The sequence below is a fragment of the Vicugna pacos genome, chromosome 17, assembly GCF_048564905.1.
Source record: "Vicugna pacos chromosome 17, VicPac4, whole genome shotgun sequence".
NCBI classification, from domain to species: domain Eukaryota; kingdom Metazoa; phylum Chordata; class Mammalia; order Artiodactyla; family Camelidae; genus Vicugna; species Vicugna pacos.
In genome coordinates, this window is record NC_133003.1 from 19,151,403 (window position 1) to 19,257,104 (window position 105,702).

General features: G+C 48.5%; 4 protein-coding genes across 8 annotated transcripts in view; 2 read left to right on the plus strand and 2 right to left on the minus strand.

The window, feature by feature from the left end:
* Positions 1–1,868: 1,868 nt before the first annotated feature.
* Positions 1,869–14,262, plus strand: CCR9 (C-C motif chemokine receptor 9). 2 transcript variants are annotated; one of them, XM_072940790.1, is made up of 4 exons: positions 1,883–2,017; positions 4,310–4,434; positions 8,202–8,246; positions 13,064–14,262. In XM_072940790.1, exons 3-4 carry the CDS (start codon positions 8,226–8,228, stop codon positions 14,150–14,152), a joined length of 1,110 nt encoding a protein of 369 aa, XP_072796891.1. In that variant the 5' UTR covers positions 1,883–2,017; positions 4,310–4,434; positions 8,202–8,225; the 3' UTR covers positions 14,153–14,262. The 2 variants fall into 2 exon arrangements, with proteins under 2 accessions (XP_006200778.1, XP_072796891.1); XM_006200716.4 differs by lacking the exon at positions 4,310–4,434 and having other exon boundaries at positions 1,869–2,017.
* Positions 14,263–27,207: 12,945 nt separating this feature from the next.
* FYCO1 (FYVE and coiled-coil domain autophagy adaptor 1) lies at positions 27,208–96,158 on the minus strand. Of its 3 annotated transcripts, none has more exons than XM_072941119.1 (18): positions 96,012–96,158; positions 86,894–87,049; positions 83,808–83,914; positions 82,189–82,314; positions 78,137–78,243; positions 76,123–76,266; positions 72,974–73,064; positions 69,609–72,020; positions 67,303–67,395; positions 66,471–66,589; positions 64,137–64,304; positions 61,311–61,460; positions 60,342–60,553; positions 57,527–57,671; positions 42,457–42,552; positions 39,489–39,699; positions 33,052–33,161; positions 27,208–31,071 (listed from the first exon to the last, which is right to left on the minus strand). In XM_072941119.1, exons 2-18 carry the CDS (start codon positions 86,946–86,948, stop codon positions 30,996–30,998), a joined length of 4,422 nt encoding a protein of 1,473 aa, XP_072797220.1. In that variant the 5' UTR covers positions 86,949–87,049; positions 96,012–96,158; the 3' UTR covers positions 27,208–30,995. The 3 variants fall into 3 exon arrangements, with proteins under 3 accessions (XP_072797220.1, XP_006200842.2, XP_072797221.1); XM_006200780.4 differs by having other exon boundaries at positions 86,894–87,028; positions 96,012–96,131; XM_072941120.1 differs by lacking the exon at positions 96,012–96,158 and adding an exon at positions 92,198–92,303.
* CXCR6 (C-X-C motif chemokine receptor 6) lies at positions 45,835–50,586 on the plus strand. 2 transcript variants are annotated; one of them, XM_006200717.4, is made up of 2 exons: positions 45,835–45,902; positions 48,749–50,586. In XM_006200717.4, the coding sequence occupies exon 2, from the start codon at positions 48,770–48,772 to the stop codon at positions 49,778–49,780; it is 1,011 nt and encodes a 336-aa protein (XP_006200779.1). In that variant the 5' UTR covers positions 45,835–45,902; positions 48,749–48,769; the 3' UTR covers positions 49,781–50,586. The 2 variants fall into 2 exon arrangements, with proteins under 2 accessions (XP_006200779.1, XP_072796892.1); XM_072940791.1 differs by lacking the exon at positions 45,835–45,902 and adding an exon at positions 48,045–48,246.
* A 7,221-nt stretch (positions 96,159–103,379) lies between the features above and the next one.
* Positions 103,380–105,702, minus strand: part of XCR1 (X-C motif chemokine receptor 1) — a 4,787-nt gene continuing 2,464 nt past the window's right edge. Inside the window, exon 1 of the mRNA XM_031686683.2 lies at positions 103,380–105,702. This exon is cut by the window's right edge and continues 2,464 nt beyond it. The gene's annotated coding sequence lies outside the window, so the exon portion shown is untranslated.

Consider the following 105,702-nt stretch of genomic DNA (forward strand, 5'->3'; position numbering starts at 1 on the left):
GCCGCCTCTCTCCATCCCAGGCGAGGGGACCTGGGAGCTCTATAGCAGCTCTTCCAGAACTTGATGCTAAGCGCCCCTACCTCTCCTGGACCACGGTGCAGAGGGGCACACGGAAGAGCGAATCTCCCCACAACGGCGCATTTACTCCTTCTCTGCTTCCCTGACCGCCTCCCCCAATTCCCTTCCTTCCAGCAGCCTCACCAGCCATCGGGTGGGCAAGCAGTGTCTACTGGGGATGCCCGTACCTGGTGAAGAAGCAGCTTGAGTCAAGAAGAGGTAGAAAGCACAGCACCATCTTCACCCAGGGCTCCTGCACCTGCAGTGCGTGTCTCAGCCTCCTGAAAGCCTTCCCAGATCCCAATCAAACGTAAAGGAGAAGCAGTTTCACCGCTCCCTCTGCTTGAAACACTCAGAATCAGTGAAGGGAGAATTTTCGTCCCTCTGTTGCCCCTTCCTTCTGTCATTATTCGCCAATTCAGAGGAAGAAGTGAAAGGCCAGAGCATCTGGCTGATTGTCAGTCATGCCCTGTTTTAGACACGATGCTCAGTGACTGTGGAGGAGGTGAGGGAATTCCCAGCTCCCTCAAGGCTGTTGAATCAACCACTGCTTTCATTCTTACTGCTCATGGGCTGTACCTTTTGTTGACCTTTCTATTTAGATAATACATTCAGTTGCATCTTGTGCACTGCTTTGTTCTGTAGCAATCAATGGGGATTGATGGGCCAAGTGCGAGGGAGGGCCACTGCTGGAGGGCACCGCTGAGGCTCCAGGGTGGCAAGTACACTGAAAAGACGAAATCAGTCTCCACTGGAGTGCAGCTGAGTTTTCCTCAGAACCAATATGAAGAAGAGGTCCTTGCCACAATGACAACAAGGAATCCACTGGGGTCCTTCTCTGTATGGACAGCACAGGCTGTGGCCTGCGGCTTCTATTCCAGGGATTCCCTAAACGCCCCTCAACTGCCAGGCACAGCACTCGGCCCTGGGACCAGAGGGGTGCAGCTGTGTCGTGACCAAAGGCCCCACCTCAGGCGTGGCCAGTGAAGACTTCATCTGTGACTTCATTAAAAATACAACATTTGCATATTTAGGCATTTTCAGATTTCATCTAAACACCTATGATAAATAAGATGAAATGCATTATGGACGCTAATGTGTCTGACAGAGAGTGGTCACGTCAAAATAAAATTTTACTGTATTTGACCCCAGTTTTAAGGTGGCTGTGGCTCTCCAGCACTCCCTGTGTTCTCAGACACGTCACATACGTGACTTTCTAACCGTAGCGCCATTCAGTAAGTAGCACTTTCTGAGATGAGGGGCCTGCCCTGTATCTGTGTTGTCTGCTACAGCAGCCACAGCTACGTGTGGCTGTCAAGCACTTGAAACTTGGCTACTGTGACTGAGGGACTAGTCATATTTTAATTAATTTAATTTTAAACAGGCATGTGGCTAGTAGCTACTGTGTCAGACAGCACAGCTGCATGGGTTTAGGTATATCTGTCAAGGCCAGAAAGGGTTACACTGTGACGGACAGTGCTGGGGGGGGATAACCCCATACTGGCCTGTTCGGACAAAACCACCCGGAGACCTTAAAGGTACACCCTTTAGCAAGCCTGATGAGGCTGACCTCTCGCGATGGGACTCTGTCTCCCCATTCCCTGAAAGCGGCTGTGCTGTCTAGGAAAAGATACTGTTCTCAGTTGCTCAGTCTTCCTTTAGCCCAGCCGTTCTTGGCTTTTCATTTCTGGTTGCAGGTCACCGACTCTGCTGATTGCGGGAAGCTGCAGCTGGTGACTCCCCATTCCCCACCCTCCTGGGCCACCCCCACCCTCCCCAGCGACAACACAGGCAGGGGTGGCTTGGCTTCCTTTCTGGTGTTTTCGTCGGGTAGCAGCAGCCTGCTCAAAGCTCACAGAAGGCCTGCCCCTCATCCCAGGCAGAGAGCAACCCGCCCTCTCCCCAGACACGGAGCCAGTGGGGCCATCTTCTCCAGGAGCCTCACACCTTGCCTTCTGCCGTGAGTACTGCCCTGCCTCCTCCTCCCCGTCCCAGTGCCACCTACGTTCTAGGTTGTGTGCTGCCACAGAGGCTTCTAAACCCCAGGCTTTCACTTGTTTGCTCAGTGGCCGTGAGCGCCAGGCCCACGGCTAGAAGCCCAGGGAGGCAGAGGTGAATCAGGTGGCGCCCTGCCTGGGCGTCTAGGGTGAGTAGTGAGACTGTCTCCCACCCACATGTGTGAAGCTCAGGTTCAAGGCAGTCTGTCCGTGCTTTGTATCTTAAAGGAGAGAGAAGCAGGAGTTGGGGACAGGTGACAACAAGGCGGCCAGGGTGGGGAAAGTGACACCTCCATGAGGTTCCTGGATCTGAGAGACTGTCCCATAGGAAGTGTGTTTTTGGCAGCGTTCTTTATGAAAAACTGTAAACGAGCAAACTTGCACCAAGAGGCGACTGGTTAAATGAATTGTAGTGACTCCAGACAGAGGAACCCTGGGTAGCCACCCAATCTGGTGACATAGCCTCACACTGAACTGGCATTAGAAGTGGTCCATGAAAGACTGTTAACTAGAAAGCAAGGTATAAAATGGTTTGTGTAGTCCAATTTCCATACCTTTCAGAGTGTGTGTACGTGTGTGTGTGACTGTGTTACAGAGAAAAAGTCTAAAAGGGTGCATTTCAGAAAATTAACAATGGCTATCCTAGGAAAGGGGTGTTTGAGGTGTTTAAATTTTCTCCATTATCTATGTTTGCTTTTGGGCGGATTTTTTTTTGGGTACATTGTGAAAATACTCCTTTATAATCAGGAAATAGCAAAGCCACTCCATTTTGAGTGACTCATCAGTGAACACTGTTTTGTCCCCTCAGACACACCCTCTTGAGTTCTTAGTTGCCTGTTGCTCCAGGGATGCGGGGAAGCGGCTGCAGGGTGCAGAGCTGGGATGTGGAGCGGCCACCAGTGGGTGAGGCCCGTCTCCTCCCTCCCCTCACCCAACAAACCAAGTTCCTCTGCCATTTCAGCACCTGGAGTTTGACAGCCTCTTTCTTCCAATATCTGCCCATCTGTTCTGAAGCCCCTAGTGTGCACCCCACTCCCAGACTTCACTGGGAGCATGGGGTCCAGCATGGTGCCTACCCAGCGAGGGGTGGGCACCTGGCCCAGGCTGGGGAGAAGACAGCCTGACAGCTCACAGTCCCCGCTTTCTGGCAAGGTGAAAAAAACAGAGCTACAAAACAAAAACAAAAACACAAGAGGTGATTCAACCTCCATATAGCAAGTTGGGCAAAGGTCAAAATCAGGACCTGCATCCTAGACTCGCTTTAGTATCAGTATCCAATTCATGGAGGCTACTACGAGCAACTCCGTGCTGATTTTCATGTTGGTTATTAAGTGACAGCAGAGAATAGAAAGAGTGGTTAGAGATGAATGGATTCCAGGCTGACTTTTCTAATAGGCACTTTGTACTCTTACAGACTCAGCCGCTCTCTACCTCCAAGGACACTGCACATACCTGGTATTTTCTGGTGATCATGCCTTTGTGGATATGTTTTATGCTTCTCTATCCTAGAGCTATGTTCTCTCCCCTCATTGCATGTTCCCATGCTCTCTAGCCTGCAAGGGCCAATAAAAAAATGTCACCTCCTCAATGAAGCCCACCTAGGTTTTTCCCCAGAGCTGGAGATATGACTTCCTTCTCCCAATTCCCAAAGCGTCTCATAGCATTTTCCATTGTTGGTATCTGTGGCCATGACATATCCATTGTACTTGAATATGAGCTTCTTGAGGACACAGATCATGTCTTGTACAGTGTTTAAGTAAAACAGGTGGATCTGGTGTGAAGGCATGTTGCATAAGTGAGCTATGGGATGAAGGCTGCTCCCTAGTTGTTGCAGAGCAATCTCTGTTCCTCTAAGAGCATTCATGCACAGCACTGGACTTGACCCTGGAGACAATCCTTGGATAGGCTGGGCTATCACCTCCATTTTACAGACGAAGAAACCAAATCTTGGGGAGGGTAGGTCACTCCTTGCTGAGGATCCACAGGCAGCAAAGGATGGACCAAGGAGCAGATGGGGGCCGCTGTGCTTCCTCCACCTCACTCCACCGGGCTGCAAAATACCGCAGGCTTTTCAGATCAGGCGGCTGCAGCACCTGGAATGAGGCCACACCGAGCAGCGAGCGGTGAGGGGAGAGATTTGGGGCAGCGCTGAGTCCAACGCCCGCGTTCTCCCAATAGATGGTTGAGAGGTTCCTTGCTTTCGGTGTATTTTGTCGCACATGGGTTTTCCCCCTCTGTTTTTCTCTCCTTCTCAGGGGCCAGAAGAAAATGAAAGCCAGCTCTGAGACTTTGCAGTTGGTGGAATAAAATAGACGAAGAGTATTCTGATAAAGAGCAGAGAGGAATAGATGAAAAAAGCTGTCGGCGGTGTCTTTAGACGGTGGGTCTAGGGAGGAATACATTCCGTTTCTGTTTTTACCCTTGGGCTCTCTCCCAATCTTCTAGGAGCCAGAAACACACTTATAATGGAAGGAAGAGAAACCTTTATAAAAAGTCAGGGTAGGATTTCAAAGTTGCAAAAGGAAGCCTCAGCGAATGGACTTGTAGACTTGCCCTTTCAGTGCTAGCTGCTTTCCTGGCCAGCGGCGTAGGCTGCGAGTTCCTCCTTTGGACCAGTTTTGCAAACAGGTGTACAAGACGGAAGAGCAATGAGGCTGCTTTTTCTTTTTTTCAAGCTGACAAGTTATTTTTATGAGAGCTCTTAAAATAAAATTTCATGCCCAAAGCCAAATATTGAAATAGTTTACAAAACCTAAAGAAAAAAAAATGAAAGTCTCACTTTCCACTGGTCATCCTTGCTCAGTTTCCTTCTAGAAAACGTTTCAGTACTGATCAGCCATGAAGTGTATAACCTTTTATATCTATTTTTTGTACTTTTAGAAGATTACACAGCATAGTCTTCTACATCTTGTACTTTACCTAGTAATCTTGGTGACCTCCTTGTATCAGTGTGAGGTCTATTTTATTTATTGGCTACATGTGGCTTACTGAATAGATGTATCAGAATATTACTTATTGCTGGATACGAAGGTTGTTTCTATTTTGTTGTTGCTGTTGCTGTTCTGCAAAAGACTGCGGCCACACACATGCCTGTGTCTGTATCTTTAGGTTCTTCTAGGAGATCACTAGTAGGGTGTGTTCCCAGCAGAGAAACTGCTGAGTCAAAGCTGTTGCGCCTTGTACATTTTCACAGAAATGGCTTAACCTTCCCCCCAAAATCACCCAGATTTACACTCCCCACTGCCGGGTGCCAGCCTTTCTCCCAACATCTTACCAACATCATTAACATCAATCCTAATTTTCAACCCATAACTAGCTATAACCATAACCAAAGCCATTCCTCCTTCTTCATGCTGGCTTCCTTCTTTGGGAATTTGCTTTCACAGATATTATCACTCTAATATTCAGTCTCTTCGTGCAAGCTAAGAGGAGGTGATGTAACCAAGGGTACTAGAAATAGATGAAGTGTCTAACGAATGTCTCAACAACCATTCTCCCCGTTCCCCAAGCTGTACTGACATTAAATTAGCTGAGCTAGGCTCTTCCAAACTTAACTGGACAATTTTTACAAAGATTTTATTTTTTTAAGAGCACAATTCAGGGAAAAAAATGAGAGAATGATAAAGTCAGTGGAGCAATATGTAATTTGGGGGAAGATCCTTTGAGATGAGGTAAATAACTGATTTCACCATACATTCTCCCACTAATTTCAGCATCCACTGGTGATTTTCTAATTACATTATTTCTTCTATATTTATTAGTTGGCACCATATAAGAAGAGCTTACTCTTCTCATTTATTTACTTACTTATTTTTATCAGCCTGGATTCTTGGATCCTCATTTAACTGAATGTGCTATGATTATTGCTATCATTATTTAATTTGATGCTCAAATTGCCGTAGATTTGGCGAGTACAGCCCCATCAAGTTGGCACTTGTGTCCTTTTGACAAGTCCTCACTGTCCTTTGAGCACTTGCTTTCTGGGGCAAAAAGCAGTCCCAGGTTCACCTTGTAGTCTTCCTGGCCCTAGCTTTGCAACCAGACATTTCTCCAAGGAGTCCTGGTTCCTTGGTGAGGAGAAAGGAATTTGGAAACCACGATCTGAGCACTAGATCATTATTCTACTGTGTGTCATTGTTTTCAGGTCCTCTCAGCAGACAGAGCCAGGAAATACATACGTGAAACAAATACGTAACACCTGTCACACAAATCAATCAACCAATCTATCCATCCATCCATCTATCTGTCTAATCTCATCTAGCCCTGAAAGACGTGAGCTCATATGGAGCCCTCAATTCCCACAGAACAGGAAGGCTGCAGGTACGAAGTTCTGACTGCCCTTCTCCTTGCCTGCTAATGGCCAGATGTGACTCTGAAGAGTGAAGAAAACCAGAAAGTTTTCATCAGATCTTGCTATTTTTCCGTTCTTCACTTTACCTGGTATTTTGAGGTTCAACTACGACACACTGTGCATATTTAAAGTGCAGAATATAAGTTCTGACATATATATATACACCTGTGAAACCATCACACAACCAACCTAGAGAATGTATTTATCACCCCAACGTTTCCTGTCATGCTTCTGTGTCCCTCCTGCCCTCTTGCCCAGCCCTGCCCTTCCCTCTCTTTCCAGGAAATCACTGATCTGCTTTCTGTCACTATTGATTAGTTTGCATTTTCTAGAATTTTAATATAAGTGGAATCCCACAGTATGTATTTTTGGGGGGGTCTGGCTTCTTTTTTTTTTTTTAAACCTATCTTTTTATATTTTTTAAAAGATTTTTGGGGGGGTAATTAGGTTTTTTAAAAAAAATTAATTTTTAATGGAGGTACTAGGGATTGGACCCAGGACTTTGTGCATGCTAGGCATGCATTCTACCACTGAGCTATACCCTCCCCTGGGGCTGGCTTCTTAGCACTTTACTTAAATTATCTTGAGATTCATCCAAGTTGCTGTGTGTATTGGTTGCTTTTTCCTATTCTGTTGTTCCACAGTGACTTACCCATTCACTATACTTGATGGACATCTGGGTTGTTTCCAGTGGTGGGTTGTTATAAACAGAGCCGCCATGAACGTTCGTGTATCAGTCTTTGTGTGGGTGTGAGCTTGCATTTTCCCTAGGTGAACACTTAGGAGAGGGATGTTTAGGTCCCAGGGTGAGCATGCTTAATGGTTTTCCAAAGTGGTTGTCTCACACATTATATATTAAAAGCCCCCTGCACTTATAGAAAAGCAGAGAGAGTCACAATGTTGTGTTACTTGGGGAAAAAAACCCAACAGGTTAGGGTTGGATTTGTGAAGGAAAATATTTCCTTCCAGAAACTTGGGGTGTGGGCTGGATGTGTTCATTTAAAATATACTCATTGAAGGTGTAAAAGGAGACGCCCCACTCAGTTACAGGCCCCTTCCCTGAAAGGAGCCAAGCTGTTGTTGGCTTGGTTACACGGGGTTGGTTTTGCAGAGACTCAGAACACAGGAAAACAACAGCCGAGATTTCTCTCAGTTAGTTTAAACGCCCTTTGCGTAGACAACTACCTTTTCTTTGGTAAACAAACCTAGGACTTCCTTTTCCTGCTGGAGTCAGGGTAAGGGTTAAATAGGCCTATTTTCCTGCCTGAGTTTGTAAGTGGAGCACTTAGGTAGGTGCTGGGGTGCTGGGCCCCTCCCAGAGAGGGACTCTGATGCTGGCAGACACCACCTCCCCTTTATGTTCTTGCCACCTGGTTACCCAGAGGCCCCTCCCCTGCAGAGTCAGCCCAGAGCATCCTTAAGTCACTGCTGTCCTGTGAGCCTCAGGAGACTCTTGGTGGATAAAATGGGGATGGGGTACACCTAATAGCAACTTGAGTCAAGAGAAAACGAGCTAAGGTGAAAAGGTTGTGTTGGGAAGATGTCAAAGACCCAAAGGGCTCCCAAAGGAGAGGTTTCTTTCATTTTTAGGTTAACAACCGGATGACTTTGAAATCGAGACTTGACTTGAGGTCTATCTGACTTGACATCAGTATAACATGGACCCTAACTCCTGCTTGGGATTTCTTTTTTAACATGAGGAGAAACAGATATAATGCTTAACCTCCATCTTTAGGTACCTGCTACTGTTCAGTTAAGAGCCAGTCCTCTTTTTGATTTTTGCTTTCTCTTTTTAGAATCAGGTTTGCATCTGACCCACCATGGTCCCCACCGAAGCCACAGTAAGTACAGCCATGCCCCTCAGGCTCCTCAAATGCACTCTCGTCTTGCCTCTTTTTGGGGAGTGGGAAGGAACCCACTGTGGGGGAAGAATTTCTCTTTGGTTTCCCAGGGTAAGAGCTCTGCTGAGCAGTGCCCTGTACTGGTGGTTGAAGCCCAGCACAGAGGGCTCTGCAAATAAGAAGAGCCAGAAGAGCTTTGGGGTACGTGGGGAGGACAGAGAAAAATGCTGTTTTAGATTTTATGAACAGGGGAGGGTTTTAGGATTTTTAGGATGTGCTTAATTCCTTGTGTCACTTCTGAAACTCAGAAGAGGGCAAGAGAGAATCCATTTAAGTTGTTTTTAAAAGACCCACGCTGGACTCAAGGTTGCATTTCTCACGTAACATTACATGGCCTTCACAAAAAACACATAATGGTAACTGTTTCTTTGAAAGAGACAAAGAGGCTAACAAAAATTAGTGAGGACAGTCGTCATCCAGAGAATCATTTGTGATTTTACAGTCAAATATATATATGAATTATAGAATCAAATCCAATTCCTATGCTTTTGTTACATTCATAAATGCTCACAAAAATATCTAAGGGGTTTAATTTTGCTTTTCTTGAAGGGAGAATCTGGGCTTTACATGCAGGTAATTGAAATAAGCCTTCTTAATGGAGCGAACACACTTCACAGCACACTGGAGGGTCCACAGTCTGTGGAGAGTGGCAGTTGCCACCGAGTTGCCACCTATCCTATGCTAATGCTTTTAGGATCACATATGTCACTCATATCCTGCAACAAAAAGACAATTAACTTGGACCTGGTGAAGTAATGAGGTGAGTCTCTATTTTCCTGACCAGAATTAGACTCTCCATTTCTGAGTTAGGGTTTGCTCTGCATCCCTGATGTTGGAAACAGAGCTGCGTTGGGGTGGCAGAGCCAGGGGTCATGCTGTCAGTCGTTCAGTTTTATCATCTGAGATCTTGGAAAATATCAAAACTCTACAAGGCAACCCCAGAGAGGAAGAAAAATGCACTCCAAAAATGACCTTTTGTGGTCAAGGTCAAATGACCTTTTAGGTGGTCAAGCACCACCTAAATGTGGACAAGATGGGCCCTCAGTAGGTGTGACGATGGCAAGTCGCATGATGTCCCTGTGGTCACTTTTCCGAGAACGGGCCCTGTGCCAGTCACCACCCAGGATGCCACATTCCTTCAGCCTCACAGTGGAGGCTGAGCCCTGCTTACAGATGACAAAACTGAGGCTGGGAGAGGGGACGGAGGGCTCAGGGTCTCACTAATCAGGGGAGGAGCCCTGGAGGCGCTGTCAGCATTCTCATGGCTTCAATGGCTTCCTCCCTATGGGTAAATGTCCACACGCTAAGGTCTAAGTCTCACGGTTCGGAAGTCTTACGTCCTCAAGAGTGAGGACAGGGCCCTGGCGCGGATGCCTGCCCACTTCCACCACTCACAGCCGCCCACATCCCCCCAAAATGCCCCTTTCCCCTTCCTCCATATCCCCTCCCCCAGGGGCTTACCTTGGTCCTAGGGAGTGATGGGGGACACAGCCTTTGCCCTCTGCCCTGGCCTCTCCCCAGAGCTAGGAACGAGGGGCCTGGAGCTGTAGGAGGGTTTCCAGAGACAACATGAGTTGGTGAGGGAGGCCTCGGAAAGCTCTGGAGATCTTCCTGCTCAAAGACCTGCACCACCTTCACTGCCTGGGCTGCTGCTTCTGGGCCAAGGCTCCTGAGGGGAGGAGGACACACTTGCCCGGGCACGGGAGCCGGGGCCTGTGGGTTGGAGCCTTACTGGGGACCCAGGCAGGCAGCACAGGCCCCTTGCCCTGGCTGTGCACTGAGGTTTGCCCCCAGCAAAAGGCAGCTCCCGGATGCTCTGGGCAGAGGAAGCCACAGGGCATCCTCTGGTGCCCACAGTCTTTCGGGGGTGGTGTGAAGGTGGAGGCGGGTACCTTGACAGTCACTCTGGCTGGGCTCTGTGAGGCTCAGCTCAGGCGTCGAGGGCCCAGACACCACAGCTCAGGTTTGGCATGGCCGCTCTGACAACCTCAGAACGTGCAGCAGGGCTTTGGGTTGGGAAGAATTAAAAGTGCCCCAGCTTGGGACCGAGGGGCTCGGGGGGCTGGCTCTGGCCTTGACCCTCGCCCAGTGGCTAAGGGCTTTGGGCAGAGTCTTCCACTTCTTGGGTCTGTCTCCTCCTCTCTAAGATCTTAAAATCATTCTAAAACCTGTGGAGCTTTCAAAAGTTTTTCCAGAGCAGAAGCAAAAGCCACTGCGAGAGGAGAGGGCTGCCCACGTTGCTGAGTTCCGAGCCAGCTGCTTGGTACTCTGTTACACATTCTCTCTGATTTACTTAGATCTATGACATTTTTTTTAAGTGCATTTTTTTTCTTGATCAAAATGCATCCAAAATAAATGATACAAATCTCCAAATTAAGTGGCCCCTTGGCAGTAACACAGCCGTCCCACAACGCTGCCCTGTCTAGGGCACCTCTGAGCTTGTGGGGCCGCCATCAGGGCTCTGCAAGCAGGCAGACCTCTTCCCCAGCCACCCACCCGGGTCCCACCTGCGGGCCTGGCTCGGGTGCCGTGGGCCTTCCTCGTGTTTTGCTACATTTCTATTTCCATTATCACCATGAATGGTGTCCTTTTGGAAGTGGTTTCCTTGCCTGGCATGAGGTCTGTGCTCAGTAATAACTTGTTGATTGAGTGAACAAATCACATTATCTATTGTAAGTGAAGGCTGTTTCTCAAGCTGTGGACAAGCAGGCCATTTACTTAGCTGAACAGGGAGGAGACGGTCACATTTTCACACAAGCCCCATCCTGGCCAGGTCTGGGCCCCACCACCCCAGCCAATCACCACTCCTCACAGTAGATGAACTGGGTCAGACCTCTGCTCACTGGGGACAACGGGCTGCGAACAGTGGTCTAGTAGGCACAGACGTCACGTTTTAAGAGGGTCTGAGAACAACAGAGTTTGCTAAGAAAGGCAGCAAGAGAAACCTCAGATAAGAGAACGTCTAGATCTTCTAACAAGATGTGGAGGAGACTGGTCAGCCCTGTCAGACAGCAGGGCCTGGCACTTCCAGCAATAACCACGCCCCGTCTCACTCTGGCCACCCCACCTACCTGATGTCCCAGTACAGGCTCGAGGCACTTCACTGGGTGTGTACAACAGGACAGAAAGAAAAAAAAAGGGACAGACACAAAACAGGGTCAGAGGAAACTGACAGGATAGGGAGAAAAGATCGAGAGGCGTTAGAACTTCGGTTTTCAGCCTAAAGCTGTACTGTCTGACGAGGTAGCCATGAGCCACGTGGGGCCCTTGAGCACGTGAAACGAGGCCACTCAAACCAAGATGCCCTGTGAGTGTAAAACGCATTCATTCTACACCCCAAAAGGATGCAGAGTATCTCGGTAACTTTTATACTGCTTACACAATGAAATATTTTAGACATACTAGGGTTCAGTAAAATACATTACCAAGGTGAATGTCACCTGTTTCTTTTCCTTCTTTCATGTGGCGACTAGAAAATGCAAACGCTACTGGGGGTTCACTTTATATTCCTACTGGATGGCGCTCGTCGAGAGGGTCTTGTTTGGTTACTATGATGGGGCTACCAGTTTGACTGAGCCTCCTGATTAAAGAGGGAACCCTGATCAGTCACAAAATTCATATGGTTCACGAGTAAGGAAAACCCTCAGCTGTTCTTCAGGAGATATGACAGACTCTCTTCACATCTCCTTTGTGTTTACATGCCAAGTAAGTGTCTAGGCTGGGTCTTGGTGAGTGGGACACAGAACTCTGTGGACAGGAGCTTGGAGGATCCCTCTCTGTGGAGAGGGTGGGCTGCCAGGGGAGCCCCCAGATGCCATCTCGATGCAGACCCTGGGATAGAGCCGGGCAGCTTGTGGGAAGTCATTCTCTGTGGTGCTCAGACCAGGAGGCTCTGGTGTGTCCCCTTGAATGAACTTGGTGTATTAGTGCAGGCATGTTTGTGTGCATGTGTGTCTGTAAAAGTGTGTGTGTGTATGCGTTCCTGTGAGGGCTGGTTTCATGGGTGTGTGATCCGTTCAGCTGCACGGGGCCCCATGCTCAGAAGTGTTGCTTGCTTGATTTAATGCTCTGCTGTTTTGAAATCCTTAACAAATTTTGAACAAGGGATCCTGAAATCATGGAGCCTGCCCTAGTGCTTGTGAATGTGCATGTACATGCATGTATGAACGTGTGTGTGTCCACGTGTGTGCACATGTATAAGTGGGGACATGGGTGACCATTTGGAGCTTCTCAGAGGATGCATAGCTTTCAGAAGACTCATGGGGATCTGGACTCAGCAAAGTTTAAGAGCCACTGAGGATCTTTTGGGAACGGCGGAGTAGAGAGGAGGCGGTACCATCAACATCATTCACTTAGTCTGATAAAAGTTTGTGCCCATCCGTGGTCCTGGGGCTGTCTTCCCCACCTGTCATAGCACTTGTCACACAGCCTGTCCATCATTCTCTTGCTTGTGTGTCTCCTCCCTGAGAAAATAAGTTCCATGAGAGCAGGAACCACATCTGACTTACTCCCCACTGTATCTTTAGCTCACGCACAATACCTGCCATATCGTAGGTGCTTGGTAAACATTTGTCAAATAAATACATCTTTCACAAGCCAAGCAGTGCTCTCAGAATTCCTACTTCCTACACATACACTTCTTCCGTCTTATCACAGACTTTTGGGACTGGAGGGGTGAAGGGCTCCCTGCCCCTGCCATCAGACAGGACCTCCAAGAGCCTGCTCTTGGCCTCACGCCGTCTTGTGTCTCCTTGCAGAGCCTCATCCTGAACATGTCTGACGACTACAGCTACGACATCATGCCTTCCATGGATGACTACGGGAACTTCAGCTTTGCCAACCTCTTCTGTAAGAAAAACCACGTCAGGCAGTTTGCAAGTCACTTCCTTCCCCCCTTGTACTGGCTGGTGTTCCTCGTGGGTGCCTTGGGCAACAGTCTGGTCATCCTCGTCTATTGGTACTGCACGAGGGTGAAGACCATGACCGACATGTTCCTCTTGAATTTGGCGATTGCTGACCTTCTCTTTCTCGTCACCCTTCCCTTCTGGGCCATTGCTGCTGCCGACCAGTGGAAATTCGAAACCTTCATGTGCAAAGTGGTCAATAGCATGTACAAGATGAACTTCTACAGCTGTGTGCTACTGATCATGTGCATCAGTGTGGACCGGTACATCGCCATCGCCCAGGCCATGAGAGCACACACCTGGAGGCAGAAGAGGCTTCTGTACAGCAAAATGGTTTGTTTCACTGTCTGGGTGATGGCGGCTGCTCTCTGCATCCCAGAACTCCTGTACAGCCAAGTCAAGAACGAACATGACATTGCCATCTGTACCATGGTCTACCCTAGTGACGAGAGTACCAAACTGAAGTCGGCTGTCTTGACCCTGAAGGTCATCCTGGGGTTCTTCCTTCCCTTTGTGGTCATGGCTTGCTGCTACACCATCATCATTCACACTCTGATACAAGCCAAGAAGTCGTCCAAGCACAGGGCCCTGAAGGTGACTATCACTGTGCTTACTGTCTTTGTCTTATCTCAGTTTCCCTACAACTGTGTTCTGCTGGTGCAGACCATCGATGCCTATGCTGTGTTTATCTCCAGCTGTGCCATCTCCACCAATGTGGACATCTGCTTCCAGGTTACTCAAACCATTGCCTTTTTCCACAGCTGCCTGAACCCTGTTCTCTACGTTTTTGTGGGTGAGAGATTCCGCCGGGATCTCGTAAAGACCCTGAAGAACTTGGGGTGCATCAGCCAGGCTCAGTGGGTTTCATTTATGAGGAGAGAGGGGAGCCTGAAGCTGTCGTCTATGTTGGTGGAGACAACCTCGGGAGCCCTCTCCTTCTGAAGGAACTTCTCTCTGAAGTGGATGGCCCTTTTGGAAGTAACGAGACATACAGATACAGCATGCTTACTAATGGGACCAGAGGGAAACCATAGAAGAAAAAGGAATTAAGAAAAAGGAAAAAACAAAAACTCAGAAAGGGATGAATTTGAATATATGATTACCGTTGGTGAGGACTTGCCAAGCCAGGGTTGTCAAAATTGACTGTCCATCCCAGGAGATTGTTGGGTGGCTCCTGGCTGCAATGCCTGCAGTTTTCAGAGGATGAATGAACAATACTGCAGACCCCCATGGCTTTGCCACATGCCTGAGCATTAATGCAGCTGGCCTCTAGAGGAGGTGTCTGATTTCTCAGTATACTGTGAATTGCTGTGGCTTTGGTTCTGATGCTGCTCCTTCCAAAAGAAGACACAGGAGCATTGGCAACCGCCACAGTCCACAGATACACAAGACTTCATGAAAACTTCCACCTTTGGAGAATTTCCACCCTGGTTTTGGAGCCTGATACCCAGGCCAGGTCCCAGAGATTCTTGATCTAGAATCTTTCCAAACAACTTCAGATCTAAATCTCTTCTGGTCTCCTTGACCTGTTTTGGGCCAGTGAGAATCCTTGTTCCTGTTCTGAAACTATCTGTGGCACTGGTCAGTGAGCCCCTGGGCCACTGGCCATACCAGCACATCATCCGGGTTCTGTGGGCTCCCAACCCCTTTCTGCCAGAGGTTCTGTGATTCTGCACCTGGCTGCCATGTTGATCAGGATCAAGGATTCAGCTTGTCCACCTGTGTCATGGATGTGGTCCTCTCAGCCTGTGCAGGGAGACTAAGAATCTGAGCTGGCAGGAACCTGGCTCTGTTAAGGACTCACTCTGCTGAGTGGCTTTTGTGATGGTCCACTCTGTCTGCTCCCTACAAAATGGGTTGGCTCCACTGGCCCTCTTGTTCCTGAGGCCACTGGAAAGATATTTGCTCCATGCTTCTCTTTTTAATTCTGTATAGTGCTAACATTTTTTTTAAAGCTTTCAACTTAGAGATTAGCTGAAAAAAAGAGTAATAAAATTCACCTTTGCACTCTTTTTTTTTTTTAAGTATAGTCGGTTTACAATGCTGTATTAATTTCTGGTGTACAGCATAGTGATTCAGTTATACATATGTATATTCCTTTTCATAATCTTTTTCATTATCGGCTATTACAAGGTATTGAATATACTTCCCTGTGCTGTACAGTAGGACCTTGTTGTTTACGTTATATCTAGTAGTTAGTGTCTACAAATCCTGAACTCCAAATTTATCCCTCCCCATTCTCTTTTCCCCCTGGTAACCATAAGTTTGTCTTCTATCTATGTCTGTGAATCTGTCTCTGTTTTGTAAATAAGTTCATTTGTGTCCTTGTTTTGTTTCTTGTTTTTAAATTTTTTTTCTTGTTTTGTTTTGTTTTAGGTTCCACGTGTAAGTGATATCATATGGCATTTTTCTTTCTCTTTCTGGCTTACTTGACTTAGTATGACCGTCTCTAGTTCCATCCATGTTGCTGCAAATGGCATTATTTTATTCTTTTCTATGGCTGCATAGTATTCTATTGTATAAACATACCACAGTTCTTTATCCAGTCATCTGTTGATGGACATTTAGGTTGCTTCCATATTTTGGCTATTGTATATAGTGCTGCTATGAACACTGGGGTGCATGTATCTTTTCAAATTAGAGTTTCCTCTGGATATATGGCCAGTAGTAGGATTGCTGGATCATACGGTAAGTCTATTTTCAGTTTTTTAAGGAATCTTCATACTGTTTTCCATAATGGCTGCACCAAACTACATTCCCACCAATGGTTTAGGAGGGTTCTCTTTTCTCCACACCCTCTCCAGCATTCATCGTTTGTGGACTTTTTAATAATGGCCATTCTGACACGGTGTGAGGTGGTACCTCATTGTAGTTTTAATTTGCATTTCTTTGATGATTAACGATATTGAGCATTTTTTCATGTGCCTGTTGGCCATTTGTTCATCTTAATTGGAGAAATGTTTGTTCAGGTCTTCTGCCCATTTTTGGACTGGGTTGTTTGTTTTGTTGTTGTTACTGAGTTGTATGAGCTGTTCGTATATTCTGGAAATTAATCACTCGTTAGTTTCATCATTTGCAAATATTTTTTCCAATCTGTAGGTTGTATTTTCATTTTATTTATGGATTCCTTTGCTGTGCAAGAGCTTATAAGTTTAATTAGGTCTCATTTGTTTATTTTTGCTTTTATTTCTATTGCCTCGGTAGACTGCTCTAGGAGAAAATTTCTATGACTTATGGCAGAGAATGTTTTGCCTATGTTTTCTTCTAGGAGGCTTATCGTGTCTTGTCTTATGTTTAAGTCTTTAAGCCATTTTGAGTTTATTTTTGTATATGGAGTGAGGGAGTGTTCTAACTTCATTGATATACATGCTGCTGTCCAGCTTTCCCAACACCACTTGTCGAAGATATTGTCTTTTCTCCATTGTATATTCTTGCCTCTTTTGTCGAAAACTGTGCGTCTTTTAAGTATTTGGCAAATTTACCATATTTTAAATTTTTACTTATTAGAATAGTGCTTTTTAATGACCATTAAAAATATCCATTACTTATCACTTTCTTCACCCTGTCTCTATATTTTAAATGTGTACAAATAGAGATCAAATAGCCATGTTAGAGTATGAAGAATAAGAGATGGCAATAAGGAAATAACATTTCCAAAATATCTTAAAACCATCTTGGCTGAGCAGTTTTTAATATCTCCTCTGGTCAAACTTATCTTTCAAATTTTTCCAGGTTAGTCCAGTGGAATTTCCAGAGAGGATTATTTGAGTAGCACCATAAGCCATCCTGCTTTGCCACTTGCTCGAGAGAGCATCTGATGTTTGCCGTGGGCTGTGAATTGCCATGGTTTCAGTTCCAAGGTCATCCCTTCCAAAGGGGACACAAAAGCACTGGACTCAGCCATATTGTCCTTCTTGCCCACTTCTAAACTACGCGTCAGCGAGAAGCTAAATGAGCAGAAAGTGGGCAGCAACAAGGGAGAGCAAGGGGTAACACAAAGGCCTTGCCGATCCATCCCGAGTATGGGCAGTGGGTGGCACATAAGCCTTCGCCTGGGACCAGCACATCAACCGGGACACAACAAAAACCACTTACAGTCAAGGGGAGGGTGACCGCCCCAAGGTAGTCCATGCACAGAGCTGTCCATATAGCCACCTTTTCCAGAAGAAGACCAAGATATCCTTTGAGGAACTTAGAAGAATAAGCAACAGGCGTGGGCCAAACCTAAATAACACTGTGCAGTGAAGTGGAAGAACTCAACTGAGTTAGGCTTTTCCATCCCCTGCCCATTTGATACTGTGCCCCTGGTACTATTTGTCAGGGGGGCCCCAGTGAAGCCGAGGATGGGGGGAGGGATGGAGGGAGGCAGGGGTGAGCCATGACTGTGTTTGTCAAATCTACTCCAGCCTTCAGTTACTTAAGGGACACTATGATGGAGATTTAGTGCAAGTTCAGACGTAAACAAGGCTTTGGCCAATGTACATGAGTTGGGGGGAAAAATGAGAGGAACTCTACTTTTTCCTCTCTGGTTTTTAAGAAAAGAAATGTGGGAACACCACAGGAACTACACACCCTTCCCTGCACCCTAATGCACAGTGATCACACCTAGTTCCAAGGGCTTCCTTTAGGACCTGATGAGTGGCTCCGACTGCCACCACCAACCTCTGTGAGAGGCATGTGGTTATACTGTCCTCCGTCCACCCATAGCAGCTGCTACACAGTCCCGTGCAAGGAAGCAACGAGCTCCAGCGAGCTCCTTCCACTTTGACCCGTCGCCCCTCCCTGGAGACCATCACCACTGAAGAGTGCAGTGGATACGCAGAGGGACTCCATGATGGACTTAAATACACAGCAAAGCTGCCATGAAGCCTGAAATCTTTGGACACCTCCAACTGTCTTTCTGCTTCAATAAATGAAAAGCTGGCACACACGTTTTGTGGCTGTAATTTTGGAGCAAGTGTGCTTGGTTTTCCAATCCTGAGTTGGCTTTATTGGTTGGGAGCTTCCCATGGGGTCCAGGTCAAAGCACAGGCAGAAGCACCGTCCACCCAATCCTGGCCCCAGTGCCCAAGGATCTCTGTCCATCAGTGGATCTGACCTCTTTCCACTGGAGCCGCTCCTTTGCCTCCTCCCCTCTGGTCAGCTCATCTCAAAGTGAGGTCTGGTCAAGGGGCTGTAAGTGACTTTGAGAAAAGGGCAAAAATCATGGCTTCCAGCACCCACACCCCACACACTTCAGATGCTCAGAAGAAATCTCTCTCTTCATTTGACAAATAGTTACTGCTTGTTTACCACGTGTGATTAATAAATACCACGGCGTTAGAATTATTATCACAGTCAGGACGCCCTGTGCTTCTTTAAGTCTCTTCTACCCCATCCATATGGCTCTCCCATTCCATTTTAGGTCTGTGCACAGCAGCCTCTTGGGACAGGGAGTGTTTCTCTAATCAGTTCTGTATTATTGCTACAGAAAACCCAAATAGTTAATGTCCCTTTCAATGTCAAAAACCTATGAAAGGCATGCACTTTCACATGACTTTTTTTCATTTTTACACATGACTCTTATGTACACTATGGACATTTGATAATTATGAACTTAATCACAATCTAATGAGTCGAAATCATTAATTTTATTTAAACTAATTATCATATTCAGTTCATTCTAGTCCTTTTTGGGTTCATTCATAGGCGAGACTAATCGCTAATAATGAGATAAGGAGAAGCGCTATAGTTAGTACGGTGTGTAAGTGATTTGTTTGGGCTGCTCAGGGCAGGGGTAAGAGGAGGGCGATTTCTAGGTCAAATAGGAGAAATGTAATAGCAATCAAAAAGAACTTTATGGAAAAAGGTAAGTGGGCGGATACTATAGGGTCGAAGCCACATTCATATGGGCTCATCTTCTCTGCGTAAACGTTTAATTGGGGGAGCCAGAATGCAATTAGTTCCTCTTCACTCTTGACATACTTGCCACACTCAAACTTGGTACACAGGCTAAGTAAAAATTCTCTGTAGCCAAATGGAGAGGCACCAACCAGATCTCCCTTCGTGAAATAACTTGTAGGGAAGGTGGTCAGCACATAATCTCCAGCTGCCAGCTCCTTCTGGGCCCGCCTCTGCTGCAAGGAGCAGCCCTATCCAGAGCCATGTGGCCCAAGGTCTCCTGCACCTGAGAGGCTGGGTGGAGTCCGTTAGCCTTTCCAGGCTGCTCTGCTGGGCAGCGTCTGCTCCACAGCTTCCTGTCAGGCTGGCGAGGTTTCTCGGGCTTGTGTCTAGGTTTGACTCTTCCCTCTGCCCAATTCTGTTTCCTCCCACTTCCCTTCACAGGTGTTGATCCCTAATAGACATTTTACCCCCCAGATTCTCAGAGTCTGCTTCTAGAGAAGTCAGCCTGCAACAGACTTCTCACCAGGGGGCTGCCAATCGCAAGAGCCCATTTGAGATCAGTGGGGTAAAAAGCCCAGGGTGTCCAGGGTGTCCAGAGTGGCACAGAGTTCTGTGAGCATCAGTCACAGAACTCATCTCAGGAGGCTGGGAGCCCGGCCCTGAATGCTCTCAGTTCAGCCATCAGCAGACCTTCTCATGCCCCAATGACCTGCCAGGCCCTGAATGTCCAGGACACACAGTCTCCCCTTGGGACCTTTAAGCCAACATCTCCTGCTTGCCAGCTTTGAGCCAGGTAGATACTGCAATTCACTCCATTTTACAGATGAAGGCGCTGAGCCTCAGAGATCAGTAACTCACCCAGCAACACGCGGTTAGTAATCGGCAAGGCTAGGATGTGACCCTGGGCGAGTCTAGCGCTCAAGCCCTGGCTTTTGCCCACGATGCCATCCTAGCACGATGCATCCTGACATGGTCAGACAAATTAGCCACTGCTTTGGGATGCTGACCACAATTGTCCAAGTACCAGTCTAAGCACCAGGGGACACAAAGATGGATGCGCCCAGCCTTGGCCAGCACTCAGATACCACTGCACCCAAACTAACCTAAACAATGACAGGGGACAGCTGAGGCCCTGCTGAGCCCTCCTTCAAAAGTGGGTCATGGTGGGTACCAGCACAGGACGATGCTATCAGCCTCACAGTTTTAGGAGAGGAGAGGAGAGGAGAGGAGAGGAGAGGAGAGGAGAGGAGAGGAAAGTTCCTAACTGCTTCCTCTCCTGGGCTCCTCCCCAGACACATGCAGCTGTGGAGTCTCAAATTCTTTGTAAGGAGCTGGATTTGGCTGCAGGTATGTGGATGTGCAGGCTCAAGGACACTGCACCCAAACCTGGCCAGACTCTGGACACCTACCCGTCCTCACCACCCGACACTGCCCCCGTCTCTATCTTTCATAGCTCCTTTCTCACGACAGACCAGCCCATCCTCCAGCTGAACACCACCAAGTGGTCTCCGTCAATATCACGTGGAACAAAGAATCACCCTGCCAAGTGCTACTCGAACTCCTGACCCATAACATCACGAGATGTAATAAATTGGTTATTATTGTTTAAAGCCACTGAGTTTGGGGGGTAATTTGTCACATAGCAATGAGAAGCAGAATACTGAGAGGCCGACAATTGCTGTTGTTCATCTTTCAGATTTAACGCAACGAAGTGACCGTCCAGGGTGAGCCCCCAGGAGCACGTGGCAGAGACCAAGCGTCAAAGAAGAGGCCAGACGAGGTGACAGACAGTTCACCTCCAGTTCTCTAGGCAAGTCTGCCTGGATCCACACCACTTAGGTCTTTGCTCAAACACCGCCTTCTCCAGGCCTCCCCAGCCCACCCTCAGCCCCTTCCCTGCTTTGTTCTTCTCCATGGCACTTAGCACCATCTGCCAACACAATTGTAAACTCTGCAGGATTGGGATTATTTCTCTGTTTTGTTCACTGCTGTTTCCCTAGCACCTCTAATAGGCTTCACACATAACAGACACTCAACAGATGTGTGTTGAATGAATTAATGACCCCCAATTTCAAATATTTGGTTCCATGAAGACCAAATCAATTATTTGGTTTACTCATCCTTGTGAAACCTGTATCTTGGAAAAACACAGCAATTGCTGACAAGACTTTAATAACCTCATTCAATAAAAGCTCATGGAGCAGTTTCCACGTGTCAGGCACTGGGCTTAGGTGATGCTGAGCAAAAGTAAACACAGGCCCAGTGCTCATGAAGCTCGCAGTCCACACTGGTGACAGATGCTAATCATACTATCAAAAAGAGATGGTCTTAAGCACAAAATGCTGGAGAGTGTGCTACAGGAGGCTCTGGTCTACTCTGGGGATAGGGGCAGGGAAGGTTTCCCTGAGGAAGTGACATTGAGCTGAGAGCTGAAGGATGAGCAGGAATCATCTACAGGAAGAAGGGGAGGAAGGGTGTACCGGGAGGAGGGAGCAGCATGTGCAAAGGCCCTGCAGCGCCCATGCCCGTGGGACACTGCCAGGCTAAGTGCTAGGACAGTGTCCACACTACTGCATTGGTTCAGGTCATCTCCACTAATACTCTTTTCTTTTTTAACTCTTTCATTTTGGGATTTAAAAATTTATATAAATGTAGAGAGGATGGCATAATGAACCTCCACATACCCATCACTCAGCTTCAACAGTGGTCATATCCTGGCCATTCCTATCTGACTTATATGCCCACTTTTTTTTTCTTCTTTCTTTCCCTTTCTCTTCTCTCTTTCTTTGTTTCATTTGCTTCCCTTCCCTTCTTCTCCCCTCCCCTCCCTTCCCTTCCCCTCTTCCTTCTTTTACTCCTTCCTTCCTCCCTTAGTGCCCTCCTTTCTTTGTATTTGCTAGAGCATTTAAAGGAAATCCAAGACATCACATAATATCCCTCACAAATCGTGCTCTTATCTTTACAAAGATCCAGATCAAAAGAAATTTTTTTTAATGTAAATGGTTCTGGATGGAACCTTCCTCTGTTTGGCTGAGCCACTCCTTACTCAAGGGATCGAGGGAGGTACGGAGCCGGGTGGGAATGAACGAGCAAACTCTAAAAGGTCTCCCACTGCAGCGATACCTTGTCAGCGGGACTAGCAATCCAGAGAACTCAGAACACCCTGGAGAGGCAACAAAGGCAGGGGGAGCCCTGGTAGTTTCTCTCGTTCAACTTCTGGAAACCAGAAAGCCTCTGCGGGTCGGAAGAGATCTGATATTGACTGAGATGGTGTGGGGCCATCAGCTCTAATTCTCACTGGTTTCACTGAGCCAGGAAAGTGATCATGATAGTTAAGGAGCTGAAAGAAGACTGCAGCTTCTTTCACTAGTTACTGGAGGGTTATAAGCGAGAGGGAGAGCAGACAGGAGAGGCAGTCTTTCCCCACACCTTGAATGTGGGCTGGCCTGTGCCTTGCTTTTGCGAACAGAATACGACTCTACAGTTCACTCCTGCCATGCAGTTCTGAGACTGGGCCTCCCGAGGCTTGTGTACCCCATTCGCTCTCTTACAAACCTGCCCGGCGGGCATCTGAACAAGACTGGACCATCCTGCTGGGGGAAGGGAGACCATGTGGAGCAGAGCACAGTTGCCTGGCCAAGTCCTTCCTAGACCAGCCAGCTTCATGTGACCAAACAAGGGACTGCAGACACAGGAGTGAGCCCAGCCAAGATCAGCCAACAGCCGGTGGCCCTAGGATGTGAGACAGCACAGCTGCACTCAGTGGAACTGCCTAGATGACACATAGCTTATCGAGTGAAGACACATCAGTGATCCTGGCCCGAATTAAGTCGGAAAGATCTACCCCTCCCCCACCCCACCCCAGGCAACGGGCAGATTTGTGAGCGAAATAAATGCTTAGTGATTTAAGCCACCAGTTTTGAGGCTGTTTGTTATGCAGCATTACTGTGACAATAAATAACCGATACAGCTTCTTGTACAGAAGATGATGCATACTGAGCGTTTGAAGGTTAAGGGCTGCCATAGCATATCCTGGTTTATGGAAGAGTTGTTTTGTTTCATTTTGTTTAAATCATTGGAGACTCTGTGTTTCAGTGAAATGAGAACAGTTTAGAGGAAATCACACCTACAGCCATCTCAGCATGGTAGCAACACATCCTCTAAGTGGGTCAGACTTGCCAGCTTACCTGGGTCTTTGGTTTCCTCATCTGTAAAATCTGGCTAACTCATAGCAAGAGACTATTAAATTACATAGGCTACTATTAATGGTTTGTTATTATTAATAAACCAGTGCTGCAATGAGCTGACCTTTCTCTTCTTTTCCATGAAGACCTGCCCTAACCTTTTTTTTCCCCCACACACCTCTCCGGCAATCTGGCAAAGCCTACAGCCTCCTTCTCAGAATATTTTAAAATAAATAAAATAAAATATATAAGATTACAAAGGGAACCAATTACACTGACATATAATTCTTTGAATATTAAAACAAACTTGTGAACTAGTAATACATGTGCCTCTTTAATAACGTATTAAATAAAATCTGCTAGCAGGTCTAATGATGACCTTCATCTCAGAATGGAGATGAGCATACAAGGTATTTTGAGAGTCTGCAACAACACTCATGTAACACAAAAATATCTGTCATTTCCACCATGGACAGAGTCACAGGTCTGGCTAATACATACTAGTGTGGCAGGTTGTCTATATTCATAGAAAGAAAACGTAAATGTTAGTTAGATGTTAGGGGAAAAGTTTCATTTTTCCCATATCCAAGTTCACAGACCTTCTGAATTCTCTCTATCAGCCAGCTTAGGGGCCCACATTTAACCCGACGTCCCCTAACTCAAACCCTTTGGTACCAAACTCATATTTCTTCCTCTGATTCTTAAACTGTGGACACATATGGAACTACTTTGGAGTTGGGGAAAGGAATGTATTTCCATTTACAAATGATCCACCAGTTAGCAATGTGTCCCCTGAATACAAATACAAGACGTAACAAAAAAAATTGTGGTTGTAAAAATATTTTACCTGTAGATTAGTTTCACACCAGGTGATTCGTTTAGAAATATCTTCCTCTCCAAGAACGACATTTCCATCTCTGCATCCTAGGGCTTGGGCCAATGGACTGAGGGAAGATCCTGGTTCCAAGATTTAAGGGTCACTGGGAGAGTTAAATTAGGAGACAGATCCATTAGCTCATTTTACCCCTCTCCTCGAGTTCTAACACAAATGGTGATACAGCAGTGATCATCAGGTGGTCCGTGGATCACCTCCACCAGAATCACCTGGCAGACTCGTGAGTGAACCAGACCTGATGAGCCAGAGTTGATATGGGGAGTGCCCATGGCACTGCATTTTTTATGCCACCAGGTAACCCAAATAAGAGGACTTTCTTCTAAGAAATTCTTTGCTACTTGCTTTGTATTTACTGACACTTAATAAATGAACAATTTGGCCCTAGAGCAAAAGTGAGTCCTGGGTGTGTCTTGGGCTTTTCCTGATAGCTTAACACCTGAGCCCTTGATAACAGAGGAGGCTGTAGGCCTGATCTGGGACTGATGAGTCCCTATCCCTCTTCCACAGAGCCATCTTGGGGGCGTGAACGTGTGATCCTCTTTCTCAGAACACACAACTGTTCTGTGGGGGTCCCTGCTGGTGGAGAAGGGCTGTCTCTACAAAGAGCTTTGGTTTCACACATGGGCACTGTCTCTTGCACAAAGGCCACTTAGGGGGCTCAGGCTGTTCCCACACCCCAGGGCCTTTTTGTGAAAGCACATGGGGCTTTGAAGCCAGCTTCAGAGACAGAGGAACAAACTGGATTCTCGTTTCCGTGTCTGCAGTCACTGCCTTCGGTATCTGTTCAGTCAGCCTGCCATTTCCCCACTGCTCCTTTCCTGCAGTGAGACAGGTGGCTTCTGCTAACCGCGCCTGCGGTGTGGCCCTCCTCCAGGCCTCCAGGGAGGCCCCTCGTGCGGCTGATCCCTCTTCTCACCCCTTCTTTGCTCTCCTGTCCTTTCAGTCCCCTTTCCCCCAACCCCCTTTCCTTTCTCATGCCAGGGAGAAGCCAGTGCCTACCCCACTGACCTGGCAGATGGAGGTGTGGCCTCCCAGGAATGGTGTCCTTCTCTCCTCGGGGCTCAGTCGGAGGCCTCCTTGGGAGTGGAAAGCTGAGGATGCCTCCCTGAAATCACCTTCCCTTTGATAATTCCATGGGGCCAAAGGCCTGAAGCCAAACCTACTCTGGAAATGAGGCCCCCTTGGGGAAGCATCTTACGCTTGGTAGGACCTGGCTCCCTTTGCTCATTCTTGAGCTAAAAAGACAACTCATTCCAGGCTTCAGGTGGGGCTGCCACTTCTGCGTTAACTCGGTACGCAAACACCAAGAGGAGTGAGAAAACTAACACCAGCCTCGATCCTCCCACAGAGTTCAGGGGGTGGGGGAGTGGCGAGGGGACACACATCAAAGACCAGAGGTTGGTGATCACGCTTGTGCTGATGGCTTTACCATCTTGCTTCAGAAATCAGCGGGTGTGGGAAAAATAAAAGGCTGACCTTTCTTTGAACCCTAGCCCACTTTGAATGGCTTTCGTAATAGCTCTGCTCTCCCCTGGGGTTTGATGGCTTCAGCTTTAACCGATCCCTCCAAAAAAGTCCGTTTTCTCATCTCGGGTGACAGGTTTCACCATCTATTTGCGTTTCAGATGTGCATGGGTGGTGGGCTCCTCTTGTCAGATTTTTCCCACGCATTTTCATACTGAGAGGGCTGACCCAGCAGGGTGTCCTTCTGAGTCATGTGGGGAACCTCGACATCCTTCAGCACCACTGGGCTGGCCCAGCCGCAAGAGGCAGAACACTGAGTGCCTGGAGCCTGTGGCTGCCGAGATGGGCCAGGATACCTAGATGCTGAGTGTGGGACTTGGAAAACCTCGAGCGGACTTCAGTCACCTCGGGCTACTTGGCAGTTCAGCAGGTGGGGTGAGGTGCGCTGGGATTCTGGAACAGAAGCCCCGGAACCCAGCCCAGAAGCAGCAGCCTGCACATCCACGTGTCCCCGTCAGTTCTCCTTCCAGCCCCCAGCCCACGTGGCCACCGAGCCTCTGGAGGGACTGTTTTATTAACAAAGAAATCCTCCTGCTAGGCTGTTTTGGGCACTTGGATAAGCTACTCGTCCAAGAGGCTTGATGGGAGGGCGTGATTACTACAAGGTGGGGGGTGGGGTTGGGTCGAGTGACCAGCTCACTTCCACCTCCCTACACCTCTTCTGCAGTGTGGCCCTTTGTTCTTCTCTGTCATGGGGGTTTCCAGAGCTTCTATCTCTGGCCAAGTTGGCCAGTGGGACTGCTGGTGGCCTAGAGCTGACCAGTGTCCTCGCTGATTCAGAGGTGGGTGAGCACTGTCATGCCTGGCACAGGGCTGGATGCTGTGGGGGGAGGAAAAGGGCGGAGACGAGGATGAGAAACAGGTCCTGGCCCTTGAGGGAATAACACGGTTACAGACATTGGTAACTTATTCCTGAGTAACCGATGAAAGCCGAGGCCACGTGAGAATCTGAGGGGGAGGGTTGAAGGGAGGCGGAGGGAAGGGGGGCCGAGCAGTGCTCTGCGGGGCACCAGGCACTCATGGGAAGGAGCCCTGTCATCCCAGGTTTGAGGTGTGAAGTGTGTGCCGACGGACCTGCCCAGGGGAGGAGTGACTGGGACACTCCCCTCGGGGCCAGTGTCCAGGCTCTTTGCTGCTCCCCTGCACTGCCACGTCCTGGCAGTTCCCCCTAATTTGTACCCAGATTGACTAATCATGGTTTCAGGCCACCCATGACCTTCTCTCCCACCCCATTACCCAGGTAAATCAGGGTGCTCTTTGCTTAGTGTGCTCTGTGTGGATGGCGGCAGGGGTGCTGGGGACAGTGTTGCTGAGGGTAGACACTCATCTGGCGAAGGGTGGTGGGTTGGAGGGTTGCATGGGCTCAGGCAGGTCTGATCACAGTCTCGAGGAGACCGTGGTCCAGATACAGGCCACATGGCAACCTCTTGGGACAGCTTGACCCCGACTCTGGTGTTGCAACTTCAAACTGCTCACCTCATGCCTCAGTGGAACGAGAGAAGACACTACTCTCAACGTCATAGTGTTTATTTAAATCCTGAGGTTAAAAATAAGATGTTTCCCAAATGGCGCAGCAGACGCTATAAGGAGTATGCTTTGATACAGAAGTTCCTCACCCCCACCGTGCAGGCTGAGTGTTGGCATTTGATGTGCTTCTGGGTACTTCTTTGGCAGATAGGAATGAGACGGGCTCCCAGACCACTATCCCTATAAGGCCGCGAGAACTGAGGATTAGTCAATTAAAGTGCAATTCTGATTGGGAAGCATCCGACGGAGGCTTGGCTGTGGCTCGGCAGCCACCAGGGGCAGGAGCGTCTCTGGACAGCACTAGTCCTAAGGTCCTAAGGAAGGCCTTTTATCAGAGATGTCTCCCCAGATTTAAAGATACTCATTATTATTTTGAAAAAGTGCTTGAGAGAGAAAAGACATTATTAATTTAGTCTTTCCTGTTTCCTTGGAAGAAGCAATGAAATGAGGAAAACTTACCCAGGGTCCCACTGAAAAGCACCTTTAGGGTGTTTTGTAAACGTGTACGGCTGCCTCCAGCCTCTGCGCAGGGCGACCCTTGGTTCTGAGCACCACGTGCGGCGGCTCTGCTTTCACTCTTGACACTCTGAGCCAAGGATGGGATTCTCCCACGTACAGTCACCAAGGTGGGCTTTAAACAAATAAGACTCCTATAGAATTGGATCAGTGGACATCTAACCAGTGTCATAAAACAGACGCTGGAGAGTTCATCCCCAAATGGGGATCTCCTTTCATGTAGGTCTCAGATGGCTTCACCACCTAAGGTGGGTGACAACTGAAAATTTCCAGAAAACCCATCCCCTTTATTTTTGAATTATATTATGTGGCTTTTCATTTCTACTTTCCACACCCTGTGCGATGTTTCAGTTCCAGATTCCTGCTTGAGAATTTCCTCACTGGGTCCTGGTCTGGTCGACCTGGGGGGCAGCGGGCTCCAGCTGGAAGTGCTCTGGAGAGGCCACGCCTGCTCGCAAACACCCTCTTTGTGGGGGATGAGTGTGCCTGACAGAGACGGTGTTCTCCAGCCAGGCTGATGAGTGGCTTCCGAGGCAGTGGTGAGCAAGGTGGCTAGTACCAATACCAAAGAGTGACTGTCATTCAGAGAGCTGGGCCATCGCGGGGCTGCTGGGGTTTTTGCTTTTTGTTTTCTCTTAAACAGTGATCTGGGATCCCAAAGATGTTTCCTCCTTGTTGATGTCTAGTGTAATTCAGTCTCCTGGCTGGGACCACTACTTTCGATGGTTGTTTTTCATTGTCATTTGCATCTTTAAAAAATACCAATACCCCAACCCCAAACCTCAATAAAGTTGGGAACCTGTTTAAAGTAAGAGTAAAGCTTCTTATATAAGCCGTACTTAAATAGGCCAAGATGTTCTCTAGCTGCACAGTGCACAGCACACCCAAGCTCGCATAGCAAAGTAACACAGGACAAGAGTCCGCTCAGCACAAAAAATAAACACGCTGCAGAGGCCGGGCAGGACCGGGGGTGGGAGGCAGGGCTCTGAACACAGCGAGGGCCTTTTGGCATGCGGGCAGTCACCGTCTGCGGTGCTGGCACGCAGGCCCCCGCTCTCCTGGGGGAGTCGTTCTGGGTTTGCTTCTCAACAGCCAGGTGTTTTTTTTAAGCTGCAGTTGGTGCCCTGCTGGGCTGAGTGACAGAGGTTCAGAGCCAGTCTCAGATGGAGCGTCCTGGGCCATTCTCAGGGAACACGTCAGCTACTCATGAAATGCTGGTTTCAGCTGTCCGTGATGCTGGGGACACCAGCAGCAGGCCATCGACTTGGCCAGAGTTTCCACTGTATCCCAGGAAGGCTAAGCATGCAAAAGAAGATTCCAGGCTGCTCTGGGTTCTTTTGTTATTTAGTTTCTTTCATGTGGTGAGGCTGCTACCTCTGATTATTCTTTCCAAGAGGGTGAGTAGATTCAAAGGCAGGATAACTTGCCCTGGAACAATGCTCAGGCTGTGTGGCATGTCTAGGAGGACATGCAGGAGGCTAGGAAGTCCTGGGGGCCTGGTCATTTCCATTTTGGTGCTGGGCACAGTCAGGACCTTGCTTGTAGGAGATGCTAGAGACGCTGATGGCCTTCTGTCAGCGGCAGCTGCTCCCAGGAGAAAGGGCACAAGAGGGCCGGCTTTTCTCTGGGCTGCCCTCTCTGGAAGGTCCTGTTCACCATGCCCCAAGCCCCACTTAGAGTGACCGGGAGTGGCCGTCTCCTATTTAAGTGAAAGATTTGAGTCCAGGGCAAAAGTCATTTCCTCCAAGGCTTGCCCCATAGGTCCTCTCTGCTGGTGCATGGCAGGTGTGGGGTCTGAGCTGAACCCATTCTCAAGCTTTTGAAACCGGTCAGACCAGGCTCGTGAATGAGGAGATGAAGCCTCGAGGTGGTGTGACTCGACTTAGTCACCAGGCTAGCCAGGGACTAAGCTCAGTGCTCAGATCCTAACACCCTGCTTGGTGCCCTCTCCCCTGTCCCTGGCCAAAGGGGGCCACTTTGTCAGATGCTCTGCTCACCTGGGCACGTACCTGGGCCCTGACTGCAGGCGCTGGCCTCTGTGCACTGGGCATAAAGAGGCCATCAAAGGTGAGCTCTCTGTGAAAGGAGAAAAGGGCCACAGAGAACAGGAAGATTATCTCCTTCTTGTCCCAGAAAAGGAAACAGGATTCATCTGGCCCAAAGGGAGGCAGCTCCTGGGTGTCAGGTGCAGCCTGAGCAGCAGGAAGTGGGCAAACAGGGTATGGGGATCTGACAGGTGAGGAGGAGGGGCCAAAGAGCAATTCATGAATTCTGCCCGTTTACACTTGAGTTACCAAAGACTGTTAAGAAATCCGAATTTTTAAAAGCGATTCTTACCCTGATTATGATCATTAGTAAACATATTTTCAGGCGAGGCAGCTCTTACTGACGTAAGCAAAGACAGGCTGTCGGCTGAGGAGTGAGCCCTAAAGGCCATGCACAATCCTGCTTTTTGGTCGTGGTGCTGATGTTACCCAGTATCTGGGCTCTAGCCGTCTGCAGATAGACAGCCACCACGGGTCCTCAGTAGGTGGGTTCTGTTTCCTGGATCAGCTTCAGTTCCAATTCTCAGGGTGATGTTCTGAGCTCTTGAGAGGCCTGGCTGAGCAAAGGGCTTTGCTCCAGGATAAAACTGCCCAGACAGGAGGGCAGGAGGAAAGTGCATTAGAGGCCCTTCTGAAATGGCTGAGTTCTGGAGCAGCCCCAGCCTCCCTGGGGCATGAAGGGGCTGGAGCATGATGGGAGGAGGCTGGCCAGGATCTCAGGTGGGCCCTCAGGTACCCTGACTCTCACAATGGCACTGTGGCCTCCATTTCCTGGGAGGACTCGAGGGCCTCACAGGGTTTGGCCTGGGCATCCTGGCTCATGGCCACCCAAAATGCCTGGGCCAGGCTGGGCACAGGGGGCCGTGTCTCTCCATGGACAGAAGCTGGATCACCTCTGGCCTGGGAAACTCTCCACAGGAGGACTGGAACCAACTGTGCCTCCAGGAGAAGCCGATGGAAATGCTGCTTGAGCCCTAAGAGTAAGCCACGGGGCTAAGAGTGACAGTGCCCAGTACTGAGAATACAGGGCTCAGAACAACGCAGCTCCAAGAAGCAGCCCAAGGGCTGTCTCCCAGGGTTGCAGAGTTGGTATGGATAGCTTCAGAGCAGCTGGTTTTGGGGTTTTTTTTTTTTAGTGCTTTATGTGACAGGTGAGGAAGAGTAGTGTTTCCTATGGATAATGTGAAACTATTAAAATCCAGGTGCTTAGGCTATGGGAAATCACTTCCATCGTAGATCACAGGCCGATCAACTGTCAAGTGATAAAATACTTTCTTAGAGACAAACCTGAGGAAACAGAAATGGAAAGAAGGGTGTTACTCTGAGAGCTGGGAGCCCGAGGGGCAGCGGCTGCAGTGACCCGGCCGGGGTGGGCACGGGGAGCCTTTGTGTGGAGACCTCTGCTCAGAGGCCGAGGCCCCTCACCTCCATTTCCCATCTGGCTGGCAGAGATGTCTCAAAGGGTGAGGGGGCCTAGGGACACCACCATGGTCTTTCCTGGGGCTTGGGTACACAAGTGCCCACTCGGTCCCACACTATGAACAACCCTCCCCACCTTGCTGCTCTGAAGCGGCCTGGGAGGGCGGGCTGGGGGTCCAGGTGGTCTGGACTGTACTGTATTGGGGTGTGGATGGAGCAGGCATGGAGAGGACACACGTGGTGGAGGTAAACTGGGATTTTATTCTGACTGGGCATCTAAATCCGTTCTGCCATCATACTTCAGAAATCTTGAGGAGGCCCCTGAGATGACCTCGATGCACCATGGCCACAGTGTGTCCTGGCACCACGGCCACTTTCAGTGGCAACTGGGAGCCGGCCTGGGGCTTGGGATGGCACCCTGCCCTCAGCAGGCCCCTCCTTGGCCTCTCGGGCAGCCCGCACCAGGGCTCAGCAAGGTAGTGAAAATGCTTGCTGTCACTGCAGAGGAAGCTGGGGCTCAACTAAAACCCACAGAGGGAAGAGCAGAGCCTGTGCCCAGCTGGCCTCCAATCACCTCCTAACCACTGCCCCTCCTGCCGCCCTGGACGCTTCAGGCCCACGCCTGGTCTGAAGGCAGCTCTCTGGACACGCGAGGCCTGTGCCCAAGAGTCCTGCTCACCTGAGGTGTGTTTGTGGTCATGGGGTGTGTGGGGGAGGGGGAGGGGCAGGGCAGGGGCAAGTTGGGAAGCCCAATCTTCTAACATCTCCTTTGGTGGATGCCCTTGGCCACAAGCCCTGGGAGTTCAAGGCCTAGAGTGGTGAGGGGTGGCGCTCTAGCTTTCCCTAGAGTGTCCTATTAAGCTATTCTGCTCAAAGCCAAGCAGGCTGGAAAGGGCACTCATGTAGGGGGTTGTGGCTGCTGGCTCAAGGCCCCACTCAGAGAGGATGTGGCTGGACGCTGATAAGGCAGGTCTTATAAAAGGCAAGCCCCAATTCAGGGCTTATGCTGCAGCCAGAAGACATGAAAGGGACAGGTGCCCAGTGACCCTAACCACCCCTGTTCTCATGTCTCCATGAAGCAGGCTCCTGGCTCACAGCAGATGCTCAACCAGTGCTGGTCCTCTCTCCCACTTCCCTTCCTGGCTGCCCCTCCAGCCTTATCTCCTTACATCCCCACCCTCCTGCCCCACAAGCCATATACTCCTGGACCTGAATCTGATGCTTTGAAACAGTGTTTCCCAGAGATGGTACCTGCTGCTTCACTCCCATGACAAGAGAGCCCTGGGGCTTCACCTCACAGTTCTAGTCCTGAGTATATTAAGCTTTATTAGGCTTCTTTATTAGGCTTCATCTGTCTCTCATCCGTCCATCCATCCACCCAGTCCTTCTGCCACATTTACTGAGCTCTTCTTTGGTTTGGGCAGTGGGACTCTGGACATCAGACAGAGGCAGGAGAGCATACCGGGTGGGAGCTGTGGGTTGAAATCCAGCTCCACCACTAGCTGTGTGGCTTGGGAGTGCTACTCTTTTATCCTTCTGGTCCTCAGTCCCTCTGCAGTAACATGAGGGAAAAGATAGTCCCTACTGCACTGGGATGCTGTGGGGCTTAAGTGAATAAGTAAGAGTGGAGGGCGGGGCACACACCTGACATGTGGAAAGACTCTAAGTCTAACTCTAAGTATAGCTTGTATGTAAGTACACAAGCTATAACAGACACTGGAACATCATAGTGTAGGTCCAAAGTCAAAGAAGTACTGATAATTAATTTCTTTTCAATGTCTGCCTCTGTTCTTGAGACCAGGTGCCCGGTGGATCTACCTGGATGCTGACGAACAAGGGGGCTCCTACCTGGAAAAGGTGTTGTCGAAGATGAGCATGTAGATACCCGGGGTGCGGACCTTGAGCTGGCCCTGGATGTTCTCCTTGTGGGAATTGCATCGGGTGGTGGGAATGAGCACCTGGGAGCAAAAGCAGGTAAAAAAAGTGTCACAGGAGCTGAGAGGGCACATGGACCTTCTGGGCAGACCCTTTATTTTGGGGAAGGAAATTGAGGCCCAGAGAGACGGAGTGCCCACCTTGTCTGAGGTCACAGCTGAGAAGGGCTGGGGCTGGGCTCAGCCCCTAGGAGTGGTGTGGTGCCTTCCACACGCCCGGGTTTGAGCTAACTTATGATGGGTCAAGGCTGTGGGGATGAGTTGCATCCAGAATCAGGAACTGGTCAGCATCCCAAAAGAGTGGTCCTCAGCTTCCTCTGACCACGGCCAGTTACAGAAGGCTCCACCATCTGGAGGAGCAGCCCCCCTTCTGGCTTCAGGAAGCTAGGACTTATTCTAGGTGAAATGCTGTCCGGCTCTCTCCAGCTGGCGCTAGTGCTGCCCCTGGGAGTCTCACAGGACAGGCAGAGCCCTCCTTCCACATCGGCCGAGCACTCTGTGAAGCTGCTGGGCCCACTCTCCTCCAGGCTCCACCTGTGGCTTCTCACTTGGCCCTACCGCAGGTTCCTTCTGGCTGTGCCCTAGTCGGTCCACGGGCCCCAGAGTCCTTTCATCTTTCCAAGTGTACACTCTACCTCCCCTGAGAAATTAGAGATTAACCCCAGGAGACATTTGCTTTCTCAGGACATGGTCTAAGGGCCTCACTGTCAGAGGCCAAATCTGGGCAAATGGTGTGAGTGGGAGGAGCCAGGGCTGAGGTCTTTGGATGGCCAACCTCTTCCCCACGGGCAGAGTCTTCAACCTGCTAGTCAGCTAAGATATATTTTAAAACTATAGATATGATAATAAATAAAGAAACAGGAAATAAGACAGAGCCAACCAAAATTTAAAACACATTTTAGAAGGGACACACACCCAGAGGGTCTTATCTCATTAAGAATCCCTAAACCTCCCATTTATGACTGACTATCCATGAATGGTCACACAGACCATGTAACATCTTAAGCAATGTCGAGTTCCTAATGCAGTACGCTGCGCCACAAGTGACCATTTTCATTTTTTACAAAATTAAATGTTGCTCCCTTTTTGGAAATACAATTTCTATTAAATTCAGTTTTAATTTTTTACTATTAAACATTTTTCAATCTGTACAAAATGACTGAATCCAATATAGTTATAAATTTGTGATTACTTTTTCAACTGAAACTTGAATACAGCTGCCTTTTTTTTGAAACCCCACACGTTGACCACAAAGTTCCCAAAGTGAAGTAAGTTCCCACAAAAGGCTCTGCCCTTAAGGATCTTGTGGTTTAATAGCAACGACAGACAAGAAAACATTCAATTATTTTGGGTGAGAGTGTCACTAGAGGACTACTGGGGACGGGTACCTATCCCAGCCCTTGAGTGGGAGGCAGGAGAGGCAGAATCAGGGAAGACTTTCTGGAAGAGACAACACTGAGCTTGGGCAATTTAGCTAGTTATAGGGAAGTCTGGCTGCTCCAGGCAGGGGACTCAACATATTCAAAAGCATGGGAGAATGGCTAAGATTTACCCTCCCAAGGAACAACCAAAGTTAGACATAATATACAAAACAACAGTTTTCAAGACACTGGACATCAGGCAATGATGGGCTGTGATTTTTGAGAGAACAAGGTGGGCCCTACAGTTGCCCTAGCTTACTGCTTTGAGAAGAAAAGAAAACAGCAACCAGGTGGGACAAACAGAAAACAGTACGATGAGAGACTCAAACCTAACTTTATCAATAATCACATTAAATGTAAGTAGCTAAATATCCCAATTAAAAGGCAAGGATTATCAGGTTGGATAACAGCAAGATCCAACCTCACCATGCCTACAAGAAATGCTATTTAAACATAAAGATACAAACAAGTTAAAAGTAAAAGGATGTAAAAGATATACCATGCTAACACTAGTTAAAAGAAAGCTGGATTGACTATATTAATATTAAAGTAAATTTTATACCAAGGGATATGGCCAGGGCTACTTTCACAATGATAAAGATGTCAATTCATCAAGAGGACAATCCTAAACATTTATGCCCTGAGACAGAGCTTAAACACCCATGAAGCAAAAAGTGGTAGAATTACAAGAAGAAACAGATAAATTCATAATTATAGCTGGATATTTTAATACCCCTCAATAAATGATGGACTCAGTAGACAGGAACTCAATGTGGAAATAGAAGAACACCATCAACTAATTTGATCTAACTGGTATTTATAGAACACTCCACCCAACAACAGCAGAACACACCCTCTTTTCAAGCGAACTTGGAACATTCACTAGATGGGCCATATTCTAGGCCATTAAAAAACAATTCACATTTAAAAGGATTAAAAAGATTCAAAGTGTGTTTTCTGACAATGGAATTAAGTTAGAAATAAATAGCAGCTGTCTTGAAAATCCTGAAATATTTGGAAACTAAACACATGAGCCAGAGAAAAATTAAAAGGGAGATCCCAAAGGTATGGGGTGGGGAGAGTGAGAAAGAGCACACCATGTGTTCCTGACACTGTAGCACACTTGCTCTGGCTGGAAGGTGATGGTGGTGAGGGAGCAGGATGGGCCTGAGGCAAGCCTGGAGGGGACAAAGATGCATGAGGACCTACTATGTGCAGGCTCTGCAGCAGCCACCTCTACACGTTATCTCATCAGGTTCCATTAACGTTCTGTAATATTCTGATTCCACTGGGGACGGGGATCCCTGGGAGGCTGAGTGGTTGGGTCTGTTTCTGTCATCCATAACCTACAAATTCTGGGCCTGGCCTAAGACACCTCAGCAAGCACACGCAGGAAGGACGTGCTGGAGGGGAAGGCTTGCTGTTTACACAGGGACGCCTGTGAGCCCCGCACCGCAATCTTCCCACTCAGGTTTGATTACAAAGCAGAAAACAAGAGCTCGTTAAGGCACATCCTCTGAAGAGGACGTGCTTAAGATAATACTCTTCATTTCTTTAAAACTTTCTACTCTCTGATTTTTTTGTTCGCTCCAGGGCCTGTTTTTTGTACCACGGTCAAAATCTGTAAGGTTGTTTTGCATTATTTTAATCCAATCAATCAAAACACCTAGGGGAGATTAACAAAAGCTCTGGCATCAGAGCTCAAGCAGCCGAGGTGCTGGAGACGGAAGGCGGCGGGGTCTCTGAAGTAAACCTGAGAGCGCCCTCTGCTGTGCGAGCTGTGGGGCATCTCCCACCAGCCTCGGTACCCAGGTGGCCACGCCCTGATTTATGCGATATGGCTGCAGAACAGTCCAAGTTGGTTTTACTGATTTCTTAAGGGACTCAAGTGACCTGAAACCCTGGCACAAAGCCAGGTCCTATGCTAAGTGGAAAAAGCCAGGGACCAAAGGCCACATACTGTATGATTCCATTCACATGAAATGTCCAGAGCAGGCAAATCTACAAGGACAGAAAACACGGTGGTGGTTGGGAAGTAACTGCTAACGGGTACAGGGCTTCTCTTTGGTTTTTGGGATGATGAAAACGGTCAAAAATTATTAGGCAGAGGTGATGGTACACAACACAACTCTGTGAACAATACCAAAAAAAAAATCAGTGAGTGGTACATTTTAAATGGGTGAGTTACATGGTATGTGAATTATACCTTGATGAAGCTATTTAAAAAATAGAAAGTCAAGGGCCTTTGCTCCCCTCCCGGTGCCTCTGAGCTTCTCTGGCCAAAGAGAGAGGCAGGTCCTGGGTCTTATTCCCTGCTCTGTCCCAGCCTTCAGGCCGGTGGTCTGCATATGCATACCTCAAGTCCCTGAGTTACTGTTTCTTTTGTCAAGTGCTTTCCCAAATTCACAACCGCTATCTCAGTGTCCAGACAAGGACACACGACCTTGATGGAGGAAGTCCCTCAGAGAGGATGGCCCCAGGTGGGGCACGTCTGATGGTGCCCTTAGAGATGGAACTGGCCTTCTGTGCTGTTCCCTCTGCCTGGACGCTTCTCTAACCCATGCCCTGCTCCCTTCCCCTCCCGTCGGCTTCTCCTGGTTTGGCCCAGGACTCTCCTGCCCTAATCACTGCCCCCCAGGCTGTGTTAGGCGCCCTTCTTGGTGCCCCCCAGCATCATCAGGACAGGCACCACCTGGAATCACAGCTGTCTCTCTCCGATCACACCATGAGCTCCTCAATGGCAGAGTCCTTGTTGTCCCTTCTCTGTCTATGCCCAGTGGGCCATACAGAGCCCAGGATAGAGCAGATTTTCAATAAATGGCTGTGAACAAAGTGCAAGTACGCAGCACAGTTCCCTGTGTCTGAACCTGCATAATCACAAAACCTAAGCTGCAATTTGCACTGCGTCCCGCTGTTTCCTGTGAGGCCCAGGCTGGTCAGGGGATCACAAAGGAGTCCCCAGGATAGACGCTAAAGATGTTAGCCTGGAAATAGGTTCTCCAGGCTGATGCCTGTCCAGGGACCTCAGGCAAAAATAACAGCCACCCCTACAGCTGGCTGGTGACATTGGCCTGTGAAGGCAGAGAAGCATCTGAGCGCCCTTCTCATTCACCCTGCAGATGGGCCCATTCTGCCCCCTGGTGTTCACTGTGGGAAAGACAATGGCAGTCATACTCTCCAGGCCGCACAGAGCTAGAGGTGAGGACAGCTCCTGTGGGTCCCTGAGCTCCCTATTGCTGGGAGGAACCACACCGGTCTCCCAAATTCACGAGGATTAGGTGGGTGAGTGACTGAGCAGATGCAGCACTAGGTGCCTGGCAGACCCTTGGAATACAAGGCGAACAGAGGAAGTGCTGGTGGTGAGTTGTGGGCAGCGCAGCCGTTTGTTAGTACAGAGCTAACAAACACACTGTGAAGCTGCGGCCCAACCAGCTGCCTAGGTGGGCCACTCTGCACCTCAGTTTCCTCATCTGCAAATTGGGACTAAGACCTGCCTCGGATTGAGACGTGTGCCCAGGTGGCGGGACTGAGTCTGAATCCACTCTCCAAACACAAGCCCTGGGACCTCCTAGGTGGATGTTCAGAACCACTCAGGAAGGAAGGGCTCCAAGCTGTGTGTGTGGTGTGGCTGTGAGCCCCCAAAAGGAAAAGAGGGGCAGAACAGTCCTTAAATAAGAACCAGCACAAGACTCCAATAAATGAGGCCAACTCTGGGGGGCTAGGAGAGCAAACCCGGACGAACACATGTCCCTCCATGTGGCCGCCAGATGGGAGCAGTGATCTGTGTGGCCACTGTGCCGGAGCCTGGCCCTCCTGTGGCTCTGGGCCGTCCCCTGCCCGAGCCCCTCAGCGGACCACACACCTGAGGGACTAGTGGATGTCACTGCAGAGACTTCACAGAAGTCTTCTTTCACCTGACTTCAAATTGTTCTTCTCTAGCTTGATTCTTGCCATTCTTAGGAACTGAAGATTTTGTATTAAGAGCCTAAGATCTCCCCTCAGCTCCACTCTAGCACGAGTGACTGTCCTCACCTTTCCTTCACTCACAGTGACTCAAATGGAACTTGTGTTTCCACCCAAATCAGTTCTCCTGCCATCATTCCTCGGCCCCCTCCCTGCAGAGATCCAGGCGTGGAATTCATACCTTCCCTCTTCCTTGTCCCACAGTGAAGGGAGGCCTGCTCGCTGTCCTGTGCTCAGGATTCCACCTCATCCTTTCTAGTTTGACTTCTTCCCCTTGATCTAGACCAGGGCCTCTCAACCTTGGCTGCTGCCTGGGATCACTGAGGCCTGGATCCCAGCTAGAGACCCTGATTTAGTGGTCTGGGGTGTGGACTCAGGAGTGGGGTTAAAAAAGCTTCCCAGGTATTTCTAATGTGGAGCCAAGGTTGAGAACTACGGTCCTGGCCACTGTCAATATTCTATGCTGAGAATGTCTTAGGAATTTATGAACTGGTATCTGCCACCAAGATTTCCAGCCCAACTGCCTACGTGACATGGTGGCTCTGTGACTCTACTGACCTTTCTGAGGTGAGATGCTGAACACCCTAAGCTCATACCCGGAAGCAGAGATCGTGGTCACCACCTCCCACGGTGACCGGTTTTGCTCTGCACGGCTCTGTTAAAGTGATCCTGAAGCTGAGTCACACATCTGGATTCCTTTCAGTTTCACCTACCAACCTATCCCAAGGTCAGTCAGAAGCTGACCCAGGAGTGGCCTTCAGACGTCAGAAGACAGCTCTCCTGAGCCCCGGGTCTTTCTCTCCCCAGGTGGGACAAGCCCAGGTGTGCTGCCTGCTCTGCGTGATGCAGCCCAGTGGGTTTTCCCACCCTGGTTTCTCTCCGTGTCCCTCTCAGAACATTCCAGATAAGGTCTGCCCAGGCATCCTGATGTGTGAGCAAGGGCCTGCTGGCAGGCAGCCGGCCTTACCTTACACTGATCCAGTGGCGTGTCCTCCGCCTCCCGGAAGACCACGCTGAAGGAGATACTCTTGGGGTCGGAGGAGAAGACCCAGCTGATGGTGAGGCCGGCCTCGGCCACGGTGATGGGGATGAGGCTGTAGGTGCTGGACCTCACGAACAGCTCCCTGTTGCCTTCCCCGAAGTTGGCGATCTCTTCCACTGTGAGGGGTAATTTTATCCTACAATACAAATGCAGAGAGAGACGTAAATAAAGTGGAGAAAGCATTTGAGCCCACTGGCCAAACGCTTCTCTGTGGCTGAGAGGTGACCCTGGAGGCTCTTGGGAGGATGACTCCTGGGTCACCATGACCGACATGCTCGGTGATGGGAGGAAACTTGATGTGCAGCTCATAACAACAGATGTTTCCTGAGCTACGTGCCTGGCATAGCTCCAGGCACTGGGGACACAGAAATAAAAACTATAGATGACAGTCCTTGTCTGCGAGGAGCTGGTGTGGTCCCCGCAAGCCGGCTGGAACAGAGAGGATGGACTGGCTGCTCCGCGCCCCTCTGGACAGGAAGCACGTGCCCTGCCGCTCAGCTGTCCACTCTCTCCCCTCCATCATGCTCTTCCCAGTTCCCTGCCTTCCCCTTTTACCTACTTAGCACCAGCAGAAAGCACACTCACCATCAGAAACCTCCTACCCTTTCGGTCGTCCCTCTTTTTGGTGGAAATCTGGGGACTGCTGCAAGGTTCCAAGCGGGCACCCTGACTTTCCTTAAGCACAAACACCACAGACTCTTCAAGGCAGGGTAGTGTGATGGCCTTGGGGAGACGGCTTCTTGGGGTTCTAACTCTCTTTGGGTGGATTAAGAACCAATTCCAGAAGTTTAAATGGTTTGGGGACAGGGAGTTTCTCTGCGGGACACAGTGTCCCATTCTGGAGAATGGGAAATGTGGAGCTAGAAGGACCTGGTGCTGGTACCTGCCTCACTTCTCATCTGCCGCAGGCCCGACTCACGTTCCTCTTCTGCAAACAGGGACAACTATGCCTGCCTCATGGCCCAGGTGAGGATTACCTTAGAGGACAACCCGGCCCTCTCGACTGAGTGGCGCCCCATCCTGTCCTGAAAATCTGTCTACACATGAGTAAGCTAATATTAAAAAAGATGAGGAAACTCGATACAGGTCGACACAGTTCCGATCCAATTCCACTGCGTTTCTACTACACCAAACTGCTCTTCATGGAGAAAAAGATTATTGTCCCCTTGAACACAGGGGAGGAAACTAAAACTCAGAGAGGGTAGGCAACTTGCTGAAGACTGCACAGCAAATGAGTTGTGGTGCTGAGAGTTCTGTCAGCTCCACAGATGCGGAGGTGGATGGAAATAAATACTCCCCAAGTTGTACAAATAAGATGACTAATCAATGACTAAAAAGCCAAAACGCTCTAAGGAATAGCTCTGATGGCAGGTAATTCGTGAAAATCCAATTCCAAGGGACATTTTTCCATGTGTTAATTTAAACTTTATTTCCAATTATGGTACAAAAGGCCTTGTCTAACTAATATTTACAATTTCCAAGAATCTGAGAGTAGGCAGAGGGGTCCATTTTGGAAAAGCGGTCTTTCTTGTAACAAGGAAATCTTCCTGCACTACTTACTCTGTCAGGATGCCCCACTGATGCGGGTCATTTTATAATTTTGTGTTCCAGAATTCTCCCCTTGCACCCAGTTACTTGGACTGTGCCTTTAATCTTTTTTTTTTTTAAACCTTTCTCCACCTCATCTGTTCAGTGAGAAGACAATACTCAGTCTCACCAAAGGAGATGTTAATAAAAATAAATCAGAGGTTTGCCATCTCGGCTCAAATATAAGCTTCAGTAAAAGAAGCCAGTTGTCTACAGGACTCACATCATAAATGTAAATTCTACTGGTCTCCCTACTTCTGCCCCTGCCCCTCCTTAGTCATTCTCCACAAGGCAAACAGAATGAGCCCTTTTCAAATGTAAATTAGATTAAGTCACATTTCTGTTCCAAACCTAATTCTGAAGTTCCTATTTCCCTCAGATTAAAAGCCAAAGTCCTCACAACAGGCAAGAAGCCTTGATGTGACTGACATGAGCACTCTCTTTCCTGCTCTCTGTTCCAGCCACAAGGGCCCCTTCCCTGTTCCTTGAACATGCCAGAAACCATCCTGCCTCCGGACCTCTGCACCGACTGTTCCCTCTGCTTGAATGCTGTTCCCTCATATATCTCCATGGCAACTCCTTCAAGTCTTATCTTCTTAGAGTCACTCTACTTAAAAGTGAACCTCCTTCCCTCACATCCTACTCTTTGTTTCTTCTCCAAAGCAGGCACCACCTCGTAACACACTATATAATTTATTTATTTACTGATGTTTATTGCCTGTCAATCCGTGCTGGAATGTAAACTGAAGACGAGGGCAGGAGTCTTTGTTTTGTTCACTGATGTACTCTAGGGACCTAGAACAGTATCTAGCACATAGTAGGTGCTGAGTAAGTATCTGTGACTGAGTGACTGAATTTATTCAATGACAGTAATGCACTCATGCAGCCATTGGTCATAACACTGGAGAAAAAGAAGGATGTGGGGAAATACTCATACAATATTAAGTTTAAAAAGACTATGAAATAAAACGTAGGGTATTTGTTTCTGTTGGAAAATTATGTTTATTAGTATAAAGAAGACTGGAAGGACATATACCAAAGTGGTGTGTTTATCTCTATTTCCTGATTTTCTATAAGAAAAATGTATCACTCTTACAAAACGAAGTTATTTTTAAAGAGGAAGAACACAGGGCACGGAGGTGAGGGAAGAATGACTATAAAGGGACAGGGGGAACTTTCTGGAGTGGTGGAACTTGACAATCTGAGCCCTAGACTGGGCAATGGAGAGGCCAGGCCTCTTCCTCTGGTGGCCCTCTTTCCCAAACTTGACACCCCGGGAAGCCCAGCTCAGGAACGTGTAACTTACATCAGTTCTCCCGACTTCAGCAGGCAGATTTCAGCATCCTGCCCCACAGGCATGTCTTCAGTGTCCTCAGGGGTTAGCGAGTTTGATGTGGTGTCTCTGAAATGCCAGAAACGAGAACACAGCCCGTTAGCTATCAGCACACAGGGTCCCACGTCGGGAGGCTGATAGTCTGTAAATGGGAGGAGAAGATGGAACCAGATGGACTCTAGGTTCTGCTGGCTTGAAAAGGCTGTAAGTTTTAAAGGACTTGGAGAAGGCATTTTACGGAGCCCACTGGCTGGGAAAGAGGAGGGCTCCCTCTGGCCGGCAGCTCCTGCCCTCACCCTTCCCAACTCTTCCCAGGGACGCTGCAGCATGAACATGTCCTGAAGTGCAGGTTACCACCAAAGGCAAGCCTCGTCACTCTCTGCTCCTTCCCCTCCCCAGCCCAGCCCCCATCCAAACTTCTCCCAGCCTAGCATCTCCCAACCACTGGTTTCCAGATCCCTCACCGCCATCATAGAAAGTCAGTGTGAGAAGCAGCTCAAGACCATCTAGTCTAAACCCCGCTTGACGGCTGGGGAAGAGGAGACGGGGCCAAGGCCACTTAGGCCTGCCTTGTTTCATTTGCTTTCATCCTTAAAGTGCAAATACCATAAATGAGAATGATAATTAAAATACGATGGAACAATCTCTGAAAACTGTGATTGGTTCTCTCACTTCTCCTGCATAAAGGATGAAAGATGTCCTAATTCCCTCTCCTCTTCCACTTCCCCACCTCTATGACCATCACAACACAGACAAACCCTGATTACCTGCAAGTATTTCAGGGTAGGTCCCGCAGACCCTGGCAGCCCTGGCTGAGGCCTTGTATGGGGGAGGGGAGGAGCAAGGGGGAGGGGTGTGCATGGGCGGGTGATGCAGTCTTAAAGGTAACGATTAGGGACACAGTTTCCTTTCACTGGCTTTTCAAACTATGGGTCATGAACCATTCAGTGAATTGTGAATCAGTTTAGTAAGTTATGACGAATATTAAAAGAAATAAAATATAATAGAAAATATCAACACATTTTTGCATCACCCTGATGTGGTAAGGGTAAGTACTGTTTTACGAGGCTCTTGTCTGACTTTACGTCTACACACATACACACCTGGGTAATCATGTAAAATGTATTTCTGACTGTGGGACGCAGTAGAAAATATTCAAGAAACTGTTGGAAGATGTCAAAGGATTTTGAAGTTTGAGAATGACAGGGAACAAAGGCAAGGCCAGTAGAGGGCACCCTATCTCCTTTTGTTGCCATTGAGGCGTTTCTCTCAGGATGCGAGACAAACTCCTGCCCACAAGTGACATCCCCCTCTCTTGCTCTGGCCGTGGGTGCCTACTGCTAGCTACGGTGGCCTCTTGTACATGATGGCATGTCACCCCTTCCTGGCCATCTGAGTTTCCGTACCTGAGCCTATGGTCAGTTGAGCTGAAGCTCAAATTCTACAGAATTAAGACAAAACTTAAAAGCTTGGCTCCTTGGTTGCACTAGCCACACTTCACGTGCCTGGGAGCCACAGGAGTTAGCTGCCACTGTGTCGGACAGAGCCAGATATAAGACACGCCTGTTGGCCGAGAAGGTTTGATTGAACAGCTTGCGTTTGGAAGGAAAGGCTGAGTCATGCCACAGACCACAGTCACTGTGAGGCTTGGGTGCATCCTTTCATTTTACTGTTAAAGTAAATTCCTAGTAGTTTTCCTTTTTGTCAGTGGCTTCCTTTTTGCCTAAAAACCAAGTGAAGGAGAGTGCTTCTGGGTTTGATTTCTGATTACTTGGTAACACGCGCACCCCCTGCCTGTCCTAGTGACGGACCCTGGGGCACCGTTAGCAAGCCGCACCCATCGCCCTGCACCTCCGGTGAGGCTGCTTTGCTGAGAGGCCTTTTACTCATCCTCCACAGCCCCCATCGCCCACCACCGCCGGGTTACTCTTCTCCCAGCTGCCGCTGCTCCCCCCTGGGCCCTGGAACCATCCTCAGAACAAGGCTCTGGCTGGACAGTGTCAGGAGCTCAGAGTCTGACTCTGTGAGAATCCGCAGCAGGGACAGCTGCCACGGCCCTTTAACTCTCCCCCCGGTTCTGTTTAGAGAACGTTTACATATTTCAGGAAAAAACCCAAGAGACATGATTGGGCACTTGCCCTTAAGAAGTTTAGAGTTTTGTTTCAAAGAAAAACGATGAGCACAAGCTGGAAGACAACAAGAGGCACTCTGTAAAGTGGCTGAAAGAAATTTCTGGCCCCCAAACTGTGAAAGGCTCCACACCTCTAACTTAGTTGCAGGTTTTCCACTAAAGAACTTTTCACTGGAGAATGGTTATGACAACACATATCACCCCCATCTCCTGAGCATGCGCGTGAACATGGTCACGGGGGGCCCCTGGCCGAAGCCTGGTTCTCCCCACGGAGGAAGTGACTGCTGAGAGAAGAGCGCGGCTGAGCCAGTGTGTGTGACAAGGCTCAGGCTCTCCTAACGCCATCCCGTGAACTCGTCCCAAATGACACAGTTGGCTCGTCCCTGGGAAAAACTCATCTCTCAAAGCTTAAAGATTCCAAAAATGTCAGACTGGCTCACTCTGAATGGATTTCTTGTCTCAAGAGATTGCTTTCAGAAGGCTGGGTGCTGTGGCCCACCTCCCCTTCAGTGTCTGGTTCAGCCCATTCTCTGCTGATTCCAGCCAGGACAAGCAGGGCCGGGAGCACTGCCTGAGTGGTGTGGGTTTAGGAGGCAGAGTTGCATCAGTTGTGACAGACCTGTCACTTAGAAGCCATCTGATCCACTGGTCTGTCAATGACAGAGACCTAGGTTTGTACCCTGGAAGTGGCAGTTGTTAGCTGTGTCTGTGGGGCTGTTCTTTGGCTATGGTCCTCTGTATTCTCATCTATAAAATGGGGTAATACCTACTTTCAGGGCTGTTATGAGGATCTGGGCTGTCACACATGCTGGAGCTGCACACACACACAGAACCCAGTCCAGAGTATCGACTTTGCACTGACCCAGACCCAAACTGCTCCAAATGGATGTACGACTAGTGAATGAAATAATTTTAGGGTATAAATGCCACCATCTTCCATGGACTGCTAGTGCCAGACCTGCTTATTGCTCCCCTTAGGTTTACAAAAGGTTTGCAAATTAAAACTCTCTCCAGTCCTGGCAGAAGAATAAGTCCCTGGTCAGGCTGCAGGAAGTGTGCAGCATCAGTGCCACTGCTTCATGTCTTTGACCCCCCAAATTACTCAGGTGCAGGCTGGTCATGTGGATTCTGACCTGCAAAATTGGGGAGGGCTGGGTGTCTTATCATCACCAACCGAGGTCTCTTAAAAATTACTCAACGGAAACAAGAACCACATTACAGAGCGGTAGAGGCACACATTGCTTGAGCAACCTGCTCTCTGGAACAAGCTGACAGAGCATCTCTGCTGGTGAGTCACTTGTCTTTCTCTTTATAGTTAGAAGGCAGGGGCTAACCCCAGGTTGGTGGGGCTCTCAGAGCTCTGTCTGCAGCATGGTTTGGTGTCAAATGCCCAGGCTTTCGGGCTCAGCTGTTCTCGGTTCAAACTCCATCTCTACCATCTGCTGCCATGAGGGTTAGATTAGAAAATGACAACCTGGTTCTGGGCACAAGGTGCTCTGCCCGTAAGATGGTACCAATAGAAATGGCACAATCAGACCCTCCGCGGGAGATAAGGAGAGTCTAATCACTGTCTGTGTTTATTGACTGACTAATCTCTTTTTCTATTTTTCTTTTCCATTTTATAAGACGGGCTGTTATCTCAGAATAGGGTTTATTTTCTTTTTGCCATATAAGTCAATGTACAGCTAAAGCAACTTTGTAAAATACAGAAAAATATAAAGGAGGAAGGGGAATAGGTCACCCCTGATTCTACCAGCCAGAGATGAACTGCTGATAAAATCTGGTCATTTTTCTATGTTTTAAAAAAATATAGTAAAAATCATATAGCTTGCCACAGATTCTTAAACAAGGTCCAGAGTACATGGAGCAGTGGAATTTATACAGTTCACGAATCCCCAGAACTGCAGGCATGTATGTACACTATTACTGAGGGAAACTGTCTGCAGCTTTCATGAGGTTCTCAAAGGGATTTATGATCAAAGAAGGTTGAAAAATCACGGTCAATTTTACATTCGTTTTGTCATCTATTTGTTGTCATGTAGCAGCCGTTTTTTTGGTTTTTGTTGTGCATATCTACTTTGTACTTAAATTATTTAGAGCAATTTTAATGTGTTGTATTTTCCAAAATCATTAATGGAATTTCCTAAACATTTCAGTCATATTCTATTTTATGTCTGAATTAGACTTTGCTTATTTATTTATTATCAGACATGTATACTATCTCCAAAGTTGTGTATATTACTTTCTTTTTAATTTTCAGAAATCAGCATAGGACTTTGGTTGTAGGAGATAAAGAAAGGCATGGTTTTAACATTTCTGGAAGGGGAAGTACAATTTTTTAATACTCTACCTGCGCAGAACTGTGCAGTTCCAATCTGTTAAATATCATTTAAGTTTACCACTTACTACAAATGAATTTGCATGGGCCCTTTGAAGAAATTGTGATGCCAGCCTAAGGATGCAGCAACAGCCACGATAGGAGAATTTTTTTCTTTTTTTTAAGGCAAGAGCAAGTCAAACAATAATGGAGGTCTGACATAACTTTCAAGGAAAGTAAAGCTGCCTGTTTCATATTTAAATGATGAAAAATACATTTTTGTCTCCATGTGAAGCAATAACACACATACATCATCTCACCTACTTAACCAAGCAGCCCAGAGCTGGTGGGACTCCATGTCTACCGGTGGCCTATCACTCTCAGAGATCTAATGCTCTGTGGTCTGCGAGGAGGGACTTTTCATGGGGCAATCTTAGCCCAAAGGCAAGGTCCTTTTTTGGAGAGAAAGGGTGCTTTGCCCCCAGGAAAGACCGAGGTGGCAGCACCTGAGCTGACATGGTTTCCAGTCAGAACCCAGCATCAGGAAAAGAAAGGTTTCTGAGGAGCTCAGAAAGGAGAGATCATCTTTCCCTTTACATGCCCCGTCTAGTGAACTGATATTTTGACGTTGTTAAACCAAACGCCTGCTCTTCTTAAAACATCTCCTTGAGGCGCCAGCGGGATATAGCACTGGGTCACTGGAAGAGCCACTGAGGACCTGCAGGTCCCGGTGGCAGGGGCTGACTCGGCCCTCTGAGGCCAATGCTGCCCCTGCTCCCACACCACTGACTGCATCACCCCTGTGCCCTGTCCGTGGTCCTCAGCAGGCTCACATGGCCAGGAGAAGGGTCAGAGGGAAGGGATAACCTAGATGAGCTGGTCCTGCGGGTGAGAAAAACAGCTATTTGGTCTTGGCTACAAGCAGCCCCACTGAAGGCTGGCCACTGCCTGGCTGTGACAGCTCACCCACCTGACATCCTATTTATTAAAGAAGCCCCCTAGCCCTACACTGTCAGACATAAAAGCTAAAGCAACGTTCCCTTCAGGCGAATCTGTCTTTTAAGAGATTCCTGAAGATCAAAGACGTCTTCAGGAAATGAGGCCAGGAGGGTGGACTGTCACACTCTGCGACAGAGGATAAAGGGGAGGGCTGGGGCTGGGAGCGGGGAGAACCACCCGGTTCCCTGGTCAGGAAAGCCACCCAGCCAAAGTTGCTCCTCCACACCCTGTTTCCCATCAGGGAAGACACGGCAGGATGGGGGCACACCCAGGCAGAAGGGGCCTGTCATCCCCAAACACCTCTTGGTCTCCAGGAGTCTCCATAATGGTGGACCCCCTGGAAGGGGGAGACTTGCTTTCGCTTTTGCCATTCATTGTCCTGGGGTCAACTTCACAGAGAATGGGGCACAGGCTGGGGGGCAACTGCTGCGAGGGATAAAGACAGGCCCTCCCCACCAAAGAGCAGCACAGCTCTTCCAAAAGGACACTGTCCCCATTTCACCACTTGGGGGCCTTTGTGTTCAAGACCATTTAGCACAGGACTTTATGGAATGTGCGTGGGGTTGGTTATGTGTTGTCTCACAGACGGGGCAGATCCTGAGAAGTTTAGGGCTAAAGAAGCGTCCCTCATCCTGTCTGAGCACTTCCCCCTTGGAACTAGCTGTCCCCAGTATCCTGGGCTGTGCTGTTACTGAGCAGAACAGTGGGTGGATTTAGGAGATGACTACCTGCCCCATAAATGAGGGCAAGGGGACAGTGGGAAGATAGGAGGTGTTACTCTCCCGCCCCAAATATAATCCCTGAGGTTTGACTCCTAGGGGTCCACCAGAACAGACACCATGGACGAGTACGATGACTATGCAGAGTACAGTCTCTTCAATGCTTCCAACGGCAGCAGCCAGGACCACAAACACTTCCTGCAGTTCAGCAGGTTCTTTCTGCCCTGCATGTACGTGGTGGTGTTCATCTGTGGCCTGGTGGGGAACTCGCTGGTGCTGGTCATATACGTCTTCTACCAGAAGCTGAAGAGCCTGACAGACGTGTTCCTGATGAACCTGCCCTTGGCAGACCTGGTGTTTGTCTGCACTCTGCCCTTCTGGGCCTACGCAGGCATCCATGAGTGGGTCTTCGGCAACATCATGTGCAAGATGCTGCTGGGCATCTATACTCTGAACTTCTACACGTCCATGCTCATCCTCACTTGCATCACCATGGACCGCTTCATGGCGGTGGTTCGGGCCACCAAGGCCTACAATCAGCAGGCCAAACGGATGGCCTGGGGGAAGGTCATCTGCTTGTCCATCTGGGTGACCTCCCTGCTGGTTTCCTTGCCGCAGATTATCTATGGCAAAGTTCATTACCTCGACAAGGCCATCTGTGGTTATCAAAACGCGGAGATTTCCATCATGGTCCTGGCCACCCAGATGACCCTGGGGTTCTTCCTGCCACTGCTTGCCATGATTGTCTGCTACTCAGTCATAATCAAGACCCTGTTTCAGGCCCGAGGCTTCCAGAAGCACAAGTCTCTGAAGATCATCTTCCTGGTGGTGGTGGTGTTCCTGTTGACCCAGACGCCCTTCAACCTCGTGAAGCTCATCCGCAGCACAAGCTGGGAGTACCACACCATGACCAGCTTTCACTACGCTATACTGGTGACCGAGGCCATCGCCTACCTGCGTGCCTGCCTTAACCCTGTTCTCTATGCCTTCGTAGGCTTGAAGTTTCGGAAGAACTTCTGTAAACTTGTGAAAGACGTTGGCTGCCTCCCTTACGTGGGGGTCTCTGAGGACACTTTCAGGACAACTTCAGCCTCTCACAATGCAGAAGCCACCACCATGTTCCAGATGTAGGCCACGCTGGGCCTTGGAGAGGCTGCTCACGAATTCACAGGAGCACAGCTGCATCCTCTGGACGCCTGAAGGAAGGCTTTGTGCATAGCACTCGCACAGGGAAGCTCCCGAACGCTGCAGCTGGGGCAGGTTTCTCGTCAGCCATGGACAGATTCTGCTCTCTTCTTTTACACTTGGCCTCAAGCTCAAGGGGAAGTCTGCAAACTGCAAGGGCTTTCCTTCCTCTACCCTGAGAATACTGACACCAGCAAATGATTTGTGACTCTCAAGATCCCAGCTCTCCTTCACTGGGACTGGGACTGAAGGCTGAACAGGGGGACATGGCCAACAAAGGCCTTGATGCAGGTGACAGTCTGGGCTCCCAAGTTCAGAAGATTCTTCTGGCTACTGGGAAGCAGGGGAGATCAGGGCAGCCATGAAAACAAGTGCTGGCCCGTATAATTCAGACCCCAATTACCAGGCACCGATGGACATAGGCTCAGGGACTGCCACACCTTGGGGATTTGACTTTTACATAGCAGATGCTTTATGTTTTCTTTAATCCTGGAAGGACTAGCACCAGGGAATACGAATGGGCCAAGGCAAATCAAGGTGGGCTAAGAATTCCAGTGGGCGACAGGATGCCAGAAAATGTGCAAAGCAGAGTTTAAGACTGTCATGAGTCTAAGCAGCACTTCTGAAATAGATTCCTGGTGGGTTTGCCCATTTAAAAATTGAACTATGCAATGCCACACACACTCACACACACAAACGCACACATACAAATCATACATAAATGTATATATAATATACACACATTCATATCAAACAGCATATGATTTTTGTGAATAACAAATAAAACTTTTAAAAAGTCTCTGGACTGCTTTCATTCTCGGGCACAGTCTACCTTTATGTATGTGCCTGAATATACCAAGAGTGGTCACGTGCAGGCTCAGGGCACAAGAAGTAAGTTAAAGCTGTCAACTCTCAGGGCACCGCTCTATCAGTAAACCACTGCTAACCTGGCTCCTTCACTGTGGCTTCCAACCTCCTGCCCAGAGTGAGAGGTGCGCTTGTTTACCTCGGAGATGTCGTCACAGGATGAGGCAGAGTTCTAAATGTCAGACACTTGTTTGCGCATGTTTATTAGGTCCCAGCAACCTGCTCAACAGGCTTAAAGTGGTCTTTTTGGCTCACGCATCACAAAAATCATTTGTTGAAATATGGAGAACCTGCTGACAACAGCTAAAGAGGGTGCTTGGGGAGGTGGGGTGGACGGGCTTAACAGTGAGGTTTTGCGATGTGGATAGACCTGAGTCATGAGCTGGTAAGACTAGCTGGTAATCTCTTACTAACTTTCACTTTGGTGAAACACGGACCCAGCAGTAATACCTCTCAGGGCGGGCGTGAGGAGGACTTGAGGTAACGCTCACAAAACACTTAGCACGGTTTGTATTCGTGGGTAGACGGGCTTCCCAGATGGCAGTAGTTGATATTACTTCTCTCAGGAACTAGCAACACAAAACATTACCTGCCTGTCTCTCTGAGCTGGGGAGGTGTGGGAGGGTTTGCTTCACACCTCAGAAGTGCCTGGCGCAGTCCAGCTGCACACAGGCTGACCTTGCAGGGCCCACGGGATCCCATTGACTGCTTCTTAACATACCTAGATGCACCCACAGGGAGGGCTGACTGGGGCAGCTGATGTCCTTTAAAGTCCAACGACCCCCATTTCTGGGCTCTCAGATGTCAGCCTGTGACCCCTCAACTGATGAAGCACATTCTTTACTGGGCATATTTGCCCTAACAAACTAACAGCCCTAGGTAATGCCTAATCTCACAATAGCTCAGGCTGGCTTATTTCAGCCCACCTTAACAGAGTCTTAAAACCCATGGCCCTTCACAGACCCTAAACCTTTACGTCACCTACAACCAATCTGAGTCTTGTGCGCAAGCCGATCAGGCACCTTGTGACCCGACCTCATAAAAGACCCCCAAAACCAGCCCTTGGTGCTCACACAGGCGCCTCTCATCTGTATGGCCCTCTGTTGTCTATGGCAGTGTGCGCTACTGAACTCTTCTTCTATTCCTGTACTTTATCTCTGGTAAATTCTTTTACCACCCTACGTCACCATGCCACTGATGGGCTGCCCACAACAGGCTGCTTTACTGTACTCAGACTGCCCTGTGCTCCTCAGATACCAAAATCTGCCTCTTCCTGGCAACAAGGCTTTTACCTTGTTTACACTGGCTTCAGGGGGATAGTTTTGGTTACCTTCCCCTGTGTTGTCATCTTAATGTCAAGTCCTTCTGGCAGAGGGGCTGCCAGCCCCTGACTTCCTCAACAATGTCCCAGAACAAGAGGCAGAGGCCCTAACTGGGCATGAAGGAGCCAAGAGTCAGGGAGCCAGGGGCCCTGCGGCCTCTCCACACGTCCCCACAGAGGAAAGCAGTGTGGTGTGATGGGAGCAGGGCTCTGGGCTGACTCAGACGCTGGCTCAGTGAGAGCCCCACCACTGTGTGTCCTTGGGCAAGCCCTTTCACCATCCACACTACTGGCTGAAGACAGTCCTCCCTCCAGGAGTGCTTGGGAGGTGTGGGCAGTGCACTCCGAACCAAGCTGGGGGCGGAGGGCCATGGCATTAGAAGGGTAGCTCCTGGGACCACTGGGTTCTCCCCGACCAGGTGCCTAGTGGGCTGAGTCAGCCTGTGCCCCATCCCAGGCCTAATATATCCTTTCTCTCCAGGCTCCTTGCAAAAAGGTTTTGCCCAGGCCCTTCCACAGCTTAGGAAAACCTGCCCGCCTGTCCCCAGGAATAGCACAGCAGCTGAATCTTTCTTCACCTTCTTCCCAGTCACTTGTTGATCCTACACCCTCTGGGCCCTCACCTGCTACACTTAGGAGCAGATACCATTTCCCCAGTTCCTCTCCTGGGTACACACCATTACTGGCAACTGACACTGGCACAGCCCAGGCAGGTTCAGAGGGCTTTGAGGTCTTGACTTCACTCATCCACATGACAGCCCTGTGGAGCACTATCTCTCAACTTCAGACCTGCCCTTCTCCTCCCCTTGGCTCTCCCCTCTGCTCACACACACTAGTGCAAGATGGAAGAGGCCTGCAGGGTGTGGAGGGGGGTGGGGGAGGGAAATCCTAGGGGCAGGGGCGGGCTAGGTGTGGACCCTGGGTGAGTCCAGTCTGCCCTCGGTGTGGCCTCAGGGTCTGAGGGCAAAGAATGTGCTCCTCCCCAACCATGTTCCCTGCCCTTGCAGGCCCGTGGGCGGGATGGTTAGAGGCCACTGATGACTACACCCCCGAGACGTGGTGAACACAGGGTGACATTGATTCCAGGGGCTACCTGGAGCCGGAAGCCCGGGAGATCTCAGTGCGCATTCTAAACTAAGGGAATAGTGCTGCAGGAGAGAAAAAACAAGCTGCCCCTACTGGAGGGGTGGAGGCAGAGCAAAGAGCACAGGGCCCAGGAGTGGCCAGGGTGCTGGCTCTAGACCTGTCCTCTCAAGACGGCACCCCCAGTCGCTCGCTCTCGTTTTCGGAGACGGCGTGCACCCTATGGAGTGTGTATCTACTTTTACTTTAAACTAAACTGCAGCCCCTCCCAGTGCTGTGTGGCCTCTCTGGCCCTCTGACATGGCCTACACTCTGTCTATGGAGTGTGATCTCTCTCTGAATTAATCTTTTACTTAAAAAAAGAAAACAAACAAACAAAAAACAGATAGCAAGACAGCACCCCCTTCCACGTGCCCAGTCCTTCATGATCTGTACTAACTCTCAGCACCATTCCGTAGGAGACCTGGCACTATCATCCCGTGTTCCAGATGAGGAAACTAGTTCAGAGACATTAATGCCTGCTGCCAAAGCTCACACAGCAGAGCCAGGGCTTTGACTCCAATGAACAGCCTCTTTCTCTCCCCTCAGATGCTGGCTGACAAAGGTTTCATGCAGCTGATGGCCTAGGATACCTACTAGCTCTGTATTCATCTGGAGGTGGGTTAACCCAAGTGTGAGGTGGCTTCTGAACCTTAACCATCATCATCATATCCTGTTCTCATTTTGCTTTTGAGGTACCAGGCATCAGTCTCTCAGTTGGTGACAAATCCACCACAGCTCCCCAAAGCACACTGACCACAGAGCACCTGCTCTAAAGCAATTCCTGGCAAAGATGCTCTGTGGGTCAGGGACGGTCTCCGTGCATGAGTTTGAGCTCAGTATCTTCCGGGAATCAGGTGTGATTTTCCTTGGTGAAGACAACTGAGCTACAAGGTGTGAAGGACCAGGGCCCACAGCAGTAGACACCGCAGTGTGGCTCCTGACCCTACAGCTCAGGGAAAACACCATGAAAACAATGCACCTCCACGGACAATTTCCTACATCATGTCCATTCTCCTAATAACCCCAGGGGGTGGGTGCCACCCCCGTCTCTTAAGATCCGGACGAGGGAGGGAATGAGTTCAGGGCTGTGGGGCCCAAAGCGATGGAACCTGGAGGTGCAGACCAGAACCAGACCAGGCGTGTCTGACCCTGGAACTTAAGCTCCTTGTGGCCACAGTCTGCTTGTCTGGAAATCAGGAAGTGAAGCTGGGCCTTGAGAAGGCCATGGCTGATGGAAGCTAAGCAGAGGCCAAGAGACCCCAGGCCAGCCCTGCTGCTGTTGGACAGAGCTTCATTTGGTTCTCTGCCTGCCTTGGGCCTGAGAGCAGCTGGCACCTGGTCATGGAGATGGCTAAGGTGGGCCTGGGTGATGGGGGAGAGGGCTGTGTATAGGCACGTCTGCAGGGTCCTGGAGAATATGACCTTTTCACCTGAGGTGATCGACTGTGCTCCTGAGCCACTTTTGGGGGCCACCGGGAGGCTGCTTAGGGATCTGCAGTGTCCCACCAGGTCTCCCCAAGAGCCTGGGTTCTGAGACCTGTTCCTGCCCCACTGTGGCCAGGAGGGGCAAGGCAGACAACTGTGTTGACCCTGAGCATGTGCATGCCGGGAAAGGAGTGGGCAAAGGAGCAGGGAAGGTGGACAGGTTTTTGATGTACAGATGGGGACATGGGGACCTCGAGAGGAGCCATACTCCCAAAATGAATCTCCTGCCTGTGGACTGGAGGGAGGGGTTCTGGGTGTGAAGCTTAGTTTTGATGCTTATAGTCACCTGAACTTCAGCAAGTCACCTGGCCTCCTGAGGCTTTAGCATCTTGACCTGGAACAAGGCGATCATGATCCCTACTCCTTGAAGGGTTAGGTAGGGACTGAGTGAGGTCATGTGCAAAAGCAACTATACAGGGAAGGTGCTTTTAACAACACTGCCTCCAAGCAGCCTCCTTTCCCCCAGATTAGGAGTTTCACACGGTTCAACCTCTCTAGGACCACATCCTACTTCAGACTTGCTGATTTCTTTCTCAAAGTTTCTTGTCAGGGATGCTTACACAAATTCAGGCTCTATATCTGCCACACTTTCTCAGACTCTTGATGGTTTTGATTGGTCTTAAGCTTAGGAAGAAAAAAGACAAAGAAAAAGCCACTGGAGACACAGGGGTCTGTCTTCAGCTAACACGCAAGGAAGGGGTGAGATGGAGCAGGCCCAGAACTGACCTAACTCCTAAAGAGATGGAGTGCGGGGACTGCAGCCTGTCTGTTTGTCCGTCCGTCAGCCCTGGATCTGCCTTGGAGGCCTCGGGCCGGCATGCTGGCAGTTCTCTTTCACTGCAGTGCTTCCTGATTTCCCATGTCCGAAAACACATCTATTGGTCAGCAGTCAGAAGACCTGTTTTTGTTCCTACTGGGAAAGGGGAAGGTGAGGGGTGAAGAGAAGGCGGGAGCTGCAGGGGGCACTTTCTCACACAGGTAAGAGTCCAGCTCTCAGGCTCTGGTCCTGCTCTCCTGCTCACCTGACCCCCTTCCCCCCTGGCTGGGAGTCGAGGAGGCACAGCCAGGGAAGAGTTGCCAGGTGACAACGGCACAGTGTGGTTTAGCGCAAATGAAACGGAATGTGCCCGGGGGACCACTGGGCCGTGGGGTTCGGGGAGAACGCTGCAGGCTCACATGGCAGGAAAGGTTTCAAGGCAGTGTTTCCGAAAGGAAAAGAAAAGGCCCACGGTCACAGAAGTAACAGTGAGCATGGGCTATCTTGGGTTGGGTGATGGGGTTGGCTTGATCCATGAGGGTACAACAAGGCAAGTTCAGTCACTCTCTAGTAAAGAGAACAGAAGAGTACAAGACATACACTTGAGCCTAAAATCTCCTGTGCTGAGAGCCTCACAAAGGTTAAGTGCATCTCTTCCATGAAGCAGAAATCCTGGATGATAAATCTGACAGATCAATCCCAGCCCTCCTCTGAGTTCTGGGCAGGAAGAGAGGAAGGAGATCTCAATACAAGTCGGCAAGAGCATCACAAAACTCCCCAGCTGGATGGAATGTGGGTCAAGGAAAGCCTGGGCGTGGGAGCCTTGTCAATTCTCCCTGGAGCGTCTCAACAGGTGGTGCTTTGCGCAGAAACTGCATTTAAGCCAGACCCCAAGGGCTGAGAAACACCAAGCGAGGCTGCCATGGAGGGGAACTTGACTTTTCCCATGGGTCCCCGGCTTAAACACAGCGTCTCTTGATGCTGTGACACTGTGTGTGGTTACTTCATATACTTAGAAAGCAGGCCTTGCAGAACTCTCCTCACAAGCCTTGTTGGAAAAGCCCTGACCCAGAAACCCGAGAGGGCCAGTGGAGAGCTGGTGTGAAAGGACCCCCCGTGCCTGATGCTGTCCATCTGTGGCATCGGGAAGGTTCTGTGCGCCTGGGTCACTGATTGAGAGCAGCACAAGCTACTCGTGCTGGGACAGGGCACAGGCTGGGTATGGGGGAAGTCCTTCGGGCCCACAGAGTGCAGGGTCACAGACTTGCCTGTACCTGTACTGCTTTTAGAACTCTGGGCTCGTGGGGGGCTTAGCTGGAGCTCAAGGGACTTCTGAGAGGAACATCCATCCGAGACAACTGACACTAGATCCGAGCTTCCTTTCTTGTGGCACAGTTACCAAGCCAATGAGTGGTTCCAAAAGATGAACGTGGTTTTTAGAGTAGTGTGTTGCTACTCTGAGCACTGGAAGCAGGACAGCAAGGGTTACTCCTATGGGCTGAACTGTGCCGCCCCTATGCTGACGTCTCAACCCCTAGTACGTCAGAATGTGGCTGGTTTTGGAGACAAGAACTTTAAAGAAGTAATTTAGTTAAAATGAGGTCAACACGGTGGGCCCTAATCCAATCTGCCTGGTGTCCTTGTAAGAAGAGGAAGTGAGGACGCAGAGAGACACCAGTGCTGCATGTGCATAGGGGCACGACCATGTGAAGAGACAGGAAGAGAGCGGCCATCTGCAAGCCAAAGACAGAGGCCTCAGGAAACCGAACCTGCTGGCACTGTGGGCTTCGACATCCAGAACCGTGGAAAATAAATGTCTGCTCTTTATCACCCAGCCTATGGTGTTTTGTTATGGCAGCCTGAGCAGACTAATACAGCTGTGCAAGCCAAGAAAAGCCTTGATGGAGACGCTGAAATCAGGAGGACCACTGACAGACACACCCTGGAACTCGCTAACGGCTCAGCTCCGAGCCCTGGTGCTCCACAAGGGCCACTCCATCCCGAGCACTGTCCTGAGGCACCTTTCCTCAGGCAGACACAGCCAATCCTGCTTCCAAGCTTTCCCAATCCTTCAATATGACAGCACAAGGCCAGACATTTAATGACTGCTCAGGAAATGGAGGTGATGTCTACTCACTGTTCGGCCACATTTGGCTCAAGAGAATCCGTTTCGGTGGGTGTTTCAGGCAAGGAGGAGCCGGACTCCTGTATCTGGCACAACTCCTCATCTGTGATGATGTCAAACACAGCGTCGTCGGGCGGCCTGCAGTCTGTGCTTGCACCTGGAGCACAGAGGCAGGTTGGCAGAGAAGAGGAACACACAGTTACTCATGGGGTGCAGAGGGAGAGCGGCTATGCAGGACGAGCCACCAGGGAGCACTCGAAGTGCTCACTCAACTGACAGCTTTCTGTCCAGACGGCGAGAAATGGTTGTTGGGACCAGAAAAGCAGGGGAGAGGACTACAGACGAAACTGAATGCGCAACGTAAATGATTCCTCTGAAGCCTCTTACGCAAGGGCTTAGGAAGGTTTCAAGCTCTCACATATTCTCTAAGGCTCCTTATTTGGAAGGAAAAAATTTTAAAAGCCTATCAAAATCTTATCAGCAAAGAAGCTGACAAAAAGGTAAACACACTTCCTGCTGCTGAATCCCTGCTCCATCAGATGCAGACATCTTTCATGCCTCTTTGAGAGCATGGTTCTGTCTGACCTGCATTTTCACCACAATCCGCTGGCGAGTGGGAAGGAACCTCCCCCCGCTCAGGGAGCTGCAGTAACTACTACTGTGCTTCTGACCAGGAGACTCGTGGACGACTCTGTGGGCTGCCCACTAGGAAGGATGCAGTGTGGAAGCTGCTGTGCCAGTTGTCCCCCCAGTAAGCACTCTCTTGCACGTGATGGAAAATGTGGTGGCAGGTCTGAGACAAAAGGAGGAAAGACCGAAAGAAGACAGACAGACAGACAGACAGAGGAGGAGACAGGAAATGTCAGAGATCAGAACAAGTAATGACAGTACGCTGGCACCGTGCCACCCTCTGTCATCACTGGAACATCCATCAGTAAGCCAGGCAAGGGGAAGATTCCTGGGCTGTTCAGCAAGGAGAAAAGTTCATGTGAGTTATGAGTTCCCAGTGGGCCCTGCTATGTGGCTAATGGGACAGGCCATGCTTTAGAAGGAACATTCTTCCTCTTGTCTAAAGTCTGCAAGATGGAGGGCTTGAGGCATAGGCTGAGAAACAGGACCAAGGATTGGTTTCTTTCCATAGACCCAGCCACACTCCTGAATCTGCCTTCCGAGGCTGGCAGAGGGAAGGAAGGGGGAAGGGGGAAGGGAATATGAACAACAGGGATCTAAAATGATGCCCACTAAGAGAAATCAAAGGAGACTTAAATAAACAGAGTGCTATACCATGTTTGTGGATTATAAGACTTAATCATGTTAAGATCAATCCTCCCCAAACTTATCTAGAGATTCAATGCAATCCCAATCAAAATATTAAAGGATTTTTTTGTAGAAATTGACTAACTGACTCAAAAATTTATATAGAATGGCAAAGGACCTAGAGTAGCCAACAATTTGATAAAGAACAAAATAGAGTATCCACTCTGGCTGATTTTAAGACTCATTATGAAACTATGATAATCATAACAGTGTGTTATTGGTGAAAGAAAAGGTACATAAATAAATGGAGTGAAATAGAAAGTCCAGATACCAACCCACCTATATAAAAGGCAACCGATTTTTAGCAAAAGTGCAAAAGCAATTCTATGGGAAAAGAATAGACTTTTCAACCAATGGTGTTGGAACGATTGGCCAACCATATGTAAAAAATGAATCTTTGGGCATAGCTTGAACTATATAAAAAAATTAACTCAAAATGGGTCATAGATTCAAATGAGAATCTAAAGCTATAAAACCTTGAGGAGAAAAACAGATCTTTGAGTCCTTGGGTTAAGCAAAGGTAAACATGATACTAAAAGAACAGAAAAAAAATCAATCCATAAGGGAAAAAACTGACCAGACTTCATCAAAATTATAAACTTCTCTTTAAAAGAAAATTTTAAAAGAGAGGCTATCAATTGAGAGAAAATATCTGTAAAACATATATCTGATAAATAACTCATATCCACAACATATAAAGGACTTTCATCTCAAAAATTCAAAAAAAAAATACTAATGATGTGCAAAGTACACCTTCCCATCCCTGAGCAGATCTTTGTATCCAATATAAGTAACAGGGCCTGCCATCTTCCTTGATGATCCAGTTAAATGAAAGAGGAACTAACATATTTCTGAAGGCTGGCTGGCCTGGATCCAGGCAGAGGCCAAGGAGGAGTCCAGGGGACCAGCTGCAGGAGGCAGTGATGTTTGAGCACAGGTGAGACTCAGTTGCCCCTGCCATCTCAGCTCTGTCTCCCTGGTGCTCTAAGTGCCCCAGAGGGCAGCCTAGGCTGGTCTGCAAGGCTGTGCTCAGAGAAGCAGCAGCAGGAACAAAATCCCACTTCCTTTTACTAAGCTGAGTGGAAGGACATGAAGGAGAATACATCTTCCTTGGCTGCTAAGAGAGAATGTGAGCTCCAGGGGAAGGATATGCTCAGATTCAGCTCCTGGCCTTTGGTTACCCTGGGAGAGAGGGCTGGATGCTGGGGCTAGGACCCTGGGAGGCAGTGTTTTCCAAGGTGTGGGGTGCGTTTCACTGGTGGTATGTGAGTTAAGAGGTAAACAGACCTCGTGTTAAAAAACACTGAATCATACCAGAAGGAAGTTATTCCCTTTTCAATTCTCTTTTAATTCTAATTACATCAAAAAGAAAGTCTCAAATGGGTGGTACTACCTTTTTGGTGCCTAAGTTTGGAAAACATTGAATTAAGCTGGTTCCAGCTAACCAGCCACAACAAAACAGAAGTGGGGGGTGGCACGTGGGGACACTGAGCAGCAGCAGGAGCCTGACCTTGGCCTCCGGAAGCCTGGAGCCCAGCTTGGGCTGGTGACGGGGTGGGGCTGGGCTCTCCCTGGCTGGTGCCCGAGCCGGTGCTGTCAGGGGAGCCAGGACCTTGGCTCAGCTTCTGGAAGCAGGCCCGACAACAGCGCTCCCTCTTGCCACTGTGCTTGCTCAGGACGTAGTTGTTGCAGCAGTAGTAACAGAAGATGCGGCCACATATCCTGGGGACAGAATGGGCATGGGCTGTGAGGACGCCACAGCACAGGCCTCACGTGACCTGTTCGGCACCGGAGCTGGGCTCTGTGCTGGGCTCTGGACGCTACATGTCTGGTCAGAGCTGCCTCTGTCCCCACCCTAGGGTATGGCCTTAAGATCATCTTGTAAGATTCCAAGAGAGCCATCCTGGTAAGCCCAGTGGGACAAGGTGTTATCTCCTAAGGTCCTGAAGGCAGGCCAAACCTCCCCTTCCCTGACACTGTGAGGCAGGTGCCCATCCCACGCCTCTGGGGCTGGGCCTCTAGGAGACCACCCCCCCGCCCCCCTGTGCTGACGATCTCCATCTGACCCCAACCCAGCCCAAGTGCCATTCCTGCCTGCCCTTCTGTAGGCCCTGGGGGGCTGGGGTCTTTGCTCTCTGTGTTCCTCCAGAAAAGTCCCAGCCCCTGCTCTCTCTGGGAGCCGATAAGGCTGTTTCCCCTCCAATTCCTGCAGGCCAACAGAAGACAGAGAGTTGCTGGTCTCTGGGTGCTCCACATCCCTGTGCGCCCCCTTAACTCTGCCCACACCCCTGTATTAGACTCTCTTCCCATTCAGGGATCCTTGAGTGTCCTGCTGGGACCCTACCTAACACACTCTCCTTGACTGTTTCCCTTGAAACCAAAGGCTAGATGGTCGGCTGTAGTGCCAATGCCTGCCATGGGCCCCTCCTTCAGAGCCATCTGCTCTGGTTCTGGGCCCTGTCCGGTGCTGCCTGCTGACCTGCAGTGGTGCCGCCGCACCATCCAGCTGAACTCCCGCTTGCAGTCCAGGCAGTGGTTTGCCTCTGTGTCCCCAAGCCACCTCTCCTCAGCACTGAGCTTCTGTTGGAATTCCAGGGCATCTGACTTCTGCCAGAGAGCATCCTTGTCCCTGGGCCAAAAACGCATTAGAAAAACAGAAGAAGGAACCCATGAAAGCAATAGAACTATCTCTGGTTCATTTCAAAAAACTGCTTCCGAGCTTCCCAAGACACAAGGAGAATTCACTTTTATCTTGGAAATAACCCCTGCTCTAGGTCTCCTGTCATCCCGCATTAGTCCCAGACTCAGCAGACAACACACACATCCTTATTTGACACCACATATGCAAAGGCACAGGGGAGGCCTGTGATGTCTGTAGAAGGCTCTAATAACTGCAAAGAGCTGCTGGCATTGAGCAGATCACCCACTGTTCAGGCATCTAAATGACAGTGCATACGGCCACTGGCAGTTTAAGCTGTCACGTGCTGCCATGGTTACAGACAGTCCACGTGTTGTGTTGTGAGCCCAAGGGCATGAATAGACTGCCCACGTAAGTCTTAAATGTGCTGGGGATCCTTCAAGTTTTTATGATTTGTTTACATAACAATTAATGGAAAAGATTCAAACTTCATCCTGAAAATCTGTCGGGATGTAAATCTCCCCTACTCCTTAGAGAGATGGCACAGCCACTGCAGGAAGCATGCAAGACTAAAAGAAGTGGGAGGCTTTTCAGGAAGGTCTGGCAGCGTCCCGATATGCCCAATGCACCGGGGAAGGTGTGTATACAGACTTTCTTATTGCTGCTAATTTTGGGGGCTCATGGCTTCTGACACGGGAAGGTTAGTTTGTTCCTGGATGGAATCCCAGCTTCCAGCCTGAGGGTTAATGTGGCTCCAGCAACACCTCAGCCACTGATGACTAAAACCAGAGCCACTTAGGCCCTGAGAGAAACTGGCTCCATCACCAGCTAGGAACTCCAAGTCAACCACCGACCTTTCCCCTCCAATACAAAACCAGAACATGGACTTGACTGGCTTTGGAAGGATGTTTGGGATTGTCAGGAAGCAGGAAGATTCATTCTCTGGACCAGCATCATTTTCCTATCTGGTCCACAGCTTGTCCTTTCTGTCCCTAGGAGGCTGGGCCCCCACACCCTTGGAATGTGGGAATGCTGTCAGAACCTTGGCTTTTCCATCACAAGCCTCAGGAAGGTGTCTGAGCTCAGAGGTCACAAATGCCTTGAGTTCTTAGTCTGCAAACTCATGACATGTGGCCAGAGTTTTTAAGCTTCCAAATAAGTTATAATTTAATATTATAATTTCAGAAACAAATTACTACATTTAGGCATTGCTTATACACAGATGCTAACACTGCAAAGAAAGGGCTAACCAGATCTTACGTGGCTCTTGAAGGAAAGACCCAAAACTATAAACCAATTCTATGAAGTGTTATGGACAAAATTTTGAAACAGTCTGAGTAAGCCTCTATTGGAGCAGTGGTTTTCAACTCTGGCTCACTGATGCCTGGATCCCATTCTCCAAAATTCCAGTTTGGTTGGTCTGGGTGGGGTCTGGACCTGGGCATTATTTTAGTAGTTCCCCTAGTGATTCTATATGCATCAGGGGTCAGAACCACCACTCTGGGTTTAACTGTCAATTTATAGGAAACACAGAGGATGGAAGAGTATGTTAAATGACACCACTGGGATGCAATCAGCAAAGCCTAGGCTATGGGAAACTACCAGCTGAATGATCTGGTTTCCTTCAAAGTAAACTGCAAAGGAAAAAAAGAGAGAGATGGTGGGTAAACCATACACTAAGTAAGAGAGATCTAAAAACACCTATCGCCATGCAATATATACATCTAATTTAGATCCTAATAAGAAAAAATTATAAGCAATTGGAAAAATTTCAAACTGACTGGATACTTGAAGATGCTAGGAATTAGTTAATTTTTAAGCATAGTAATGACATTGTGGTTGTTTAAAATAGAGAATCCCTGCCTTGGAGAGATATGCACTGAAATATTTGCAGATGAAATGATGTGATGTCTGGAATTTGCTTTAAAATAACCTGGGGAGGTGGGGGAAATGGATGGGGCCCTGGATGAAACAAGGCTGACCATGCCCTAAATAATGTTGAAGCTGGGAGACAGGTACACAGGGTGCATTATGCTAACCCATTTTTGTGTTTTTGAAAATTTCCATAGGAAAAGCTTTAAAAGAATTTGGAATGACTTGCCAACATTTAAAAGTCAGGCCAATTTCACATAAAAATCCAGATTTCCACTTTCTCTTAAGAAGTAAGGTGATCTGGCAACCCTGGGCTCGGAGCCCACATGGCAACAATCAGCAGGAGCAGAGCAGCACACTGTGTCCTCCGGCTTCTCCAAGCCCTCTCCTGGCCCGGTTCACACACTTACATCACTGTCTGCTACCTGTAGGCACCGGAGTTTGGGACCCCAGGCACTGGGGAGAGTGAGATGGAGGAAAAATAGCGTGAAAGAGGGGCAAGGGAATGGAGAAGTCCTTGAAGATATTAAGCATCAATGGTCATCACTCCTGTGGCTGAGATTCTGAAAACAACTAACAAAGCAACATGAAAACAGGATGAACACTAGTGGGAACAGTGAAATTCACTCTTCGAAGGTTACCAAGGGCCTGGGCAGACCCTGTACATGTCGAGGGTGGGGCAACAGAACACAAGCAGACGGGAGCCTATTTCTCTCAAAGAGTCCTTTCAAGAACAGCTGCGCTTCTTTAAGGAAAAACCAAGGTCGGAGGCGACCTGTTTGTCCTGACACTCACCTAAGCAGCTCTATCAGACGCTCCTCCAAGTACTTCTTGGTTCTATTCAGGTCATCCAGGTCAGCGAGCATCTTCTGGTCGTTCTTCTCCCGGTCTCTCGTCTCCTGGCAAAGTCTGTTGTAATACTCCTGGATCTTTGTCTTGGCTTCTTCAAGTTCCTTCTGGGTCCTGGTGGAGGAGTGGTAAGTCTTCCTGATCACCCACTACTTTCGGCTTCCCCTGTGCCTCTGGGCTAACCCAGTCCTCTAATGAGGGGCCCCAAGGCCCTCCATAGGCGGAGCCCCTTGGCACAGCCTACTCACAGGCTGTACACTCTCCTAGCCTTCAAAACTCCCCTCACACCCCCAAACTCTTCACATCACTACCCCCCATGCCAAATACAAGGGGCATTCTGGGAGAGCAGACTTCAGGTCACCAGGTGCATCCCAGGTGGGTTGAACACTTGGTTCTTGGGCAGAGACTGAGGTTGTGAACCTTTGCCCAATGGGTAAGGTTCATAGGCTGGTGATGGGAAGATATGCAAGAGGAAAAAGGAGTCAGGACAGAAAGAAGAGAGGCGTAGCTTCCTGGAGGTGACCACACAGAAGACGACCTGTCCTCCATGTGTCTTTGGGACTCTACACATGGGGCTTGGTGCTGGGCACACAGCAGGCACTGAATTCACACTGCCAGGAGTTCGACCTGACAGCCCTGAGGCCTAAGGAACTCTGTTCTGGGCGCTGCGGAGTCTCAGTCCGTGGCAGGGGGCTGGCTGAACCGCGGTCTTCCCGCCCTTGCCTACTTCTTCTTTGGCTCGTCTATCCCCTAAGGCAGTGGTTTCCCAGGGATGCTTTATAAAGCAAGGCATTCATAAAAGCTCCATTACAACAGGGCTCCGCAAGGCTAATTAATTTGTACCTAATCCAGTTGTCTTTCTATCTCCAGTATCAAGTGTCAAGAGGTTGTTTACTAGACACTGATCTCATGGGTGTGCACACACTTATGCACAATGAAAAAAATTAAGTCCAACCCTGGGCAGGTGGGTTATGCAACTTTAAACAGCTAAAACAATCACTCTGAGATCTTGCAAATAACTAGTTCTAGCATTAAAAAAAAATACCCCTGACTTAGAAGGTTCTCGCTATTTAAATTATTACGTGAATACAACCTGGCTAAGGGCAGCCAGAGTCCTATATGATTAGAACTCTGGAAGGAAGAAATGTGCATCCAGGTTACTGAACATCCAACATGCTCTGGATCTCCCACTGAGCCAGGGCCCAGGCCTAGAGGCAGGGGTAGGAGATGCGTAGAAAAGTTAAAGCTCCAGGACAATTTGGTGTGTCTGTCTTTGCTGGAGGCACAAACACAATCGGGTCCTAGCACTTGCGGCAAGACTAATTTGGCCACATCACAGACGGTGGGCTGATGCTTATAACTCTGGGCAGCCCCAGAGCTTGAAGACGAGGAGGCTCAGGAAGCCTTGGGGCTGGACAGATAGGGCCATGCTTTGCAGCTAACACAATCCTGATGACAAGGTGACACATGATGCGCTCCAAAGACACAGCACTGGAGAGTCTGCAGAAGGACAAACAGCTCCTGGTTCCTGGGACGCTCACCAACTCTCGCATGAGCTTGGGAGAACCCCACACCTAACCCTGCAGTTTCTCATTTCACAGGGAAATGAGGAAGAACTCAAGTCAAAACTCCACAGTGGGGAAAATATACTCACACACCAGCACCCTAAGCAAAACAAAACACAAAACGATCTGTCTGTATATTTTCTAGGGTAATTGTTGAGAAAAAGACTCTGGAGCCAAACGTCTGAGTTCCAATCCTACCATCATCACTTACACACTGTGTGATTCTGAGAAAGTGACTCCACTCCTCTGGGCCTCACTTTCCTCATCTATAAAATGGGATAAATAATAACGCCATCCTCACAGGAGTATTAGGAGGGTTAAATGGGTAAATAAATACAATTAGTCAAAATGGTACCTGCCACATTTTAGGCATTATTTAAATATGTGCTGTTATGAGTACCATGATTATATCCCAATTTTTATTCCACTTCAGTTTTTCCAGAGCATGAAGTTAGTGAACTACAATATGCCCTGCTGGAGATGAGATGATGGGATTGAGGGGGTTCCACAGCTTTCTTGGGGCTGAGACAAGCAGACCGCCAAGGCCCATGGGGCGTGCTCTGGCATAAGCACTTTCTGAGTCTGTGGCTTTTCTTGCAAAAGGACTCCTTTAACCTGACGTGCGTGGCTGACTTTCTAAATGACTGCACCAAACACCCTCTTCCTTGAAAACTCTAACCCCAGCCGTGTGGGCGGACCGCGTTGCGTCACTAACCTGTCCAAGTCACGGCGCAGGGCAGCCCCCTCCTCGTCCTTCCTCAGCACGGCGGCCCGGCACTCTGCGAGGTGCTTGCTGGTGCGGCTCAGCTGCTCTCCCATGTCTGCCTGGGCAGCCTGGCATGGGACAGCAGCGAGAAGATGCTTGGCTGCAGAAGACCGTGCAGGATGCCATCGAGTGACTGGCCTACCCTCCACATCACCTGGCTGGGTCACTTCTAACAGGAGGGGCTTTTGTTTGTTTTTAAGTCCAACAGACCAAGAACTAGCATGTGTGAGGAGTGGGACAGACTCCTACTTGTAGTTATGCCCCTCAAGCATCAAGTGCAACGGGTTGTAGTGGCTGGAGGGGCAGCAGGTGTCCAAATCTCCAAGGTGGGAGTGGAGGTGGGGTGGCAGGCAGCAGGGTTCATTGACAAAGGTCACTGCCCTGAAGACAGATTTCAATGCCTCTCCGGCTCTAGCTCAGGTCAGAATTGCTGACTGCAGAGAGTATCTGCAGAAACGACTAAAGGGGACAACTTCTTTCCTTTCCATAAGACACAGGGGCTGGTGAAAAACCACACTTGGCAGCTCCAGCCAGGTGTCCGGTGGGGGAAGGACCATGACACAGACCCAGGGTGTCTACAAAGGTAAGCTAATGACAGCTTCCGTTGGGGCACTGGAAATCCTACAGGGAGCCTGCTCTGATGTTCCAGTGAAAGCCAAGCCAGATCCCGTCCCCTGGCAGGTCCACACCTTGGGAGCGGAATGATTAGGCAGAAGGTGGGCCGGCCGCTGCTCAGGGCCCGCAGGAGCACTTCCCCTGGGCCTCGGGGGCCCGAGCCTACCTTCAGCTTCTCCACAGCCTCCTCAGCGGCCTGCAGTTGCCGGCCTCGCTCCTCCAGCTGGCCCCTGAGGCTCCTGCACTCCTCACTGGAGGTCTGGAGAGGACAATAAAGGGATCAGGAAAACGAGGTCCTTGCTCTGAGGCTCCCTCAGCCCCATTCCCCAGAGGCGTAAAAACAAGCTACCTCTGTCTTCCCCAAATTCAATAAGCTTTAGGCTTCACCGGTAACACAAGGCTGTCAAGCTTAAGAAACTCAGCTTGGTCCTCAAGCTTAGAATTTCCTTTCTGCCAGGGAAAGGGTGGCATATGAGCCACAGGGATCCACATGAGGTGGGGTGGCACCGGATGGGAGGCACATCTGTGGAAACACAGGAGTTGCCCGAGAGAGGGTCAGGAGTGGTCTGAGAGTACACGGACCCAGAAGCAGACATGTGATAAGCATCGGAAGCCAAAGGCCCGTGGCCGTCTGCCCGTGTCCTCACTCTTAACCCTTTTTCTCCGTGCAGTTCAAGGCACACGGTAATTGCTGTTCTCATAAGCTCGTCTATTCCAAGGGCTTTGTGAAAGTGAATTGAGTCAGTTTCCTACAACTGCACTTGCTACCAGGATGAAGGGACAGAGAACCCAGGGACAGGACCTGAGGCAGTCAGGATCTCACATGCCCAAAGGGGCTGGACAAGTACATAAACGAGCATCAGGAAAATACTAGAGGAAGCAAGAATAAACAAATGGGACCTAATGAAACTTACAAGCTTCTGCATTGCAAAGGAAACTATAAGTAAAACAAAAAGACAACCTCCGAAATGGGAAAAAATTTTTGCAAATGAAACCGAAAAAGGCTTGATCTCCAGAATATATAAGCAGCTTATACGACTTAGTAAGAAAAAACCAAACAACCCAATCCAAAAATGGGCAGAAGACCTAAACAAGCAATTCTCCAAGGAAGACATACAAATGATCAATAGGCACATGAAAAAATGCTCAATATCACTAATTATCAGAGAAATGCAAATCAAAACTACAGTGAGGTATCATCTCACACCAGTCAGAATGGCCATCATTCAAAAGTCCACAAATGACAAATGCTGGAGAGGCTGTGGAGAAAGGGGAACCCTCCTTCACTGCTGGGGGGAATGCAGTTTGGTACAGCCACTGTGGAAAACAGTATGGAGATTCCTCAAAAAACTAGGAATAGACTTAACCATATGACCCAGGAATCCTGCTCCTGGGCATATATCCAGAAGGAACCCTACTTCAAAATGACACCTGCACCCCAATGTCCATAGCAGCACTATTTACAATAGCCAAGACATGGAAACAGCCTAAATGTCCATCAACAGATGACTAGATAAAGAAGATGTGGTATATTTATACAATGGAATACTACTCAGCCATAAAAACAGACAACATAATGCCATTTGCAGCAACATGGATGCTCCTGGAGAATGTCATGCTAAGTGAAGTAAGCCAGAAAGAGAAAGAAAAATACCATATGAGATCGCTCATATGTGGAATCTAAAAACAAACAAACAAACAAACAAAGCCAAAGCATAAATACAAAACAGAAATAGACTCATAGACATAAAATACAAACTTGTAGTTGCCAAGAGGGTGGGGGGTGGGAAGAGATAGACTGGGATTTCAAAAATGTAGAACAGATAAACAAGATTATACTGTATAGCACAGGGAAATATATACAAGATCTTATGGTAGCTCAAAGAGGAAAAAATCTGACAATGTATATATATATGTTCATGTATAACTGAAAAATTGTGCTCTACACGGGAATCTGATACAACATTGTAAAATGATTATAAATCAATACAAAATGTCAAAAAAAAAAAAAGAAAAAAGAAAACACTAGAGGATGCGTGCCTCCTTTAAAGTGGGTAGCCCCCACCCAGCTCTTGCTGACTGCTGCCATGTAGAAATCAGGGCACAGGCTGTGAGATCTTCCAAGATTTCAAAAGCACCACCAAAACTAAATTTGTAAACATCCTGATACTGAAAATGTTGGCTAGTAATTAAGAAAAAAATTCCGTGTGGGACAAACTTGTCTGTGATGGCCTGAGTTTAGGCTTGTGGGTTAAGCAGCCCTCCCCAGCGCTGTGTCCCTAACCTGTTCCTGCAGGGAGAAGGACGCTGTAAACTAAGACAGCAGGACAAGCCCATATTGGCCTGGACCCCCACAGAACATTCTTGGTCCCTCATGTGCCACATGGCTGAAGGTGCATCCCATCCACTTGGGGACCCACCAGCCCTGCCATGGGAGACTGGAGCAGCTCAGAGGATCAAGGTGACGGTTACCTTGAGTTTGCTCTGGTAGTCCATGATCTCGGTGCTCAGCTGGAACTTGAGGGTGTCAAGCTCCTGGCATGCAGTCTCCCGGAGGCTCTGGGCCTGCTGCTCGGTCTGGGCCAGCTGTGCCTGCAGGCCAGGCAGTGAGCTGGCTGCCTCCTTGGCCACCTTCAGCTTCTCCTGCAAGCTCTCCTTCTCTTGCTGCAGCTCTGTCACTTGGTGTTCCAGGCCCTCCCGCTCCCTGGAGGCTGCCTCCTTGGCATCCTGAAGCTCCTGGACAGCATGAGCCAGCGCCCCTTCCATCCGCTCTTTCTCCGCAGTCAGCACACAGACCTGGATGCCGAGCTCGGCCGTGTCGGTGTTGGCCCGGTGCAGCTGCTCCTGCAGCTCCGCGTGTTCCAGCTGGGCCTCCTCCGAGCTGCATTTTGCGTGGCACAGCTCTTCCCGCAGGGCTTGGAGTTCCTCCTCCCTCCACTGGGCCTCGCCAGTCCTCTCCTCCTGTAGTGTCCCTTCGCGCTCTGAGCACTGCAGTAGTTCTTGGACATGGGCCCTGTTGAGGGCTTCATTCTGCTCCTTCAGTTGCTGCACAAGGGCCTTGTGCTCCCTCAGAGCGGCCTCGGTCACACTCAACTGGCTCTGCACCTTCTCCTGGTCCCCTAGGGCTGCCTTCAGCTTGGCCTGGAGGTCCACCATCCCCACCTGCAGTCGCTGGGCCTCTCCCTGATGGATCTCCAGCTGCACCTGAGACAGGGCCAGCTGGGCTGAGAGCTCCTGGGGTGTGTGGTCTTGAGGTGGGCTGAGCCCCTGGTGGCCTTTGTCTGCTGTGAGGGTCTCGATCAGGTGGGTCTGCTGGTGGCACTGGCCTTCAAGAGCTCTGAGCTCCCCTGCCCGGGCCTCTGCCAGCTGCCGGCACTGCTCCATCTGCTCCCGCAGTTGCTGGCACTCGGCCTCTTTGCTTTGCAGGGCAGCCTCCTTCTCTGCTATGTGGGCCCTCATGGTCTCCTTGGCCTTCTTCACAGCCAGGAGGCTCGCCTCCATCTGGTCTCCCATGTGCCGGATGCTGGCCTGCTCTGACTCCAGAGAGGTCAGGGAGCCCTGGATGGCTGCCTCCCGCTGCTGCAGAGCTTGGTAATCAGCCTGCAGGGCCTGAAGCTTATCCTCCAACAGCTGGTTGCGCTCAACCACACTCTGCAGCTCCTTCTCCAGCTCTCTGTTGGCCTGTTGGAGCCTCTCCTCCTGGCTGCCCCCTTGCATCTTGAGATCATCTGTCTGTCCCTCCTGCAGGCCCCTCTGATCCTCCTCCAGCTTCTCGCAGGCCCGCTGCAAGGGGGAGCTCAGAGTCTCACTCTTCTCACCCGCCACAGGCAGATCTGGGCCTGGCTGCACAGCAAGTCGCTCCAGCATCCCCACCTTCTGGCTGAGGTGGTCTTTGTCCTGAATGAGCTGCTTCTTTTGCTCCTCCAGGTCACTCACATGCTGGCTCACCTGTGTCAGCTGGGTCTCCAGGAGCTGCAGCTGCCGTGTCAGGGATCCAGCCTCCTGTTCCAGTAGCTCCTTCTCCTCCTGCTGCCGCTGCTCCTCTCGCCTCACCTCCGCAAGCTCTTCCTCCAGGAAGCTCAAGCGGGCCAGCGACTCCTGTAGCTGGCAATGGAGCTGGGCTGCCTCCTGCCCCTTCAGGGACAACTCTTCCCGGAGTGGGGCCATCTCCTCCACCAGGCGCTCCAGGCTGGCCCGGGCCTCCTCCTTCAGCTGCAGCTCCTTGGTCAGCTGCTCCAGCTGGGCACTCTGCTGCCTGCTGAGCTCCTGGACTTGGGTGTGCTCCCCTTCGAGGGCCTGGAGCTTCTCCCCCAGCTTCTGGATCTCCAGGGCCAAGTCATTGGGGCCATGCTCTTGCTTTCCCTCTGCGTTTGTGTCTGCCTTCTGCTTGGCCACACCCAGCTGGTCTGGGACATCAGCTGAGTGCTGCTCCTTACTGCCCAGGGAGTCCCGTGTGGCCTTGAGCTCCCAAGCCAGTGGTTGCAGCATGCACTCCAGCCGCCGCAGGGCAGAGTGGTAATCCTCCTCCTTCTCAGCGGCACCCAGCCCCAGGGCCTGCAGGCACGTCTGCAGCTCCTTCACAGTGTTCTCTGTGGCCTGGGTGACCTCCCACTGCTTCTGGAGCGCGGCCACCATGCCAGCGAGGCGCAGGTTGTCCTCAGCGGCAGCGCGACCCCTGTCCTTCTCCACCTGAAGCTGCTCTCCTTGCAGGCTGACAGCCGCCCTCAGCTCCTGGTTCTCTCTGTCCAGCTGCTGCATCCGCTCCTGCAGCTGCTTCTCCCGCACCTCCAGCTGGTCCAGCTCCAGCCGCATATCGTCAAAGCCCTCCAGGGCCTCATTGTTTAAGGGGTTGCTCAGGTCAAGGTTGGAGGTCATCTCCTGAGTCTGGGGAAGAAAAACAAAAACAGGTGGCTTAGGGATGAAGCTACATGGCTGCTTGGCAAAGCGTTAGAGTTTAATGAGAACAGAAGTAAAAACACAGCAATTACATGACCTAAGGTTAGTCCACTGAGCTATTCAAAGGACTAGAACATCTTCGCTCAAAGCATCACTCAACAGCACACCCTAGAAACATGACGCCACATGCATAAGTTCCACTGAGACTCAGAACTTGCATTTCCCATCCAGCCTCCGCTATTGGTAACATAAGGGATGCTGGCTCTTAGAGAAATGAATTTATAGTAAATTACTGTTCACCTACTGCACCATACCCACAATTCCCGCTGTGATTAAACCACAAAATAGGGTAAAAAGTTAGTGTATCCTCTACTCTTTATGCTTCTTAAGTTGATTACTCTTATTTCATTTTGCTGATTAATTTCAGTATTCTTTCCTATTAAACTATAGGATACATTTACATTTCTAACAAGATTAATAAAACTTACCCTGCCCACTAACATTTACTGAGCACTAGCCTATACCAAGCCCTTGAGCATTGTATGTGTGTAGCCTCGTTTACTCCTTACACCCGCCTTACAAGTTGGAATGACTAATATGACCCCCATTTTATGGATGGGAGAGCTGAAGTCACCTTCCCAGGGTCACACAGGTGGCGGGTAACAGAGTCAGGATTTGATTTTGCTGCTTTTAACCATAGTGCTAAACTGCTTCTTTTAAAACACCTCAAGAATTAAAAAGAATTTAACATTTAAAAGGCCTACGTTCCTTTTGGTTGTAAAAACCCAGACTACCCCCAGAAAACAGTGGGTAGTACTGAGGTGTTGTACTTCTGGGGTCGCAACACCAGGAGTCTGAGAACATGACCCTGAGTTGGGAGAGGCAAGGACATGCCCCAGTTGACGTGACTGTGAGGGAGTCCCCAGCCCTCCCGGCATTACCTGCAGGTAGCTGCTCACCAAACTGCTCATGCTGGAGCTTCGGCTGGGGGGTCTCCATAGGTAAGCAGAAGAGCCAGTGCCCAAGGTCCTCCTGTGGGGCCACAGAACAGACATGCCTGCATCAGAGCAGGAAACACACACACACACTCAGGAAGGCCTTGGTTGTCACTAAGCAACCACATGTTGCACTCCCAGGTACAGCAAGAAGGCAAAGGCCAACAATTCCCAGCAAAGCACACATTCAGGTTGGTCGTGGCAGCTGGACTCTGCCGCTGATGCTTTGTTCCCGCAGCCAAAAAAGAATGAAGTGAATAAAGTGTTTCCCATTTTTGGTTTAAGTTTTCCTAGAACCTTCAATATCAGTCATAACTAGTCTACTAGTGAGGAACCAGCAGCAGTCAGTCTGGTAAATAAAGGTCATGCCGTGCCCTGGGCCTCGAGGTCACTGCTTTACATTATGTTACACGTTGTGGTGTGGCTGGAAGACCTCTTCTGGTTCATGCACCTGCACTAGACATTTCCCTCACTGCAGAGAGTTCTACTTGATGGCACCAGACACTAAATGAAACGCACTTTTACTTGACCAGAATCTCATCCTTAATCTATAATTATTGCATTTTAAACCTTGTTCATCTCCACAACCCAGCAACTGCATTTCTTAGTATCAACCTGAAAGGCAGTCAAGTCTGTGCATAAAGGAGACGTGTGGGGATGCTCTTGGCAGCATTTCTGTGGTGGAAAAAGCGGAACCAGATGAACTCCACACAGCTAGGGCAACAAATACTATTTATTCACACAATGGAATATTCCATGCCATGGGTCGACAATCTTTAATGTAAGGGGCCAGACAGTGAATATTTTGTGTTCACAAGCCTTATGGGCTCTGACACAACAACTCATCTCTGCCACCATAGCATGAAAGCAGCCACACACAATACGTAAATGAAGGTGTACTACACACTGTCCTGCTCCACATCAATAGAACCTCATGTGCAAACACAGATAAAAAATCTCAAAAATAGTGTGGAATAAAAAAAGCAATTTGCAAAAGGATAGCTATCTCATGATTCAATGTGTGCAAATTTTAAAAACATATACAAAATTAAACTATATATGTACTACCTAGGGGCACACGTGTAGCAAAACACAAAAATATTTGGGAATGACATGCATCCACTACAGGGTTGTGATTACTTCTAAAAAGGGAGAAAAGGAGAAAGGATGGCAGTGGGGTGGGGCTTTATTCAGATCTATATTTTATTTTTTGGGAAAAAAAATATGCATCAGACATAGCAACAACAACAAAAAACCAAAAGAACTAGCTCAAAGGGGCTCCAACTGGCCAAACATGAAACAATTTAAACTTTAAAATAATTACAGTGATAGAATATAACCTAGTAGATAAAATAAGAATTCATGAGTCAATACTGATATAAATGAATAAATAAATGAGGAAGAAGGAACAGATCTTCCTTATAACAGAATGCCAAGTACTAACACAGAAGGAAAAATGTCATTAGAAGATCACTCTGGTACCCATGATTGTAACTGACTTGGCAAGATTTAGGAAGGGATGCTGAAACCAACAGGAGACAGGTTTAAAAGAAACAGGACAATAACAATCTCAAAATGTCTTCTCATAAGATGCATATTACTTACAAAGAAAGAAACAGTAACTTTAGGAGAATCCTGGCCTGCAACACTACCTTAACCAAATGATCATGGTTAGCCTCACTAATAATGAAACAAATCAACATCCTGTGTCTCTGGATACAACGAGCTGGGAAGGACACAATACCTGGGGTACTTCTGCCAAAAATGCTTAATTTGAATCCAATAATGAGGAAACACTAGACAAACTCAAACTGAGGAAGATTTTACAAAATAACTGACCTACACTTTTCGAAAATGTCTATGCTATGAAAGACAAAGGCTGAGAAACTGTTCCAAACTAAGGACTAGAGGGACAAGACAATTCACTGACATGTGATCCTGGGTCTGCTCCTGAATTATAAAAGACATGACTGGCATAATTGTTAAAATTTGAACATGGTTTGCAGATTAGACAGCAGTACTGTATCAATGTCAATTTCCTGATTTTAATAACTGTACTGAGGTTATGTAAGAGGATGTTCTTGATTTTAGGAAAAACACGATGAAGTACTTAGGAGTAAAGGGGAATCCAGTCTGTAACTTATTTTCAAAGGATGCAGGGAATAGAACAGAATGTTTACATAGAATGATAAAAACAGTTGCAGTAAAATACTGACAACTGGGGAATCCAGGTGAAGGCTAGGTGAGTGCTCTGTGCTATTTTTACAACTTCTCTGTAATCCTGAAATGATTTCAAAATTGAAAAGTTCTAAAAAGGACACATAACGTAAACATGGCAAAAGTGTTAGCTCTTAAATCCTGGTGGTTGGCACATGGGTTCCATGATAGTCAATACTTCTCTCTCCATAGAAAGAATTCCCTAATAAGAAATATGGAAGTTGGAATCTGAAAAAATACCTTATTAACAGAAAGCAAAACAAAACAAAGAAGGCCAGGTTTAAATTCAACCTGAGTCTGATGCCCTGGCCCTGCTGCCCGCCAGGTGTGTGATGCTGGGCAAGTCCCTCCACTCTCTGAGCCTGTTTCCTCAGTATCTCCCTCCTGGAGAAGCTGAGAGGATGCAGCTGGATGGCATGTGAGGTGAGTGCCGTACTGGTGTAAGAAATGAAAACACAGCAAAGCAACCTTTCTGGCAACACTTACATGGATGAGCTTTTGCTCCCTCTTCTTGTGGCCTCCATGGTAACTTGATCTGTGAGAACACCACTGAGAAAAGCCAACTTGCTCCTCCCCCACCCCCACGCCAACAAGTCCCTTAACACATTTGAAAACCTTGGGTTTTCCATATGCATCTCCACTGACTCATACCCGCTGGCCAATTAGGTTAGTTTAAGGTTGGAACCTTCAGATGTTATCACTAGTTACAACAGTCACAATTCAACCAAGTCTGTAAAATTAGCAAGAGTAAGAGTTGCAAAGCTTCAGGTAATTCACTGCACAAGCAAAACTGCTTTGGGTAGACTGTGTGGCCCACTTCAAAACCTCAAGTATCTCTTTCCCCCCCTTTTCAACCAGGCAGCTAACTCTTCAAGTACCTGGCAAACGTCGGCCAGGCAGCATCCAGGTCATAGCCCCTCGATGCCAGGTCAAACTGGACGTCGGTCAGCTCATAGAGCTGGCCCACGATGTCAGAGCTCAGCTTTGGCTTCAGAAAGGGGCTCCTTGCGTAGTACCAGTCACTGCAGGGAAACACAAAAAGGAATGGATAAAGACAAGGGAAGAGTGAATTTAATCAGCCCTCCCAGTATGGCTCTGCCTCATCAAATTTCAACTCAGGTACTAAAATTAACTAAGGACAGACAGTCAGACATACCCCAATTTGACTTTCACTGTAGGAGCACATAACTCTCAAATAAACTTCCTCTTCTTCAAGGAAACTAATGAAATAAACTAGATACTTGTTTATTTATTATTTATATCATATCTATTCCCCCAAAGAATGTCAGAAACCTTAAATCTGAACTACTTGCCAAGAAAGGGCAGTTGTAGGGGAAAGAATAGTTCCTTTTTGAAAGAAAATCTCATCTTCTATTCCTTCCCAGAGAACTTAATACAGGTCACTGAATGCACTGCTAATTTCTCTCCAGACACCAATTTAAAAACCAAGGAACAAAATATCTGCACTTTGAGGTGGTGGTTGTTTCATTTTACGTGAAGCAGTAAAAATTAAAAAGACAACACAGGTGAGTTTACTGAGCTACTTGGCTGATGTCTGTGAACTGGGACACACTGCAAGTCAAGCTGTTTATGACAGTTTTCAACAAACATCCCAACAAAACAACCTAATCAGAAGTGCGAAGGTTCTCAACTCAGTGAATTCACAAAGTCGGGCACATGTTCGAGAAATACACCTTTATGCAAATCAATCTTAAAGGTGACAAGGTGAAACAAAATATTTTCCCCCCAAAGTTTTTAACTCAGATGTGATTTCTTTGATTAATTAGAAGAACATTCCTGAGGGAGGGGCGAGGCAGAGCTAGAAAAGGGGTGCCAGGCCATCCAAAGAGGCTCAACTGATTGGCACCTGGTCAGATGCTCCTAATCTGACGCCCTCTCCCCCTTCACACGCCTGTCCCTCTCCTCTCCTTCCTCCTCCCTGTCCCACTGAGGCTGCAGCCCTTGGTTGCCCATCACCATCTCCAGGGAGTCCAGATATGTGGAGCAGGTGCTGACTCAGTGCCTCATGTGAGGCCCCAGGCTTGGTGGTATTAAAAACTCCACAGGTGATTCTGCTGAGAGGCCAAGGCTGCCACCCACTGGTGCAGGGTGACCACTGGGGTCTGTCCATTAACGCCAGCACCAAGGACATGCTATCTGCCGGGGGAAACTACCTGGCACTGGGAGTTAAGAGACCTGGACCCAAACTTCTGCTTTCCACCTCAACATCAGTGGGACCCAGAGAAAGGCCCTTAGCCTCTCTGAGCCTCACTTTTCTCACCTGCGGAGGCTCAGCGCTACCTGCCCCATGTGCACCAAGCACTGTGGCAGGGAGGGGCAGAAGTGGACGACAGATGTAGGAGGACCCTGCTTGTGTCCTCGTGGGACACAGACAGGCGCTGCTACTGCGGTGTCATTATTATTATTTTTAAAAAATTTATCACATTTATTTGAGGTCTCCTGCACTTGTTTCGGAGACATTATACACTGTAATGCATACTAGAAAGTGTTGAAAAACTGTCCATTGCACAAACAATAATTTAAAAAGAAAAATACTCAATCCTTTCATCAAATCATGTTCCCATATACTTTAATTCTTTTTATTTATTTTTGTAATTTCTTCATTGTTGCCATTAAGATAGACAAGATTTGCATTTTCTTTGATTATTACACTGTTATGCTCTCTGTTGCCATATAGACTTCCTTATTACAACATCAAATGATGCCTTGCTATGCCAGTTAAGCTGATCTGCTGTAATTTAACAGCCCTCCCTCACTGGACATTGATGGTTTCCATCCTGTGTACTGTAAGTAGTATCATTATGATGAATGAGGGACTTCACATCATTTTTGAATGGTGTCGGGGTAACGCCAGCACTGTCACGTACTTACCTGGTCACTTTGGTGTTCATGAAGCACTGCTGTAAGGTGTCTGCCAACCTCTGGTGCACCAAGGAGTAGCGAATAAATGCTCTTCCCTTTCCCAGAGATGTTCGGAGCTGGAAAAAGTACATTACATAGAAATGCAGACCTGTTAGCCTAACTCCAAATACAGACCTGGCCTCATGGATGGATGGCAAAAACAGATACAGGGCAGAAAATGTCACCCAATTCTACCCTATCCATAAGCTTCACTCATGTCCCTCAAAGAACACAAAACATGTAATATCACCCCAGAAAGCAAGACCTAAAGGGGATCTTCTTGCAGGCCTGCATCTGACAGTAATCTGTCGATTCCAGTAAACGTGTCAAGGAAAATCTAGTCATGAGAGGCTCAAATAGCTACCTGTGGATTCTCCTGGAATGTCATTCTCCCTTCTCTGCTCCATCAGAGTCTCTGGGTTGGAGTCAGACATGAAATGGTTTGATTTAATTTGGAATATTTACTTAGAAAACCACTTGGAGGTAAATGGAGGGCTTCTCACACCAGTATGCTTGAAGAGCGAGATGGTCTCAGTTTGGCTAATGCCTGGGCTTGTTTCTGAAGTGCTGGGAGAAGAAATGCAGGGGGAGAGGCCTTAGGGGCTTGGCTGGAGCCAGTGTGGAAGGGGGAGAGAGGAGGGCAAAAGGCTGAGGCATGTAAGGGGGACTTTGGATGGATGTATAACTCCTCCTCTGCATCCATCAGTAAAATCCACATGTCTGTCAATGCTTTCCTGGTTGGATTTCCTTTCTGCTATACCAACTCACTGCATTTAGCCAGAAGGTGCCCAGTGGGTGAGGGCAGGGGTGTCTCTAGGTGGCCCAGTGACACTGGGGTAAGAAGAAATGGGTGTGCTTCTGTTTTATGAAGTCGGAGGTAGATGAAGGGTCCAGGTGCAGGCCTGTCTTTGAAACCTCTCACCACAGTGCCAAAACATGGCTTCTAAAGAGGTTTCTGAGCTTGTTGTGATGGAGGTGGAGGTGTGCTGGTCAGAGACTCTTGCACACAGCTGCCAGGATGGATCAAGGGCTAAAATCAAGTTGTCCAAATGGACAGCCACAGAAGACATGTGAGACCAGCTTGCAAATTAGGATTCGTGCTTCCAAAGTTTCAGCCCCAGAAGCTCAAGGTAAGTGAACAGGACTCTAAACCTGTCGACCTACCTATGTACCCGCTCTGTTAGGCACTGGCAGAGACACAGACCCTCCTCATCCCGTCAAAGGTCAGAAATGTTTAACTTGGTGGCTAGGGGAAGGGGCGGCAATGATTTGACCAAAGGAGGGTCCTAACTCTCCATACAGTTAAGAAACCAGTCATGGCACTAGATTGAGACAGGAAGCATGTGATACGACCTCAAGGACTCGGGGGCACATGAAGTATGGTGTAAACATCCCGGTACACAGCACCTTTTAGCTCAGAGCTGTAAGTTTTCATACCTCTGACTCAAGGAAATAATACCACAATATGAAATAGTTTAAAAAAAAAAGAAGGTGTAAAACCTCAGAAGACATTTCTGTAAGAAGCTTTAAGACATTTCTCCACATGTGTTTTGTGGATTTGGGGTAGAGGCAGGATGTGTGGAATGAAGGTGGACAGCAGCAACCATCAGCTCTCTCAAAACCACCATGGCATGTCCACAAGGAATGGATCCTGACAGACACCCAGGGGAGAATCTTGATGACACCCACACATCCAAATGCTTTTCCACTGATGAGTGAGGCGAGAACAAAGCATTCAGTGGTGATAACTAGAAAACCTGGGCAGCGGAGAACAGCTGAGCAAGGCATCGTGAAGTGAAGCGAGTCGGTCATTCACACACACACCCACACACCAGCCCTGTGGAATTTAATAAGAGACTCACACAACAGCCCAGGTCTGTGAGCTCCCAAGGGAGGGGCTTGTCCTTATTAATAAAATGGCCATTGTAACAGCATTTAGAACATTTAATTTTTTAAAGGCAAACATTTGAGGCTACATTTTAAATCAAGCCTATTAACTGAATTGATTGTATCTGTAAAGGGAGCTATTTTAAAAGGTTTTTTTTACACATTCTTTGGGGAAAGGAACAACAGCAGTTCCTTTGCACTACAAATGAAAATACTGCACAGTCCTTTTTAGACCTTGTTGAGATCATGGGCCCACGTTCTTTACCCAATTCCTTAACTTTTTTTAGCATCTAATCAGAACTCACACGCAGTATTCCGAGAAGCGATATAATGGCAGCCAAGGACAGGAAATCAGCCAAGGTACACAAGATCTGGCTTGGCTTTAAGCCAGACCACCGTGCCAGGAGCCTGACTGCAAACTACGACCTGGTTCTGACAAGCCCATCGCAGTGAAATGCACAGGGTCCAGGTGGAGCCATTATGAACCATTAGAAGTGGCTGATTAGAGCCTTGGATTGTTTTAGCCCAGACAGCTGCCTCCTGCCCCAAAGGGGCCTAAGGGGCCCAGCAATGCTTCTTATCCATTGACTTTTACCCCCTGGCTTGCAGGCCTGGATGGCACTTGATTATTAAAATTAACCCAAGTCTCCAGCAACCCATCCGGCCTAGTGACAGCCCGGGCCATTCCATGCACTGGTGCACCAGAGAGCAGTGTCTTCAAAAGCGATGGAACAGCTGGACCCCACGGGAAAAACAGAGCCTATGCCAGCCATCAGAAACCAAGTATCTGTGCAAGCGGGGAATGCTTTTTGCTTCTAGAAGTCAGTGTCCCTGGTCTCGTATTGTCTAAAGGTCCGACTGCATTATGAGAAGAGAGAGGAAATCAGCCAAAAAGTAGATGTAACCCTGGGATTTCATGGGCTTGGGAAATGAGGATTAAACTACATTTATTTCCAGACTTCAGCTGTCCAAAGTCTGGACAGGCTTTGCTCCGAGCGGAAAATAAGAGTAACAGTGAGAATGCCCCTCGGTTTAAGGAGAGGACGGTGACAGTGACTTATGACGCATTAATCAGGCACCTTAGAGTCCCACAAGACAAGCTCTCACAAGACCTTCTGTGCTACCTGGACAACCCCTCTTGAGCCAGGATTGCCCGTCATTTTCTCAGCTGTCAGAAGGTAGAGCTGGTGGAAAATGCCTGGCTCTCAGTGTCGGCGTGTCTAACACCGTCACTCTCTATTAGAAGAAACCCACTGGCTCCAGCTGGCACAGCCGGGGAATTCCGCCCAAAGCACCTGACCCTGTGGCCTTTGTGGGTGGCTGGCCAAGAAGCATGTCTGCTGACTTTAAAGGGACCTTGGACTTACTGATGAGATACTGAAAACTAAGATGACACGTACAAACCCTTTAGGCATCCTGCCCCAAATCTAGGGGATTACTTGTTCCCTAATGTGCAAAGTTCTTCACTCCTAGATCGACCAGGCTGATGAGAGAGAGTCAGCGGGGATGGGAGGTGGGGGAGAGGTAGAGAGAAAAAGAGTGAGGGAGTGAGTATGAGTGCATGTGTGTGCTGTTGTTGCTGTTCTGGACTTTTACAAAACAGCAAAGCCATCACATTCTGCTCCTGAGGGGCTCAGAACTTACTGAGGGAAGCTGCTTAGCACACCAGTTATTTTAAGAAATGTCTCCTAAGATCCCACATCACTCTCTTCATTTTAAAGCCAAGTTTCCCAGGCAAACTGCAGGGAAAGCAGCCTAGCAAACTCTAAGAATTTTATCTGAAACTGATTTAAAAAAAAAAAAGGTGAAGGTGTCCTGTGCTGCATACCTCTGAGGGGCACCCCAAGGGGACTGCAATGTGAACAGTCCACCCAGTTAGGTAACATGTGAATGGTGGTGGTGGAGGGGGTTAATACATACTCAGGACTGAGCTGTTCCTTGGCCTGGTAAACCCCCTCCTAGGAGGCTTCCCAGGGCTACCAGGGGGCACTGCGCACACCTGGACTGGATTTCTTTACCTCCTTACTACCCGTAAACCCTCATTTCCTTGTTTGGCTGTCTGCAGCAAACGTCTCCGCGAGAGATGCTTAAGGCAGGTGAAGGGGAGATGAGAGGCCCTTGGCTGTTCCGCTTACCTCGGAAATAGACCTGACGAATCGGACCCCGTCATTGGCTCCTTTCACCTTGGCCAGACAGGCGCAGAAGTAGTCCCAGTAGTCTTTCTTATTGCCCAGGAGCGTGGCTTTCTCCTTCTGATCGAACTGGACAGGGAAAGGAGACAGAGATGCCCAAACCCATTGCTGTTTATCCCACCACTTAAATGATAATAATAACAGCTTCTTAATTGCCAGGCCCTGGGCGAGGCCCTTTATCAGTATTATTTTTATTTACTGGCAAACGAGAGTGTTTTAGTCCTCATTTTAAAGGTGAGGAATCTGAAGTTAAGAGAAGTTAAGTAACTAACTAGCTCAAGGTCATGCAACTAGTGAGACTGTGAGATTCAGGAACAACAAGCTCCCAAAAGATTTATCCATTGAAGGGACCTCTGCGCATAGAGCTGGGTAGAAGACACCAAAGGTGCTATTAACACATGATAAAAAAAATGCAACTGAAAAGTCTTAAGGGCAACATGAAGACTATTAGCTATGTCTCAACTTAGGAAAATGCATCAGTGACATTTTATCCCAGTTATACGAGTTTCAATATTGTTTTAACATACATACAATAAATTCAAATAAATGTCAGCTATGAGTCATTTCAAACCCAAAACCAAAATGGGCTCATTGAAAAAAAAAAGGTCCATAAATACTTTCACAATGTAAAACAAGAAAACCAGTTGAAAAGGCATGTGAAAGGTGAGCCTTCAACACACTGAGACATCTCCAGTGGGCTCTCATTCTACACGCTTTGGTGGGATGTGACATTGCAAATTTACAGTGTTTAAAATGATAGCTGTATATCTGCCTACATAATAGTTTAAAGCATCTGTTCTGATTAGAAAAGATCTGCATACATTGTTAGGACATCTGGATTAAACAAAACAAAATAAAAAAAAATGCCTAATACCATCACCCTAAGATAACTTCTGTTAACATTTTGGTACATTTCTTCCCTGCCTAGTGTACTTGCCTGTATTTTTCCACACCTGCAGAGCTCTCTAGAGCTATGCTTCTTGAACCAAGCAGACAGAAGCATTACACTGTGAGCATGCTAAAAGCAAACTTCCTGGGCTGACTTCAGAGATCCTAATTCAGCAAGTCAAGGTGGGAACCTCTAACCTGCTCCCAGGTGATGCTGCTTCTGCTGGTCTAGGGACCACACTTTCTGAAGCAAGGCTCTAGAGCAGGGACCTCCAGATCATCTCTAGAGGGCCGCACACTCCTGGAAAATGTGTGCTGGGTGTGTATGTATGTTTAGGAAGAAGCTCCACAGCTGTCACCAGACTGCCAATGGGGTGTGTGACTGCCTAAAAGTTAAGATCCCTGCTAGACAGAGACCCTGTGACCTGCTTTAAGATGTCTTAAATCTCTAAAGAATGTTCTCAATTCCCAAAACCATCCTGCAGGGCAACATTCTGATTCCTTAGAGGATCACTCAAACTTGGAGCTGGGGGCAGCTCTGACCTTCAGTATAACCAAGAGGGCTCAAGGGCTCCACTGAGCTTTTGGAGCTGCATCCTCAATGCTGATGAAGCAGCCCAGAGGGAGACAAGGGACGAGAGAGCAGAAAATAACACATGGCAGGAGGCACTTACCTGAAGGAGATACTCAAGTTTGTAAGAAAACTTATGCAAGCTGGTGCTGTCATCTGTGATGGGTTCCCCTGCTTCCTTAAATTCTCTGCTTAGTTCTGTCACAGCATCTTTAAGACAACAAACAGGAACATGTAACCATGTTCAGAGCCTGGCCTCAGAGAGAGCAGCAGGATGACCCCGAGAAGCATGGGGAGTAAGTAGTCAATGGCGGCAAAGCATGGAGGAAATGTGGGGTGGTAGAAAGCATCCCCAGGCTGGAACTGAGTCAGAAGGGGCTCAGGCGCCCCAAGAGCCCACAGGGCCTTTCCATAGCTTGCTGACTGAGCACATTTCTTGGTCATCCCTGAAGGTCCACCATGCAGGTCTCATAATTTACCCAGTACTTGGTCAAAAGTATCTGCTGTGTGGATGGATCATGTAGCAGTCCCCTAGTATCGACTTCCAGAGGGCTCCATCCTCTCTTCCGGCCACGGTTCTTGGTCTTCACTGTAACCCCACTGCTCAGTGCAGGTAAGACCAGGATGCCACAGGACCCAGAACGTGCAAATAGTGGTTGTGACAATGCCAAGAATGATACCACCACCTGCTTCTGTTAACTGAGTGCTGGTGAGGGGCCAGGACTCTGCGGGTCTTTCTCATTCAATACAGCACTGCGAGGTAGGAATTGCTTTATTTCAACAAATCTAAGATGCAATGGATTTTAAGACGATGCCAATTTCAGAGCTGGTAAAAATGTGAAAAAAAAATACAAGGTAGAACTGACAAAAGCTGGTGTTATCAGTCCCGCTTTACAGATGAGGAACTCTAAGGAGAGGTCAGAGCACTTGGCCAAAGAGGGCAACAAACAGCAGAGATGGAATGAGATGCCTGCTTTTCTCAAGGGCTTTCTGATTCCAGAGCTCACCTCCTAACTTCCAAGACAATTACCTCCCAGTGCAGAAAAAGAGGGAAAGCTACCTTTGACTTTCATTCCTGGCCCTGCTGTAGGACAGAGGGACTGTAAGAAGCTGAGTTTTATTTAGATTCTGGGAAAAATGTCCATGGCTGAGATGGTTGGAACATGCTGGATGAAAACATCTTCTCTGACAATTCTTGAAAGAAAAGGAAGCCCTAGCCCCCTGAACACCATGGTTAGAAAGCACACCTGCCCACGACTGACACAGAGCCTGAGCTGTGAAAATTAATCACCACTGACACCTCAGGCAAAGGCCAGCAAGCGGCAAAGACAGGGTCTTGGGGTTGGTTCTTAAAACAAGTGACTGCCATCCAGCTATGCCCTACTAGAAGCGTCTGCTGTGGCTGGCACTGAGAGCTGAGGACCAGGGACCGGGAAAGACACGCAGCCTTCCTCCCCCTACCCTCAGGCAGGGTTAACGTTCACAACTGGATCTGGGAACTCCTGAAATTTTCAAAGGAGCCTTGGATATGGAATATGAAATTTCCAGCTCTAATCTCTGATAATTACCAACAGATGAGATATAAGAGTCTTGAGAAAGTGGTACCTTTTAAAAATTCACACCAAAGTGCTCCAAGGGTGGGGTATAGGACATTGGATGACCCTGGGATGTGGGGGACAACAGAGGCAGCCAGCACATGGGATGGGAAAAGGCAACTGAACAAATGCTGATGCCTGGCCTCCTCCTTGGATCAGGAGCTCTGCTACAGGCTCCTCCCTTCCTCTCAACCCTCCTGATAAGGACTTCAGGTCTCAAAGTCATCCTTGAGAACCAGAGACTGAAACACAGAGAAGATTGCCTACTTTGTGGAGAAACCTCTGAAGACTAGGAGCAAACTCAGATTTACTGGGACTGTCTTTTTACTGTGTGTGTGTGTGTGTGTGTGTAAATTTAAGAAGAAAAAAGCCATCTCATGTGTTATGGAAGTAGACTGGTGTGGTTAAGGGCAGATTCTGGCACCAGGTGTGTACATAAACCCAGGCTCTGCCTGATTGGATGTGTGACCTTAGGCAAGTCACCTAATCTCTCTGTGCCACTTTCCACATCTGCAAAATGGGAATAACAATGGTCCCAACCTCACAGGACCAAATGTGAGGACTCAATGAGTTACGGTCTGTGAGACTTGTGCCTGGCTCATGTGCCATGTAATGATCGGCCATTACAGGCCCTAAGTGCTGTATAAACAGGAGATAAGCCCGAGAAAGTGACTTTTATTTAATGGACTTTTGACCTTCAGAATCAGGACTGCTGTGGCCTCCACCAGCCTGGGTCTGAGGGGCTGTAATTGGTTATCTCTGTGTCTGAGCAGGTAAGAACCTGGGCCTTGAGTCTGTCAGGAAGTGTCACTGTGGTCCCCTGACACAGAAGAAGGGGTCAGCTTCAGACCATGTTGCAGCAAATGTGCTGGGGCTCCAGAGGGGCTTACGAGACCTGCCATGGTGACCTGCAAGGGATAGAAAACTTGCCAAAATTCTGGTCGTGGCACGTCACCTGAAAGCGTGAGCTGGGGCCCTGGCCTCCGCGGCCAGCAGAGAACACAGCCTGCTCTTCCTGAGTCTACTCTGTTCACAGGCGCCCTCCGCATTGCCTCGGTCCAGTGAGACAAGGCCCTCGAGTCGGTCTGTCTTACCAGGCAATGCCAAGTTCAGGGATGCCCACGAGGCAGCAGGCCCAGAACTGGAGTGAGTCATAGGTGACAGGCTGTCCACCTGCCAGGACCAGTTGATCAGCAAAACAAGAAAGATGAGTATCTTGTCTTCCTGCTCAGAGGGAGGGAGAATATTCCTCCCCAAATGAGCCAACTCCACCATCAACCAGAGGCTCACATTTAAAAAACTAACAGGCAGCTTGAAAATACACACAAATTGAAATCAGACCCAGGGCCAGTAAAGGGTATTTGATTTTGTTTACAAAATACCTTTATGGTGCATGACAGGAGGGCGCGCCAAGCTTTTCCAGACTTACAGGACAGACATCTGAGCCTCAATATTTCAATATGATTTCAACTGAGAGCTCCAATTACTCCCGGTGTAAACACAGATCGCAGGGTTGAATTTTAGCTGGCAACAGCAAAAGCATAGCCACAGCTCCCTCAAAACCAGTTTGGCGTGCTCTGTGACTGAGCCATACCTTGCAAATCGCGGATGATTCTCTGCAGCTGGCTCTCCGCGCTGGTGGATGCCATGGTGACCGCTGTGGCCGCCTTTCCTGGCCGTGTGCCTCCTGCCGGGTCTGCTCAGCAGAGGTCAGACTCCATGGTGGCACCTGCACGGGGAGGAGGAGGCCCTAGAGGAAGCAGTCACAGGCACAACTGAAAGACAGCAGTAGAGGGACGCTGCTCTGGACACAAGGTCGTGCCATCTGGGCGTCCTCCCTCAATGGGAAGGGCTTGACCTTTCTGTGTAAGCCTCGCTCTGTGGGCATTCTCTGACACGCTTACACTCAGACACAATGACCTGGTTTGGAGCTTTAAAAGAAACAGTATCAACCAAATAGCACGGCCTATTCTTTCTGAGCTCCCCTCCTACTCTGCCCTCTTACACAGGCCTGCCCCACTTTTTACCTTTAAAAATGCCTCCCAGTGGTTCCCCTCGGCCTCCTATACGACGGCCAGAACTAGTCCAAGCCCCATTCACTGGCCTGCTAAGCCTACAGTGCGGCCACATCAGACCCCCGTCTCCTCCACACCCGGCCCCAAGCCCCTCACTGCCCCAGGCTTGCTTTCTCCGAGGAAAAGGTCGGCACCCTCTGGCCAGCAGTGGTGGAGGCTGAGGACATACCCTCAGGGCTTCTGGATCAAGGAAGGCCTCGCAGGGAGGTCTACAGCCCCCAGACACCCAGCATCTGCCTCAGCCGAGGAGGGCAGACACTGAGGGGGGCTGCGCAGCCCTGGGCACCAGTCAAATGATGCGTCTCTATTTTAAACTCAGCTACAGTCCTCCCGTGGCTTGTGAGTTCAGAGTTACCAGCGCTACTTCGGCAGCTGCTTAAGTGATTTGAGGACATAGCAGTGGCTGGAGACCAACAAAGAGGAGGCGATGTGAGCAACGTTGGAAGGATGTCTGGATGCACACTTGGACATCACCATTATACTCCTTTCAAAACCACTCATTCTTTCTTTAGGTGTCCGATATGAAGTTGCAATGTTTGCTGGCAAAAGCAGCTGGCAAGACTAGAGGCGGCCGAAGAAGCCACTGCTAGACAAGGGCTGTGTGCTGGGCCTGTCAGGTGCTTTACACCCCGTGGTCATTTTAATTCCCACCAGCACCCTGGGGGTTAGATAACATACAAGGGAGAAACTGGCGTTGGGAGAAGTTGTGTAACGTGTCTCAGGCCACAGGCCAGTAGGGAGTGGGGTCGAGGTATGAACTCTGAACAGTCTGATTTCAAATCCGGTGGCTCTACAAAGGAGCCACTGCCACTACAGCAAGTGACCAACCACTTTCACTGGCTTCTGTGAACTACCCTGAACTCCAGTGCCTCTCAAATGTGCCACCACCCTGAAGGTCTCAAACACGAGCTGGTCCCCACTCTCCCACCACCATCTTCCCCTTACTGCTCCAGGAGGCAAGGTAAGAAGATCCAGGAGGAGAAATGGTCGCCAACCTCACGTTCCTCAAACTGTTTACACAAGCATTTCAGCGTCAGCCCAAGGGGAGGGTCTGCTGTGGCATAGATATGCCTGGGTCTATTTATAACTGACAAGCCAGCGCAGCTGTGACTCAGTGAAAACAGGACCCAAGGACGGCTTCTCTGGCCTAGGAGGAACTAGACAGGCACACTCCTGTACTGTGCTCCCAGTAACTCATGACAGGGAGCCCCAGAGTCAGAGGATCCAGAGACCCCACCAAAGCCCCTAACAAGTGCTGACACCTCGCCTATCACAGACACCAAAAGGAGGGTGGGAGCAGTTTTCCCACTGCCCATCCCCGGGCGGCTCTCTAGGTCCCCTGCTGAACAGAGCTTGAGCAGGGACCCGCTGGGGCCCAGGCTCGGCCAGACTTCTGCAGGGGCTCTGCTGTCAGGCAGACACTTGCTCCTTCTGAAGAGGAAGAGAGGATAAGGACCGTCACTGACAATGCACAGCTGCCCGGGCGCCACACTGTCAAGTGCCTACTCCATGCAGCCTGGGGACAAAGAGGCACACAAGGCACCGTCCAGCCCTGGGGGAGCTCAGAGTGCATCAAGAAAACAGAAAATATCCAGATACTTGGATACGGCAGGAGGGGCCCATGCAGACATTGATAAAAAGTTAGGCGTACTCATCAAGGAGACAGAATGAACCACGAATACACGACAAGTGACCTATACTGAAGAAGAGAAGCCAGACTGAAAGGCTTCCTACTTTGTGATTCTACTTGCATGCTATTCTTGCAAAGGCCAAACACTGGGGAGAAATCACATCCATGGTGCCTGGGGCTGACGGGGAAGGGAGGGTTTGACTACAAGAGTATGCAGAAATTGCAGCGGGGGTGGGGAGGCCATTCTGTTCTGAGTCTTGATTATGGTGGTGGTTACATGACTGTATATATGTGATGAACATATGTTTTTCAAAACTCACATACTGTAAATTATATCTTAACCAAAAAATAACAGTACTGAGGTGAATTTAGCAAGATGCAACGGGACCTGAGGAAGGGAACATGCATTCTGCGTGGGGAAGGGAGAGGGTGGCGAACACTCTGTGATGGCAACTGTGTTGAGCAAGGCCTGAAAAATGAACAGGAGGTCATGGAAGAGACCCGAGGAGGAAAGGGTGCCAAGTAGAGGGAACGGCAGGTGTAATGGCCGTTTCTCCACCCACATTTCTCTTACTTGACTACAGTCAACAGAGAGCTTTGTAGTTTCTGGGAGAAATAATCTTGGAAGAAAAATAATACCCCATAAATCCTCAAATCAAGTCCATTGGGTCTGTGTGCACACTTACTTAAAACTAGGATAAGACCTGCACAGGACGGGCAGGGCGGAACTGGGGAAGAAAGCGCTAACAATGACGGATTCCGAGTCAATTCCTTCAGGCTCTGGCCAGGACAATGTGAGGATACAAACAGCTGGATTTCCTAGAAATCAGCCCCCTTTGGAGCCTGGCACAAGAGAGACAGTGTCTGCAGGCCAAATTGGCACCTTGGCACGATGAACCTGAAGAGACAGAAACATGCTCCTTCAAGACTTCTTGGTACCTTGGTGACGCTGCAGATGTCAGCCCAAGCCCAGGAGGCCTTCCCTGCTGAGCGTGGAGTGTCCTCCACCAGTCCAGGACAAGTCCCGAGGTCACGGGGTGAGCAGTGCCCAACCGCTGATGACACAAGTTGATTTTCCAAAAAGCCTGCGTCACCACCAAGGTGATGAGCCCTGAGAAACTGGCTGCTGGGCCTGTAGGCCACAGTGGGCCTTCCCACCTGGGCTGGGACTGCCACCTCACAGGAAGCAAATGGTGGTCACTGTAGGAGTGCTATTTTCAAGGACTCTGAAAGGATGACTCGGCTTTACGGCCTTTTTCCTGGGTCTGAGGCCATTATTAACCTTCAGAAGACACAAAATGGGGCACTGTCTCTCTCCACTCCATGGTCAACTTCCTTGGGTCTCTAGAGAAGCTTGCCCTTTGGTTTAGGGATGAGCTATTTTTTACTTACAACACTTCTCACACCAAATGTGTGGCTTTTCTCCACATTGACATCCAGCTGACACCACTGGGTGTCCTTCAATTCAATTCAATTCAATTCTAAGGATAACTACCCAGAGTTAGTGCAGCCCCCACAGGTGAAGGGCTCAGTCCACAGGACTGCCCTGTCTTCAGACACCAATAGCTAGTCTCAGGTTGCTATCTGTACTTCTTAACCAACTGACTATAAACCAGGGGGTCCCACAATCCCTCCTCGGGTCCAATAATTTGCTAGAACAGCTTGTAAAACTTGGGGAGACAGTTTACTATTACTGGCTTATTTTAAGGGCTACAGTTCAGCAACTGCCAAATGGAAGCGATGAGTTAAGAGAGTTAAGAGAGGTGGTGCTAGACCCTCCATGCCCTCAGGGCTCCGCACTCTGCAACACTTCAGTGTGTTCATCAGCACAGAAGTTCTCAGAAGCCCATCATTTAGGGGCTTTATGGAGGTTTCATTACACAGGCAGGTGATTAACTCCACCTTCCGCCCCTCTCCACTCACCACAGGTCTAAGGGTGAGGCTGCAAGTGCCAACCCTCTAACCCTAAGGCGGGGTCCCTTGGCAGCCAGCCCTCACCCTGAAGCTACCTAGGGGCCCACAAGAGTTGTCTTATATTAGCATGAACTCTAGTGTGAAAAGGGTTTGTTAGGAATAACAAGACACTCCCATTACGAAATTCCAAGGGTGTTAGAAGCTCTGTGCCAGGAACCAAAGACAGAGACCAATATGTATTTCTTATTATAGCACAGGGATCACAGACTTCTGGCTTGAACCAGCCTGACTGAGACCTCTACAATCGATTGGCAAACTGCTTTCCTAACTCAGGAGACACTCAGAGACAGCTTCTGTCCATACGGCCATGGCCATGGTCACAGCTGCTTTGGCACTGAGGGAAGGGCTCCAGGATCCCAGGACTCCAGTGCCTCATAAACCTCCAAAGTGCGAATCACCACCGTGAACCCAAGGCCTTTGCTGTGTGACATGTAAAACTATTCATCACTGTCTCTGGCAAGCTCTTTCAAATACCAGAGAAATTCATTTTATAAAATTTTGAGGAACACTGGATTCTCTTGCCAACAACTCAAAATTATGTTTAAGCTTATCCAGAATGTCTGAAAACATCCCATCTTCTGATAAAGAAGGGACTAAATGCTTTTTAAAAAAATTTTATGTATTCCCTGGGACTATTGCCTGAGTTTCTAGTTATAGCCTAGGTGTTATTTTAGAGATAAAAGATCTTCCCCGACCTCCAAATTCCTCCTATACCTGCCCAGATGCCCTAAATGCCTCAAACAATAGACAGCAGTTTAGTCTCAAATTAAGACATAAAGAACTGACTCATGTAAACTTATTTACACGATGGTGTAAATGACTAATACTTATAACGTTGCCCAGAAACTGGCTCTGGCAGGAAAAATACAGCATCTAAGTAGCCACATAAGGAAAGAAGGATCTGAAGGAGAGGAGGAGGTCTGGGGCACGGAAGACAACTTGGCCCTGCCTGGAAGCTTTTGGTACCTGCTGCCAACACAATAGTAAGACCTGACCCAGAAAGGGCACCATACAGTTGACTCCTCCCTGACGCCCGAACAAGGTGGAGCACTCCAGTTGACAACTCCACCCTGACAGGGAAAGAATGTTAACAAGGATAGTTCAAATTAGTCAAAAGGAGAAAGCCTGTCTGAAGAGACCATTGCCTTGGCCTGGTTCAGCACACCCAATAGTATCTCTCTAGTTACCACCCGTAGAAAGGCGGGTACTTGACTGGTACCTGCAGCTTTGAAGGCCTGGAGGTCCTGGGGCTCAGTGCTGAAAAGGTCGTTGGGCGGGCAGGCTGCCCTCACCAGGGCTTCAAGACGGTGCCTAAGAGAGTGCTTGGGAGTTTGTCAGAGGCCAGCTCAGAGGCTGACACTTCAGCACACGTGAACACAGGCTTGTCAGGCCACCCAATTGTAATTAAAGACCTATGATTAAAGTGCTGACCAACTGCAGGCCTGGGTTACCTTGCTCCAACACTCCTGACTTGCAATCTTTTCTTTCTTAGAGGGAACAAAGACTTGAGACATCACTTCTTGACTCTTCCCTTGGACTCCTCCCCCGCACCAACAATCCCAAGTTTCTTGGTCACTCCCCCTGGAACACACACAAAATTGGTCCTGATTCCAGTCTGCTGACCCAGGAGAGCAGGGTCAAGAGAGACCTGTGGATGTGAGGTGTTGCTTCTGGGCCCAGAGAAAGCTGACTGTTTTTCTTAGGAAGGTGAGCAGACGTTTAGGAAGCAGCCACACAACCATACCTGGGGCTGCAGGGCTGAGGTCTGGTCACTAGAAAGCCCAGAGAAAACATCCATGAGGTGGCAGTGAGCAAGAAAAGTGTCTTCTCTTTTACCAATCACAGTCTTGCCAACCTGGACCCTATTTAGATTTTGGAATCAGATTCATCCTGTGAAATTTTCATTTCCTATCATGCAAAAAATAACGTGATGAAGATCATGCCATGACTGGGTGAGACGCATGGTACATTTAGTTCACCAAACTCTTTTCAGGCAATTTTAGCCAATCTATCTGTCCTGGGAAAGTTATTTGACCTCTTTCTACCTTGTGTGTGGGTATTTTTTTTTTTAAGGTGCAGTGCAAGGAGGTTACCCTTTACCTTCCTTCATGGAGGAGGTGGGCAAGGAGAAGAGCAGACACTCTCAGTGGTGAACCCTGGCTGAAGCTTCTAAGCCCCACTCCTGACTCAGGCTTCAGATGTCCTGGAAAAAGTACCTGGGGCTAAAGATTCCCTCCAGCTCCATGTTAAGCCACCACCTCTGGTTCAGTCACCAGCCCATCCTGGACCTACAGGGATTCTCCTCTTGGCCTAGCCCTTTGCAGACTAATGGCTTGCTTGTCATGCTTTTCCCTTCAGGTTTTTCTTCTGGATTCCAAGGGCTCCCCTAACTTGGTTTTCTGCCTCAGGCCTAGAGAGCAGTTCCCAGGCTCCTGAGATGGTTGGCCAGACCTGCCCTTGGGCCCTGGAACCAACCACACAGCCACAGTACTATACCCAGACCACAGATTCTCTTTAACTTTGCCCTCGGAAACATAATGACGCACACATCCTCATCCCTGCACACAGGATCGGGCCCAACTAGAAGCCCAACTAGGTAGGTGCATGGTGTCTTTCAAATGCCACAGAGACCTGCAAGAACAGGAAGGACCATTGGCGGAGAGTAAAACCATCAGGCTAACTGGCTCCAAAGTGGGAAACACACCTCCTGCTCAAATGAGCACAGCTCTGCCCTCCTCATCTCCTACAAGCCTGGGAGTTCATGTGTTCTGTGGCTGAAACTCTTATGGGGATGGTACAGTGACACATACAAAAACAGCAAGATAAACATTTCAATACCCACCCTACTGATTTATCTAGTTGTTCAAACAATGCCTCTTACACCAATCAAGAGCTTAAAAAAAAATCTGGCACTGAAATCACAAATAGTGTTTATCTTTTGAGCAAGAGCAAGACAATGACGTCTGGCCACTAGGTGAGCAGATGTTGACAGGCCAAACTCGACTCATCTCTGCTCAGAGGGGGCCTGTGAGTAATAAGCCTTACCTGCTCTGCTGCCTGGGGCTGCTCCAGTGAATGTGCTCAACTATCAGTTCCTATCAGTGATTTTCACCCTGACACCACAGCTGGTCAACACGCTTCCTCTGCCTCAAATTTAAAGACATTCTAGTTTTGAGTCACCGAAGTTGTTCTTGGAATCACTAAAAAACACATTAGCCAAGTCTCTTCCCTAAAGGGAAGAGAGGGACTGCCATTTCTTGAGTGCCTATTGCGTGTTCTGAAGGCAGCAGCCCAAGGCCTCGGTGACCAACATGGGTCAAAGTCACCAGCTACTCTGCTCTTGTGCTGTTTAGGGTGGTTCCTCTCATCACAAACATCTGTGGGAGCCACTCTGCCCCTAAAAGAACCAAGTTAAAAAGCATGGCTCCTGAAACCATGTTAGTGCCCAAAAGCCAGCCACAAGGAGTAAAGACCATCCAAGGAGCAGCTAGAGGGTTGACTTTAAAACACAAAAATAATCGAAGTAAAATATTAATTGTAGAACTTAATAGGCGGGTATATGTTCACTATATAATTCTCCCAATGATTCTGTATGTTTAACTATTTTCCTAATAAAATGTGGAAAGCAATTTAAAAACCAAATGAAGCACTACACAAAGACCTACACTTTTAATAGAAACAGAAAATCTTTTTCTTAAAGCCTTTTCAGATCCTTTTACTCAAAGAAGGCCATGTACCATCACGGAGACAACCAACTCTGGTTTCCAGAGTGATAATAATAATGGTCCATAACTGGTACAGGGCATTCAATGGTTTGTGAACAGTAGCTGTCATGGAAGGGAAGGTCAAGTGGAACCCACTCAGCATGGGTCCACTTCTGAAAGGGGGAGCTGCTGTGAGCTGAAAACTGCAGCTTGACAGCGTGACAGCTCTTCCCTGGCTGCAATACCCAGCAGCCCGCACTAGGCAGATGGCAGGGGAGTTAAGCTTGCTACAGGGGAGACCGCAAGGTTGGAAGTGGCAGGAGAGCAGTGAGCAGATTAAGGCCTGATCCTCTGTCGGCAAGAAGTCCCTGACCCATTTCTATGTCTGGAAAGGAAACTGTTGCGGGAAGACAAGCGTAGGGGTACAGAGGCTGTGGCCAACAAGGGCAGTTTCAAAGAGTGCTCTATTTTTTTTTTCTGGAGAGGGCAGCCAATGGAACTGTGAAGACTGACAAGGGACATCAGAGGACGCAGTTCACTAATAAGGAGCCATGTGGTTAAGGTGTCAACCGACACGTTTTTCTTATAAAAAATGAAATTCAGCCCTCCCCTTACATCCCCCAGCCTAGGTTCTTAACAGCATGGACTCTAGCCTAAGTCCGGTGCATCCACATCACAGACAATCCATAAATCCACAGGTGTTTCAGGAACCGTCTCCTGGGGGCTATCTCGAGACCCTGCACCAGAGCACAAGAGGCAGTGGGTGAAGAGAATGGGCTGTGGCCTGGAGGATGGCTCGTTATGAACAACCGTTCCATTACGGGAGGAAGGGAGAAATCTTGGCAACAGTGGAGTCTCACAAGTTAAGGTCTGGGCTGTCCCGGCCCAGCTGAGCCAGGAAGTACGCTTCTTTAGGTCAGCGGCCTCTTGGACGACGCAAGCAAAAACTCCGGGACGCGTCCTTCTGTGCTTAAAAACTCCAAAAACGTGTTCTGAGACCACACATGGTGGGCTCTTTACCGGTCTCTCGGCCGTCGGGGGTGTTGGGACTGGTGTTTGGAGGGGTAGGGGGGTGTATGTCTTTCTAACTGATTCCCAGAGGCAGCCTGGGTTGCCGGGTCAGATTCATCGGCCTGAGTTACTTCCCAGGCCCGCCGGAAAAGAGCAAAGCAAGGGTAAGGGCTCGAGAGCGGTCTGTGGAGACCCGGGATGGGCGGCGATGGTAAAGGCAACAGGTGATAAGAAACACCCGGAGGGAAGTTCTCAGCTCCAGAGCCGACAATAGCTCAGGTACCCCGTGGGTCCGGCCGACCCTCCCGCAGCACTTACGCGCTCGTAGGTCCACAGCGGGACAGAACCGAAACTTTCTGAGGCCAAGCGGAAGAGGACGGGAGCGCGGCGTGGGCGGCCATAATACGCAGACCCCGCCGCAGGTTGGCGCGGACTACAACTCCCAGCATGCTCCACAGGGCTGAGGCCTACAACTCCCAGGGGGCTCCCACAGGCAGATGGGCGCTGACTACGACTCCCGGCATGCTTCGCGGAGCTGGGGTTCGCAACTCCCACCGGTTCCGCGGGGCAGCCGGCCCTAAAGTAACCCTTGCAGTCCCTGGGAGCATATGTGCCCACAAATCAGATATGTCTGGGACTCCAAAAACAGTGCTGTCCATGTGTGGCTTTTGAGAACTTGAAATGTGACTAGTTTGAGTTGAATTGTACAAGTGGTGTAAGTACGAAATACACCTGAGTTCCAAAGATTTAGTATGAAAAACGGAAAATAGCTCATTAATATTTTTGTATTGATTCCACGTTGAAATATTTTTAAAATATATTGGGCTAAATAAAAATCATTATATATTATTGAACCTAATGTTCTATCTTTTCGTCCCCTCGCTACTAAACACAGGGACCTACTTAAAATCAGTGCTCAAAAACTGTATGTTAATGAACTACCAGCCCTAATTTCAGCCCTACTCTCCACTCAATTTCTATTTATAAGTTATAGTTTCTATTTATGAGTTGTGAAGAACTCTGAGGCTGAACTCAATGGAACAAAATGCATTCATTAGTAATGTCTACTTTGGGCACAAGAGAGAAGAGCAACAGTACATGGGGTACTTCAGCCTGTGACTGGGCTCCATCCCTTGACTCTGGCGGCACCATCTGTTTCTCTCTGTCCGTCCCCACCATTTAATCTTGAAACACCTTTCTTACTCACAAGACTTAGGTAGTGGTGTCCGGTCAGGAGCCATGGCCCCAACACTGCAAATGGAGAAAGAGGAGAGTTGTCTGGTAGAATAATAAAGGAAAGAAAATAGATACAGGCGATGGCATCTCATCCATTTTTCTAAATTAGGTATAGATAAGGCAGTGAGTTAGATGGGTGTAATAGTTTGTGGGGAATGGGGAGAAATAATTTCCATTCTTCCTATTAAACACTATGAAAGGAAAAGGGAAGAAGGGGAAGGAAATGGCAAAGGGAAATCATTCCTCCTGAAATGGATTCTCCCTAAAACTGAGTTCCCTCACCAGGTTTGTGATTAATCTCTCCATCCAGCAATTTATTCCCTTTCTTATTCCCTCTGACCTCAATCCTATGCTAATTGAACACTAATCAACCAGTGTCAGATAACTAAGGTTGCTGTTGTCCATAACATCACTGATGTACTCAAATTGCTGTTGTAGATATCATCATTAACGTACATACTCAGGTTGTTTTTCTGGGGCAAGGTGAGCTAACAAGCCCCTGAGCTATGGACTACCTGGCCAGAGAATCATCCTGACCTCCTGAAACTATGATTAAGTTATGTCATAAAATGATTAATCTCAGCTTCTTTGTTCTTGCTCTTTAAAAACACCCCCAACTCAAAGACCAAGTTGGAGCTGAAATGAGACCTGTCTCTCATTCCCTTGCTTGGTGCCCTGCAAATAAACCCTTACTTTGATGCAAACACCTACTGTCAGAGTTTGGTTGCAGGCACACGAGCCCTGGCTCCACAACTCTCCACCCACAGTCTGAACCATTTTGTGAGATATTAGGAATGGGAGAGATTTTAATGCCATAACCTATGCTATGACAGATCCTAGCCCCAAATCTAGATAGTATTATACTTAAAACTCACAGCAACTCTGTGATGTAGGTAGGGTTCACTATCCCTACTTTATAGATGAGGAGACTGAGGCTCAGAGAAGTTAAGTAACTGTCCCAGTTCACACAGCTGGTAACTGGTAGAGGTTAGGGTACAGCCAGGGGCTCCTAAGAGGTCCTCTGTCCACCCAACACAGTCTCTCAAGCACAGGGAAGGAGGTTTCAAAATCACTACTATTCAGGCAGTTTAACTTGGATTTCCTTTGTAGATAAAGCTGAGTAGTTCAAACTAAACTTATCCAAACAAACTCAGCACACTTTTGTGCTCTAGTGTGAATACACACTAAATAAAGAGATCAGATCCAAAAATCACCAAAACCCTCCTTACTGTCTTCCTAAGCAGAAGAGTCTGCTCCTCATGGGAAGCTAGCCATGCCCACAGCCCCATTGAGGGAAGAGGCTCTTTTTGTAACTGTTCCCATTCTTCACGGGCTTTTTATGCGCCAGGCACCAAGGTAAACATGCCTCATATCAATCTCTTGACACATAAGTATCCCGGTTAAGCAGATGAGCAAATTGAAATTTGGGGAGGGTAAGTAACTTGCCAAGGTCAATGGCTAATAGCAAGTAGAGAGAGGTTTTAGCTCAGGTGTGTCTGATCACAGGGTTTAAATCCTTACCACTGTGTTAGCGCTCCTTATGTGGGACAGCATGTCCTCTGCCAGGGGACTCATCATCTTGGTCCCTGCTCAGCAGGCGGAAGTTGATGCCAGACACACTGGTGGCTTGATGTGGCAGCTCAACTCAAAAGAACCAGCCTCTTCTTGGTGACTAGTTAAATCAGTCTCCTTTTCTGGAAAATCTGACTGTAAGACCCACAGAGGGAATCAGAAGTTGATTGCAGAAATAGCGAATTCAAGTTCATTGAATCACGCTCCCCTACAGAAGTCTGCTTTTCAGTAATTGCCCATCGATAGTGCAGAAAGATCTGGACTTCGGTGCTCCAGAACCTGACAGTTTTGAATCCTGACATGTACATTTTCCAGGTTTTTTTCCTCCATGACTGTACTGTTGGCTTTTCTCCTCAAAACCTACCCACCCCCAACTGAAAACCTTTGAAAACTTAAAACAAGCACTTGATGATACACTTTTTTGATGGACTTTTTCCTATTTTGAATTATAATTGTATAAAACAGAATTTCCCCCAGAATAGGGTGTCCATACTTCCTGGTTCATCCAGGAGAGCCCTGTTCTCCCAGCATGAATATTTATAGCTCCTCTCTTCCTTCTCAGCAGTGTCCCAGTTTGGCAATACATTATATAGTTACCCTCTTCATAAGATAATTAGTTCCCTGCGATGTTAAAGGGCATTTCACAAAAAACATAGGGCTCTGTGGTCAAATAAGTTTTGAAAACACAGAGTAAAACAAAGACAAAAAAAAAAGACAAAGTTCTATACCACAGGAACTTTGGGGAACTTCTTACTGTTTGAAACTAAGTCCTTGGCAGAAGCGCAGGAAGCTGAAGATTTGCTCTTCTGCAGTTGTGAGCCGTTCATCTCTCCTGTAAGGGAAAAGTATTCCAATTCATCTTTGGCAAAATGTTTCCTTATTTTGGGAAAACTGTCTAAACAGGTCTTTTAGTGCTCCACGCTCTGTTTTAGACTTAAAAATCATAACAGAGTTGTGCCTGGCAATGGAAAAGTTGTATTTGGTCAAATCATGGGTATCTATTCATTCATTCACCAAATAGTTATTGAGCTACTAGAACATGCCAGGCATTGTTCTAGATCAGAGGTCAACAGACTTTTTCTATAAAGAGCCAATTAGTAAATATTTTAGACTTATGGACATTATAGTCTCAGTTGCAACTGCTCAGCTCTGCCATTATAATGTAAAAGTAGCCACAGACAATACAAAATGAATGGACATGTCTGTTCCAATACAAGTTTAATTACAAAAACAAGCAGCAGGCAGTCCCCAGAGAGGTGGTTTGCTGACCTTTGGTCTAGATGCTTCAGCAATGGACAAAATAGGCAAAAATTTCACGGGTTTACATTTAAAGAATTTGTTTGCATTCTCATGGATTTACTCTCTCATGGTACTTACATTCTAGAGGAGGGAGACAGATAATAAACATGATAAATAAACAATTTAAACAGTACGTTAGAAGGTAAGATGTACTACAGAGAAAAAAATTAAAGCAGAGAAAAGGAGTCGAGAGGCTGGGACTGGGGTGGGGGCTGCAGAGCAGGTAGGAAGGGAAAGTCTCTCTGAGAAGGTGACGTTTTTTAGCAAACTTGAAGAAGATGAATGTGGAAGTTTTAAAATTTGTCTACAAAGTCTTTGACACTCCTCTCATCCAGAGATGGGGGTCTATCTCCTCCCCTTGAATCTGAGCCAATTTTAGTGAGTGGCTTGTAACCAACAGAATGCTACAAAAGTGACACTATGTAACTTCTGAGACTAGGTTGGGATAGGCCACATAGTCACCTGGTTCTCCTGGGGTTGCTTCTGGGGGAAGCCAGATGCCACATAAGAAGTCTGACTCTCTGATAGTCCATCTGTCAGAGAGGCCATCACTGCAGCCCAGGGGCAGCCCTGGCATCAACTACTGGCCATGTGACTGCGTCACCTGGTGATGCCAGAGACAGCCTCCCTTTGTTCTACCTGTTTCTCCTGCCTACCTCTCAACTTTGTGAGCTGTCCAGCATCTTCTCCCCTTTTATGAGTATATACCATTCTGTATTTTATTTCTCCTATGTTTATGTATAATCATACACATTTCTTTTTCTTTTTGCGGAACCATTTGTGATACAGTTAGCAGATAACATGACACCTCTCTGACACAATCACAACCTAACCATGCCCAATATCTTTTCCTTACACTTTGTTTCTGCATAACAGCCAGAAGTGATTTCTGTTGATTACAGTTAAGAGTCTGATGGACACATCCCTTGTTTGAAGAAGCAGCATGATGTGCTAGAAAGGACAGGTATTCGGGGACAAGACAGACCTGAGGTGAAAATCCCTGATCTGGCTCTGATTCCCTGAGCTTGAGCAAGTATTTAACCTCTCCAGCTCCTTGCTTTCTCATCTGGGTGAGGGATGCCTACCTTACAAAGTGGTTGTAAGGATGTGGAGTCATGTGTGCAAGGAATGTAGCACAGTGCCTGGCACATGATTGGTGCTCAATAAATATTTATTGAGTGAATGCCCAAATGAGTAAATACAGTGGGTTAGTTGTTCTCAAACTTGGCTCTACCTTAGAACCACCAGGGAGCTTTTAAAAATTTTGGTGCCAGGTCACAACCCAGGCCAATTGCATCAGAATCTCTGGGGGTAGGACCCAGGCATCACTATTTTCCCATTTCCTCATATGACTTACCATGCCGCCCAGATTAAGAACCATGCCCTGGATGTTGGAGTGTGACCTCTCCGAGCCCTTGGCCTAGGTGGGGAAACCGAAATCTCTCAGGGCGGCTGTGAGATGTGGAAATGTATGGACCTGGCACAGAGTAGGTTTCCAGAAACATCAGTTTCCAATCTCCTGTGCATGTCTTCTGTTAGGGGCAATCTTCTGGGTGGGCGAGGTAGATACTGAAACCTCATGGGGGTTCTGAGATGCACTGGAATTCCCCTCACATCTACTGAAATTTGTGCCCTCTATTAGTTTGCTCAGGCTGCTATGACAAAGTCCCATGGGCTAGGTGCTTAAACAACAGAAAAGCATTGTTTCACAGTTCTCAAGGCTAGAAGTCTGAGATCAAGGTATCTGTAGGGTTGGTTCCTTCTGAGGCTGTGAAGGAAAATTTATTCTGTGCCCCTCTGAGTGGTTGCTGGCAATCTTTGGTGCTCCTTGACTTGTGGTAGCAGAACTCCAGTTCTGACACAGCATTCTCCCTTTGTCTGTATCTGTGTCCAAAACATCTCCTTTTTAAGGACACCTGTCATATTGGATTAGGGGCCTGCCCAAATCAGTATGACCTCATCTTTACTAATTACATATGCAATGACCTTATTTCCAGATGAGGTCCCATTCAGAGGTACTGGGGGTTAGGACTTGGGACATATGATTTTGGTGGCAGGGACACCACTTCAACCTGTAATATGCCCTAAGCTATAGATTTGTATCCCCTGAAGGACCTCACGGAAACACAAGTCAGGAAATTACAGGTTTCATTTTTTAAGTCATAGGAAGGGATCTTAGAGATCTATAATTTCAAACCTCTTCAGTTAAGTTGAATCAATAAGCCCTAAAGGAGGGGGAATGGCTTGCTAAGGACCCAGCCAGAAAAGTGAATGTGATTTCCTATTGAAGTCAGCATTTGTGGGTTTCCTCTAATTTGGGAATAAACAGAAGATGCTTTGAAAAATTAGCATTGTTCAGTGCTGTTGTTGTTTTTAACTTACATTATCCAAACTACTAGAAAAGATCAGAGACAGACTGTTGAACCAATTTTAACCAAAGTCAAGGGAACAGATAGATATAGGTGGGCACCTTCTTCCCCAGACTCCCATAGCTCATTACAAAGTGCCCTGGAATAGTTTTAATGACATGTGCATTCCCAGTTGTTTGGACAATCAAGCCAGGTCATTTTCTCTTCCGGGTTCATCCAGGACATCTGGAAAAAGGACCAAGAACTCCCTGGGACTAGAGTAATCCTATGTACATCTTTCCCCAGGTAGAATGGCCAGAGAAAGGACAACTTGAGAGCGGGGCTAATTTCTCTTTGTGGTCCCACTCCCCTTGTGCTCCTCCTGCCTCCTGCTGCCTTCACACTGAGCAGGCCCTCTACGAAAGTGACCAGGGACCTCCTGGAGGTCTACATATCCCTCTCTTCCCCACCCCGCCACCCTGTTTCTAATCCCTGCAACCATCCAATTCCCCATGCCCACTGGTTGTCCGTGTCTTCTCTCTAACCATTGGGTGATACGCAAGGCAGATTTTCTGAAATCATCAAAGTCAAGGAGCCCGGTCACCTTTGTCCTCCTTTGGTCCTTCTAGCCACACTATTTCGTGGAGGGGTTGTGGGTGGGGTTTGTGGGAGGGGATTGCAACAACCCTCCACCTAAAATCTGGGCTGGCCCCAAGGTGGAGAGGGGAGCTCTCTACTCAGAATAACTTAGTGAGGATTTAGAATAACCTTCTTCCCCTTCCTAAAGTTGCCCACAAACCTGCAAAATATCTCCTACCAAGTTTTCAAGAGGCCTGAAATTCCCAGCAGGAAGTGGTGTCATTCCTTCTGATTGGAGGGCTGATCTCTGGAAGGTCCTTGTTCAGAAACAGGAGATCAAATAAAAACCTTGGACTCAAAGACAGGAAACTCAGGTGCCAGGCCAGGGGAAAGACTGGGACAGAAAACTGAGGCTAGGAGCACTCAAGACAGACCTGGCCTCCTGAACAATTTCGCCTAATGCCTGATTGGAGCCAATTTCCTACTGACCCACACAGGGCTTGTTCCACATTTTATCTCCAGTTCTCCTTCTGTATCCCTCCTTTCACCCAAGATCCTAACCCAGATCCCTCACAAGCAGAGAACTTTTAAGAATCATGTATAATGATCTTGGGTAGAAAGGAGGGGAACATAACCAGCTCAAAGTCAGTCATTACATGCTAATCGTTTATTTGCATATGTGATACATGATGCTTTCTCTATTTATGAGATGATTTTAAGAGTAATTAGTATTTGTCTGGTCACAGGCAGGTTTCACAAATGAAAGCCATTAGGGGTTCAACAAACCAAGCGATGTCTTGGCTGGTGGGCCCTGGAGAAGAGTTCATGGGAAGCCCATTGGGCAGTGCCTGGTATTAACTGGAAGATGTAACATAAGCAAGTGTGTGAAGAAGAAACAAAAGTAGAAAAAAGCTAAAAAAGATGGTCTCCTATCCACTTACTTAACCAACCACAAACATTGTTGGGTACTGAGGGATGTTCTAGATATGCAAAACGGGGCTTGTGCCCTCAAGGACCTTCTACTCCAGCTGGTCAGGGGCTGCCCTGGGCTTGGAGCCACCTTCCTATTTAGAGATCAGCAAGCTTCTTCTCTTGCTGATTTTGTCTGAGAGAGTATGGAGGTGGAAATGCTGTGAAGAGGATATTCCCTTGAAGCCACTGTGGATTGTTTTTGCTCCAGGAATGGCAGAAAGTCTGCAGCCCCATGTCCAGGGCCCTGGAGCAGGAGGGAGAGGCCCACAGTGGTCCAGATGAGGTTGAGCAGTGGTTTCAGTGGGTGGAGGGAAGGGAAAGCAGGAGACTGTGGCCCATGAAGAGTGTGATAAACAAAGGTGGAGCATAGTCACTGGTGTACAGCTGGCTGGCTGCTTCCTTCAGCTAGCTGTTCCACCCAGGGGTGCCCCTCCATCTTCCCATTCACACCTCTCTTTCTCTGTGCCTCTTCCTTTGGAGTCTCAAGGAGCTAGATTAGGAGAAGACACTGCATTAAAGGTTACCCTGGGAGCTAGTCTACTGGGGATGCCAAAACATCAGCAGAAATGTAAAAAGACAAACACAATTGTACTAATGAAGTGCTCCCAGGAAATGGCTGTAGGTGTTGAAAGAAACACTTAGATAAGCATCTTGGGATGTTCAGGAATGGGATGGGGTGAGGAGATGGTGGAGAGATGATCTCAAAGGGCATACTCTGTAGTGACACAAGATCCCCCAACCTGCCTTCTAAGAAGAGTAGGCTCAAAACCTGTTGTGCTTTGGTTTGGTGAAGTGGGTGTGTGAGCTGGAGTCCTCTGCCCTTCTGCTCCCTGGGCTCAGCCTGCCGTCTGAATAAAAGTTGAATAAAATTTTAATATTATCAGTTTGAAGGAATGTGGAATGATTAGGCTGACCAGAAGCCCACAGACTTGGCTATGACCCCAGGACTATCTAATTGCCCCTTTCTTTTGGCCATTTCTTTCTTCTGTGGTGGGTGATGTCCCCACCAATTGGTTAGTAAGGCCACAAGAGTTTTATCCCTTCACTGGTGCCCCACCCAGCCCTCTCCAACAGGTGCTACAGGCCTAATTCTTAAAAGTAGACCCTCACTCTTCCCCAGCCAGGTCAAACTTCTTCAAGGCTGGCCACCCAGTGGCAAACAGATCATTGAAATTGTAGCAGGAACTGAAGGGGAAAGTGCTTTACAAGCTCTCTAGGCTTCAGCTAAGGGCTGCATTAGGAACTACTTTATTCAACAAGCATGTATGGAGTGACTGCTGTGTACAAAGTCCTGCTCAAGGGGTAGAAGACTCTGGAATTCCTATTTTCAAAGAGTTGCAGCCAAATGTTCCTAACTGGGGTGCATGGCAGAATCACCTGGGGCATTTTTCCAAAGGGGTCACTCCAGAGCTGAATCAGGTTCACAGATTGGGACCAGGTCTGTGGGATATGGAAAAGCTGAGAGGGTGCCTTTTGTCTATGTCCTTGGATGTGAAGCTGTGGGATAGTGTAAGAGGCAGGCATATGTACTACTAATTAAAAGGCCAGGGCAAGTTCAGCCATTGCCACGGAGAGGGATAAGCAATGTAAGTGCAGACTAGCGAAGAAAGGTTAATATTTATAAAGCAGCAGCCTGGGGCAAACAAGGTAAAATGTGTCCCATGGACGTGGCGGCCCAAAAAGCATAAACTGGAAGAAAAATGACAGCTGTCATTCTTTGCTCCCACTCAGTACACAGTGATAGAACACCAGGCCCCATGCTTGGCAGGGTGCAAGATCAGGTTCCTGCCCGCAGGCAGTTTGCAGTCTGATGGGGCAGGGGGATAAGACATCCATGGGTGTAACACATTGGAGAGTGACACGGACTTTTTTAGAGAGGACGAGCAGAAGCAACCCAGAGAGTGCCCCTCTGATTTACAGATTGCAGACAGCCACCTGAAGGAGCTGGCATGTCAGCTGGGGCATTTCAGGTTAGGGAGTAGAAGGCCCAGCACAACAAAGGC

What these genes read in the sequence shown, in the direction of transcription:
- CCR9 (XM_006200716.4), top strand. Translation starts at nt 8,226, where the DNA reads ATGGTCCCCACCGAAGCCACA. An exon ending in TGGTCCCCACCGAAGCCACA is followed by an intron (nt 8,247 to 13,063) that starts GTAAGTACAGCC and finishes GTCTCCTTGCAG; the next exon opens with AGCCTCATCCTGAACATGTC.
- CXCR6 (XM_072940791.1), top strand. Translation starts at nt 48,187, where the DNA reads ATGGGGGCACACCCAGGCAGAAGGGGCCTGTCATCCCCAAACACCTCT. An exon ending in ACACCTCTTGGTCTCCAGGA is followed by an intron (nt 48,247 to 48,748) that starts GTCTCCATAATG and finishes TTTGACTCCTAG; the next exon opens with GGGTCCACCAGAACAGACAC.
- FYCO1 (XM_072941119.1), bottom strand. Translation starts at nt 86,948, where the DNA reads ATGGCATCCACCAGCGCGGAGAGCCAGCTGCAGAGAATCATCCGCGAT. An exon ending in CGTCTGATAGAGCTGCTTAG is followed by an intron (nt 61,461 to 64,136) that starts GTGAGTGTCAGG and finishes TTTTTGGCCCAG; the next exon opens with GGACAAGGATGCTCTCTGGC. An exon ending in GAGCCAAATGTGGCCGAACA is followed by an intron (nt 42,553 to 57,526) that starts GTGAGTAGACAT and finishes CTGGCATTTCAG; the next exon opens with AGACACCACATCAAACTCGC.